This window comes from Magnolia sinica, chromosome 11, assembly GCF_029962835.1.
Source record: "Magnolia sinica isolate HGM2019 chromosome 11, MsV1, whole genome shotgun sequence".
NCBI classification, from domain to species: Eukaryota; Viridiplantae; Streptophyta; class Magnoliopsida; order Magnoliales; family Magnoliaceae; genus Magnolia; species Magnolia sinica.
Window position 1 is genome coordinate 84,417,650 of NC_080583.1, and position 144,179 is coordinate 84,561,828.

Below are 144,179 nucleotides of genomic sequence, written 5' to 3' on the forward strand. Positions count from 1 at the left end.
CTAAATGCTGCCCTCAACTCCAAACTAGCAATGCACCCTGGTGGCACCATGATGTACTAGGACCTAAAGCAAAATTGGGACAACATGAAGGGGGAAATAGCGGATTATGTATCCCGATGTCTCACATGTCAACAGGTCAAGGCTGAGCAACGCCGACCGCCGGGCCTTTTACAACCCATGCCTTTGGCTGAATAGAAATGGGATTTCATATCCATAGACTTTATCTCCGGATTACCCAAGACTAGGAAGGGACACGATTCAATATGGGTGATTGTGGACAGGTTAACGAAATCAACCTATTTCCTTCTTGTACGGGCTTCTAGATCCGCCAATAATTTGGCCAAGTTATACATCAAGGGGATAATAAGACTTCATGGCATCCCGTTGAAAATTGTATCAGATTAAGACATCCAATTCACGTCGATATTCTGGATATGCATCCAAGAAGCCATGGGAGTGAAATTAAAATTTAGTACCGCCTTCCACCCGCAGACAGATGGGCAAAAAGAACAGGTGAACCAAATATTGAAGGATATGTTGCGGGCTTGTGTGTTGAATATTCAGGAGAGCTGGGATGATTGCCTCCCCTACGCCGAGTTTGCCTATAATAATAGCTTCTAGGCTAGCCTCGACATGGTGCCTTATGAAGCCTTATATGGGCGCCCATGTCAGGCTCTACATTGATGGATAGAAATTGGCGAGAAAGACTTTGTTAGGGCCAAATTTAGTGTAAATGACGACTGAGAAGATTGAGATCGTTCGACGCGATCTCTTAGCGGCCCAAAGTAGACAGAAAAGTTACGCCGACAAGAGGCGGAGAGATTTGGAATTTAAAGCGGGGGATCATGTATTTCTCAAATTTTGCCAATGAAGGGAGTTGTGCGTTTCAGCAAGAAAGGGAAGCTCGCACCATGATTCATTGGGCCCTTTCAAATCGTAGATTGTGTGGGCCTAGTTGCTTATCGCCTCGCCCTACCCACACCACTCGCTTGAGTGCATAACATTTTTCATATTTCGATGTTAAAGAAGTACGTCCCCGATCCTTCACATATCATTAAGTGAGAACATGTGGAGCTCAAAAAAAATGTCATATATGTCCTCCGACCCACTCGAATCCTAGACAGAAAGGAACAAGTGCTCTACAACAAAGTCATCATGTTAGTTAAGGTGTTGTGAATACACCATGATGAAGAGGATGCTACTTGGGAGACGGAAGCAGAAGTCCGCAAGCATTACCCAAACCTGCTCCAGTAATATGAACAAATACAAATTTCAAGGATAAATTTTATTTATAAGGGGGTAGATCGTAACACCCGGCTTAACCAGAACAGTGTCCTGAGGCGTCCACGTGGGAACTACCATAGGACCGCTCGATTAGACAGCTCGTGTGAAGGATACCACCAACAAATTAACCCGGGTTATCCCATTAATGCAGTCAAGTTTGATTATGGTTAGACCGAGTGCGGGCCGTAAAGCCGGTTCGCCTTATTGTACTTGGCAAATGTTTGTGCGAGCTGTGCAACGGCCAAGGAAGGTTGGAAAAATCTAAAACTTGGGGAGACCATGGATCTCGCTGGCCTTGTGGTCCAACATAAATTATGGACCCAGAGGGCGTCCGAAAATGAAATATCCGTACTACCCAGTTGGCACTTGTCAAGCACGACTCACCCCAGCCTCGACCCAAGGATTAAAATTTTGAATCAATGTCCCTCTTGTTTGAAACAAAGAAATTCAGCCATTAGATCTCTTCTAAAATTACATCGAAGGTCGAAAAAATTTCTCTACACCCATTCACAAAAATCTGAACCTCGATCGTCAGTGACGTTGATTGCAAATCGGCCCCTTGCGGTAAAACCCCACATCTGTTTGTCTTCAAACTTTGAACGACCCTTCATCGGGCATGAGGCACCTATCCTATAAATTTCATGGCCAGTGGGGCATCAAGGTAGCCCCAGCAGCCAAAAATGGACCCCACAAGGTCATTTGAAGGTCGGGCTCGTACGATAAAACCCTGCATTCGTTTGCCTTCAAACTTTACACGGACCTTCATCGGGCCATGGGGCACCTATCCTATAAATTTCATGGCTAGGAGAGCATCAAGGCAGCCCAGCAGCCGAAAAGGGGTCCCACAGGGCCATTGAACGAAAATAATATAAGTTAAGGCCATTTGGCCCAAAAATCCAGGATATAAGATCTTAAACTCCCTCTCTCACTCATTTTCACAGCAAGTTCCAGCAGCTGAGAGAGGGAGTAAAGAGAGAAAAGAGAGAGGAGAGAGAAAGGAGAAAGAGAGAGGGAAAAAGGAAAGAAGAGAGAGAAAGAGGCTGAATTAGGAGGTGGGGCCCAAGAGGAGTAGAGCCTTGAAGATCCTCTTCCCTTTCCCCCAAAGAATCCCACATCCACAACTACAAGGGCGATTTCCAACTGATTTGGAGGTAATTATTCATTTTTCTCCATAAAATTCATTATGTTAAGATAGGTCCTTGCATGTATCCTAACATACGGATGCATCTAACTCAGGACCTCAACAAATCGACCCGCGAGTTTGGCACCCGTAGGACGATTCCACAAGATCTCAACGATCAATAGGTGCGGACCATTATCCTTAGGTGACCAAGTACCAATTTTAAGATAAATTTAATGATTGTGGATGCTGATTGATGTGCATGCGTAATTTAGAGAAAAATTATGTATTTTTCCTATTGTATGCATGATTGTATTTTTATTTTATTTTTGCATATTCTTCCCTGTTGTATGCATGATTGTATTTTCCTACACTATGGATGATGTGTGATGTTTTGCCTCTTAGATAATCGGGGCACCACATGCACACACGTGTAACTTATACTGTTAAGAGTTGTTGCATTATTTTAATCTCCTGAAATTTTTGATGTATTGTACGCTAAATCTCATTTGTACTTGAAGATGAAACTCTTGTCTGCTTATAAGGTTAATGAATACAACTCATTCTCTTCGTTGGTCAAGAATCTATGATTTGTGAGGGTGGTCCCGTTGGTTGGGCCGTCTTATGACTAAACTAACTGATTTGGGCGGACGCGAATGGGTGACAGTAGTAGGACTACATGGGTTGTTTGCACCCGATGTTGTGTGTTTCGTGCCCGCCTGAACTTGGGCGACCTAGTCCATCGATTGACCAACCGTATTTGTTAACCATATTTGCTCATGCATGTTTGGAACCTGGAACACCCATCGCCCACTGATGCCCACTGACAACAGCTAGAAATTGATCCAGTCATGTGAGTCGGGCATGGTGGAATGGGACAATATGTTCGAGCTGTCGGTCTACGTTGGGGTGACGAGCCTCCCCGTAGTGAACCGCGAGCGATCCTGCTTTCCAACACTCCTCACGTGCTTACAATCGGGGGTGAGGAACCCAATAGGATCAAGGATCACGGGGCCCTTGCCCCGCGCGTTGAGGGGTCATAGCCTCGCAAACGGAGAAGGGCATTGATATCGTCGGGGTGTACCAGTTTCTCTAACCTGCTGGATGAACGGACTTAATTAAAAACTCGGCTAATACGTTCATGATCGCATCACATTAGTTAGGTTGGCGACTCGGCAGTTGAGGTCGCAATGAAAGTGTTAGTCTTGTGTGATCGTTAGACGAAGTCGCTTGAAGGAGTGTTGTTGTGAGGTCATGCATCATACCATAATTCATGCATATGTATTAACAAGATTAGTTAGAAATGTGTGAATATATGTTTTTCATTAAATTCATCATATAATTGATAATTGATATAACTTATGGCTAATGGCACCCACTGAATTAATCACTCACTCCCACTCTGAGACGGTATTTTAAAACATCAACCAGACGCTTCATTAGATGCAGGTAATGCAGAGCTCGATGAGCCGATCAGGGTGAGCATAGACGAGGAAGAGGAGCTTTCCTACTTTTAGCTGCTAGGCAGGTCACCATAAACTGAGCGGGCTAACTTTGGCCCGTTGAGTAGGGGATTTAGCGCACTATTTTTTGGACATTTTATATATGTATTTTGTTAGGTGACGCCTTGTGCGACCCATTTGATATTTCTTGTAGACTCGTATATCTTAGCCGCCTTCATCTCAGTAGATTAGTGGTGGTTGTGGTTTATGTTCCAGTCGATTCCATTTTTTACTCGTTTAAATTGAATTATATGCAAGTCACTAAAATTAGGATATAAGTGACACCCGGGAACTTGGAGGTCGAGTGTTTGCATAACCCCCAAATTTCGAGGTGTTACAACTATTGAGCATGTATTTGCTTCTAATGACTTTGCTAGCTTTGTCTCTGCCTCTCATCTAACCTTTGAGATGGTTTAGCAAATTGTACACGCCCTTTCAGCTATGAGCCTATCTGGTATATCTTTGTCATCTCCTTGATATATTGATTGTGGTGTATCAAATCATACAACTAATAGTTCTTTTCATCTTTGTGATATTAGTTATTATACTGATCATCAAAGTATTTATAGAGCTGATGGTGCATTACTGCTCATTAGGTTAGTTGGTACTTTATAGTTGTGCCCTATTGTCAATCAATCATTTATTTTGAAATTTGTATTTTATATTCTTGAGTTGTCTTCCAATTTAATTTATGTGGGTCAGCTTACTGAAAATAACCATTTGATTTTATTTTATTTTATCTTTGATGATTTTTGTATTGTGCATGATTTAACAACGAGGAAAGTAGGGGGGTGAGGGGTAGGGGATGGAGGAGGAATGGTCGCCTCTTCACATTGGAATTCCCTTCTGATGTCACTTCATCTTCTTGTTTATATAGCCCAATTATCAGATGATATCAAGCGAGTTGACACTTCCACCAAGTTGAATGCTAAGCTTGGTCATACAAATGAAGAACTTCTTCTTGGCCCAACGTTTTATCAACAACTTGTTGGTGGTTAAATTTATCTTACTATCTCTAAACCTGACATTACATATGTTGTTCATCTTGTTAGTCATTTTTTTAGTAAACCCTGATTTATTCATCCAGCAATTGTCCTGCGTATTCTTTGATATATTTAAGGCACTCTTGATAAAATTATATTTTTCTTTACGGCTTCCTCTCTTGAGCTATGCGCATATTCGGATTTAGACTTGGTTGGAGATGTTTTGTTATAAAAGTCAATTATAGGCTTTTGTATTGTTTTATAATACTTTTGTAATACCCCAGGACTTGGTACCCAAGTATTGGTGACTTAAGTCCCAAATTCGAAGGTGTTAAGCTAATAACAAACAACTGTTCCGATGGCGCCGACTCTTGTAACGCTCCAGTCTTTATTGTGCAAGTACGATGCTCTCATAGCAAAAATCTAAGTATCACGGTATGAAGTACCACACGGGAGTGTGCCGTCCACGCTTTCACAATAATCAGATTAACTTTCACACAAAAATCAGAGCAACGCTCAACTAAGAATCGGATATCAAAGATAAGTAAGTAATCATGTAAAGTAAATATTAGGTTAAATTTCAAATATATATGTCCAAAAGAATACCTTATATAGGGGATTATACGCTCTTCAATCAACCAAATGTATGTGAATACTAAAGCTGACCAAATAAAGAAACTAGCGATCTAGTGATTGAGCCCAAAAAGCTCAACCACACTAGTGAGTTACTCCCCAGCAACAAACTCCTCACGACTTCCTGATGAGGCGTCCTCAGGAAGATCGCTATCCCCACCCAGACACCCATCATCTACAGGGACCCAGACTAGTTTAATTGATCCGGGCCGAACACGGATAAGCGGCAATGGTCAAACTACACGGGATGATTGCACTCAATGTCGGTTATTCTGTAGTTAGTCTGAGTCAGCTGAATTAGCTTAATACCCGACCAACCATGTGTGTCCACTAAGTATGTTCACTATGCTTGAATTTGGAGCACCCCCATACCCTGGAAAAGCCTACCGATAACCGTTAGTGACACGATCCCTGAGTCTTAAGAGTTGGGCATGATGATATGGGACACTGTGTCTATGCCATCGGCCCATACTGGGGTGACGAGCCTCCCCTTAGTGACCAGTGAGCAACCAATAAGGCTATGAGCCCAGTACATCAAACCTTAGTGATGTTCTGATTGTTTCACAATTACGTTTAGGTGATGACCCTTACGGCCTTACATCATTTGTGGGCGCCCTTCACCCGTCGATGGGAGGCCTAACCCTGTGCATCCGAGTTGTGTCATCTAGGCCTTGAGTGATCGGTCAAGCCAGTGGTAGCCTCACATTGATTAGGGAGTTGTCGTTTGAGTGGTAAACCCTAACATGGATCGAGAATCGCAAACACAGAGCCGATACGATCACCTTGGGCTTAGCAATTTAGATAAGGCCATTTATTATATGGAGATATTCCCGCTTTCCCAATCTTGCTGGATGAACAAAATTAATCTACTTGACTAACACGAGCATTCACTACATTGCATTAGTCAGGTGTGGCGACCTGGCAATTGAGGTTACGTGCTGAGGGAGTATTGGTCATTTGTGAACGTAGGATGGAGTCGCTACGAGGGAGTGTTGGATGGCGAGGCATGCATCATACCATAATGGCATACATGTACATTAACAAGAGTGTCTGTGGACTGTATGCTTAAGTTGCTTTTTATTAATTGTGATGTGGATATGATAACATATATAACTTAGAGTTAATAGAACCACTGAGTTGATCACTCACTCCCACTATGGAACGGTGTTTTAAAATACCAACCAGACCCCATCATAGATGTAGGTACCCTGGATCAGATGTGTTGTGTGAGGCATTCATGAACTCATAAGAGGAGTCCTCGTATATCCAGTTGCTTAGTGGGCAGATGTAGGACGCCTGTAGATCGTCGATGAGATCTTAAAGTCGACACATTTGTAAATTTTGGGCTATATATTTTGTTCAATGGTAGTCCCGTACTGTGGATGGACATGTTTTACTGATAATTGATTTACTTGCGTTAAATTTACGTTTATTCAAAGGTACATCGCATAGTATATTTTTAATTCTATGAATTGCTTAAATGATAGGTAAAATGAATTATAAAATTCCGCTTCTGCAAAGCATAAGTGGCACCTGGGATATCGGAAGTCAAGTGTTTACTCAGCCCCCGAAATCCAAGGTGTTACAAATAAACACAATCAATTATGCATTTGATCAAACATGTGAGCATCAATATATAGTTAACTATACATGTTGCAATTAAACTTGAAATATGAACATGCTGACAATCAATAAAAGCATTCAATACAAAAGATTATTAATTGGACCTTCAAGGATCGATAAAAAATAACATAGGGATAATGGTCCGCACCTCGTAACGATTCGTCCGACTCATGACACTCGTATGATTTAGGTATTAGGGAAAGATCATCGAGAACCTAAGCGAGCATGCGTGCTTATAATATTTTGAATGAATTGGCTACATGACGTAAAACTATAAACATGACTTAATACTTACTTCCAATCGTTGCCAAATCGATACCGATGAAGAGCAAGATTGCTATGGAGGGGATGAGAGGGTAAGTGTGCACAAATCCTCACACTTCCAATTACTCTCTCTTCTCCTTTCTCCTTTTTATCCTCTCTTCAAAGCTAGGGCTCAAAATTCATGTGGAGATGAGTAAGATAAATAGACATTTATAATGCCAGATATGGTGCAAATGGCTTTGAGGCCCATGTTTTCATCATACTAAACCTATGTGATGTTGCTTTTAACCTTTGGAGTTTACTATCGGGTGTAAGGGTCAATATATACCGCATGATAGTTGATCATGGTGATGATTTACATATGGATATGATCAACCATCGTTTGGATGCGCCATTCGATAGGTATAATCAAAAGTCAGTTCTCGTTGATGGTTGATCGGAGCTGTGATTATACGGATATATGGAAGGTGTTAACTTATGTTGTGTCCTTGAATTTAGTCATGATATAACAGTCCAAATGCCACAACTTGGGCGAAGACCAGACGTAGACAATTAACTTAAGTTAATGATTAATTTCAAAAATATTCACATATCTCATACACTGACTTTGTGAGTCCAAGTTAAGCGATTCGAGACATGATATCAGCTCGATATCCCGCGATGGACATCAAGCCCACCAAGATGAATGTCTTTTTATAGTATAGAGTTTATTGACCCACTAACGAGCGGTATAGATCTTGTTTGGACAATCAGAGTATTTTTTGAATGAATCAGATAACGAGATTTCTTATGCGAAATGATTGGGGTGTGGATTAACAAAGTTTATAGTGTGCCCTACTCACAATACGGATTCAGTCCCAATCACTCTAAATTGTTGGTTCTTAGGATAAATGAGTAACTGTATGGATTTTGTTTGTTGATTAAGATTGGACTTCTAGTTGTCTTGGCTTTATGTATATATTTATTTAGTTATGGTTGTCTCGATTAGCCAGTGATATGCTAGTTAGGGTCTACAAATGAACAAATCGCAAGATTATACTTAATGTTTAAGTGATATCGCTGATTCGTTGATTTTTTACAGTTAATTAATTGGATTTATTTGGTTCTTATTGATACCACTCATGTATAGGCTCGCCTTGAGTAGTAAAGGTCATAAATTGACAATATATGTTAGTTATATCGAAAATTTAAAAAAATAAATAAATTTTCAAAATAATGAAAATTCATTACGTTACCACAATGCTTATATGTGATCATTATGATTGGGCGATCCCAAGCAGTAATCAATGACAAAAAAATGGATTATTAGATTACTTATTCTCTCAAATTCCTTGGCATGATGATGACCTTCCATACATCTTTCCAAGAATGGCCTTTATTGAAAATACAGGGTTATGATTGGTCACATGGAAGAAGGTTCAATCACATGTATAGACGACCGTCCAGCAGGCCTCCCTTTAGATCCCTACGCTTTAGCAGCTAATCTGAATCATCCATCCATTGATGAAAAAAAAAAGAAAAAGTGGACGGTCAAGAGCATTGAAAAATGTATGGCCACAGATTCAAACCATCCATCAAGTGGAGTCTGCCTTGTTTGCAGATGCACATGACCTCGAACCGACCATCACGTGGGCTCCACTTTTCAATGGCACCGACCCTCTAGAATCTCCCTAATGGGATGATTCTAACCATCCCATCCATAGATAAACTATATTAGGCGCGGCCCTAACCATGGGGCTCACCTTCGTATATGCATTTTATATCCACGCCATCCATCTTTTTTTACATCCCATTTCAGTAAATAAGCCCAAAACCGAAGCAGATACGAATCTCAGGTGGACCATTTCACTAGAAACAACGGTGAGTGACCATTAAAAAAATATCATGGGCGAGAAAAGCTTGGATGAAACTGATATTTGTTTTTTCCCTTCATCCAAATATGTGTGTCCTTAATAACATGTTGGATGGTAAATAAAAATTACACTGGGCATTAAGGTGGGCCGTAAAATTTTTTAATGGCAGTTGTTCAATCACCACTGTTTACCATGGTATGGTCCACCTGAGATTTGGATCTGCTTCATTTTTAGAATCATATGCAGTAAAATGATGTGGAAAAATGAATGGACAGAGCTGATATAAAATAAATACATTAAGGTGGGCCCCACGGTTAGGGTATTACCATGTGAGGTAAGGCGTCGGCGTACCTAATCGCTCCCAAACGCAAGGGCCGCCGGCCGTACCTTTTTGTTGCAGGGACTTTGCGCGGCACGTGTTGTAGGGAACTCGCAGGGACGTGGATTGGGTATTACTCGGCCCGGCCCGGCCCTAGTCATGAGCGGACAGGGCTCTAAGTGGCCACCGTGATCTTTGGGTTCTATCCACACCGTCCATCCGTTTTTCCATATCGTTTTAGGGTAAAAGCCTAACCCATGATACAGATCCATGGCTTAAGTGGACCATATCATAGAAAGCAACAGTGGTAATGACACCCACCGTTAAAATTTTTCTAGGGCCCCTACAGTGCTATTTTTTTCTGAGTCAAACCTTACGTGGCCTCCTAAAAAGTTTCTAACGGTGGACATTTAATCTCTAATGTGTGGATCACTTTAGATTTGGATCTGCTTAATTTTTATGAAAATGACTTAAAATGAGCTTTAAAAATTGATGGACGGCGTGGATATATAATAAATACATTAAAGTGGGCCCCACGGTCAGGGAAACACTAACTATTGTGTTACCCAGGTAACACCCAATCCGCTCACATATCCCCACACCATGGGAGATGGAGGAGCACCCAAATTGGTACATCGGCGGACACCATACCAACCCTATATAAATGAGAAGATTCCATTCTCTTCTCCTTCTTGCGTAGGGTTTCAGCGAAAAACTGCAATCTCTCTTTCTTCCTCAGATGGGCTTTCAACACAACTCCAAAGGTACGAATTTCTCCGCATTTCTCTGCGTATTCCCATACGTATTTCTATACAATACCCCACCGTACACCTCAATCTCTTCTCTTTATATTCTTCCAATCCATCGCTCGCTTGCTGTAATCTGATTTCGATAATTCAGCTGAGATTCTCTGTTTATTAGTGTAAGGAAGAGTCTGCGATCAAAATCATAGAGAAACACACACAACTAAGGCGCAATTCCGTCGACGGAATGGCGTTTTTGTAATTTGGTTAACGGACTCAGACCTGAGTATGATGGGAGTAGGTTCCCTGACGAGGGGGGGTGATAGAGTGTGGGGCATTATACCATGAACTCAGTGTATGGGTCGCCTTCCCTACTGTACACGTGGCATGCACGTTGAATCTGTGCTGCCCAAATGGTGGGGCACACTGTTGATGGAATGGCGGTTTTGTAATTTTGGTTGTCTGATGCAGACCCGAGTGTGATAGGAGTCGGTTCCCCGAAGAGAGGAGTGATAGGGGGCGGGCCTTTCTAGCATGACCATGGCTTATGGGTGCCTCTCCTATTTTACATGTGGTGTGTACCTTGAATCTGCATGACCCAAATGGTGGGGAACACTGTTAATGGATTACTATCAATGGAATGGCATTTTTGTAATTTTGGTTGCTAGACGCAGATGCGAGTACAATAGTTGTTGGTTCTGGTAGAGTGGAGTGTTAGGGTGTGTGGCATTATACTGTGAGCACGGTGTATGGAGGCCTTCTCTACTGTATGTGTGGTGTGTACATTGAATCTGCATGGTCCAAGTGGTTGGCTACACTGTTGATGGATTAACGTGTGTTTTGTTTTGTAATTTTGGTTGTTGTACACAGACCTGAGTATGACGGAAGTTGGTTCCCGGAAGAGTGGAGTGATAGGGTGCAGGGCGTTATACCATGACCACAGTGTATTGGCGCCTTCCCTATTGTAATGTGTCTTGTACCTTGAATCTTCATGGCCCAAATGGTGGGGCGTGCTGTTGATGGAGTTCTGCAGATGGGATGACCTTTTTTGTAAATTTTGTTGTTAGATGCAGACCTTAGTTTGATAGGAGTCATTTCCCCGAAGAGGGGAGTGATAGGGTGTGGGACATTATTCCATGACCACGGTGTATGGATGCATGACCCCGACTGGTCGATTGGTGGACATCTAATGGGCAATAGAAATGAGAAGTAAATTAATGCAACTAGATCATGAAGAAACTAATTGTAGTAAGATTCAATGCATCGGATTTAAGTTTGAATCACAAAAGAGAAAAGAATGCAAGACTATGAGCAAGCTCAACTGTCTTCTAGTTTTAAACTAGAGATTAGACTACCGTGGTTTAATAAGAGAATTTCCTCAAAGAAAATATCATTCAATTTTCTAATTTCATAGGCCCAAGCCTTGTTTATAAAGAGTTCTTACAACTATGGAATCTAAAAATAGAATTCCTAGCTAGCCAATATATGAAAAATAGAAACTAGCTAAATAAGAAAGCACTTTAAAAAAAAGGTACTTAAATAAGAAAAATCTAAGATTGCTTCTTGCCTAATATAAAGATATGAAAGAAACGGAAATTTCCTAATGTAGAGTTTTGAAAGAAAAGAAAAGTAAAGATATTTCCTAATGTAGATATTTGAAAGTCAAAGAAAGTAGAGAAATTTTCTAATGTAGAGATTTGAAAGAAGAGGAAAATAGAGATAGGCTAAAAAAGGAAAGTGGGCTTTTTATTGTGCACATGTGTGGAGTGTGAAAGTGTGGGATGTGGGCTTCTTCTTCAAATCTTAATCAATCCACTTGTGTGGCTGTTTGGTTGCATTAATTCCACCTGGCTTTGAATAAAAAAACTCGTCCTCGAGTTTAAATTGGCGGTCATAATCATTCTCTTGTGAAGATCCTTGCTTGTAGTGTCTTCTTTGGCTTCACTGGCAGTTGATGGTGGAGACCTGCATGTCTGAAGAGCAGCTTGGGCACAATACGTTGTTAAAATACGTGCCATCTTTTCTTTCGCTTCTTAGCGGTCCTCCATGTTCTAGATGTCAATTGTGGCCCCTTCGTCACGGCTGGCTTTCGATTTGTGGGCCTTGATTGACATTGAAATGGCGCCATGGTGATCTTGACAGTTGACACTATCCATCTCTTCAACCATCAAAATGTCCATACTTGTTTATCCTTCAATCTCCTCAACCATGCCATTCGATGGTTGATCATTCATTTTCATTGGCGCTTCCTTCGATCGAGTTGTTGATCCATCAATAGATGTATCCATGGATCCATTGAGGTAGCTGATAGTGAATTCCTCTTGAGTTGTCACACTTGCTTTAAACATGTAGTTCAATTGTTCTTAGAAACTCCAGAGACAATGGATTGAAGTCCATAGTGCTTTTCTTGTTCAATCAAGGGCTCGAAGAATGCTCTTGTCGCCGCCTTGAATTCCTTGAATTCTTTTGCAATATCTTCGTTGAATGCTCCAATCTCCTTCTCGAGTTCTTGCAGATTCTCCTCTTGCATCTCTTGAACATTCTTAGCCATTGTTGATATTTTCTTGCAATAGGATGCTTTTGAATAACCGACATGCGGCTGCCATCGTCCACATCGCGAGGGGTGTTGAAAGGAATCGCCATAAGGCACATAAGAAGATGGGTATGGCTTAGGATAATATGAAGGATGATCACGATCATCAAAGCAACTTAGAGAATAACATGATAGATACAGACGAGCACGGGAATTCGAATAGGGATAATCGTTTGAGGCATATGAACATCTACCTATCCACGACATCTCTAAGAAGGAACATAGGCTGAACTTTAGGCTTAAGTTTTAAATCTAAGGGTTTATTTATTTATTTATTTTTATTTTTTAGGGAATGGAAAAAGTTTTTGGGATGTATGATATGATATGATAGGTTTAGGATGAATGTTGGGATAAAAATTGTGGAAATAGTATAGGGAAGAGAAGAAAAAAAGTGAATGAGAAACTAGAAAATCCCAAGAGCAAAACTTGCTCTGATACCAATGTAATGCAACTTGATCAAGGAAGAAATTAATTTTAATAAGATTTAACGCACCGGATTTAAGTTTGAGCCACAAAAGAAAAGTTTACAAGATTGTGAGCAAGCAAGCTCCCCCGCCCCCCCTAAAAGAAAAAAAAAAAAAAAAACTATAGAGACGTAAGGTAATTTACTCAAAGAAAATATCATTCAACTGTCTTTACCATACGCCTAAGCCTTACAATCTTCAATAAAATGCATGGAATCTAAAAATAGAATTCCTAGTTAGCCAAGATCTGAAAAGTAGAAAACTACCTAAATAAGAAAGCATTATATAAGGAGCTTCGACTTTGAAGGATTTTCGGCCGATCAGTCTCGTTGGCGGACCGTACAAGATCTTGGCTAAGATTCTCGCTACTCGGATTAGAAAGGTAATGGGGAAGATCATTTCTGACAATCAGAGTGCTTTCATTGCCGGAAGACAGATCATTGACAGCGCTCTCATCGCCAACGAATGTTTAGATACTATACACAAGGCCAAGTCTAAATATATTCTTTGCAAGCTAGACATCGAGAAAGCATATGATCACATGGACTGGGAGTTCCTTTAGTATATGTTGTAGAAAATGGGGTTCGGTGCGAAGTGGTGTGGCTGGATCAAGGAGTGTGTTGGAATAGCGTCCTTCTCGATTATTCTTAACGGCTCTCCTAGAGGTTTTTTTGCCAGTTCGAGGGGCCTCCGTCAGGGAGATCCCCTGTCTCCTTTTCTCTTTCTAATTGTGGGTGAAGCCTTATCTAAGATGCTGCAGAAGGGAGTAGACGCCGAGATCATTGGAGGAGTCTGAATCAGTAATATGCCTCCCATTTCTCACATTCAGTACGCGGACGATACCTTGCTTTTCAGTGAAGCCAAGTTAGATAAGGTGAGCAATCTTCGCACCATCATCTGTTGTTTTGAAGCGGTCTCGGGCCTGCTGGTTAATATGGCAAAATCCACTATTATCGGTGTCAATATGGAAGACATGGAGGTCTCGGAGTTTGCCGAAATTCTCAGCTGCTCTATCGGGTCCCTCCCATCGACGTTTGTTGGCCTTCCTCTCTCTGCCGGAAATCCCCCTCTATCGATGTGGGCCAGAGTCATCGATAGATTTGACAAATATCTTGCTTCTTGGAAATGCAAGTATTTATCTATAGGGGGTCGTCTCACGATGATAAAAGCCGTTCTTTCCAGCCTCCTGTTATACTTCGTGTCATTATTTAAATGCTCAAACCTTGTTTTGAACAAGCTAGAAAGACTAAGACGCGATTTTCTTTGGTTCGGCATAGGGGAGAAGAAAAAATTTCACCTGGTTGACTGGAACAAAGTTTGCCTTCCCATTAAAGACGGCGGTGCTGGTGTCAGAAAGCTGAAATGGATGAATAGGGTGCTTCTTGGAAAATGGACTTGGCGGCTCGGATCTGAACCCGAAGCCTTGTGGAAAACATTAGTCAAGTGCAAATATGGCCGGTCCGCTGGAGGATGGTGGACCAAAGATTCAACAGCTTATAGAGCTTCTGTGTTATGGAAAGGAGTGCTTCAGATGAAACAGGAAGTTATAAAAGGGATTCACTTTTCGGTTGGTAATGGGAACAAAATATCTTTCTGGTACGACGTCTGGATCAGAGACAGGCCCCTAAAAGACGCCTTCCCCCAGGTCTTTCGTCTCGCCATTAACCGGAATGCAACAGTTTCAGATAGCTTTTCCTTCCTGGGGTTGAAGTTAGTATGAGATATTCAGTGCCGCAGGAATTTGCTTGATGATGAAATATCCGAATTGGCTGGACTGTTGTCTCTTCTCAACAACTACAACCTAGACCAGCAAGAATCAGATAACATTCGTTGGTATAAGGATAAGAAAGGGTCCTTCTCAGTCAAGTCATTATATCACCGCATCACCAATAGCCCTCACACTTCGACTGCTCCTTTCACTGATCTCATGTGGAGATACAATCTGCCACCTAAGATTGCTGTTTTCTGCTGGTTGGTCAGTAACAGCAGAGTTTTGATAGTTGACAATCTTCGGAAAAGGGGCATGTGCATTTCCAACATTTGCCTTTGTTGTATGGCAGAGGCAGAATCGGTGAACCATCTCTTTATTCATTGCCCTCTAACTATGCAGTTATGGGCAGCAGTATTCTCCTGGCTCAATATTTCATGGGCTCTTCCTTCCTCTTCAATTAATTTGTTTAAAGCTCGGCACGGGGCAGATTTTGGCATTCAGAAAAATCGGGTTTGGAGAAGATCGTTAGCGGCAGTGTGGTGGGCGATATGGGAAGAACGCAATCAGAGATGTTTCAAAGGAAAGTCTAACGTCGTTGGGTCTATTATCAGAAGGGTTCATTTCCTCATCGTGGAATGGGATTCCCATTCGCTACAGTCCGTCCCTTTGGCTTTGTTTTAGTTTTATTTTGTTTTTGCCTTTTGTCGAGTTTTGGTCTGCTATCTCAGTGGGCCAACTCTCCTTGTCTCTTTTCCTTTTCTTAATATAATTTTCGTCATTTCTCAAAAAAAAGAAGAAAACATTAAATAAGAAAATACTTAAATAAGAAAAATATAAGATTACTTCTTGCCTAATTTAAGATATGAAAGAAAAGAAAATTTCCTAATGCAGAGTTCTGAGAGAAAAGTAGAGATATTTCGTATGTAGAGATTTGAAAGTCAAGGAAAGTAGAGATATTTCCTAATGTAGATATTTGAAAGTACTAAAGTAGAGATAGGCTAAAAAGGGAAAGTGGGCCTTTTATTGTGCACATGTGTGGAGTGTCTGCATGTGGGATGTGGGCCTTTTCTTCAAATCTTAATCAATTGGCTCGTATGGCCGTTTGGTTGCATCATAAATAGCTCAAATTTCAATTTATCAGAGTTCGAGATTGTTTTATGCTGACCAATTTACAGTTGGCAGTGGGTCCCACTAATCGGTCGGGTTGGATTCGACATATGTGCCACATGCACATTAGGGGAGCCACTGGCATGTAGTTGTGCTATATTATGGCTAACTCCCTATCATTCCACCTCTAAATAATGTGTGCAAAGTGATGTACTATCAAAGTGCGCAGCTGCTTGGATTGTGACACTAGGACTGAAGTGTTGAAAAGTGGTATGATGCCCTTTTTCAAAGTGTTTGGGGAAATTCCTATGATATAGATATGGATACGGATTACGGACATGGATATGGCTGCCCTCCTCCCATATTGTGTACTGTAGTCATGGCACGTGTCTGATATCTGAACTTCCATTTAGTGGGTTCCATGCCATGTATTGGGCACTGATAAAAAATTCGGTTTATAGGGAGACCATGAACTTTTGTCCACTTGTGAGTCACCTGTTAGATAGGATATCTGACCAGTGTGATTTTTCATCCCATGGTCCATTCATCGCCGGGCCCATTGAATGAACAGTTTGGATCTTATGAAAAGTATCAGATGTATGGTTACAATATGATAGTATGGTAACTCATGTGTTCTCGGGAGCAAAAAATTGTTCCTTGTAATATTAGGTTAATTTTGCATTGATGATATTTTGAGTCTTGGAATTATTTGGCTTCTTGAGTCTGACTCACAGAGTTGTACTGTTATTCATTTTCTAACGCATATCCTTTTGGGAGTCATGATAATATGAGGTCATTTGTTCCAAAACCATTTTGGCAAATATCATACTTATTTTTACATTTTGATGTTTTCTCTACAGGTGTCTTCTGGTATTTTACTTGGGCCGAGGTCTAGTGTTCTTGTTGAGTTTGTTACATCTACTCAGAAATTCTTCCCTTCTCGTGTAAATAAAAAATTGGTAGGTTTCATTTTTCTTTGTAAAGCTTGAATTACTATTGGATCTGTGCTTGCTATTTATTTTTTTGTACATGCAATTGGCACTGGCACTGGAAGAGAACCTGTATTTTGTCACAATTGAATTGGAAATTGATCAAAATGGGAATGTTAGATACAATAGTATGAATGATTATGACCTAATATCCAAATAGTCATATGGCTTCAATGGGCTCTAGTAATTTGCTATATTTTCAGCCTTATGATTAGCTCTGTAATGGATGTGACGTACCTGTCCATTGATACTGACTAGAGAAATTGCTAAATTTCTCAAAATTTAGGGAGCAGAAGTGAGAATGATTTGCCTCATCTTAGTACTTAGTATAAGATGTATCTCCCATCTTGCCAGGCCTTTGGGAACTATTCAGATGGGGGAAGGGCTTGCAGCCACCGTCAAAATTTAACTTCTGCCATATGCCTAGAGGAGATTCCTTCTCATTAGGGGGTTGGGCAATCAAGTCTTTATTCAAATTGCACTCAATCGAATCCAAGTTATGCCTTTAAAGCATATCCGGAAGGAAATGTGTCTAAAGACATCCATGATATTTCTCAGGATCATGTTTTTAACTTCTGTTTTAAATATCGGCCTTAACTGAAACTCAGTTTCTATGGAAAGAAATGAGCTGACCGCCCCAAACAATATGTGTCTGATTGAGTTGGAACAAGTCATAGAGGTTTTGGACCTTTGGTCTCTAAGCGAGTTGCACTTGGAATTTGGCATGCTAGAAAATATGCAACAGAGGTGGATCTCCCTGAGAAAGTCCCATGTTATGAATTAAAGTCTGCACCGTAAGTACCTCATCCTCTTGTACGCGGATTTCAAATTCTTCATGCTCTGGAAAATAGACATTGAACTAGCCATGTTTAATTTATTAATTGAGCATTATTGTGCCAAAGAAACAAAACATACTTTTTCCTACCAAAACCCGTTGATATGAAAAATGATGGCTTTTCTTAGTCCTAGCAAAATCACAAAATTAATGATTCTGATACCATGTTACTGATTTCAAGGTAGCCCCTTAGGGCCCGTTTGGTTGTGAATTCATTCTCTGGTTTTTTATGTTTCCTTGGCAAAGCTTGAGTTGGCCTAGTATTTTGTGGGGAATGATTAAATTTTGTTTGGTTGGTACAAGGTTTCCTGGGGAAACATGGGAAAAGTCTAAAATTCTGTTTAATTTCGCCAGGTTTCCCATTCTCTAGCTAAAAGCTGGGGCAGGTTTTTTGAAGAAAAGCTGCGGAGTGGGATTCCTAGGCAATGTAAAAACCAACAAAAAGGTGTAAACCAAACATTCTTTTTAATAAAAAAAACAAGGGAATTATTAAGCCGAGAAATATAAACCAGCAAAATATCCCCTATAGACCCTTTTTTTTTTCCCTTCAGAAAGGTAACTGCATTTTATTAAAAGAGCGCTGAGATAGTGCTCGAAAAAGAGCATGCTACAAAGAACTAAATCCCTAAAGGAAAAGAAAAATTACAGTCCTCTCTTGAACTCAAGGAGGATGCCCATTCCCCCATTCCACTAAAAGGACCCTTTCCTTATCAGCCACTTCTTTGGCTGAGGAACTCAAATTCCTGAAACGTCTTCCATTGCTTTCTCCCCATATGGCCCACAAATGTGCTAAGAGAGCCGATCTCCAATACTCCCTCTTATATTAACCCAATATTGTGCCAGTGTCACGCCAAGAAGAATTCCTCGATTGAGACCAGCATATTACCCAAGAAACTTTGAAAAGACAAAGAAAGCTTCTCCAAATTTCCTGAGCAAAAGGGTAATGTAGGAAAAGATGGTTGACTAATTCTGCATCCGCCAAGCATATCAAGCCCACATTGTCGATTGTCAACACCCTTTTCCTCCCAACCAGCCAAGCGAAGGCCACTTACCTTTTTTTTTTTTTTAAATATTATTATTATTATTATTTTTTTTGGGGGGGGGAGGTAGAACCAAAGGTAGCTGTTACATATTTTTCTAATTGGAGCTTCAGTGAATATGACTTCTTTCTTCATCAGAATTACCATCTTTTCTTATATTACTGCATATATTTATTTTGTTTTCTGTTTCATATCGGTATTGGTGTACAGTTTAATGACTCAAAGCTGAATATGCTTGCTCTTTCTTAACGAGTGTTTCAGGGGCCCTAGCTCTATTATTATTATTATCTATTTTTGGCTATTTTGAAGTCAGAGAACACAACCAGCATGCAGAAGGATAGCAATATCAGTGCCCACCCATCTGGTCGGGTTCGTCATCGCAGGCGCTCAAGTGAGGTTGGTATCTAGGATGTTGAAGTCTGTTATTTGGAGCTATTCTCACACTTCTTGCATTGTTCTTTTTGTTAGTTGTTTAATTTTCGTGTTAAGGCAGTGGTGGATATCCAAAAGAATATAGATATGCATGTACATGTGTCACACTTTTATGGCCAAGCATAGAGGTCCTCCAGAAAATTCAAGTAGGTAGCCCACTTTATAGAAAGATAACGCCTCAACTATCACATTCTTGCGAGAAACCAAGTCCTAATCGGGAGACCTTTGATCGTAAAAAATTATATCCTAGAAAAACTTTTCAATTTCACTGAGGATGGTGATTGTAAGCCTCTGCAATGGCTGTTTCCACAGCCCGGGATAAAGAGGAAAGTCAACGTCTGGCCGACTATAAAACTTTTTTTTTTTTTTCCAGAGGCAAATAACTTCACTTATTAGCAAAAGGCTGAAGCCAAAAGAATTACAACTCTGACCAGCAAACAGGAGAAGAAAAGCTTCACCCTACATTTAAAGCAGTAGCCTACCCTATTACCTTTGATTTTTTCTTGTTGAAATACTCCAAAACCCTGTCCGCTTTGGTTTCTAAAACATTGCCTATTTCTCTCCTCTCATAAGGACCAAATTCCAGTAATCAAAGCACTTTCGTTCTTCAGATTATCGAACCTTGCCCCATGTCAAGCAAACAAAAGCCGGTTAATAGAATCAAGATTTGCCCACACCATATGGAGGCAACCCAAAATATCTGCCCATATGGAATCTTAGAAGGGACATCTTACAAATAGATGATCAACATTCTCCTCATCTCCCATGGACATGCTGCACACATTCAGAATAATCATCCCTCTTTTACGCAAATTGTTGACTGTAAGAACCCTTTTCCTTCCAACCAACCAACCGAAGGCTGATATTTTTGGGGGAACATTGTAGGACTGCACAAGCTTCGTGCGTACCATCTCATCTCGATATTTGCCGCCATGCACAATATTATAAAATCATTTTACTGAAAAATGGCCCGACTTCTTGCCTTTCCAAACCATCTTATCCATGTCCAAAGAGGATGGGGTATATTGATGGATTTGCTCAAGAGCCTCATACTCATCCACCTCCTCATCTCGAAGGAGATGCCTACATGGGGGTTCCCAAACCGCCACTCCTCCAATAACAGAGAAGTAACAGCCGGGTCTGGCGCCAATAAGAAAATAGAGGGAAAATCATCGGAGTTATACCCGTCCATTCGTCTTCCCAAAATCTAATTCTTTCTCCATTTCCCATAGAGTAGACGATCCCTCCCGAGAATGCCTCCTTAATTGAAGTGACTCCTTTCCACAAAGCCGACGCTTTGTAAGTCGAAGACTCTAGTCCACCATCCCCCTATCGAGGAGCCATACTTCCTATGACCTCCTTCCAAAGCGCCATCCCTTCTTCTCCAAATCTCCAAAGCCATTTCCCGAGAAGAGCCTTAGGGCCTGTTTGGGAGCGTGGATTTGGAACCCCCTGGATTCGGAACCCCCAGGATTGGAAACCCCATGGATTTGAAATCCTCCCAGTGTGTTTGGCACCCCGGAGTGTGAAGTAACTTTAATCCAAAAGTACCCATGCATGGTATATTTATATGAGTTTGAATTTAATTACTAAATCAACTTTAATATCTCTAATTAGTGAGATATGTAATTTTTGGCACAATGGTTGTGATAAGCCCGCTAAAATATATGTTTTGCCCAAAAATGATGAAATTCCAAGTCTCGGATGGGCCACAAGCACAAGATCATGTCTGAGTGACTAACCAACGATTTTTAATCGTTGATTTACATGGACAATGTTTGGACGGTGCTAATTTACATGGACAATGTTTGGACAGTGCTGATCATCATTAGTGGGCCATGTGCCCAATAGAACGATAGTGTATAGTGACACACATGTTACACCTGCAACTATTGAAATGATTTTAGGTGTAATCCAAGCTCTCACCGTGGATTGCAAACCCCCTCAAAGAGGGGATTTGAAACCCCCAGTTACTTTATGCTACCAAACAACCAGGGGATTTGAAACCCCCTCCAATCCCCTCCAATCCATGGTGCCAAACGACCCCTTATTCATAGACTTTAGGTCCTTTCTCCCTGCCCCACCTTCCTCATAAGACTTGCAAACGTCGTTCCAATTGAGAACTCTCTCCTCCTCCATTCCTTGCCACAAGAAGTCCCGCCTAAGCTTTTCAAGCCTAGAAAGCACCGATGTTGGACATTTAAAGAGCGACATGAAATATATCAGGAGATTAGATAAATATGCTTTCATGAGAGTTATGTGCCCTCCAAGGGAAAAATGCCGACATTTCCATCTAGCAAGCAATCTCTCAACCCTTTTAACAACCTTATCTCATAATCGTTTGGTCTGCTTACCCAAACAAAGAGGTTACCCAACAAACATTGCCAGAAGAGTCCCATCCGCGCACCCAAAGACGTCGGCCAAACCCTTCAGTTTGCTCTATTCCAAATACACCCCAAACATCTTGCTCTTGGATAAATTGACTTTTAATCCCGATATAGCCTTGAAGCATCTGATAATCTTATGTTAGTTTTCCACCATCTCAACAGATGCTCCACGAAATAAAAGGGTATCAACGGCAAATTGAAGATGAGAAATAGGAGTTGCCATCCCCACCACCTTGAAACTCGTGAATAATCCCTCCTCCTGACCTTTTGAAAGCATTCTTGCCAATGCCTCTATAACCATGAGAAATAAGAAGGGAGACAGAGGGTCCCTCTTGTCGTAGCCCGAAAAAATCCTCTATAAGAGACCCCCTGTTTGTTGAAGTCGATATCTCTTTCCACTTGGAAGGAACTAACCTTCTCTGCAGCTCCTTGTCTAGAAGTCTCTTTGGTTCAACCGATTCCGTCAAGATAGGGGAACTTGCTTTCAAAAATAAATTTTCAAGGTTAACTCTCCTTGGCCTGTATTTAGCCTTCTGAATGGAGAGCATAACTCCCTTGAAGTATCTCCCATTGAGGTGCTCCACCGCGTGCCATGCTTCTTCCTCTTCCTCAGCTCGGACGAACGCAAACCCTTGTGCCCCTCCAGAATCCCTCGGTATAGGAATCACAACCTCCCTAACCTTGCCTGCTTGCCCAAGCACCCTTATGAAATTCGTCTTTGACTATCCTTCTAGAAATTGATCCACAAGCAAGGTCGGGAGGAGAGGTGAGGGTCTAGCCTTGGGTCCCATCACTTTCCTACATGTTGCTCTTTTCTTAGTAACTTGAAGCCATTCTTCAGCCACCCTCTTCCTAGATCCTTCCACAAGGATTTGATGATTGCCCACCTGAATGTCTTTCGTAGAAGGTCGATACTCAGATTTGCGGGCTCCTTGTTTCCTCCAACCACTCCCCGATTCTCTCTCTTTTTTTTTGAAAGATAACTCAATTCATTGAAGGAGGAAAGGAAACACAAAAACAAAAGAAACAAAAGCTTGCCGAGATGGCAGACAACAGAAAACAAGGGAGAAAAAGAAAAAAAAAACAAAAACAGCAAAAGAGAGACACTACATCCCCAGGAACATCAGATCGCAGTCTTTCAGCTTATCGTCAATGGAGGCTCACTCGATAATACAACGCTTGGCCGTGGATATAACCATCTGAACGGAGTTGGAATAGTCTCTAAAGCATCTACCATTCCTTTCCTCCCACACGGACCACCAAATTGCTAGGATAGACATCCTCCATAGTCTAGTAGTAGTCTTGCCACACGCGACTCCATTCCATTGGTGGAGCAGGAGATCAACCGAAATAGGAAAACACCAACTCCTGTTGAATCGAGGAAGAAAATCTGACCGGATTTTCGAAATTAAAGGGCAATGAAGAAGTAGATGGTTAACAGATTCCTCATCCTGCATACAGCACAGACAAATGTTAGGTAAAATCATACCTCTTTTCCTGAGATTATCAACAGTTAGGATTCTTTGTTTGCCCGCTAGCCAACCAAAAGCAGAAAACTTAGGAGGCACAGGATACTTCCAGCAGAAATGAGGGATACGGCTGTCAGATTCATAGTTGCTGTTGTGCAAGAGATTATACAAGGAGCGAACTGAGAACTTGCTAGATTTTTCCAGGTTCCAAATGATGGAATCAGCTTCTGAAGATGAAGGACGAGAGGCATAATATACTGGAGAAGGTCTGCATACTCGCTGATTTCCTAGTCATTTAGATTGCGAAAACACGTAATGCTTCAAGTGTTACATCCAATGTTGCCAGTGTAGCAATCTGCCACAGATATGCCTCTATCTAGCGAGAGTCTGAAAATGTTGGGAAACAAATCTTTTAACCGCTGAGAACCTATCCAAGAATCCAACCAGAACCGGATTCGCTCTCCGTTGCCAAGGGAAAAGCTGGAATTGCTGAGAATGACCTTTTTCAATTTAGATATGCCTTTCCAAATGTATGAAGTATTGCCGTTAGCCCCTTCTTTTGTCCACCAACCATTCTGAGATCTGCCATATTTACCTTTAATAATATGATTCCATAGACTTCCACTTTCCGATCCAAGTCTCCATATCCACTTGCCGAGCAAAGCTTGGTTCATGATTATTAAGTCTTTGATCGCAGCCCCACCCAAACGAGTATGGCAGCACACGTCCTTCCACTTGACAAGGTGGAATTGTTTCTTGTCCTCCTTGCCATGCCACAGAAAATCCCTCCTTATCTTCTCTAACGAGGCTAACACAGTAGCAGGGCATCTGAACATAGACATGAAATAAGTAGGCAAATTGGAGAGGGCTGCTTTGATGAGGGTGAGCCGCCCGGCCAAAGACAAGTATTTGCATCTCCATCTGGATAGATAAAACTGAAATTTGTACACAATCTTATTCCACTGAGCTTGAGAAGGGGGGCCAATACCTAAAGGAAGACCCACAAACGAAGAAGGGAGAGAATCCGCAGTGCAATCCAGAATATTCGCCAGAGTTGCTGATTCCTCAGTGTTCAGATTAACATCATAAAACTTAGACTTTGCAAGATTGACACGCATACCTGACATTGCTTCAAAGCATCGAAGAGAGGTGCGAAGGTTGAAAATTATTTCTGCATCGGCTTCAGAGATGATGAGGGTATCATCGGTGAATTGCAGGTGCGTGAAAGGCGAATGGATACCCTTCATGGAAATACCTCTAAGAATACCTTCCTGTTGACCTTTTGATATCATCTGAGAGCAAGGTATCCCGTATCGGTATCGGTTGGCGTAACGGTGTCCTCCAAAACCGATACGGAAACGGGGGCGTAACAGCGCAAAAAAATTTTTTGCCAAAAAAATATGAAAAAATATGGATTAAATCCAAAATATTCTAAGCATTCCAAATATGCATTCATTTATAAATTGGAACATGTTTATGGTGGTGTAACGGTCCACTCTTTGGTGAGAAGTTGTATCGGACTGTCTGATGAATTTATGAACCAGATAACCTGAATTTGATCATATATTTAATTTTCTAACTATCTACTATCAATGATAGATATATTAGAATGAATGTAAAATGAAAATATCTTACATCAGGTGTTTGCAATTATTTTTGAGGAATTTCTCGAACATACCTGTGGTCCTGTGCAGTGTGGTGCACCATGCACGTGACTGTGATGTGATTCTTGTCTATGACTTGTCATCCTCAAGTCAAGAATATTAAAAAATAAAAAATAAAAAATTAGTAGTGTCTGATATACTCCCTGCAACTTGATTAAGGATTACTTGATTGGTTGTCAGGGGAGCTATTTTAAATACAAGTTCGGCAGTGTCAAGTGTGTGCATGGCTTCTTGCAATAATACTGTTGTGAGCTGTCTGCTGCAACAAATACTTACCTTAACACAAATATATACTCACAAGTCACCACCAAAATGAAAATCTGCTTTTTTGTGGTTGCTCGACCTCCACATCATCGTCATCGTCACCATCAGGCTGAGGCTGTCCGATAGGTGTAGGTGCTACATATCCATAATATCCAGTGCCATAAGGAAATACTAGATCAACGAAACTAGAGGATGACTGATCCTGACTAGGCAACGACTCTGACCCCTAATAAGGATATCCATCAGTGCCCGTCGAATAGCCATACTGGTGCCTACTCAGGTTGTTGAGAATCTTAAGATTGAGAGTGTCTACTGTGATGAGTAACTTGGATTTAGATCTGGATATCTATAATCATATGGATATTGATCGGGAGGGCTACTCCAACATGAATGTGATGGAACAGGCTCAGTATAATCATCATAATTCAATTCACCATAAGAATATCCATCATAATAACCAAGACCATGAGCCTGTTGATGTTCCGAACCTCTCGGACCCGGTGCACCACTAGATGTACCCACCTCCTGCTGGCTGTATCGTGACTCGGTACACTCATAAGTCCGACCTCGTGTACCAACTCGTCGCTGTTCATCGACATCGTGATCTGTAGACGGCTGTATAGGGCACTGAGTAACACCAGAACTGCCATCACCAGGGGCAGGGGGGTCATCGTCTTCATCCGACACGGTCACGCTACCATTGCTCGTACTCTTTTGTTGATCTTGAGCCGTATTTGTACGTGGCATAAACACTGCCCCTCTTATTGGGTCCAACACATCTGCACGACTCTCTTGTTGCGCTCTGCGTATTTCTGGGTCATCAATTTCCAATTCTTCACTATCCTCTTCAATTTGTTTTTCCCTTGTTTCCAACCAAGGTAGAAGTGGGTCATCCTCATCATAAATATTATCCAAGTTTATTGGACAGTAGTCTTCGTCATCAGCAGCTGTAATGTTCCTATGATGTCGTCGCATTCTTAGTTTTATATTGTAGTGCATGAAGACAAGTCTATCTAATGTTCTAGTCAGCAATCTATTCCTATTCTTTGAATGAATGGGCGCAAAACAACTCCAATTCCTTTCGCAGCTAGAGGAAGATGTTGTCTGGCTCAAAACTTTTATTGCAATTTTTTGGAGAGCCTTCGTACTCTCTCCGAAATTAATCCACCATTCGGCGGGTTGCAACCTAGATACACATGCTGTGCAAGAGCATCTCCAAAGCTACCAAGGCGATTTCCAAATATATCTAATTCATTTAATGCCTTTATTTGCAGATCTAAGTCGCTCTAATCTCTTTATCACATTTTTAGCCCGACACGAACTTCATCATCCGCAACAAATGATTGGGCATATCTATACCTAGGATTTAGGTAGTAACTCTGCATGAAGATCGTGATGGAGTTGGTTTGTCCATCTCTTGTCGATCATCTTCCAATAAGTCTGCCAACTTCTACAATCACGTTGAATTGCAAGCTTTACCTTATCCATGGCATCATATATGAAGCCCATGGTAGGTGCTTCATCGGATTCAACAAGACGGAGTACCCTCATTAGTGGCTCCATCACCTTTAGGATCGCCTTGACCTTCTTCCAATATTTGTTGTCCCGTATGGTGTTCACAACTTCGACTGGTGTTCCTGATGTCTTCTTCCCATATTTTGTGTGGAGCCATTCTCGGGAAGCGAACATCTCACTCAACCTTCTCTATGCTGGAATAAACTCTCTAATGCTATAAAGTTTGTTGCGAATCTAGTCGCCGCAGGCCTCAACAACTCTCGTCCTTTCGTAAACTTTCTCATTATTGCAACTATTTGATTATGGTTGTAAATAAACGTCGTCACTTCCCTTGCCCTTTCGACCATTTCCTTAACATTCTTCTTCTTCCCAATATCTTCCAATATAAGATCAATACAATGGGCGTCATGTGACCCAAAAAGATGTTTTCTCTTATCCATCAACATATGTCCCTAAGCTTATATGTTGCTTCATTATCTGTCAATCCGCACTATATTCTCCTCTCCAATCTCCACAACTTTATCCATTAGTCCATTAATATAAGTAGAATTTTTGTTGCCTCCGAGGCATCAATTCACTTGTGGTATATAGTTCCTAAGTGGCGGCACCATGAAGTTGATCATTCTGCGTCTGGTTGGGCCACCAACCATCACACATGATTGTGCATCCTCCGGCTTGCCATACTGAGTTTAAAGGTAGCCACGTATGCTTTCACATCCGCATACTCGCATCTGTCCATTTTCCCCTAATCTCCTTAGCCGTGGAGCTTTTATTCCTTCACCTGCCTATGCTGCTGCATCAATTGGAGAATTGGCTGCGTTAGGAGGTATGTTGGCATGTATAAATAACTTTCTGCTGTTGCTCTACCTAATTTCTCAACGGAAGTTCTACTCCACATGTGTTTTATCTTCTTTTGTTTAGTTGATTCTTTCCTAAATAGGATTGGATCAATAGAGGGTCTCCTAAGCTCATTTACTTCTTCATCCAAACGTATAGGGGCATCATGTGAAGATGTCTGTCGTCGGCTCCCAAACATACGTCGTAACCCACCAAACCTACCCCCCCCCCCCCCCCACCTGCAGAAGCAGTTGCACTTCCAGTTGCACTCCCACTCCCACTCCCCCCCCCTGTATCACGCATTGACCCATACGTGCCAAACATGCGGCGACGTTCTTCCTCTTCACGAGCTAGACGCAAGCTCTCTCTCCTAGCTATAGTAAGTTCTCGATCTGAATCTTCGTCAGAATCAATAATATCTTCATCACGAATGCCCATATATTCAGGACCAAACACTTCCTGTCGAGCTGCATCCAAAATATCATCTTTCTTCTTTTGTACAGCAGCACGTTTACCCTTCGACTCATCCAGACTAGCTTGCATTAAAAGCATTATCTCTTTCGGTACTCTACTACATGGCGCAACTTGACCCTTTCGATGTGCCAAATGTTGTTTGAGACAGGTAATTCCACCAGTCACTAGTCTATCACAATACTTGCACTTAATTTGGTGCCTAGTACCACCAACCCTCTCACAATGTTGCCATCCAATATCATCACTAACTTGTTGTTGGCCAGATCCAGACATTTCTTTAGGCTTAGGTAGACACTAGATAATTAGATTTGAGTATGAGTGTATGACCTATGTTAATAAAGATGGTTTTATATTCTAACTAAACCCTAAGAAGCTCCAAGGCAAAACCTGTCCAATATAAGCAAATAAAAACATAAAGTCACTAATTCGAAAATAGAAAAAAATTATAAAATGACACCCCAAATCTGTAAAATACACATTAACATGTTCTACTATGATTAACATATCACATGGCATGATTAAAATAGTAAAACAATCATTAAAAAATTATTTTTAAAATTTAAAAAAGAAGGGCCATAATTAATGCGTAAATAGAAAAAATATTAAAAAATTATAAAATGGCACCCCAAATCTGTAAAATGCACATTAACATATTCTACTGTGATTAACACATCATATGGCATGATTAAAACAGTAATACAACCATTAAAAATTGATTTTTCGAATTTTTAAAAAAGGGGCAAAATTCATGCGTAAATAGAAAAAATATTTAAAAAATATAAAATGGGACCCCAAATCTGTAAAATGCACATTAACATGTTCTACTATGATTAACACATCATATGGAGTGATTAAAACAGCAAAACAATCATTAAAAATTGATTTTTCGAATTTTAAAAAAAAGGAGCAAAATTCATGCGTAAATAGAAAAAAATATTTAAAAAATATAAAATGGGACCCCAAATCTGTAAAATGCACATTAACATGTTCTACTATGATTAACACATCATATGGAGTGATTAAAACAGCAAAAAAATCATTAAAAATTGATTTTTTAAATTTTAAAAAAAGGGGGAAAAGTGATGCGTGAATAGAAAAAAATATTTAAAAAATATAAAATGGGACCCCAAATCTGTAAAATGCACATTAACATGTTCTACTATGATTAACACATCATATGGAGTGATTAAAACAGCAAAACAATCATTAAAAATTGATTTTTTGAATTTTAAAAAAAAGGGGCAAAATTCATGCGTAAATAAAAAAAAAAAATAAAAAAATATAAAATGGGTCCCCAAATCTGTAAAATGCACATTAACATGTTCTACTATGATTAACACATCATATGGAGTGATTAAAACAGCAAAACAATCATTAAAAATTGATTTTTTGAATTTTAAAAAAAAGGGGCAAAATTCATGCGTAAATAGAAAAAATATTTAAAAATATAAAATGGGTCCCCAAATCTGTAAAATGCACATTAACATGTTCTACTATGATTAACACATCATATGGAGTGATTAAAACAGCAAAACAATCATTTAAAATTGATTTTTTGTATTTTAATAAATAGGGGCAAAATTCATGCGTAAATAAAAAAAAAAATTAAAAAAATATTAAATGGCACCCCAAATCTGTAAAATGCATATTAACATGTTCTACTATGATTAACACATCATATGAGATAATTAAAACAGCAAAACATATTAAAAAAAGTATAAATACCTATTTTTGACAAATTTATGAAAAATGGCCCACCAAGCTTTGATTCAACAAAATCCGCCAATATAATGTGTTTTTTCCTCAAATATTCACCCAAGGTTGGTCGAAATTAGCAGTAGAAGGAGTGAGGAGGAGTTTGGAAGCAAGAAATTTCGAAAAAACATAAAAAACGGACCTTAAAATGCAAAAAAAAATGGCCGTTTTTCGACCGTTACGGCGCTGACCGTTACGGGTGACCGTTACGCCCGTAACGGCCGTTACGCCCGTATCGGGCCCGTATCGGCCGATACGGGTACAAAAACGGGAATCGGCCGTTTTGGCCCCGAATCGGGTAACGGTGTGTACCGTTACCGTTACGTATCGGCCGTAACGGCCGATACGCAACCGTTTTGGCATTCCCTGTCTGAGAGAGGGCTTCCCCAATAATGAGGAACAAAAAGGGCGACAGAGGGTCGCCTTGTCGCAGACCACGGGATCCCTTAAAGAATCCCTTAGGGGATCCATTAAGCATGATCGAATAATGAGCTGAATTCAAACAAACAGAAATCCAATGACACCATTTGCTGCCAAATCCCAATTTTCTCATCATGTATTGTAAGAAATTCCAATCAACGTGGTCGTAGGCTTTTTTGATGTCCAATTTATATGAGACACTCTTCTAACCAGAGCTGTGGATTGAGTGAAGGCATTCATTGGCTATCATCGAGCAATCGATAATCTGTCTACCAGCTATGAAAGCATATTGATTAGCAGAGATGATGCTTCCCGTTATCTTTTTAAGCCTGGAGGAGAGAACCTTAGCTAGGATTTTGTACAGACTTCCCACAAGGCTAATCGGCCTGTAATCTTGGATAGATGCAGCCTCGACAAATTTCAAAATGAGAGCTATGAAGGTAGCACCCAGATTCTTAGATAATTTGCCCCAGATGAAGAATTCAGAAAAGAACTCCATAAGATCCTTTTGAAGAAGATTCCAAAAGGTCTGGTAGAATCTGATCGAAAAAACATCAGGGCCCAGCGCTTTGTCACCGTCCATAGAGTCGATGGCGAGCTTAACTTCTTCAATAGAGAAAGGAACTTCGAGAGACGCCGCTTCCTCACTAGAGAGTCTACCCATGGCCAGCCCATCCAACCGAGGTCTAGTCCATAATTCACCCTGCGGCCGATCTCTGAAATGGGAGACAACTTCCGTCACGATTGTCTTTGTCTTTAGTTCTCTCCCCATTCACAATAATGCTGCTGATCTGATTACTTCTAGCCCGCAAGTTGGCAATTCTATGAAAGTAAGCAGTGTTTTTATCCCCTTCCTTAATCCATTTGACCCTAAACTTCTGTTTCTAAGAAATTTCTTTTTCTAGGGCCCTGGTGGAAAGAAGTTGGAAGATCGATCATCTCCCCGATTCTCTTTTTCCGGCTATGGGGCATGCAAATATCACATTCTCCACTTGTCGCCTTCCTCACCATCCCTCTCTGCTATCACTGGATGTTTTCCGCTCGGTCCATCAAGGGGGACCCTTTCCTGATTGGAGGTCTCGTTGCTCGTTGGACTGGTCGCATATTTCATTCTCCAAATTTCTCCTCTCTCTCCTTCCATTCAGTGAAGATCATTCTTGCTTCTTTCGGACCATTGAGGATGATTCGATTTCCGCCTTGCAGCTCCCCTTCGATCTCCAGCCACCGATCTCCACCCCAAAAAAGGAGTGCATTATTTCAAATGGTAAGGTTCACATGCAATCATGTTGGTTACCCCAGTTGCCTATAAAGCCAACCCTAATTGTTATGCTAGTTTGGAGTACTTTATTCGGGCAGGAATGCTTCATATGGCATTTAATGGTCTAATCTAGTTGGCTATTATGTTGTATGATTGAATGTTTTGTGCTCTTTCTTGAAACCGTATGCCATTCAAATTATGTTAATCAATGCTTAGTGAGCTTTAAGGGACATGGTATTTGTGTGGCAGAAGTCCATCTAGAGGGCAGTCCACTGATTGCCCTTATCTGGTGTGCTGCATTAAAAATGGACATTTGGCACCATGGTGTGGTTTGTATATTGGTTTGGTTCCACTTTGGATGGACCACTATCCACAATCACATGGACTGTATGGTCCTACCTATCCGATTGGTGGGCCATTTACCCTTCGGTGATGACTATTGGCAGTATACATTTCTACCATTGATTTACAGGTCACCCATTGGATGCTTACTGGGTGAGGTTATTCTATTGTAGTCAACCCATAACGGACCCGTGCAATGGACTGTCTGTATAGTGGCTTTTTCACATGTCTAATTTGTTTTTTTTTGAAAGGTGAGAAATGAGAATATTATTAACCAAGCAAAAACAGAAAACAACAAAATAAAATGAAAAGGGAAAAAAGGAAAAAAGATAAAAAGGAAAAGTAAAACAAAACTAAAGCCTAGAATACAAAAACTTGACCCCTGCCTGGCAAGAAACCCCACAGAAAAAGAATTACAGAGCCCAATCCCTAAAGAAAAGTAGGACTCTTGAGATGACCCCCCGCCTTAGAAACGCTGACATTCCTGAAGCACCGATTATTTCTTTTGGTCCACAAAGCCCACAGAACAGCTAAGAGAATGATTCGCCATCTCCGTTTGCTTAGGGCTCCACCTGATTCCCCATGCTAGCTACTGAAAAGATGGTCCGCCAAGCTGGGCATGACCCAAGACACTCCTGCCAACCGAAAAACACTCCACCATATGTCTGCTGAAAAGGGACAATGGATAAACAAATGATACACTGATTCCTCCACCCTTAAACAGAGAAGACACATTTGGAAGGTGCATCCCTCTTTTCCGTAAGTTGTCTACGGTTAGAACTTTGTTCCAACACACCACCCAAATGCAGCCACTTTTGGAGCACCCTGTAAAACCACAATGGTCCCGTACGAGAAGCAGATCTGGAGACAACAGAGGCTGAAATGGATCTGCAGAACGATCTAACAGAGAATATGCCTGACCCGACCAGCGACCAATGCATGGCATCCTCCTGGTTAGCTATAGGTACAAAAACCTTATGACAAATAAGGAGAAGAGTAAATTCCTGTATTTCTGAATCATGGAGATTTCTACGAAAGGGTGGAGGCCAGATAACTCCCCCATTTTCCCCTACAAAGCCGTCACTTGATCAATGTCTAATTGATGCGCTGCTGCTCCGTCCTGCCTGGATTTCCCCTTATCTTGTTGCTTGCTGCAGGAGTAAACTGACTTTTTCCACTCAGCTATTAGGGTTTTTGTAATCAAATGATACCTTCCATTTTGTTATGATTAGTTCATTCTGAAGCATGATGGACTTTGTGCAAACAATTGAAAAATTAATTTATGTTTCTTTGGTTTCAGGCTTCTCCGGATGCAACTAAAGCAAATGGCAGTCATTTACTTGTTGATGATCGAAACAAGTACAGATCAATGTGGATCCGTGCTCATTCGTCCGTGTGGATGATTGGGGGATTTGTGTTTATTATCTACATGGGCCATCTCTATATTTGGGCCATGGTCGTGGGCATCCAAATCTTTATGGCAAGTGAGCTGTTCAATGTAGTCAGAAGAGCTCATGAAAGTAGACATCTTCCAGGATTTAGGCTTTTAAATTGGTAAATAGTCTATTTCTCTTTTATCAACATATTCTCCTCTTTCTATAAAAGCCATCACAATCACTTCGTTTTCTGATATGCAAGTATTTCAATGCCGAATTGTTAGTGATTGGTAGATTTTGGTTCTGCTATACCCACGTGCATGCTACACATGGCCATGTGCCACCCTCAAACATGCAGAGACTCCTGAGCTGCACAGCAGTTGGGCCCCACTATGTTGATTACCTGGCTCAAGAGTCATGACAGTCAACATATCAGGTGTGCCACAGCTCACATGTGAGCCAAAACAATGACAGCTTGAACAAGCTGCGTATGGTCCACACATTCGGCATATGTGTGTCTGGCATGATGGGTGGACCAGCCTAATTTTTGGCCAGGACATCTACACTGCAGGCCTACATGTTCCACAGCTTGTATGCCGCATATGCGCGCTAGGTCGGCATATGCCTCTATGTTTAGAGGTGCATTTGGGTAAGTGCATGTGGCCTCAGCCTAAGTCTATATTTAAGTTGCTTCAGTTACATTCCATTCTAGTATTTATGTCTTCTTCCTTCTACTTGCAGGCATTTTTTCTTCACAGCAATGTTGTTTACATATGGACGTTTTCTCAGTCGTCAGCTTGTGAACACTGTGACTTCAGATAAATTCTTGTATCGGGTAGTGAGCGGCCTTATCAAATATCAGATGTTTATTTGTTATTTCTTATATATTGCAGGTTGGTTGTTTCTTTTCTGATTCTTCCTTATGCATCGAGCAGGATACATTGAGCCACACAGTCTTTTATATACTTTTGGTTGCATTTGCTTGTATGCGAAGTCACAGTTGGCAAGACATCCTAGCTGACAAAGTGAAAATTGCATTTGAGGCTGTGAGTGCACATGCTTGCACACCCACACACACATGTTCTGCCCCAAATAAATACAGGAAGGTCCGGACACACATCCCTTGCACTTTGGTCTTGCCTTTCATGTCAGCCTTGTGAAGCAGGAACTTGCTAACACTCTTATATTTCAAATCTTTTGAATTTGCAGAGCTTTTCTAAGCGCATGTGTGCGCATGCAAAAAAGCTCACATACATGCCACACACGTACCATGCGTGTGCCAGCATGGCACGTGTCTGAGATGTAATCCATCCGTCAGGTTGATCTAGCCTTTTACATGTTTTCCCAAAAATTAAATATGGTCCAATCAGTGTGTGGGCACCAAAGTATTTGAAATAGGTGAACAGGTTAGAAAACTTCAGCCAAGTTTTCCAGAGCTGTACATTTGTTTTGCAAACTGTGGGCCCACCTGATGGATCAAGCTGATTCTTTGGGCTAGGGCATCAATATAGTGTTGCTGTTCTGATGGATGGTTGGATCTCGGACCTATCGTGCCATGTTGGTACATGTGTGGCGTGCACATGAGCTTTATTGCACATGCATGTGGGCTTAAGCAAAGCTCGAGTTTGCATATTTTAAGATTCTGTAAGCATTCTCTTCTGCGCCTTTTTTTATTTTTTATTTAAAATCCTCACTAATTTATCTTTTACTCTTTGGCTTAGGCTTCGTGTGGTTCATTCTTACATTAAAGAAGAAGATGTACAAGTATCAGTTTGGCCAGTATGCATGGACGCACATGATTCTTTTTGTGGTGTTTGCTCAGTCCTCTTTCACTGTAGCAAACATTTTTGAAGGAATTTTCTGGTAACATGATTTCCTGAAACTCTTTTAGCTATGCATTCTCTTGAAGTCAAAAGTCTAATATTATCATACTCATTATTGCTATCATATAGGTGTAGCTTAGTATAACTTTCATTTTATGATTGTTAAGAGGCCTACAATCCCTACTGATGAAAGTCTCAAACCCCATGCTTGAATTTTTATTTATTTTTATATTTGAAATACAATATGCGGTAATGCATTATAATAAAGTTTGAAATAGCCAATTAATTGGCATGTCTGTTGCTAGCTTCTGATAAATGTAACTCCTTAATATATTCTGCTATCTCAGCAGTTTTAAAAAAAATAAAAATAAAAATGTAACTCCTTAATAGTCTACTCAGCTCTTTAGGAAGATTAAGGCCTTCTTAAAAAATTCCTACCTATATAATTTCCGCATAGAGATTATATGATTCTCAAGTCTCAACTGGAGCATATGAATGGTATTCTCAGGTATTGAAGATCCTAGCTATCCAATCTCTGGCCCCTTTCTGTTGAATATGGATCGTTGCTAAATTTTCTTCTTAACCATCTTTTTGCAGTCCCCTGACTGAGCATTAGGAATTCCCTCCGCGGAGTTTAAGGCATGGGTCATCCAAAGTGGGGTCCATAAATTTTTTTAATGGATAGTCCACAGATTTTATTAGAAGAGAAACAGAAAAGGAAACAAGAAGAAAGAAATATAAAGGAAGAAAAATATAAAACAAGCAGCAGTGATTACACACTTGCAGAAAGACAGCACAGAGCCTGAAACCAAACAAAACAGGAAAATAGAGGCAGCCACAGTTAAAAGAAAGAAAGGAAGGCCAAGGGAAACACAGCATGCAGAACGCTTATTCGAAAGTGGGGCCCATCAGATCACTGAACCACATGACTCCATTTGTATGAACTCAAGACCTAAGGATACGATTCACACTCTCTGGTCCAGGATCATATAATTTTCAACATAATATCATTCTGTGAATGCGTCAATATATTTAGATTATCACACAACACTGAGTTGATCTACTCATTTCTTGGCTCGTGCGTCTTAATTCATTGAACTTGGCTTGTTTACTTTGGTTTCTATCAGCGAGGGCATTGGAGTTGCCTAGATATTCTTCATATCACGTAAGAACAAGGCAACTGTTGCAGTTGTTGACTTGTTCATGTACTGTTGTTTTAACATGCATCTGTTGATGATGGCAATGAAAGAATCCTCCTCGACATCATGAATGGTGTGCCAACTTTAACTGAGAGTGGCTTTGTAAATTGCTTTTACTGCCCAAATTCTACTCCACTTCTATATGATGTTTCTATTTCTACCCATTTTAAATCTTCATCAACAGTCTCTGGGAATGAAGTGATCTCTTTTTGGCTGATTTGCTGATTGGATTATCCCATTTTATTTTGACTGTTACTAAGGGTGTATGCCATACATGACCCACCAAACTCGGTTAAAATATGGCTTCACGGGACATCCATTTTTGCTACCTCTTTGGGCTCAAGAGGCCATTTATTGTGATTCACGACTGTTTTCTTAACGATGAAGTGTGTTTCGGTTGTCACTTTTTTTTTTTTTTTTTCTTTCTATGTTGTTGCTTTTGTTATTGCTGTTTTATGTTTTGCTTGTTTGAAAAAAAATGGTAGCTTGCTGTTGTGGGATTTTACTAATTAAGGGTAGAGTTTGATGCAGGTTTCTTTTGCCTGCGTCACTTATTGTTATCAACGACATTGCTGCCTATATCTTTGGTTTCTTTTTTGGGAGAACGCCTTTAATCAAGTTATCTCCGAAAAAAACCTGGGAGGGTTTTATTGGAGCATCTGTTGCGACTATTTTTTCTGCATTTGTGGTGAGTGGCATCAATTCCATTCCTCATAACTGTGTGCTGTTACGCATGCTTTTTGAAATTGTTTGGTTTAATTTGCAATTGTTCTTGAAGAAGCATATTTTTATTTTTTTTGAAAGATGATTCAATTTATTAGGGTCAAAAGAGAAAAAAGAAAAGACAGCCAAGAAGAAGAAGAAGAAGGACAAAAAAAAAAAAACAGAACAAATGGAAACAAAAGAAAATACAAGAAACCCAGGAAACCCAACCCCACTAAACCACAAACTTGGTGCCTACTCCCCGATATACATAGCAGCTCGATTAAAAACCTAGACCGCAAAGCCACTCTGATCGTGGAACACCGATTATTCCTTTCAGTCCAGATAGCCTAGAAAATGGCGAGCAAGGCAATCCTCCATCTTGGAATACCGAGGGATCCCCCTCCACCATAGTGCCAGTAATGGAACAAGTTCTCAATCAAACTAGGCATCAAGACACATTCAAGGATTGGAGAATGTTGGGCCATACCACTTTGGAAAAGGAGCAATGGATAAACAAATGGTCCATAGACTCCTTGGCATTCAGACACAGTAGATGAGCATTATGCAACATCAAAGATATCTTACGCAGATTATCAATCGTTAGAATCCTATTTCTCCCAACTAGCCATGCAAAGCAGCGGTTTTCGAAGGAACCTGACCACAGAAAGGTAGTATGACTACTGAAACCCTTGGTTTAAGACCGAGACAACAACATGTAGAATGATCACACCAAGAAGATAACCCAACTTGCTGAGGTGCCGAACGAGAGAGTCTACACTCGGAGAGAGCGAGATCCCTTGCAAATGAGAAAGAAGAGATAGCAAGTCATCGATTTTCGAATCTCTTAGGGCGTGTTTGATTTTCAATGGCTGTGTAAATACCCGTGAAATTAGTAATTATTATCATTTCACCCGTTTGAAAATCATTTGAAAATCCACCGTACTTTTTACCTTGGATACCGGTTTAAAAGAGTTATTTTAAAATTTTGGAGCCCAAGGTGATGTATATGATAAATCCATTCCGTCTAGTCGTTTTAACACAATATTTTAAGGCATGAGCCGAAAAATGAGGCAGATTGAACACTCAAATGGCCCACACCAAAAGAAACAGTGGGCCTGAGAGGTTTTTAATGGTAAGTGTTTGATTCCCTTTTTCTAGTGGCGTGGTCCACTTGAGCTTTCGATATGCCTCGTTTTTTGGCTCATGCCATAAATTCATCAGGCATAATAGATTAACAGTGTGGATAAGCGATACGCATCACGGTGGGACCCACAAATATGTTGTGGCCTTCTCGATTTTCGTGTAAAAAATACATGTCGTCAAATCAAACATAGGAAAAAGTGAGGTAAATACAGGGGAAATAATTATTACATATTTTCACGGTATTTCCCAGTGAATTGAAAAATCAAACAAGCCCTTAAATCCCGACAACAAAGAGGAACCCACTTGACACGACGAGCACTCATCTTCTGCTCGGAATTTATGTACTTGAGTGCTTTATGATCAGAGAATAGGACAAACTCTGCCAACGAAATAGTGATGCCAATGTCGCAAAGTTTGAACAACAACATAAAACTCCAAGTCATAAGTGGAGTATCGCTGCTTCGCATCAGAGAGCTTTTCGCTAAAGAAAGCTATTGGATGACCCTCTTGACTGAGAACTCCACCAATGTCGACATTAGAGGCGTTACAACTCAACTCAAATACCTTCTCAAAGTCCGAAAGGCGCGAGACTGGTGCTTCGGTCATCTTACGTTTGATCCTATCAAACACTCGTGTTGCTGCACTTGTCCATTGAAACTCCATTTGTTTCATACAATTGGTGATTAGGGCCATGATGCTGCTGAAGTTCCGCACAAAACATCTGTAAAATGTAGTGAGGCCAAGAAAATTGCGGACTTCAGAGATAGTGGTAGGTGTCGGCCACTCAACTATGGCTTTTACCTTGGTGGGGTCCACCTTTACACATTACAACGAGACAATGTATGTACCCTAAGAAAACCACCGATGCACTCATGAAGGTACACTTTTTAAAGTTGATGTAAAAGCGCTCGTGACGAAGGACTCTGAAGATAAGACGTAGGTGATTGAGGTGTTCGTTTCTTGACGTACTGTAGATAAGAATGTTGTTGAAATAGACAACGACAAACTTACCAATCAAAGGGCATAACAACTGCGTTATGACGCGCATGAAAGTGTTAGGCGCGTTTGTGAGACCGACATAACTAGCCACTCGTAGTGGGCGTCTTTTGTCTTAAATGTTATCTTCCATTCATCACCAGGTCGGATGCAAATCTGGTGGAATCAGCTGTGAAGATCATTTTGGAAAAGATGCTGGCACTCAGCATCAAGTCTAGCATATCAGCAAGCCGACGAATGGGGACACTGTGATTTTATTAATAACTCGACTGTCTACCCACATGCATCGACTTCCATCCTTCTTGGGAGTGAGGATGGCTGACACTGCACATGGGCTTAGGCTCTCTCGAATGTAGCCTTTTAAAAGCAACTTGTCAACCTGGTGCTTCAACTCGGCGTGCTCGGCAGGACTCTTCCGGTATGCTGGTAGGTTGGGTAAGGATGCTCCAAGAACCAAATCTATAGTGTGCTGAATATCTCACAATGGAGGCAACTCCCCAAGTGGATCACCGGGGACTAAATCTTGCAAGTCATGTCATCAAGAATTGGCTCATCCTGGTCTATAACAGGCTCTTGCACCTGTTTTGTAACTAGAGCGAACATTACGCCCTTTTCCTTGCTCTCTTCTTCGAACTTCCGCATGGTGAGAACATGGGAGTTTGAAAGAGCAGCCGATGTCGATGATAAAGTCGTAGATGAAGGAGGTGACATAGGTTGCAATGGGTGAAGAAGGATACAATGACTTCGCCATAGGAAAGTACGCGTGTTAACTTTACCGTAGCCTTATACCTTTCAGTCAGAGAGCCAAGGTTGATCGAGAAGGATGTGGGCGGCATTCATTGGAATTATGTCACACCAAATATCATCCTTATATATGCCAATTTTAAATGATACCAAACACCTTCGAGTCATAGGGATGGTAGTGTCATCGACCCGCACAACCTTATATGGTTTTGGATGCCTCTTAGTTGGCAACTTGAGCTTATCAATCACTTCTTGAGATGCGATGTTCATTGCATTGTCGTCATCAATGATAATATTTCATAACCTACCTTGGCATTTTACCCACGTACGGAAAACAGTGGTCCATCACCAGTCTTCCTCTTCCTCCTCTGTGGTAAGGAGGCGGTGTATGATAAGAGTAGGGCCTTCATTTTCAGCAGAAGGATCCTCTGGCTGTGATGCAGGTTCTACATAAGGTTGTTCCATCTCGATGTACCAATCGTAATACTTATGGCTGTCTGTTTAGTAGGGATCCTCCTCATTACCGCAGTTATGGAGGTTCTTGGCTTGCGGACACTCATTAAAAAGTGCCCCATCTGTCCGCAATGATAACAATCGACTCCCCGCTGCTCTCTTGTGAGGGAAGGATTATGATTAAGACCTCACCCTCTGATGTCATGTTTATGCACCGTTGATTGCTTTTGGTATGAATTCTATGGTGGAGGGCGTTGCAAAGGTTGAGGCTGCCTTATAAGAGGAGCTTGCATCTGTGGGCGTGACTGAAAAGGGTGGGGAGGTGGTTGATAGCCCTGTGGTGGAGTTCGGTTGAGATGCAGATCCGAATCCCTTCTCACAGAAGGTTCCCTAACTGGAGAATCAAAACGTCAGAGAGTATGCTACTGCAACTGTTGTTCAACTTGTCGAGCCTTCCGATGAACATCATCAACCGACTCAAAATCATACATGACCATCTTGCGCTAGATCTCTTGGTGTAACCTTGCCTTATAACGGTTGGCCGTTACATGGTCTGGCATTATTAGCTTACAACAGACAAGAAGCTCATTGAACTTTTCGGTGTAGTAATCCACTGATAAAGTTCCCTGTTTGAATGCAAGGAGCTTTTGGAGAAGAGTATCCATGTAATCTGAAGGCAAATACTTACTTTCCAGCTTATCCCTCATGTCAGTCCACCGGGTGATAGCAGGACAACCCATGATGAGGTTGTTTTCGTTAATGCTTCGCCACCAAATTCTTGTCGGGCCCTTCAACCTGACCTTGACAAAGGTCACTCGCTGGGCATCATCCATGTTGTACCATGCAAAATAATCTTCCAGCGTTGTAATCCAATCAATAAAAGCCTTTGCATCAAGACGATCGGTGAAGTCTGGAACTTCAACCCGTATTTTTCTTGGTAATATCATCTTTCTTGGGTGCCTCTATCGCGGTTTCATGAGCTCTTTCTGCAAAGAGCCGTTGCATGAACTCATAAACACTCCCGAGGACCCATACCATTTTGATTCACCGAAGGTTCTGGTTGGAGCCCTTTTGTGGATTTGAACCACCATCAAGATCTTCAATAGGATCATGTTGCTCACCATGTTGTTCTCCACGTAGTTAATCAACAACGGTTTCCAGACTGACTACCCTTGCAAATAGCTCGGTGATGCAACTGTCTCGTTGTTGATCTGTAAGTCTCCCTCGATAGACGTTACCACTACGGGTAGAGATCGTGACGGCGGAAAGTAATGGATTTCTTCTCTCTCTCTCTCTCTCTCTCTCTCTCTTCTTTTTCTTTTCTTTTTTTCTCTTTTTTTTTTCGGTTTTATTTTGGGGGTTTCAATGGGATGATTTTGGATTTTTAATGGGCTGGAATAGGGCTGATTTTAGGGTGTTTTAATGGGTTGGAATATGGCTGATTTTTGGGATTTTTTTTAATGGGTGAACTAGGGCTGATTTTTGGGGTTTTAATGGGTTGGGCTAGGGCTGATTTTGGGGTTTTAATGGGTTGGAATGGTGCTGATTTTGGGGGTTAATGGTTGAAAAAAAATTCGCCTGAGTTTCCCCTTGTAAATTGGACTTTTGGGTTTTGTAAAAGAAAGAAAAAAGGTTAATGGGCATTGGAGAAATGGATGCAATGCAATAAATAAAGGAGATTAGGCAGAATTTTATGATCAAGGAACCTGGAAACAATAATAGAGAGATTGCTGTTGCTTCAGGACTTGAACTCAGCCATTGGAACCTGCTCTGATACCAAACTGGCGCAACCGACTGATGGGAAGGATCTGTCCAAACGTAGGCACCTTTAATCTTAAGCATAAGGACAAAAACAAATAGAAGAGAACAACTCAAGAGATTTGTTTCAATTTCAAGATGCCTCCATACTACTCGTCTCAGGCCCTTATATAGGCTTTTGAGACATACATACAAGGAAAAACATAATGTCATTGACAACCAATGACTTATTACAAATATGGAAAGAGATTAAAGAGATAAGAATGCATTAAAAACGTTTGACTACTGGATTATTCTTAGCTAGATGATTGATTTCGCTAGCTAACTACCTAAATAGGAGGCCCAATGGGCCAAATATTGGGCTTGGATTAATGGGCCTGGCCCTGGCCCATGGATATTCGGCCATATCAGCCTGCATCAGTTTCCCAGTCTAGATTTTGCAAAATAACTTCCTTATCAAGGGATACTGAATTTCTGGTGGTTGAGTGGTGTGGAATGTGCCACTCATAAGTCTTTTGGATGGTAAAATCAATATGTTTTCAGAGCTTCTCGGTATTCCTGAAAGCACCTTCATATCCTTTAATCAGCCCGATCAATGGATTTGGCCTTCCTCACTGGGCCGCTTCTTGGCTTAAGGAATTCTTTGAGGCCCTTGCTCTAGATATGCCGCTTAGACTTCCATGTGCGCAGGTGTGGCGATGCTTGGACTTCCATCAGCAGCGGTTTTTGTTTGCAGTTGGGTCAAACTAACCACCCAAATGCTTGTTAGGCCAATATGCACGAATGGTTTGTTTAGGTTTTGATGCAGTGGGGATTGCCAATATTGTTAAATTGTATGTGATAAAAAGTAGCACCATAGCCCTATTGATAATTGAAGCCGAAGTTCGATTGCCACATGCTTTGACCTGTTTATCATTGAAGGCTTTGATTGAACCTGTGGTTCAAACTTTTTTTTTTTTTTGAAGATTTATAAATGCATTGAAAGAAAGTAAAAACAAAGGCAGAGCCCAAAAGGGGGGTAAAAAGAGAGACAAAAAACAGAAGAACAACCAAACAAACAAAAGCAAAAGAAAAGAAACCTAGGAAACATCTATGCAACTCAAGACTAAGACAAAAGAAACCACTAAGACTGAAGGCCTCAAAACCCAGAATCCTATCCAAGGGAAGGCTGAGAAACAAGCTGTTAGAAGGGTTAAGGTGATAACTTGTAGAGGGCTCAACCTTGTAGAGGGGAACGTGGAATATCCTAGAGGTATTGGAGTTCTTCCAGTGTCTGATAATTTTAAAGGGTTAAGGTTGTTGTGAAGCGTTATTGGTTTTGCCCCATTACAGTTCTCCTTCACACATTTGCATGCATGTCTTGATATGATTTCAAAACGTTTCTTCCATATTCATACCTGAACGGATTTGCTTGAATTTATTGATGAATATTGGCCTCCGGTAGCCATATTTTCCATGAGGCTAGTGAGATAACCCAAAACTCCTGCCAAAGTGCACATTTGAAATCATGGGATTTCATTTGGAAGAGTTTTCTTTTGGTTTCTCCAAAATGTCCTAGGCCTGCGTGAACTGTTAAAAGGGTGAGTTTTCCAATTTGTTTCCTTGTCTTGCTTTCAAAAAGAAATGGACAGTGGGTTATCCTATCTTATTTGGAGCCACCCCACATGCAAATAGACCCTAAAGGAGTGTCTAGACTGGTTAAATGTATTGCGCAGGCTTTGCCCTTAAATGTAGTTCTGCCTTTTTTAATAAAAATTTCATTTATCAATTCAGAAAAAGGAAACAATTGGGAGGAAGCTTTAGAATTTTTTTAGAATTTTTTCTAAAAAAATTATAAAATTTTAAATTTTGTAATTTTGTAAATTTTTTTTTTTTAAAGTCTAAATACTTTGAGGCTTTAACAAAATTCAAGATGTACTCACATGACATTTTCACGTAATGCTTTATGCAGCTAGCGAATGTTTTGGGCCGTTTCCCGTGGTTATCATGCCCGAGAAAGGTAATTCTTTTTTAGAAAAAAATATCTATATATATCATCATCATCATCGTCATCCTAATTCTATTGGTTGGAACATACACAGGATCTATCAACCGGATGGCTTTATTGTGATCCTGATCCGATGTTTAGGCCGGAGTATTATCTCTTACCAGGATGGGTGCCTTCATGGGTATGTGATCAGATGCTCAGTTGGATTTGGCTCTCTTTATTAATGCTTGTGTGCATACCTCCATTACTGGTAGTGCTTTGTCATGAATAACATCAATGTTTTATTAGTGAAGAACACAGTGTGATCACTTTCGATATTCATGGTAGGATCACTCTCTATAAATTCTTTTGAAATATTTGGTATTTGAAGAGAAGTACAGTTTCCAGGTTTCTTTACAAAATGGGTAGGTGATATCTACATCCACAATGGCTCTTAAAGAAAAGATATCTACACCCACATTGATTTACCCTTTTTGAATATTGGGAATTGAAATACACACTTTTTTGCTATTTAAATTCCAAAATGAGGCGGGGTACTACTTTTAGAGTATTGTGGGTGGTCTTCAGAATACTTCTCCAAGAAATGTGTATGATGGAGTATTTCCAGAACATGTTCTCTATGGAATTCCTCTTAGATCTACAGTGGCTGGTCTTGCTTGTAACTCTCTTTCAAGCAACTGGGTGGGATTCCTGGAGATTTCCAATTGGAGGAGATTGAGAAGGTGATCTTTGATTCAAAGGTGGATCGAGCTTCAGGGAAACAGGGCCCGGATGGCTATACCATGAGGTTCAATCAGAGGTGCTGGTGTAATTTAAGAAGGCATTACGGCGGTCTTTTGGGTTCCAGGATAGAGCAATCATAAGCAGAGAGATGGCACCATCTTTTATTTCGTTGTCTCCTAAGAAGGAGAATGCAGAGGAAGTTAGTGATTTCAGGCCAATCAGTTTAGTTGCTAGTCTTTATAAAAAATTATTGTGGAAGTCCTCTCCTCTAGGATTCCAATTGCATGGTCTCCATCATCTCTTAGAGTGCTTTTGTGGTTGGTAGGATGTTTCTTGATGGACCTTTTATTGTGAATGAGATGGTGAATGCATAACCTGGGTGGCAAATGCATTTTGTTTAAGGATGACATGGAAAAGGCCTTGGATTGTGTGAACCGGAATGCTCCTCGTTTATCTCTCCGGCACATGGGTTTGGAGATATATGAGAAGATGGACCAAATTGGGTGTCATCATTGTGGTTTGCAATCCTTATCAAGGGCACTCCAAAAGGGTTCTTCAAAAGCAGCTGCCTAATTTGTCAGGGGATGGGGGGCCCTTATGCCCATCCTGTTCACGATGTTGCCGAAAGCTTCAGCAGTATGATGAGAAATGGGGTTTTTGATGCTAGTGTTAGAGTATCTCATGTTCAATGTGTTGATGATTTGGGGATGGTTCTATTGATGAAGTCCAAAGCTTTAGGGATATCCTTTGCTGCTTCGATGTTGTTTTCAGGTCAAGGGTATATCTCTATAAGAGCTTACGTCTTGTCTGAATTCTGACAGCTCAAAAGTAGATCTTATGAGTTATGTCTCAAGCTGTTGGCTGCGGCATTGCATCTCTCCTTATAAATCTTTTATGGGTTCGTCCTATTTGTGTTGGTAGACTAGTTATTGAAGTTTAGGATTAGGTAATAGAAAATGCAATGGAAGTTGGAGAACTGGAAGGGAAATTCTTGTATCTGGGGGATAATTACTATGATCAAAGCTATACTTACCAATGTGCATCTGTATTGGTTATCACTTTTACAATGTCCTTCCATAATTGTTGCCAAAATCAAGTCTTTTATGAGCAAAGTCTTGTGGAATGATAGTGAGATTGAATACCACCTGGCCGCTTGGAAGGGTTTTGGTAAGCCTGTTGAAGATGGTGGTCTTGGGATAGGAGCATGAGCCAGCTTTTGTTGGAGAAGGTGGTGGCGGTGGTTAGGTAGTGGGCGGAGTCCACCCTCACAAACATAGGTTCAGGGAGGAGCCTTCTCTCAGAAGCATCTTTATTGAAAAATCATGGATTTTGGAAAATGGGTGGGATGTACATTTTGCTATCTGGAGATACAGGCCAGGAATTTGGAGAGCCATTTATGTAACAAAATTTCCAGCCATTTCAGATTCAGGGTCAGAGGGCGTGACAGGATTTGTTTGATCAGTTTTGGGAAGATAAATGGTTCTGTATGGAACCACTTTGCAGGAAATTTGAAAGTTTGTATGCAGCCACTGTTCATAGGGGGCATGGTTAGCAATTTCTTCCAGCATTCTGGCAAAAAATTATCTGGGGTCTGATTTTCATACGTGAAGTCAGAGATGAGGAGATTCTGATGCTTATTGAGATATTGGCGCTGCTTGAGGAGGTCTGCATTCCCTTGTATGTCACAAATAGATGGGTTTGGGAGATTAAAGCTGATTGGAAGATTTTTGGTGCGCTCATTTTCTTTCAGCCCTTTCAATGGGGCCTTCTCGCTCTAAGATACTCTATTCAAGTTTGGAACACTGCAGTGCCTTTAAAAGTTAATGCATTTTTTGGACAATGTGCCTTGGAAACTTCTGACACTTGAAATCTAAAAATTGGGGCATTTGTGCTGTAAATCAGAAGAATCAGTGCATCATTGGTTGTTACATTGTCCTTTTGCTCACTCTGTGTGGTCAGCCATCTTTGCTAAATTTGTAATTGCATGGGTTATCCTGATGTCTGTTGGGCTCTCAGAAGGGTTGGTGGCCGACTGTTTGTGGCCAATTGGAAGATGCTTCTGGAGGTTTGCGGTTCAAGCATTGCTTTGGGCCCTGTGGCTTGAAAGCCACTGAAGGATTTGTAAATATAAATCAAGCACTGATGTCTTAGTTGTCAGGATAGTTTTTGGGTTGATAGTGGGAATGGGGGAAAGATAGAGAAATGAACAAAATGTATTGTGAAGAATCTCTTTTGGTCAACTAGAAGGCATTTTATTGTGCACATGGAAGGAATCTAAGGTGGAGGAGATGCATAGATGGCCTCCTGCTGGAGTTTTGAGATGAAGTTCGATAGGTGCTCCTTGGACAATCTTGGACCTTCCGGAACTGGCAGCATCACTTGGAATGATTGGGGTTATTCGTTGTTTGAATTCTCAGGGCCAATCAGTGTGCATGATTCTAACTATGTGGAAGCAGCTGCTCTTCTCCAAGGGGTGAAGTTATGTTTCAAACTCAATTTCTCCCCTATCATTATTGAGGGAGACTAAAAGAATGCAGTCTGATGGCCAACCTCTGGCTGCTACCCCTGGAAGCTTCCCAATCTAATTGAAGAAGTGTTCGATCTTTGTTCAATCCAGGAATCGTTTTCTCATGTGCCCCGTGAAGCAAATTCATTGGCGGCTACTTTAGCAAAAGATGGGGCCATAAAGGATTCCGTCTCCTGACTCAATAGGAGATAAAGGGAATTGCCATTATATTTCCCAGCAGCTTGCTGCTGTAGATGCCTGTTCTTTTTTGTTTTGTCCTTTGTCTTCTTCTTCTTTTTCTTGAAGGATGTCTTTTTTCTTCTTTTCTAATAAGATTTTGAGCCATTCATGAAAGGAAAAAAGAAACAGAAAAAAAGAAAAGAAAAATGGTTATGAATCGATCAGGTGGGGAGTAAATATTGGCTCCTGATAAATATTACTCACCAGCATAGAGGGGACTGACAAGCCCTTGTTACTCATGGGCCTTGGGGCTGTAAATTGGCTGGGCCCAGTGCAAGCAAAATCAAGATTTTTGAATAGGCCAGCCTGACCAGTTCAAAATCTGGCCCCACTCAGTATTTCAGCATGATGTTGCAAAATGTAATTCATATAATCTTCTTGTGGTATTAGATGGACAAACTGTTATGAAAGACAGTGGTTACAGTGCCAATGAGCAGACCCCGAATCATCATAATGCTTTATCCTAGGATTGAGAGTACCTATTACTTATCAAGCTGTGAAGTTCTTTGCCTTGACAGCTAAACATCATCTTTTACAATGAGTTGGCCTTATTAGGAAGACTCAGAGTCATGTATGCATCAGATACTCCTTACTAAGAACTTCCCATGTCAATTAGTTTATCCTGCTGGAGGAAGTCTTCTTACCTGGAGGCAGGATAAAAATCTCTAGAGGTGGTAACATTTTGGTGTTTTTTTTTTTCCTGTTCAGAAATTTTACTTTGCAGATCACTGTAACGGATCAATGCATTTGTCCTACTTTTTCTATTTGGAAAGTCGAATAACCTCTCAGAGTATGAATTCTGGTGGTTACGGGGCTGACCAATATTCTCGCTTAGGATCAATGTTCGAAATATCGGTATCGTGTTATGTATTGCATTCTTGGGATGTAGATACATATCCGTTATCGCATGGGATATATCATTTATATCGGGTAATTTGTCTCAGTTTTTGGGAAACATGGGGAAACATTGGAAAAATGGTTGAATTTTTCAATGAAACTTCAGGGATTGTTAAAAAATACCTTAATACACACTTTTGAATAAGAACATCTCAAAAAAGAAGTGCACATAATAGGTTTCTTTTGTATAGGGTTCTAAGCTATGCGCTGTTTGACTGAACTAATGAAACTATATTCAAATTGAATGCATAATATTTAGAGTGTATGTGATGATCATTTCATCAATTCTCCTAAATACTTCGAAATTAGTTTTAATTGACAGCTGGTTGAAGGGAAATTTAGAAAAAAAAAAAAATTTAATATTTTTTAAATTAATTTTTAGTTAAAAAATATTTTTATTTTCCAAAATTTGACAAAGACTTGACAAATCAGTAGATTAGCCCTCATACATGCTTGATTTCATGTTTGGAGTTAGGGGTGTACATTGAGTCGAACCGAGTCGAGCTGGCCTCAGCTGGACTCAGCTCGACCACTAGTTGACCCCAGCTCGAACTCGGCTCGGCTTGGTCCTCGAGCCTGACTGGCCAGCTCGGCTCGGTTCGGTCAACAGCTTGAGCTAGTTCGAGCCGAGTTCGCCTGTGCAACATTTTCACAAACACATGGACTGCACCTTCAAAATTTCACTGTATGTAAAACAATAGCAGTGGTTTTACAGCTATTTTATCAAACACCTTCTAAGCAACATAAAATCCAAGAAAAAAAGGGTATTTGTTTCATAGACGTACCTTCCTTGCCACCAGCCACACTTCGTTGAGTCATTTCATCAAACACTTAGTGAGCAACATCAATATCAAAGTAACCGAGTCACCGAACTTGTTCGATCCGAGTTCGATTCGAGTTGGGTTCGATCCGAGTCGAGTTGAGCTGGGGCCAACTCGAACTCAACTTGAATTCATTTTCGAGCTAAAAAAAATCAGTTTGACTTGGCTCGAACTCAGCTTCGAACCGAGTTGAATTGAGCTTTTTTGAGTCGAGTCGAGTGAGCTAATCGAGCTAGCTCGGTTCGTGTACACCCCTATTTGGAGTGCAACATTGCAAGCACTTTTGGAGAAATTGGGAAAATTTTGAAATTTCCCAAATAGGACCGCCTACCCTCAAAATTTGAAATTAGAGTGTAGATGATGATCATTTTATCAAATACTCTTACATACTTTGAAATTAGTCTCAATTGACAACTAATTGAAGGATTTTTTTTTTTTTTAAAACATGGAGAACATGAAGAACCGATGGATTTGTAACCATTTGACACTGATTTAATATAATTTCAACAAAAAAAAAGGGATCGGAAATTGAAAATGCTCACCGGATCAAACATGTGGGATATATCGGCACTACCGGTCCGTTTCATATTACACGTGGGATACAAGATATATTGGCCGATATCATTGATATTTAAAACATTTCGTAGGATCACCTCCAAAGCAGGAGAAGGATCATTGTTAATGCTTGCCTTTCGGGTTTACTTGCTGAGGAATCTGGGAGCCATCTCCTTATTCTTTGCCCGTACACTTAGCAGCTTTGGGACTATGTACTTGACCTTTTTTGGCGCGTCTTGGAAGCATGGATTTTGTTATGGGTCAAGAAGAGGAAAGATTCTATGGTGGTCCACTTGGTGTGAATGAATAAATCGGGCATTCAACCAATAAGGGAGAGAAATCATCTGGTTAGCCTTGATTGCTAAGGAGTTTGATGCTGTTCATGGTGACAATCTTAGAAGAGGTTGGAAGGAGGTCATCGAGGACAGGTGGTGCCCCATGTACAAATCATTCACCTTAGAGGGAATCCTAGTCCTGCAGGATATCATTAGGGACCACCAGGATAGGATTTGCAAAGTCTTTGCAGGCCATATAGGAATTGCATATTCCAGTGAGGTTGGGTGCCCTCTGGAATGGTTTGAATAGGGCCCCATCTACCATTGGGGATAACTCAGCTTGCTATTAGTTGGGCCAGCTCGGTGGAAGCCTTCCCTTGGTGATTGTCTAATTGGATGGATGAAGGGTTGAAAGGAACCATCTCATGTTGGCAGCATAGCTAAACGATGCAGCTAATGATCTAGCTAGGAAAGCTTGTAGTCTCCAAAGTCCATATTGTTGGAGACTCCCTTTCTAATCTCTTTTCCTTTTTAATGAAATTCTGTACTCTGCAAAAAACAAGAAGAAGAAGTTACGTTCCATATTATTGCAAACTTTTTTTTTTAATCCTTTTTCTTCTTCTTTTTTGCTTTCTGATGGTAATGTTGGGTCTTGGTTCTGTACAATCCTCCAAACCACATTGACAAGGGAGCAGTGGATTTCATAGCAAGTTTTCATGCACCTCTACATACAGACATGCATGAGACATCCAAACCATGCATGAGGTTAGCCCTAGCCCAAAAATCAGGTAGGTCCACACACCAGGTGGCCCCTGATGCATATGTATGCTGAATGTGGATGTTTGGAAATTTTCTTAAACTGCACATTTTTCATATATGTGTTATCCATCTGATTAATTTGGCTGACCTGATTTGTGGACAGTCATCTACATGGGGCCCACCTGATGCAAGGATCTGATGTTACATGCACGTGCTAAGGTGGCATGTGCAGCTGCGCATTGAAGTGCATGTGGTCATTGCAAAATTTGGTTGATATTTTGTAATTCCAAGCTTCTCATTTTGGCTATTAAGTGCAACATAAACTCATTCTCAATCATCTAATCAGTTTTTATTGTCATCTTATTTGGTTACAGTTTCCTTGGAAAGAGGTGCCAATTTTGCCTGTGCAGTGGCATGCCTTGGCTCTTGGTCTATTTGCATCAATCATAGCACCTTTTGGAGGCTTTTTTGCTAGTGGTTTCAAAAGAGCTTTTAACATTAAGGTTCCTCCTCATCAATCTTTCACTGAAACAGACTGATAAAAAGGAGAACTTCATGATTCTGAACTTTCTCTTCAATTCTTTCAGGATTTTGGTGACAGTATTCCTGGACATGGTGGGATTACTGATAGAATGGATTGCCAGGTAAGATGCTGGAAACTGTGAAGTTTTAATCAATTGTTAGAAGTTATATCTACTTTACTAATTTTTCTCACAAATAAAATGGTGTATTTTTCAGAGCCTCATCTAACAAGAATGTTTAATTTTGTAATCACTACTCATTCTCTTATTTTTTCAGTCATCCTATAAATCATGTGGCATTTGGTAAGCCACACGTACCTCTATCCTGGCACGTGTTGGATATCCAAGATGTGCATTACGTAGGTACCATTACGTACATGACCTACCCAAAAATAGGCCTGTCCACGTATCAAATGGGCCGAACATGTACATTGAATGTGGATCATTGGCAATTTTTTAATTGTCCATCATTGTCCTACGTGTCTCTCCCACCTGATTAGTCAATCTTGAGCCAGGCCATTGCTACAGTGAGGCACACCTGATGCATATCGTGGATCACATACTTGCCAGGTTGCAATTTTGGCTGCGTGTGGAGGTTTCTGTTGGCTTAAAGCAAAGCTAAAATTATATTATATTGCATTTGAAGCCTCTGTGATGTGGATGAGGATTACTTATCCTTGACATGGTTCTTTTAATCCTATTGAGGTGAAGGTTAGAGCATTTCATCAACCCTTTGTCTTTTATCACCTTCCTTCACCTGAAATTGACTGTGGAAGGGGATTCATCGAATGCATCAAGTGGGCCACTTTGTCGATCAAGGAACATTTGCTTCTGTCATGGGAGAAATCTAGATTTTATTTAATTTATTTATTTATTGTTATTATTATTTTTATTTTTTTTGCATCAGATGTATCATTTTCTCATAGCAAGTAGTGATGGAACCAGAAAAAGATGAAAAAAAAAGTGGCGAGTAAAAGATTGCAATAGCGATGCGAGGCCAAAGTCTTTGGGTAGTGGCGGAATAGGAGAGGGATGTTTGACCAGGAAAGGAAAGATGGTGATGGGGGCCATGTATTCCATTACTGCCGATTCCGAGGAAATGGAGGAAAATGCAGGAGTAGACTAGTACGAGGTCAAGAGAAGGGGGAATCGGCTGGGAGGGAGCAATAGGAAAGCGTTGTCGGACTATCCGATCTTGTATGTCTCCGGGTTTCTTGAGGGGTTGTTGCCCATCAATTTTTCAAGGGTATTCGGGAAAAGCGGGTATAGTTTTGGAAGTTATAATACCTAGGGATTGAACGACTTGTTGATGGAAGAAGTGGCGGGGAGATGGGTTTGGACAGAAGAAGAAAAAGAGGAACGAGTGATTCGTGTAATGCCGAAGGCAATACAACACGTATTGAGCTCTCTGCAATGGTCCCTGATTGCTATCATGGAGGAAGCCACTATATCGCATGTCAATGCATGGTTGGTTGAATCGTGTAATATAAAGGATTGTGATTTCAAAACCAAATCAACTGAAGCTAATGAGGTTTGAATCAATGTCCACCTCGAAGTGAATATGGAGAAACTGTATTTTGCAGGGAATCTTCATAGAGATGGTTTGGTAGAGTGTTTGAGGAAATGGATATAATACTCTTCATTTGGCTTTGAAGAAGTTTGGTACCTCGTATGGGGGATTCCTTTGGATATGTGGTTTACAGAGGTCTTTCTTGAGGTCAGATCTACTTTGGGGGAGGCCATCTCCATCGACGAGGCCACTGAGAAGGGAGGTGAGGTGGGGGTGGCTCGGCTACTCATTAGGAAGAAAAGGTCGTCAGAAGCTCCTACTTCTATTAAGATCGCAATGGGGAATGATCTGGTGTCTCTAAGGGTGGAAAGGGAGGAGAAAGGGAGACTTGTTCTCAAGTGGGGTGTAATCTGGGGTAACACAGAGAGATTGTCTCCAATGGGTAGTCAGGGCTAACGTCGGCTGAGGGAAGACAAAGCGCAACCTAGGTGTTCTAGCAGAGTGCCGGTTGAAATAGAGATGATGTGTATGGCTGTCAGTGGATCGGGCTACTGCCGGGACAAGTTTTGTCCTAGCCCGACCCGCATTATTAAGAGTAAACCCAATCCCGGCCTGGACTTGTGACAGGCCAAAATAGTCTAGCACGAGCTTGGCTTAGAATGTTTGTGTAGGGCCCAACCCAAGCCTGATCCTAATACCTAAAAAGGGTAGAAAACGGAGAGACGAACCTGCCTGTTCTTGGGGGATGGTGTAGTGGATTGGGCCTCAGGTCGGATCTTGAGATGTAGGTGGGCTGGTCCCAAAATTCTGATTCTAAAGGGTAGATGACGGGGGCTTGAGACAGAGTTAGGGTTTGGGATGAGTTGTTGGGGAAGTGTCCTAGGATGCCTTTCTCCACCGCCTAAGGTTGGTTTTTTCCTATTCAAGAGAGAGAGGGGCTTCGGTTGGAAGGGAGACAGACATGGGGATGGAGATTAGTGCCACTGCTGCCAAACAAGATACCTCCTAGTCATGGGTGGCCAGAGCGAAGTAGATTAATCAGGACCATTGATCATTTACTTCTTCTCTCTTCATTGGTTGACCTTTGCTTGTGGGAAGGTCACTGCCATGATTTGTTTCTTAAAATTAGTTTTTAGTTTTTGACTTTTGGTGGGGATTTTGATTTTGAATTAGGAGAATGATGCGGGATGGATTTTTTTAAGGGGATTTTGATTTTGAATTTGGAGGGGATTTTGATTTTGAATTTGGAAGATATTTATCTGATTTTGATTTCACATGGAAGAACAAAAAACTAAAAAAATTAAAATTGTAAATCCTAGTTGGCCGGTCCGAGCTGACGGGCTTTCATACATTACATCAAAGCCCAACCTGATTTAGAAACTGGCACGATTTTCCAGCCCGAGCCCGGCCCTTGGGGCTGATATTGCAACCCAAGCTCGGCCCAAAGCGGACCAGGCCCGAAAGCCCAACAGGCCAACTCGGCCCATTAACAACCCTGATGATATGTCACCTTGCTATTGGCGAGACGGTGGTAGGTGAGACTAGTGAATGAGGGTTTGAGTGCTCCGCAAGAGTTTTGGTCGGTGGTAACGTGGCTTTGAACCTATTTGTTGTTGGCTCGGATTCCGAACCTAATTCAAAGAGAGCTCGAGCGCTGACAGGTGCGCCAAGGTTCAACTTTTTATGGTGGCTCGGGAGACGATGTGTCAAGAGGAGAGATGCTATGGCACGGTCGATGGTGCGATGGTGGACATGTCGCCTTTGAAGTTGCCTCGTCAGTTGACAAATGGCGGTCCTGGTATGGTGGTGAAATCAGTGCTAGACACGTGTCCAGGGGAGAAAGGTATCTGCACTGGTGAAGGGCCGATGATGAACACGTGGATGGTCTCAAGGCACGAATCTTTGACATTTGTTCTCTTGAATGCTCTGTCATCTAAGGCGTTGGTTTTTTCACTAATACATGTGGAAAAACCTCCTCCCACTCGAGCCATTAGTTATAGCACGCGGGAAGTTATGCCCTTTAAAAATCAAACGGTTCATCAACCCTTTCAAATGTAAGTTGCTTGCTTCCAAGTCCATTTAGAGATGTAAACCGCCTCAGTTGCTAATGCTCCTTTGCAGATTCCAGAAGTGGCAAGGTCTGCAAGCTAGTTTCAAATGGGGTTGCAGGGATTTAGTATTTGGGTCTTACTAATGTCGTGCGCTTGGGTAAATGGCTATGGAAAATGGGAACCACATCGAGCAAGCTTTGGAAAGACATTATTGACAGCAAGTATGGTTTGCAGGAGGGAGGATGGATGGTCAAGTCGTCTTATATGTATCATGCCTGGGCTGTTTGGAAGACGATAGCGGCAATTGAACATCTTTTCCGTCATGGTGTTGCGTTTGATATGGGTAACTGCAAGTGGATTCGTTTCTGGATTGATGCTTGGTGTGGTGATAGACTGCTGCAGGATGTGTTTCCAAGGATTGCAACTTTGGCCCTGGATCGCTTTGTCCTAGTTCATCATTGTTTCTCTCTGTCTGGTAATTCAGTTGTGTGGACTCCTACTTTACGAAGGAACATGATGGAGGATGAGATTTCTGAATTTGCTACCCTATTGGATCTTCTCAAGGATGTGTCCCCCTCGAGTCAAGCAGATGATTCCAAGATCTGGTCGGATCACCCCTCTAGCAGATTCTCAGTGCAATCTTTCTACTCCATTATGTCTTCAGTACTTCACATCACTTACCCTCATCCATTCCATCATTGGTTCTATGGTGCACCACCCTGAGTGGCGGTATGTGGGTGGTTGGTGGCTAGAAAGAGAGTGTTGACAATTTATAACCTACAATGGTGGTCTCTCATTCTTCTGAACGTACGTCTCATGTGCATGGAGAATGCAGAGTTGATTGATCACTTATTTATTCATTACTCCTTTGCGCATAAGGTGTGGGGCTACTTCCTTAACGCAGCCAATATGCCTTGGGTGATGCCCTAGTCTGTTGAGGCTCTCTTGTGGGCTTGGCATAGTAAAGGTGGGAGTAAAGTGGAAAAAGCAATAGGGAGACTTCTCATTATGGCCATCTTCTAGGCCATTTGGAAAGAACGGAATGGGCGGTAGAATGAGGTAGTTTCAGCTGATGGGGTTGTTTTAATAATCAAGGGCCTTGTTTTCGCTTGGGCTCCACATGTTAAAGCGGCCAAGAAGGCTCTGCCCTTGTTTGCTTCTTTTGTTTTGTGCTGTTTGTATTCTTTCCTCGCTTTTGCGAGTTTCTTAACAAATTCTTTGTTATCTCTCAAAAATAAATAAATAAATAAATAAAGAGTCGAACGAGGTTTGCCACGAGCAACCATTCGCCCTTGCTTGGTCTTTCATTCTTTGTTTTCTTCCAAAAAAAAAGGCCTTCATGTGGGCCCTGCCTTCCTTTTGGTGTTGTTACTTGCATAGTTTTTCATGATTGATCAAATCAGTTTTTCTTGTCCAACCATTTTGAAATGCATTCCTTTTGCGAGTCCAAGCATTTATTTGTCATGTTGGAGTAAATTGTTTACTTTGAAGATGCTCCTTCCATTTTTTGTGAGTGGCATCAGGAAGTCTTGCTTCAAACTGTCAACTTATATCATTGGTTGATGACTTGTTCAAGTTGACTTGGACACGCTAAAACTGAAACTAGGGGTTGACTCGGCCTGACTTGGTTGAGTCACCCCCAACTCAGCAGATTCACGACTCCACTCAGGACTGAGCGAATCCGTCCGTGTTGCAGAGTCTTAAAACCTCGACTTATATTAAGTTTCTATAGAACACTTGTATAATTTGATGATTGCATTTAAGCATCTTTTATGTATTCTAGTCTTCGAGTCAAGAGGAGTAATTGGGTCTTGAGCCTCAACAAATGTATAGGTTGATGGGGCACAAATTTTTTCTTTCATTTAGGTCCCGTGGTTTGGCTAGCCAGTCAGTTGATCTGATGGCTCTGCCATCGATGGAGGGTGGCCTGAAAATCTTGGAGATTTTAAGATCACCTGGGATGTTTGGCCTATATTCTGTGGGTGTGGACCGCTGTTGTATGCTTTTTCCTTAACTACATACTTGTATGCTTCTGATTGGATAACGTCATAAAGATTAGACAGGATCTTGCAGTCCGGGAGTTTTTGGGAGCATCCCCATCCCCAGTGGGGCCCGTGGGAGCAAAACCACAGGCTCTACATGCAAGGAATCCTTAACCTCAGCAAAGTATCCATCTTCCCACTTCTTCCTTTCTGGTGTCTGACATGTTAGAGGCAAAATGGCTATTTGGTTATTCCCTGGGTTTTCTGTTACATGCTTCTTCTTTTTTCTTTTTTTTTTGTATGGGTTAACTTCACAGCCATGGAATTCAAATCATTTAATGATGCCTGCTTGTTGATTTCCTGCTGTCCCACGTGATGTATTTATTCTGTTTGTTCTTGTTGTAGATGGTGATGGCCGTGTTTGCATACATCTACCACCAGTCGTTTGTCATGCGTGACAACTTTTCAGTTGAGACGATTCTGGACCAGGTCAGTACATGCTTCAGAATTTCTCTTATGTTTTTTTGGGGAAATGATCTGCTGTTAGGTCCGGACACCAGATCATGGCGTGCCACTCACCTTGAATGGCAGCAGTTGATGAGCCATGGCCCAGTACAATTCGAAAGCTCTTGGACTTTTTAGCAGGCGATGGAATATGCTGGGCCCATGTTTCATCACCCACCCATGTCAGATGGTCATAGGTGACTTGGGCACATGATACGGTGGATGCCGGTCAATAGCTGGACGGCAGCCTTTTCTTTTAGTCTATGGAAAGTCCATGGCTTTTTTGTGAGGAATTATTCAACATTTTGTCAAACAATTTGCTTGGCCCAACAAAAGGGACTTGTGGGCCCCACCTTTTGACGGTCTAAACTGTTAAATGCTGGGTGCCCATTGTAGATGTGGGATACACTCCCAAAGTTGACCCCATCAAATAACCATCTGATGGGGTCACGATTAAATACGGGCCTTTGGATGCGATTATCCATTTACAATCCACAAATTGGATAGATGGGATCATCTAAGCATTGTCTGGCTCCACTCACAGAAAAAGGATTTCATAAGCGACCTCGTTTCCTGTGCTTGGGTGCATGGAATCAATGGAAAAAGGTTTCCTGCTGGAAACGTTTTCCTTAAACAATGGCCACAAAGTGTTCCTTTTAGGAACCTGGTTTGCAGTATTCAGAAGGTTCTGACCACCAACTCCCTCTTGTTTTCTTCAATACAAACACAAACTCATTGGAACCGCAGTCCCATAATCTAGACAAGACAAGAATGGCTTTCTTTCTACTGTATGATTCCCTCTATCCAAAAATGACCCCTAATTGACATTGGTTCAAAGCCATCCTACGGTGGGGCCCCACCAGGTGGGCCCAACCGTACAATTGATGGGCTGAATGAATGCACTTCGTTGCTTTTGGCCGAGCACCATATAATGTGTTTCACGGTGCAGATATTGAGGAACCTTACGCACGAGGAGCAGCATATCCTATACATGCAGCTTGGGAAGATCTTGGGGGAGGCTTGAAGCATTTTTACCTTGTAACTATACTTTTGCGAGCGATGTATATGCTGTTTATGTCAAGTGCGCCCCATTTCATATTTACACAGGCTTTCAGCATATAGCGGCTGTGTATAGTGTTTGTTTGTAACACTCTCATCTCTTTCCCGGCCTTTTTTTCTAATTTAAAAAAATCAAGCATCTGTATCTATATTGGGAAATTGATTGTGGAACAGCCCTCATGCTCGCTTTGGGTGATTTATCAAGGGCAATGATGAGAGAGCAAGTGGAGCCCATTTCTTATTGCTATTCCTTTTGCAAGGTTTTGCTGTGGATCATTCTTCATCTGTGTTTATTCACGAGTGCATGCACGCATTCATTTAAAAAAAAGAAGAAGAAACGTTGGTTTTAATTCTCGTCGGGAGTATATATTGTGGGGAGAGAATCACTGATGTCCATTTGGTGGGCCGTAATGACAGCCGAATACATTGGTGTTATGTGCATCCTCCAGCTACAATTTCTCTCATTAAGATATTTTAGCAAGCCACTACTGCATGCTTGGGAAATATAATTGGAGCTGTGCTAGTTGGCACGCACACTGAGAGCCATGTAGTTGGAGCTTTCATGAGATCCTCACCATTCATCAGGTAAGCTGCATCATGTTCACCTTCATCATTATCATCTATGCCTTGTCCCAATTAACTGGGGTGGGCTCCATGAATTGTTCCACCATTCCATACTATCAAACGCATCAACATCAAGTATTTTCTTACAATTTTTGTCCATGTCGTTTTGGCCTTCCCTTGCCCTTTTGGGGCCTGTTTGGAATGTGGGATCAGGTGGTATGGAATTGCATGTAAATTCCATCCTGCGTTTGAAATGGATGGGAAGTAGCTGATTAGTTCATATATCATATCATCAACTCCTGGTAGAAGATACGGTGGGATTTCTGGTGGAATCTGAAATCCATTACATCTATGGGCCCTCCCATATTGGTGCATGTGTTTTATCCAAGCTTTCCATCCATATGGCTCTTTACACGTGACACACACTCAAATTGCATATGTATATAGGTGACTGATATCAGTTGTGAAATGTTGTCCATATGTACCTGATAGATGGGTAGATCAAGGTGCATCCAATGTGGCCTATGCTTAATGAACGGTCTGGATCGTTTTGTTGCTCGACTAGGATTAGTTTTCTATGCGTGACTTTGGGGATGGGATTTGCCAAAGTGCGTTCAAAGGTTATGCCAGTGGGCTTTTTAAGATGGGATTTGTTAAAGAGTGGGCTTTTTAAGATGGGATTTGTTAAAGTGCATCAAACGCACAATGCCAACATTGGTCTCTTGAGTCACACTGGAGGGAGATCTGGCAATTAATAATATGAACCTTTTCAGTTAAATCTGGACCATTGGTGTATTTCGTTTCTTAACCGTCTATCTCTAAGCCACAATTAGAGAGTATGAGATTGCTCGTAACAACAATATTTCGGAGACCTGATCCATCAACAGTGGGGCACATCAGATCAATGGTCTGGATGACTGGACCGAACTGTCCCACTTGTCAAGAATGAAAAGGCATGCGTGCTGTGCAGAGATGGCCACATATTGTAGTTGTTTGGCGATCTGGACTGTCCAAACTGCTGAGTGAATGTAGTGAGAAGATGGTGATATATATGATTTCTTACTTTGTAATTTGTACCATTCACTATTTTATTTCTAATCATCCATTTGATAGCCATTAATTGGGTGGTTACGATTGCTTGAGCAGTGTCATTTTAGAGATATGACCCATTGAAAATGAAACTCACAACTTGGATGGTCTGGATAGAGTTACATCAGAGTTGAGGACAGTCACTAACACTTCCAAATTGTGGTGATAAACTAGTATAAGAGTCTACCATTATTTTGTTTCTAACTGTCAATTCGATAGCCATTAATTGGATCATGAATCAGATTGCCTGATCTATGTGATTTCAGATCCATCGAAAATGGGACCCATAATTTGGATGGTCAGAATAGATGGTGTTAAACTCACAATAGGGTTGACCTGAGCTTGGGTAACTACGCCAGTTGACACTTGGGAAAAAGGAAAGCCATGTATTATATTCAAAAATCAACATTATCTAAAACTAAGTAGACCATACAATAGGATGAAATGCCTATCATTAATTTTGTAGGACATGTGTTGTTTATATTCCATCCATTTCATTCATATTATGTGCCTCATAAGGATAAAAGAATTAACTAAAGATCACAACATTCTGATACTCAGGTGGGCCATGCAACGTGAATTTAGAGATTTTCGGTATAGTTTTTTAGGTGGCCCACCTAAGTATTGAATCATCCTAATTTTGCTTTTTCATCTTATGATAGGAAAAAAAAAAATCATCCTGATTTTTTAGATCAAGGGCCAAAAAAGGGTGGTGTACGTGATGGATGGCGTGGATTTTATGCATGTTAAGTTGTTTCTCACACTTTAGTGAAAGTAATCATGGTATGTGAAGAGTTCGCGCATCCATCATTTTGGCTTTTTAATAATTTAAAGAGGAATATGATATTTACATGTTTCAATAGTTTTCATAGAAATTACTATGGAATAATTATTATTGTTTTGAAATTTTTCAAAATAGTATCTCATTAATATAGTATTTATGTTTAGGTACCTTTTAAAGTTAAGTTTAGTTTCCTACCACATTAATCAAGTTGTTGTCAAAAGGGTACCTTCCATTAGTTTTCATAACTCCTGTCAAGCTTAAAATCTAATTTTTCTTATAATAACAAAAATTTACGCCCACTAAAATAGGTACCTACATGTAAATATCATTAGTTAGTTGTCGTCATAAAAAAATCCTAAAAAAAAAAAAAAACAAATCCAAGTGTATTTCTCTGACACGGATTGCATAGGGATGTGGCTGCTGGTTGGTGAATCCCACCACGATGTATGTGTCTTATTCCTACGGTCAATTCATTTTTTAAGATTATTGGTATGAGCTAAAAATAAGGCAAATCCAAAACTCAAGTAGACCCCATTATAAGAAACAGTGGTGGTTGAACACCTTACCACTATAAACTTTTTAAAGATCCTGTACTCACCCTTTACAGTGTGGCCCCTAACCATGGCCTACCTTGATGTATGTATTCTATATGCACTTTGTCCATTTGCTTTTCTAAATGATTTTGGGGCTTTATATATATATATATAAGTAAATCTAAATCTAACTATCAGATAGACCATATCATAAAAAACAGTGGTCATTGTCTACTAATGGACCACGAAAGTTTTGGAGAGAAATTTCCGCCTGTAAATCCCACCTTTTACCCACCATCTTTTCCATACGCTCCCAAACTTTACTTTTCTAAACAAAAAAATTCTGTACGGACACACTATTTTCAGATGAAAATAACCTTGTGGTTTACATGGTTCTGCCATGCACATATAGTGACGGATTATAACCGTAGCTATTTGGGTCGATCATCCACATACGGTTATTAACCGTAGCAATATCTAAATGGAAGGGTATGTTCAATTGAAATAGTGTATCCGTTTGCAATGATTTAGCCTGAGAAAGTAATGTTTCGGAGCGTTCGGAAAAGACGGTGGTTAAAAGGTGGCTTTACAGTCGGAAATTTCTCCTCTAAAACTGAAGTATGCCACACCATACCTATCATTAGTTTTATAGAGGACATGTGTGTTATATATATGCCATCCAATTCATTCAAATGATGTGGATGAAAGAATTAACTAAAGATCATAACATTCTAATACTCAAGTGGTCCATACCATGTGAGTTTAGAGATTTTCGGTATAGTTTTTTGAGTGGCCCACCTGAGTATTGAATCATTCTGAATTTTTAGATCAACTGCCAAAAAAGGGTGGTGTATGTGATGGATGGTGTGGATTTTATGCATGTCAAGTTGTTTGTCTCACTTTTTTGAAAGTAATCATAGTATGTATAGAGTAGATGGGGTGAGTTGCACGCATCAATATCTTAGGCTTTTTAATAATTTAAAGAGGAAGATGATATTTAAACATTTAAAATACATGTTTCAATAGTTTATTGAATAATTATTACGTTTTGAAATTTTACAAAATAGTACTTCATTAATACGTTATTTACATTCTGATACCTTTTTAAATTTAGTTTTTGTTAAGCTACCTTATTAATCAAGTTTAAAATCTAATTTTTTTCTTAAAATGACAAAAATGCCCACCAATTAAAATAAGTACCTACATGTAAATGTCTTTAATGAGTTGGTTTTCATTAAAAAAAAAAAATCCTAAAAAATCAAAAAACAAAAACAAATCCAAGCGTTTTTCTCTGACACGGATTGCATAGGGATTTGGCTCCTGGTTGGTGGGCCCCACCATGATGTATGTGTCTTATCCATGCCGTCAATCCATCTTTTCATATCATTTAAGGCATGGGCAAAAAAAATGCAGCAGATCCAGATCTCAGGTGGAACACACCATAAGAAACAGTAGTGATTGAAAGCCGATCGTTAAAAACTTTCTAGGGTCCACCATAGTGTTTATTTTTCATCCAACCTGTTGAATAGGTCACACAGACCTGGGGTTCACTTCAATGTATATATGGTATATCCAGGCCGTCTATTTTTTCTTCCAGATTATTTTAGAGGGGCGCAGATTGGGTACTAACCCCACCAGGACCTAGCTAGGGACGTAGGGTCCTATCAGGGGTTATGTGGAGAGCACCGTGATATATGTATTTTATTCAAGTCATTCATCCATTCCTAGGAATGTACATCAAGTTGAACCGAGTCGAGCTGGCCTCATATCGAGTCGGTTAGGCCACTAGCTGACCTCAGCTCGAACTCGGTTCGGCTCGGTACTCAAGCCTGACTGGCCAAATCGGCTTTGTTTGGTCAGCAGCTTGGGCCAACTTGAGCCAAGTTCGAGCCGAGTTTGCCATTGAGGCATTTCCACAAACACCTGGACTGCACCTTCAAAATCCCTCTAAATGTGAAACAGAAGCAATAGTTTTATACATATTTTATCAAACACCTTGTAAGCAATATAAAAACCAAGAAAAACCAAGAAGAAAAGGGTATTTGTTTCATGTACATACCTTCCTTGCCACCAGCTATACTGCGTTGAGTCATTTTATTAAACACTTGGTGAGCAACATCAATGGCAAAGTAACCGAGTCACCGAACTAGTTCGATTCGAGCTGGGGCCTGCTCGAACTCGACTCGAACTCATTTTTGAGCTAAAAAAACAGCTCGACTCGGTTCGAACTTAGCTTCGAACCTTGTTGAATTGAGCTTTTTCGAGTCAAGTCGAGCGAGCTAATCGTGCTAGCTCGGTTTGTGTACACCTCTATCCATTCCGGAGGTAGGTTGGAGGCTAGAGTTGAATGCACCACATGAACCAGTGGTGACCATTACCCACCGTTGAAACCTTCATAAGGCCCACCGAACCTATTCACAAGGTCATGTAGACCTGAATGGAGGGATAATATATGTACTAGCTTGACCCAAAACTTCTCTGACCCAGAGAGGTTTTCAGTGGTAGGTATTTAATCCTTACTATTTCCTGTGGTGTGATCCACTTGAGCATTTGATCTGCCTTGTTTTTTTAGATCATCACCTAAAATGATTTGTCAAAATGGATGGATGGTGTGCATAAAACACATACATTACAATGGACCCCACATAGCCCATGGCAGGACTGTCCATCTCTAGCTAGATCCTGGTGGGAGTAGTACCCAATGCCCACCCATTTTAGATCAAGGTCATAAAAACAGAGTAGGTACGCATCTCAGGTGGACCGAGCCACACCTCAGGAATACAATTAGGGGTATACACGAACCGAGCTAGCTCGGTTAGCTCGCTCGACTCGACTTGAAAAAGTTCGATTCGACTCGGTTTGAAGTTGAGTTCAAGCCGAGTTGAGTTGATTTTTTGAGCTCGAAAATGAGTTCGTGTAGGCCCCAGCTCCACTTGACTCGGATTGAATGCAACTCGAATCGAACTCGGATTGAACCAGTTCGGTGATTCGGTTACTTTGCCATTGATGTTGCTCACCAAGTGTTTGATAAAATGACTCAACGAAGTGTAGTTGGCAGCAAGGAAGGTATGTACATGAAACAAATACCTTTTTTTTTCCGTAGTTTTTCTTGGTTTTTATGTTGCTTAGAAGGCGTTTGATAAAATATCTGTAAAACCATTGCTTTTGTTTTACATACAGAGGGATTTTGAAGGTGCGGTTCAAGTGTTTGTGGAAATGCCTCAATGGCGAACTCGGCTGAGCTGGCCCAAGCTGCTGAACGAATTTGAGCCGAGCTGGCTAGTCAGGCTCGAGGATTGAGCCGAGCCGAGTTCAAGCTGAGGTCAGCTAGTGCCCGAGCCAAGTCGAGCTGAGGCCAGCTCAACTCGGTTCAACTCTATGTACACCCCTAAATACAATGCTGATTAAATGTTAACACTACTAAAGTGACGTCACCAAGTTCCGTGGGCCCCACCATGATGTATGTTTTGTATCTATGCCATCCATCTATTTGGAGAGAGGTCATTTTAGGGCAAGATCCAAAGAATAAGTTAAATGCAAAGCTCCAGTGGACCCTAGCACAAAAAACAGTGGGGACAATGACGCCCACCATAAAAAACTTTTAAAGGCCACAAAAGTTTTAGATCAAGCTGATATTTGTGTTTTCCCTTCTTTCGTGTCTTTTTTTAACTTTTGAACGGGCTGGATTTCAAATAAACATTATGGTCGGCCTTAGGATAGTTTCAACTGTGGGAATCCCTCTCCCTTCTATTTTCCACTACATCTTTTTATCTGTCTCATTCTTTTGCTTATGCCCTAAAATAATATCTCAAAATAGATGAACAGTGTGGATACAACACATACATCATAGTGGGCCACAGAACTGGGTGACGTCACTTCAGTCGCGAGTCTCCCTACTCAACCCATCGGTAGGTAATCCGCGTCCTATTCTATATGCCCTTTGTCCATTTGTTTTTCTAGATCATTGTGGGACATTATCAAGAAATAAAATAAAAATGAAGTAGATCTAATTATCAGGTGGAACATATCATAGATATGCTTCATTTTCCTAAAATAAACGGGAAAACGGATGGACGGCGTGGATACAGAATACATACATCAAGGCGGTCCACAGTAAGGGCCGCAGCGCATGGGCTGAGTTCAACTGCGGATTAGCTACTGACAGGTCGAGTAGCGAGACTCGTTACTGTAGTGACATCACCGAAGATCTGTAGGCCCAACATGATGTATGTTTTGTATCCACACTGTCCATCCATTTGGAGAGAACATCTTAGGACATTAGCTGGAGAACGACTCAGATTCAAAGCTCCAATGAACCTCACCACAGAAGACAGTGGAGAGAATGACGCCCACCATTAAAAACTTCTAAGGGCCACAAAAGTTTTCGATCAGGCTGATGTTTATGTTTTCCCTTTTTTTTTAATGTCTTTTGTTACTTATGAACGGATTGGATCTCAAATAAGCATCACGATGGACCTTAGGAAGGCTTCAACGGTGGATGTCACTCTCTCCACTGTTTTCTGTAGTGGGGTCCATAACAGATTTTTATCTAACTCATTTTTGATTCATGCCGTAATATGATCTCTCCAAATGGATGGACGGTGTGGATACAATATATACATCATGGTGGGACCCACAGAACTTGGTGACGTCACTACAGTAGCCAGTCTCGCTACTCAACCTGTCAGTAGCTAATCCGCGTCCGCTGAGTCCGGGGTCTCACCTAATCCGCTCCTGCAGCTAAATCGCGTCGAACGAACCTCTCTTCCTCCAAACCCCCCAAAGCCTCTCTCTCTCTCTCTCTCTCTCTCATGGCTGCAGCGATCCGCGCAATGATGCGATCTTCTTCGCCATCTCGTATCATCCAAGCCATCCGTTTCAAGAACACGCTATCCCAGCCGCACGAGTTCTCAAAGCCAACGGATTTCCTCGGGAGCTGGGAAGCTCCCAAGGACCCGCGAGAAGCGGAGAAGAAGCTAGGGCTGCTGAGGCGGGACTATGCAAAGCAGGTGAAGGAGCTCCGAAGGCAGTACTGGTACGAGATGGAGTTCCAGCGACAGGAGAAGCAGCTGAAAGACGAGGCGGACCGGGAATCCATCCGTCGCGCTAAGGAGGAGCGCAAGGCTGCCAAGGCTGCCATGGCGCGGACGCGGGCCGCCGAGCGGAAAGTCTTCGAGGACGAGTTCCGCGAAACCCTTGTGAGTAAACGACTAAAACCCACCTCGCTTTTATGCTTAATTTCGGCAATGGTTAGTGATCGGGGCTGTTCGTCTTGTGTGGCGGGTTGTCAGGCATGCTGATCGGACGGTTGTGGCTGTCCTATCAGTGCAAATTTTTTTTAATGACGGCTGATCCAGCGTTGTTATTACTGGATGAACGGTTCGGATTGATGTGGATGGGATATTTGGGTGGTGGAGATTGGGGCGGGCTGCCAATTATGGAGTACCAAACCGATGCTCCACAACCATGGTAATTTTGATCGTTTCCTATTTTTTTTTTTATTAGCGAACACTGAAAATCGGTGTACCCAAGATTGTATGTTGTGTATGCCAATCTCCCACCACCTGAAGGGTGTCTGTGATGCCAAGATTGGCAACAGACCAGTCACCCAGATCCTCAGATGGCAGTCCACTGACCAGATAGGAGAATTGGGATTTTTGAAAACCCAGAAAACAATGCATAACTTTATGGCAGACATGTCTTTGTAGGCTTTGGTACATAGCAATCCTCCTCGAATTCAAATCACATGTAAACATACTCAACCATGGTGATGTAAATAAACTAGAACTAGGACCAGCAAATTTTTGTAACAAGTCCAACTTAATGGCTTGTGTAATAGTGCAATAATTGCAAATTGCATTACTCGTCTCCTGTTATGATGTGCATTCGACCAGCGATTTCATTATTTGGTTTTCCATCGAAATCAACCATAGATATACCTGATGGTGCTAACAACACGATTGGATAGTGTCCAATATCCACAACATATTCCTATAAAAAGGTTTCGTTGCTCCACAACCATGGTGAATGTTTGTGTAAAATGATTATTTACATCTCATTATATAAGTGACATCGTCGAACAAAAACTTGTATGCATGTTGGTGGTTATTAATTATTATTGACATGGAGAGAGAAGGTGCTAACGCCTTTTTGGTTATAAATCCAATGAAGGATTCGAGAGGGGATTGTGATTTTCATCCAACGAGATGTCAGTGGGGAATGGCGGTCAAATGACACCTTTTTGGAGGCATTTTCTAAACATAGGTCAAAAGAAACTATTGCACTATTACACCACATTGCTGTGGTAATTCACAATTTAAACAGGCCCTTAGAAATGTTATGAACAAGAACTTGGTGGACATGGTGTACATAAACTGTACCCAAAATGGTACGATCATCATAACCTTGGACTTGGAAATGCAATAAGAAATTTTGAAGTTACTTTTTGGTTTCAGAGTTGGTTGGTTGGACCATGTTCCCATCTATCTTGAGATGGTTGGATCCTCGAGTGGCTCAATTTTCTTTTTGGTTTTGGAATTGGTGAGCGAAGCATGAGGGATTTGTTGAAATGGTACAAAGGTGGTGGGACAAATGTAGACCTGAAGGGTGAGCTGCTTGTAGAATCTTGAACTTGAAGAGAATGCTATATTTGAAATCTAAGATAAGAGAGTAGTGCAAGTCAACTTTTGGGACTGATGGTCTTATAAAAGACAAGTTGTTAGGCAAAATCAGTGAATTAGATAATGATGGAGAAAATGGACTGCTAGATGACAACTGGGGTATGAAGAGGGAAGGTCTAAAGTTTGAGTACCAAGAGCTTCTGAGATGGGAAAAACCATTGTGGGGGCTAAAGTTTAGGGTGGTTTGGTAGGAGGGGGACAAGAACACTGCTTTTTTCCCACAAGATTGCTAATGGAAGGAAGAGAAACATTATTCATAAGATTTGGGTTCAAAATTCCCTGTTGGAGGAACCAGCTCAGGTCAAAGAGTCAATAGTGGATTTCTATAGACAGCTATATGCGAAGAAAAACTTCTCTAGGCCACGGCTGAGTGGGCTGTCTATCAGATTCTTTCAAGAAGAGCAAGCTAATTGCCTTGAGAGAGATTTTGAAGAGGAGATTGGGAGAGTTGTTTGGGGGATGGATAGGACGAAGCGTCAGGTCCGGATGGCTTCTCCTTTACATTCTATAATTAGTGTTGGGAATTTATTAAAGGGAAAGTTATGTGCTTCGAGGAAGAATTTCACGATTGGGCCAATCTTAAGAAAAGTCTTAAATCTGACTTTTGTGACTCTCATTCTTGAAGTGGAGGATGCTTGTGACGTCAAAGAGTTTAGATTAGTTAGTTCGGTTGGGGGTGTGTATAAGATCTTGGCTATAGCATTATCTTTATGCCTTAAGAGCAGCTATGAGCTCAATCATATCCCCATTCCGAAGATCATTCACATTGTTAAATGACTCGGCGACTGGATTGACTTGCTCAACCATGAGGTGAGTCGGGATTTGCCTAAGTTGGGGCTGAATCGGCACGGCTCACCCGGGTCAGGGGTGACTCATGGCATCGAACAAGATTGGGTACTATCGAATCCGAGTCTTAAAACCATGAGCATTCGTGAATGAAGGAAAGACGTGATGGGGCTATTTCTTCAACTTGTTCACTATTCAATTGGTGATGGGGTAGTCAGTTTTTGACGGCATTGCAGGTGGCAGCCGGCCCTTTCTCTCCAAGTGGAAGATGGCCCCTTTAGCAGTCCTGTGGGGTGTGTGGAAAAAGAGGAATGCTATAATTTTTTAGGATAGAGTTGCTCCTCTCTCTCTCTCTCTTCCCTCAAGTGTAGTATGGCCGTGGTTGTATTTACTGCTAGAATTTGTAGGGATTTTGCTCTGGGGTGATTGGGCCGCAATCAAGGTATCCCGCATCGGTATCAGTTGGCGTAACGGTGCCCTCCGATACCGATACAGATACGGGGGTATAACGGCGATATGGGGGCGTAACGGGCCGTAACGGTGCAAAATTTTTTTTTTTTGCTAAAAAAATGAAAAAATATGGATTAAATACGGAATATTCTAAGCATTCCAAATATGCATTCATTTATAAATTGGAACATGTTTATGGTGGTGTAACGGTCCACTCTTTGGTGAGAAGTTGTATCGGACTGTCTGATTAATTTTTGAACCAGGTAAACTGAATTTGACTACAAAATTCATATATTTAATTTTCTAAATATCTAATTTATATACTTAACAATTTGATATCATTTCTCCCAATAGTTCTTTAAAAAAATGAAATTAAATTCAGGTAGATGGCGTTGCCAATTTGGGGCTGACTTGGAGGACTATCTATGCCCTAAATCAGCCTCAAATTCATGCAATTTATTGTCATTATCCCACTTATGAATTGGTGGACATTTATTGGATAGTGAATTATGAAAAAAAAATCAAAAGGGCCTATTTTAAAAAATAAAAGTCCACAAATTAACAATTAAAACTATTCCAACAATTTGATTTTGGCATTGTGAGTTAGCAATTGCAGTCTATGATTTAATTGGTAAATTTTAAGTTAATATATGTCTCGTGTACAATTTTTTAAGGGTCCGAATTAGGCGGGACTTGGATTGTGAAGTGTAGCACACGTGTCAAAGTTTTTTAGGCCTCACCCGTGATGAATGTGTTATATCCACACTGTCTATCCATTTTGCCAAATAATTTTAGGGCTTGAGCCCAAAAACGAGGCACATCCAAAGCTCAGGTGGACTGCACCATAAGAAACAACAATAATTAAACGTTCACCATTAAAAATTTATTGGGGGCTACAAAAGTTTTAGATCAAGCTGACATGTGTGTTTTCCCTTCATCCATGTCAGTGTGGCCCAATTAATATGTTAGATTGAAAATAAAAATTACGGTGGACCCTAAGAAAATTTTAATGGTGAGCATTCTATAACCACTGTTTCCTATGGTGTGGTCCACCTGAGATTTGGATATTACTAATTTTTTGGATCATGAGCTAAAATGACGTGGCAAAATGAATGGACGACATGGATAAAATATATACATCATGGTGGGGCCCACTCGGGTCTGATCATGAGGTATGTGTTATATCTAAACCGTCCATTCATTTGACGAGCTCGTCTTAAGGCTTGACACGAACAATAATATAGATCTAATTATCAAGTGGACCACACTGCAAAAAGCAGTGGAAGATTGAACGTTTACCATTGAAACCCTTCTCGGGATTACAGAAGTTTTAGATCAATATGAAATTTGTTTTTCCTTTTCATTCAGGTCCTTTTGACCTTATGAACAGATTGGATGGAAAATAAACATTACGGTGGGCCCTATGAATTGTTTAACGGTGAAAATCATTATCTCTGCTGCTATTTTTGGTGTGGTCCAGACGATCTTTGGATATAATTCTTTTTTTTGGTAGTGCTCTAGAATGATCTCTGAAAATAGATGAACGGTGTAGATATAATAAATACATCACTGTGGAGCCCATGTGACTTTGATCTCCTTTGAACCGTTCGTATAACTCGGAGCTCGAGGAGTGTCAGCGCTCGTCTTAGCATGACAAGTACCTACAGCCGCTAGCTGGTGTGTGGTACGCTTGCAAAAAAAAAAAAAAAGAAGGGAGGGAGAGGGAAACCGAAAAGAAAAAAGAGGGAAAGAAGAGAGAAGAAAAAAGAGGGAAAGGAGAGAGAGAGAGAGAGAGAGAGAGAGAGAGAGAGAGAGAGAGAGAGAGAGAGAGAGAGAAGAAAAGGAAAGTTTTTTTTTTCCCTATTTATCAAGGCCCGTAACAGCCGTTATGGGCCCGTTTCGACCCCGTATCGCGTAACGGTGTCGGCCGTTACCGTTACGTATCGGTCAATACGGCCGTATCGTAACGGATACGGGACACCTTGGCCGCAATTCTTTTTGGTTAGCGGGCCTGCTTGGCTTGGTGATTTATTTTTATTTTTATCTTTATTTTTTAAGGTTTGTTTTTGTGTGTTTTTGCCTGCACTTTCATGGTTGCAGTGAGCACTGCTAGGTGATGACAGGGTCACCTATGCATGTCTCGCTCTTGCTCTCTCTCTCTCTCTATAATTTTTGGAAAGCCTCATTATATGGTTTTCTTCTTCTTCTTATTTATGTGGAATTATCATCTTCACCACCAAATCATAGCCTTGGCCCATATATTTGGGTTGACTTTATGAATATTGTCTCACCAGATTTGAAACATGAATTCTCACAGTTGCTTGGAAAAGTTTAACGACCAGCTGACTGCCCAACATCAGCTCTTTCCTTTACATGGGCGTAGGACTGGTTGGCTTCTCACATAGGCAGAGTTAGTTTGTCTGCAGAGGAGTCCTTTAATCAGAAGAGGAAGAAAAACTTCTTTATTCTCTTTGGGTTGTTACTCTGCTAGGGAATTTTAAATGAGGTACTCCCTGGATCACAAGCAGGGAAGCCCAACAAACATAAGGGTTTTTTGACCCTTACTACAGATTCTAAATGTCAGAGGGATTTTAAGAGCGGTTTTCATTTTTGATGAATTACTCAATTAACTCTAGTGATGGAGTGGAATGGCAGAACTGCATTCGTATAGCCGACTCCAATTAGTTGGGATAAGATTTAATGATTGCCCAAGTGAGGCACTTCCTTTACTTAGCCTAGTGAAATTCTTAGTGTGAACAAGATGCCCATAGCAAGCATCACATGTGAATTGCAGACGTGGTTTGCAGTTGATTAAACCTGTTCTACTTGAAGTGGGTTGTTTCTTCAAGAATTCTCATTTTGAATTAAGGTCTACCAAATCACTGAAGGTAAAAGATTAAGGTAGGAGTTTGAATGCACCGCCTATAGTGGTTGGCGTAATATGGAAGCTAACAAGATGCGATTTGTGTTCTGGGCAGTGCGGAAACGGAACCTACATTAAGTGGGCTTCCATTTCCCCACCTTTTCTGCCCCATATGATGAGTTAAGGGAATGTCCCAAACATGTCTATAGTAGGCATGTAGCCCCAGGGAAGAAATCAATCTAGATGCATGAAGACTCAAATATGTACCACTTTCGATGACATTCCATCTATAGCTGGCACTATATGTCTCCAATCAACTCAATAATCAGCAACATAAGCATTAACGGTAAAAGAGAAGGATAAATCTGCAGGATGTATCCCATCACAGGAACCTAGGACTGCCAAGTAGCTGGGCCGGGCCAAGGAACAGGACCATTCTGACCCGTCAAAATCCAGGTATAAGCCAACCCCAGGCCTGGCTTTTTAGGCAGCCCTTCATGAAACTAGAACAACTAATATTGAATCAATAATTAAGCATATCATATCTCATATGTATGGCCCTTGGCCTTTATATAGCTTTCTACAATCTCTAGAACATCCTAAAGAGAAGTTTCTAGATGTTTCTTTCATGCTTAGCCTCGCTGGTCCACATGTAGGACCTAATCCCATTCAAATTGCCACAAAAGAAAGTATTTTATTCTGAACAAAGAAACTGGAAAACTGCAATTAAAGAATCCAAATTCAACTGGAAGTCTCTATATTATCAGCCATATGAAGCCCTTGTTTACAATCATATGGCCTGTTATGTTTCATGGTTGGCATACCACCTGGAAATTAAATATCAGCTATATGTAGGATCATCTAATATCACCTGATTGGACTTGTGGGCTCTAAACCCCAATTGGACTTATGGTCTCCCATTGGATGATCAGATGGTCCTGCATCATTATCTCACTTATGCTTTGTCGTAGAGGAAAACTGTTGACCTTGTAAACCAGTAACTTCCGACTGTCCTAATGCTATTGACTGCATATTTTTTATTTTTGAACAAAGATGCCACACTTGATCTTAACCAAAAGGCCGAGAAAGGTATCTATTGACTGCTTATTGATTAAGGAATTACTCGAAGACTCTTATGAAAATAAAATAAAATCAGATCTTCATTCAGTAATGGCATGTATCCTGTTCATTTTCTCATTGCTCTGGCTGTCTGATATCATATCAACATGAATGCAGTTGAAAGAAAGACGAGAAAAACTGGAAAATTGGAAGGCGAAAGAAGAAATGAGGGAGCATAAGAAGAGTGAGAAGAAGGAGCTTCTACGCCGGCAGAGTTCAATGTGGATTGATGAAGAGGATGTGGAGAAGAAAATATTGGAGGCCGTTGTCGACATGACAGCCCTCTAGATCAGGTATGCAACCAGTAGGAGACAGAATCAGGAAAGGAGTCTCCAGTATAAAATGCAACTCCATTTGCTAAAAATGGAGATTCTTAAGAAGATTTGAAATCTCTCTCAGAGAAACATTGATAATTTGACCGAATGTGATCATCATATAAGATTCTAGTCACTGTACATGTGGTATGTATGCATACTGATCTAACTGGCCGAAATCATGGACCCCACTGTAGATGGTGCACCCTGGAAATCTGATCTATTGGACAGCCCCCGTCTCCAATTGAGGATATCTGTTTGTTGAATATTGACTGTTTTTCACTTTAAGCCTCCATTTGATGGTCACTGATTAGAAAGGATAATTATTTAGTGTTATTCCTGAGTCATGACTTATCCACAGTGGGAACCCCTGCTTTCGATTAAGATGAATGTATCCTTTCTGTATGGTGGCTGTGTGTGTCACTTGTAGATTGGACATATGTAGATGAAGATGGCTAAGCTGACATGCACATGGAGCCCTGCCCATCCACACAGGCATGCATGTCAATGTGATGCACATGTGTGAGATTTGTGCCATACATCAGGCGGGCAACAATGTTAAGATCTTCTGGTCTAAAAATCAAGCCATTTCACTCAGGTGGGCCACAGCTAGAAATGATTGTTGTAGCCATCCCCTTTATTTTGTACTCCATCCCATATGAGGAACGAGCAGCCCTGTGGCCTGATCTTTAGAGTAAAACGTTGTGGCCCATCTGATGGAAAGCTCAGATTGCATTGCATGTCTAGTTGCATGTGGATGGGCAGGGCCCATACCATGGCCTTACCCAACCTCCTGTGGAATTTGAACCATTAATCTGTCTTCATTTAGCTCTCCATTGGATGGATCCAAACTTCGGGATGCAATACAAGAATATCGTGTTTACAGTGACTGTGCAAATTGCATGTGAAATTACTTCTTTAACTGTTTCTTATTTGTTAATATGTTAGAATCATTTTGTTTTTGGTCGATGAATTTTGAATATGGGAGAATTACTTTTTGAGTTTCAACAGAATTACTGATTTTAAATTTTTTTTTTTTTAAATGGGAAAAAGGCTAGAGTGTGAAACTCTTTTCCTTTCCCTTATCAATGATTCTGTACTCGTGGACATGGCACACATGTCCAAGATGTGAACTCTTCGTCCCGCAGCCTTACAATGTATCGGCCATAGCCTTAAAAAAAATCACTATGATTGCACAAATTATAACCAGTGGCCAATCCTGATTTTTTGGGGAAGGAAAATGGACGATTAAAGAAAAGTCGATGAAACTTCCATTGTCTTTTTTTTTTTTTTTCCCTCTCGAAAAGTTCCCCATTGGCTGGGTTAGGATTGTCCAATCTGTGTAATTTTTTGGCTATGGCCAGCCATGATTAGAAGTTACTTTTGATTGGGATTCATGAAATTTGCCTTTCTTCCTTTTCTTTTTTTAGTTAAAAATCCTTTTTTTTCTTTCTTTCTTTTTAACAGATTGGGTCCCATCAAAGAAGGTGGTGTGTTACCAAATCAGCTGGATGAGTACATTTGACTATTGCATAGTAGAAAAATGCTCCACTGGAGCGACAGGTTCTCAGGTATCTTTTTGTGAGCAGCCATAAAAGAGAAATTTTGGTTATCTTGGCAATCAGAGTGCTTTATCGATTCATATAATGATAGTTGCCTAACATGATTCTCATAGACTAACATGGAACAGTGTGATAAGAACTGTTTAGTCTCCCTGTCTGTCGATTTCGGTGGTCTGCCTGACCAATCTAAAACGTTATCATTGTGGTCCCATCCTTGATGATCAGGACCACTTGATTTTGCAGGTCCCATTTAGATGGGCTGCAACCTCAAATTTGCATTCATCTAGTGATGACCAGCTGTCTACAATCAATTAAGTCCTGCTTATGTGATAAACTGATAATAAATGAAGACAACTGATTCATCAATCCCACCTTAGATTGCTCTTGAATGGATCAGCAATCCTAACCATGTATGTCTAGGTGGGATCGAGGTATGATTTGACAAAAACATGATCCTAATTTAAATAAATCATGTTAGAGAAACCCAACCTGTAGAAAGTGGGGTTTTCTTTCTTTTTGGCCTCCACACCTATGGTCCAAATTTCAATTGTCTGCATCGCCTGCAACGATGGGTCTATGATGAGCTAAAGTCAATAGCTGTCAATATCATTATCGTATTGCGAATCGTTATGGGGGTTGAATTGTATCTAATTGCAAATTGTAAGTTTTTTGGTATAAATAAATCATATCCTTCAAAAAAAAAATAAATCGTCAACCATCCTTTTGCCATCAATAATGTGTATACCATGTCATGATCGTGTTGAAGGATTCTTATCTTTCCTTTTTATTTTTTCAAGAAATTTCCCTTAAAAAAACATCCTATGATTCTTTAATAATTTTATGCTCTTGTTACCTTACTTGGATGTAGAATCACGTTGGAAAAGCGGCATTTTGATTCAGTAGACTGACAAAAAAAGACATTTTGATTTCTAACCATCATTCCACAATACATACAAGTCAACATGATCAAAACCATCCATAAAACATTCCAAATAAGTGATACATCAATTTGGTGTTTCAACCAGTTAAGAAGTAAGAAATCATAAAAAGCTCTATGATGTAACGTCGATAAAGGGTATATATCATTTAATCTTTTATAAAGAACAAAATAAAATAATTTATTATTAATTTTTTTTGAAGGTTTTTTTCGAAATCATTCTTAAAGTCCCAACCAATTTAAAAACATGAAATGAAAGCCAAATGCACGGGACAACTCTCACCTTCCAAACTGTCTCCCTTTTTTTTTTGTTAGCTTGTTGGTACACCCACTGTCAGTTCACACTATACTGTTAGCCACCCCCACTAGGGATAGATACCAAGACCTCAGTGTTGAAACGAGGTATCTTTCACTTAGTCTACCACTTGAACTATGGACCAGGGTGAAACTGTCTCCCTTTGTGTGGCTTGGCTTACCTGAATCACGGATGGGCCTGATGTTTGGGCCTAGTTCATATAATCATCACGGTGGGACTTTTAAAAATCAAGGGTGGACGTCTCTCTTCTAACTGTTTTTCATAGGTGTGGCCCACCTGCATCATAGGTCGGCCTGAATTTTTTTTTGCCTTCGGTCTAATGTGAGATTACACATCTAATGGTCAGAGTGGATCTCACATACACATCATGATGGACCTGTAAAAATGTAAGGGTTGCCATCCTCTAAAAGTCCCTTTAAATCTCTGTTCTTTTAATAGTTGGGAGAGGGTTGCATCCTGTGATTTTATTTTTTTCAGAGCCAACCATGATGTGTATGTGAAATACACATCACTTTAGAGTCTTGTTTGAATAGTGTATATGTAAAATATCATATTCCTCTCCCAAAAGTTAATTTCTTGTGCTGGGAATTTAAATTATGGAAAAGTGTAATGATTGTTGCGTAGAGTTCACCCTATCTAAACAACATAAGTTGTCACATCAAAGTAAAACCATTTTCCCTTTTCATGCAAAGTGCCTACCGTGGCATAAAATTCACCCTTCATTACCCCACCCTCTTTTGGGCCTTGATCCAAAAAAATCAGGATGATCTAACACCCAAGGCTCACCCCAAATATATATTTTTTTATACCAAAAATCTCTAAATTTGTGTGGCATGGTCCATATGAGTATTAGAAAGTTGTTATCTTTGGTTAAATTCTTTCACCCTTACTAGGCACATCATATGAATGGATTAAATGGCATACAAACACCACACAGTGTCCTATACAAAACTAATGGTAGGCGTTCCATCCCAGCTGTTTCCTATGGTGTGGCTTGGAGTTTTGGATGATCTTGGTTTTTGGCTTCAACAGTAAAAATGAGGCAGCGTACCTGATGAACGTGGTGGACCTCATGAAAATTCCACTCACCATGTTCTCGTTTTCCCCCCAGCGAGTGTTATTAGTTATGCACGCACACGTGCACAACACACCCACACCCCAAAGTCTCTCATTTTCACTGGGGAAAGACTTTGCTAGACAGATTATACATGATCATCGTACATTATGTTCCTATTAATTGGGTGAAATGCGTATGCCCTTACTGCCATCCATTAGTGCCCGAAAATAAGGCTAGCTTCAAAACTCAGGTGGGTTACACCATGTAAAATCACACCTAGAACCTCTAAAATCACATTTCGTGGCCCACCTAAGTTTTCCATACGCCGGATTTTGGGGAGTCCAATCATCCTGATCAGACGCATCTTGTGAATGGATTGGACAATGTATATAAAAACATAAACATGGTGAGCACCATGCACAATCTGGAAGGCTTGTAATGGCAGGCATCTCCATCCATACTGCTTTCTTTGGTATGTCCCACCTGAGTTTTGAATGGGCCTGATTTTTAGGCGACTCGAGGGAGAAGTGCATTAAGAAGAAGACACAAATGATGGACAGATTAGATGTCCCAAAAACATCGCGGACCAAATTGCATTTCCAGTTCTTGGATTACATGTCGAATATGCGGTTTGCGATGGCGGTTGGGCATCTCATCAAAAGGAAACAATCATGTGCACATACACATTGTAGATAACTGCTTCCAATTCATGTCCTTTTACTCCATGGCATGACCTCCTTCAGTGATGCACTGAGGGCGATGATAATGACTAGGAGAAGGATAATGACAGCAATGCATGTATATTTCCGCGTGTCCCGCTGCAATTTCTTCCCTTTCTTAAGGATCCTCATTCCGGAATCGACGTGATCGACTGCTTTTGAGACCTGAACAGTCAATTGTTTTCAATATCAGCAAAAACCAGTGAGATCGATGATTCATTTTTCTTTAATTTCATTTCTTTCTATTAACAGATGATGTTTTCATATCGAACCCACTTCACAGATTCTCCAACTGCAACCAAAACATGCGCTCAAATGCTTCATATAGAGTTATGATGCTGCTATGATGCTATTGATGTTCATGGCTTCCCTCCCACCTTCCCCGTGATATGTGGCCCGCCCAAGTTTTGAATCACGCTGATTTTGAGGCCCTGGGAGTAACCTGAGGGTACCCATCTGATGGACAGGTTAGGTTGGATGTGATACATACACCCATCAGCACATAGATGTACACTACCAAATGGGCAGTTGGTGTTAGTTCCATAGAGAGTGGAGCTGTCGGGCTTTCAATTCCCTTGCATTTCTACCTCAAGTCACAAGCATTTCACTTGCATTTTAACAATGGGAACCGAGAGCACTCTCAAATGCATGCATACCATCTAAGGCAGGAAATCCCATCAATCTGAACAAAAAAAAAAACTGACATTGATTAATGAAAATAGTATCCATGAAATAGTTAGCTTGTATGAAACCTGAGTTTCGATGTCGTCCAGCAGGTCGCCTTGTGACTCGACCAGTACCGACAGATCCATGAACATCTGCAATCACAATCACGCATTTCATAGCATGTTCCAACTCTCTGAGTTCGGCGACTGCAAGCATGCGAAAGAGATTTTCAAGTGCAGCATACCTGCTGCAATTCATAAAGCTTTTTCTCTATTTCCTTCACTGTATCGGCCCGCTCTTGAATCTCTGCCAATGTGTCCACGATCTGCAGAATTTCGGCAGTTAGATAATTCTACAAGTAACTTGTTGGGCTTCAGATCTTTATAGTTACCTGTCCTCGCCCTTGCCCTTGAATTGCATTGGCAAAGATCTGTTCACTGTGTCCAGTCTCAATCAAGTTGTCAATCGTCTGCATACGGTCGCGAAAAACACAGATTGGTGATTATCAGAGAAGCAGAATGTGGGTGTTGGTGTTGAAAGTTTATTTTATGCTCCTTAGTGGCATTGCAACCGATGAAGAAGCTAATGACAATGAGTCACAACAGAGAGTAGAAGAGATTTTCTCTCATGAATCACTTTTATTAAGAGAATTTAATTACTTTTGGAAATACTAGCAGGAAAAAAATGGAGGAGACAAGAATGTTTTAAGGTGGAAATACTAAATTGCAAGTTTAAGTTTTAACTTAAATAGTCACTATCAGAAGATAGATTTGTTATGCTTTTCTGCATATTCCAAGCGAGTACAAAAGAAGAGAGATGGCAAATTGTTTTTAGAATACAATGAACTTAGATATATAATTCAACATGAAAATTTACACCTCTATTTGTTGACCATATCTCCGAGTGTTGACATTAATATGCCTTGTAAAAATATATTCAAGAGCTCAAGTGCAAAAGGTAGAGATGAGAGTACAAGGCTATAAATGACTTGATTTGGGAATGTTGTTATGTATCTGGATTATAATGTCCAGGATTTATAGAATGTGGGGACGGTTGCGTCCTTGGAGAGACACTCTTGTACATCTTTAGGATACCTAAGGTGCCTAATCTTTTAGGCACTTCGTTGGACCCATTTGAACTATGGTGTAATTAGAGCGTGAACTAGGGTCAAGCCAGGATTCAAAGTTCCAACTAGTGTTGATTGAGTATGCTTGACGCATGGCTATACATGTAGCCATCGGTGCTAGTTGAACTTATTAGGATCTAGATGGTAATTAAATATATTGCTACGTGGTAATAAATTTTGTTTTTACTTGTGTAATTATCTCTATCCAAAAGAGACAAAGATAGATAATGTCTATTCATGATAACATTCGACCCCCGTTCTTTTCCGGTGCACTCGCTTTGTATATCCGACACACAAGGAAGGACGTGGTAGGAAGGAAGCAGCCCTAGGCTCATTCGTTGACCCCTCCGAATTAGCTCCTACTCCTTCGACGATCATTGTTGGTCCTTTTACATGCTGAACCTCTTCAATGAGATGAGGTACCTCATTGAGGATTACGGGAATCGTGGTGCTGCCCAGGGGCAATAGGGGGGACCAATGCGCGGTCTATGTGCCTAAAGATTGAAGAAAGGCATTTTCCTTCCGAATGAGCCATTCACTACGGAGCTTGGGAACCCCCTTCCACTGCTAGGTTCCTACTATTTGTTGATATTTCTCATTCGTCATGATTGAATTTCGGGGGAAATGGTATGTCGACCAAAAGCCGAAGGTGGCTTAGGCATTCGACAATTGCATGATATTCACATGGTGTGCCTCCTCAAACTCTCATGGAAAGCAATGGCCTAAAAGGAGAGGGGGACTCTCCATGGCGAACCAAGCGCTTGCCCTAAGGAAGAAGCGAATCAATCAGAATGGAGACAAGGAGGAGAGGCGGCTGGTGGTCCAACAACGAGAGTTCCATGTCTCCATCCAACCATAGGAGTGGATTTCTCCCATAGTAAGTAGTTATAATACCACACGTTTTTCAGCTTTCTGTTCTCCCATACACTATTGGCTTTATTTGTCTTTTCCTTATTCCCTTGGTTTGAAGTTGAGGGTAGATGTGATACCTCTTGTCAGCAGAAACTCGAGTCTGACTTCTTCTTCTTCTGGTAGCATTTCTCCTTTGAGCAGCATTTCCTCTTCTTCTTTCGTCATTCGACGAACTTCGCTTCCCAGCCGCCTGCCTCCTTGTGTGAAAATGCTTCTCATGATCTCCAGCTCTTTCCCACCAGCTCATTCTCCACTAAGCATCTAGGCGAACCTGCCGAGTTAACTCAATGTGCCCATACTGGCACAAGAAGTTTTCTATAAGCCGATGCTTAGTTCCATATACCTATAACTCGAAACAACAGAAGTGGTTTTCTTTAAAGCAACTTGCTAACTGCTTTCTTTTATTCCTTATGCTTAGGGATGCGGGGGAATCAAATCACTTGACTATTATGAGGAGTCATAGTCACATCGGACTTGCTAATCTCCCTACAGTAGAAAGAAAGGGGCAGGGGTTCATAATAATAATGAATAGGAGACTGGTGGCTAATGTGGTGCCAATGCTCAATCGACGGTCTCCCTTCCTTCCATTCCGTGGGGTCTGTCCTAATGGAGATTTTCTCCTCATTGCTGGGTTCGATGAAATCGAACTAGTTTTGATATCATCGAGTATTTTTGGAATTTTTCATCCCGGGTCGCTGGACAGTTTTGGTTCATTTTCGATATCATTGAAGGACCTTAGATGAAATCGAAGGTTGTTATCGAAGGACCTTCAATATTATCGAAGAGTTACGTAGATGCGATTGCGAAAATGCAGATTATGCGATTTTTGTTTCCTATTCCGACTCTACTTCTTTCTAAATCTATATAAAGGGGTGTATGCGGGATTGATGTGTATTCCAGGGTATTCTAAGGTTTCCTAAAGGTTTTCTAGGAGGGCTTAAGGCTATCAAAGGAGAGAGAGAGAGAGAGAGAGAGAGAGAGAGAGCTTGTGGAAGGGAGGTTCTGTTCGTAAAAGTGATCTATTTCGCAGTCCACGTCTCAGCACTTATACGTCCTCGGGATCGGTGAGATCTCTCCATTTTTCTTTTGTTCTCTTGTTGTTTATCCACTCCTCAATGAGCGAAGAAGGTTTGATCCAAGTGGCGTGTGCTTATGGTCGGTTGTAATGTTCTGCTTTATAGTGGATTGTTGATCTGAACAAGATCCCGTAGTTTTTACCTCTTTGAGGGTTTTCCACGTAAAATGCCCTGGTATCATGTGGTTTATGCTTTGATTTATTTCATTGCTTTATTATCCCATAATTCTGGTGTTTTGGGTCGCTAGATCCTAAGGTTTTGTGCGACGACCCCCAATAAAATGGTATTAGAGCTAAGTTCATTGAGCGGAGTGGGATTGGTTCTGAATTATGGAAGGTGGCTCATCAAGGATGATCAGCCTCAATGGTTCTAACTGGACCATATGGAAGGCTAAGATGGAGGACTTGCTTTATTGTAAGGACTTATATTCTCCAATTTTAAGCATTCAGCAAAATCTAAGGATATGTCTGATGATGATTGGAAGAAGATGGATCGGAAGGTGGTGGGGTTTATTAGACAATGGTTGGACAATTCCATATTTCACTATGTGTCTACGGAGACCTTAGCCGCTAGCCTATGACTGAAATTGAAAGGGCTGTATGAGAGGAAGATAGCCGGTAATAAAATCTTGATGATAAGAAGACTTGTGAATCTCAAGTTCAAAGATGGTGGTTCTGTGGCTGAGCACATGAATGAGGTCAACAATATAATAAACCGGCTCTCTGCTATGAAGATGGTCCTTGATGATGAATTGTAGGCTTTGCTATTGCTTAGTTCATTGCCTGACAGTTGGGAGACATTGGTGGTGTTTCTAAGTAACTTCACGCCAGACGGAAAGGTATCTATGGAATAGGTAACTAGTTGTCTCTTCAATGAGGAGACAAGGAGGAAGTCTCAGGGGTCTACTCAGCAAGAGGCCCTTGTGACATAGGAACGGGGGAGAGGAAAGAACAGGAAGGGCGGGAAGGCCCGAGATAAATTAAGAGGCAAGTCGAGTACCACGAAAGATGTTGAATGTTGAAATTGTGGCAAGAAGGGCCACTATAAGTATAAATATCGTAAGAATAATAACGACAAGAAAGGAAAAGGAAAGGAGAAGGAAGATGAATTAGATTCCACTGCGGTTGCTTCAGATAATGACGTTATAGTTATTCTTTCTGTAGATCATGATGTTTGTCTCACGGTAACGAGTTAGGACACCGACTGGGTGATAGACTCGAGAGCCTCGTTTCATGCGACTCCACGTAAGGACTTCTTCACAAGCTACAAGTCAGGTGACTATGGGACCATGAAGATAAAAAATTCTGGCGTATCGAAGATTGTAGGGGTCAATGATATTTATGTGAAGACCGATGTGGGCTGCACATTGGTTATCAGGGATGTGAGGCATATCCCAGACTTTCGCCTCAACTTGATGTCGATAGGAAGGTTGGATGATGATGGCTATGAAAGCCGGTTTACTGGTTGTAACGCCCTGAAAATCGGGGGTCAAGCAGGAGCCCAACTCCCGAGTTCCAACACATCACTTATGCAACATAGATAATGATGATTAAATGTTGTCCATATTAGTGCATTAAACATGAGTGAGATTATACCAAATCAACGTATCATACTCCAGAGATAGTTAAATTACGTAAGTGGAAGACTGTGATAAGTACATATAAGCATATAAGTGGTAAGTCCCCAGAGTATCATCATGTCGCCAGGTTAAGTAAATTACATGTATAATTCCTAAAATTACAGAATGATAAAGTGTAATGTCTGCTAATCCATAACCCTATAGCCCCGGTGATGCAACTCCAGGTCTACATAGACCCGTCAGAGAGTTGCAGGTAGGAGAACTCCTCCTCGTCATCGAAGAAGGCCGGCTCTAGATCGTAAGCTGCATCATCATTTACAACTATAACAGGGTCTGGTTAGTGTTTTAAAACACTGTTCCAGAGTGAGAGTGAGTGATCAACTCAGTGGAGCTATAAGGCAAAGGTTAACATGTTATCAATTCAGTCAAGCAATAATGATAAAATAATACAAGCATTCCTAGGTACTTTGGTTAATGCAATGATGATATGTGTTAATGATGCATGCCCTCGCCTACACTCCCTTTGTGACATCATCTCACGATCGCGGCATGCACCCATTCCTTTGTGTTCGACTCCAACGCCAAAGGCACATGCAATGCGGTGCATATACGTGATTAGCTAAGTTATTACTTAGTCTTATTCATACAGTAGGTCAGGAAGCTAAGGCACCTCCCTTTATATCATTTACCCAAACAATAATCCATCTAGGGTCGTCAATCCTAGTTAATCTCATACGATAGCAGTTCTAGGTTGCTAAGGAGAGGCTTGTCACCTAAGCGCATGCCTAGTTTATACTCGAAGTTACTACGGAAAGGCTCGTCACCTTAGTGTAGTGCTAGTGTATACTCGGGTCACTACAAGAGGCTCGTCACCTGATTGTAGGCCGACAGCTCGAATACAATGTCCCATACCATCGTATTCGACTCACGAGTTTGGTTTGCTCACTAGACACCACAGGGAGGCTCGTCACCCCAGCGTAGGCCGACAGCTCGACCACGGTGTCCTATACCACCATGCCCGGCTCATGAGTCTTAGCGGATCATGGTACCAAGGTTAAACGGACTTTTCACTAGTAAGTTGGTACCTTAGATTCAAGCAGTAGCGTCCATACATGGTGAACATATATTAGGCCAATCGAGTTACTTGACAAGCTCAACTAGTACAAGCGTACGTTGAATTAATCAACATGGAGCGTATATGCACTCCTCATGGCTTAACCACTGTCGATAATCACCGTACGACTTGGATTCGTCGTGGCTAAATAGTTCGATCGCCGATCGTAAACCGTTACCGATTACCTAGACTACATTGTAGCCTCAATCACACTCCAAATAATAGCATTCACATGTGGTAGTCAAAGACAGCATGTGACAACCAATCTAAATATAAATCTCATTTAAGCATCTCAATAAATAAATAATACACATGCTATCACACATAGGCATTTCATCCATAAATCACATAGTAGTAAGATAGGTTACCAAAAGGAAACGGTAACTATAGATGAGGGGATTGAGAATCCTATCTCCACACCCTCATTAAATCCATTTCAACAAGCATTTTCTCATTCAGGCATTTTATCAAACACTTAGACTACACATATCACATACATGTAATAAATTTGTTATAACGTATATTATAGCAAATCCTTTCACCAAGGAGTTGCCACACATATATCGATCATGTATTATCAATCAATAATCATGGCAAGCACAAATCATAATTCCATATTCAATCAAACATTTCAACAAACACATAGAATGCATTAAAACAACATAATACACATATATATGTAATATACGGATAACATCGTATCTAAGCACATGTGATAGCAATCAAGTCAGTCATAAATCATTAACTGGCATTGAAAGCCTTGAAAACCATAACCTAAACATTTATAGTCCGCACCTTTCGTCGGCAAACTCGTATTGAACTCAATTCGAACGTTATGCCTTCGTTTACGGCACAACGGTTACCTATGACATGAAATAGGTTAGCTATTTCACCATTTACTCTATTTGGATACCTAAAAATAGGTTAGGGTTAGGATTTCTTACCCAAAATCAGAACTGGAATCACCGGTATAGCGATACGAGAGAGACGATTCAGCACGTAGAGTGGTGGGATCAAATCCCAGCAACTATCTCTCACTTTTTCTCTCTTCTCCTCACTCATTCCTTCTCTTTTTCCTCTCTTCTCTCTCCTAGGGTTTGAAATTCGTATGGAATGAGAGAAGGGTAAGTTTAGGTCCTTATATAGGCCCAGGACTGATGAAAATGGCCCCAGGGCCATGGTATACTTAGGATATAGCCAAAGGGTGGCTGTTTCGGGCCAATGGAGCTCATCTAGAAGCCCACTTCCTGCATATGGTCTGGAAAAAGTTCCTTGACGTCAGATCTAGGTTAGGTTAAGATTTTGGTCCGATCAGATCAATGGATTAACCGTGGAGGATCTGTTTCAATTCAACGGTCATCGTTATTCGATCAGAGCTACAAGTACACTGACATGTGTTGAAATTTTTTCCTGATCCGAGGGTGTAGTTGGGTTAGAATCTGATGGTCTGAACCCTTAAATTTGGCCTGCAAGTGAACGGCCCAATTCACTTAAGTTCGAGTTCATTTTTTAAAGATATTCGCGTTTCTCACACACTTCGCTCCGGGCTTAAGTTGTGCGTTTCTAGATACTATTAGGACTTGATTTTCAAGATGGTCGTCAAGCCCAGTAAGGCGGTTATAACCGTATAGTTTCGCATCACTCGGACTTTCGAAGCGTGGTCCAGGTCCGATATGAAGTTTCGTGATGCTCCTGAAAGCAACTGGGTTTTGAGATTGATCTTAGGTTTTTAGGTAATATAGCGTTAGCGATTCTACTGGTTTCGGGTCTTTCAGTTCGTATTGAAAGTGATTCGAGCTAATTCGCTGATTAACTTAGTTTAGTACTTAGTTAATTTTCGTCTAATTTCTAAAGGATTCGGTCCTTAGTTTTTCTGCCTGAGGTGGTACTTGGGTTTTTATATGGATTTTTTCGAGATGTTACACTGGTGGGCGCTATAAGCTCATCAAGGGTTCGTTGATCACAGTTAGAGGAAAGAAGTGTTGCACCCTTTACAAGGCAAGTGTCAGTGTGTGCAAGGGTGGGTTGAACGCACCGAAAGATTTAACTATTGACATGTGGCACAGGCATCTATGTCACATGAGTGAAAAAGGGCTTCAGGTACTAGTAAAGAACTGGCTCCTTCTAGACGTGACAGGTATACCTCTTAAAACTTGTATTGATTGTTTATCAGGGAAACATCATACAGTTTCATTTGTTAAATCCGCTTCTCATGTTAATAAAGTGCATGCATTAGATTTGGTTTATTCTGATATTTGTGGTCCTATGATGACAAAAACCTTGGGTGGGGTATTATATTTTGTTACTTTTATATATGATGCATCTAGGAGGGTTTGGGTTTATGCTTTGAAATCCAAGGACGAGGTCTTTAGTGTGTTTAAATTGTTTCATGCTATAGTTGAGAGAGAGAGACAGGTAAATCATTGAAGTACATCCGCACTGACAATGGTGGTGAATACATTGGCGACTTTTATGAGTATTGTAAGTCCCTAGGTATACGGCATGAATAGACAGTTCCCAAGACCCCCCAGCATAATGGTGTAGCTGAGCGAATGAATCACACCATTGTAGAGAGAATCAGATGCATGTTATCCCATGCGAAATTGCCCAAGACGTTCTGGGGAGAAGCAATGCATACAGCAGTGTATTTGATAAATAGGTCTCCATCAGCCCTGTTGAATGAAGAAGTGCCTGAGAAGGTGGAACTGGACAAGATCCATCGTACAGTCATCTCAGGGTATTTGGATGCAGGGCATCCATTCACGTACCAAAAGACGAGACGTCCAAGCTCGATTTGAAGATCAGACAGTTTGTGTTCTTAGGGTACAATGATGAAAAGTTCAGTTACAGATTGTGGGATCCGACCGAGAAGAAGCTCGTCAGGAGCAGAGATGTGATTTTCTTTGAAGATCAGTGTATAAAAGACATTGGTAAGACAGAAGAACCAGCCTAGTTCAGGTGAGCTAGAGGACATGGATCCGATTATTCCTCCCGTGATGCCTGATGACGGGGGAGTACAGCAAGGTGCAGAGGACGAGGGAGTTCCTTCGAAAGACAGACCAGGAGAGCAGCCCCCACTTGATCCACCTGTTGAGCCACAGGTGAGGAGGTCATCTAGGGACAGACAACCGTCCAAGAGGTACTCGCCGCATGAGTACATTATACTCACTGATGGGGGAGAGCCAGAAGATTATTCTAAGGCCTTAGCCGACGAGCATAAGGAGGAGTGGTTGAAAGCTATGCAAGAGGAGATGAAATCCTTGCATAAGAACCACACCTATGACATGGAGAAACTGCCTAAGGGTAAGAAAACTCTGAGTAACAAGTGGGTGTTCAAAAAGAAGATTGAGCAGAAGAATTCACAGACGAGGTTTAAGGCCAGACTTATGGTGAAAGGGTTCGATCAGAGGAAAGGTATGGATTTCGAAGAGATATTCTCACCAGTGGTGAAGAAGACATCTATATGGGTGTTGCTTGGGTTGACGGCTAGCATGGATCTGGAGTTAGAGCAGTTAGATGTTAAAATTGCCTTTCTCCATGGTGACTTGGAAGAAGAGATCTATATGCACCAACCAAAGGGTTTCGAAGTCAAGGGCAAGGAGCATATGGTGTGTAGGCTGAGGAAGAGTTTGTATGGGCTGAAACAAGTTCCACAGCAATGGTATAAGAAGTTCGACACGTTTATGTTGAAGCATGGGTATGACAGAACGGAGTCAGACTACTGTTTGTTCACGCACAAGTTCTCAGATGGTGATTTCTTAGTTCTGCTGTTATACGTTGATGACATGCTTATCATGGGAAAAGACAACTAGAAAATCGACAGGCTAAAACAGGAGTTGGGCAAGTTGTTTGCGATGAAAGACTTGGGCCCAGCTAAATAGATCCTAGGAATAGAGATAACCCGTGACAGAAGCAACATGAAGCTTTGACTGCCATAAGAGCGGTATATTGAGAAAGTCCTAAAGCGGTTCAATATGAATGCAGCGAAGCCGGTCAGTACTCCACTGTATGGTCAATTTAGATTGAGCGGCAGGCAGTGTCCCAAGACGAAGGCAGAGGTGGATGAGATGCAGAAGATACCCTACACATCAGCAGTAGGAAGTTTGATGTATGCTATGTTGTGTACGCGTCCAGACATATCATATGCGGTTAGTATTGTCAGCTGGTATCTTGTCAATCCTAATAAAGAGCATTGGGCAGCGGTGAAGTGGATACTGTGGTATCTAAGAGGCTCATCCAGGTTGAGCCTATGCTATGGTGACGAAAAACCTGTGTTAGAGGGCTACATAGATGTAGATATGATAGGCGACATAGACTCCAGGAAGTCTACATCGGGGTTTATGTTCACATTTGCAGGGGGAGCGATTTCCTGGCAGAGCAAGCTACAAAAGGTCTTAGCATTGTCGACGACAGAGGCCGAGTACATTACAGTCACAGAAGCATTTAAAGAGATGCTTTGGATAAAGAAATTCTTACAGGAACTTAACCTGAAGCAGGAGCAGCACGTGGTCTATTGCGATAGTCAAAGTGCTATACACTTGAGCAAGAATCTAAGTCAGCATTCAAAGTCGAAGCACATAGAAATTCAGTATCACTGGATCAGGGATACTTTGGAACAGAAGGTGTTACAGCTTGAAAAGGTCCACATGGACGATAATGGGTCAGACATGATGACCAAGGCTTTGCTCAAAGGCAAGTTTGAGGTTTGTAGAAACCAGGCTAGCTTGAAGAAGGTGAATTCTTCCTGAGTAAAAAAGGGAGAGATTTGATGGGAATTTTCTCCTCATTGCTGGGTTCGATGAAATCGAACTAGTTTCGATATCATCGAGTATTTTCAGGATTTTTCATCCCGGGTCGCTGGACAGTTTTGATCCGTTTTCGATATCATCAAAGGACCTTAGATGATATCGAAGGTTGTCATCGAAGGACCTTCGATATCATCGAAGAGTTATGCAGATGCGATTGTGAAAACGTAGATTCTGCGATTTTTGTTTCCTATTCCGACTCTACTTCTTTCTAAATATATATAAAGGGGTGTATGTGGGATTGGAGTATATTCTAGGTATTCTAAGGTTTCCTAAAGGTTTTTTAGGAGGGCTTAGGGCTATCAAAGGTGAGAGAGAGAGAGAGAGAGAGAAAGAGAGAGGGAGGAAGCTTATGGAAGGGTTGCTCTTAAATGTGATCTACTTCGCATTCCACGTCTCAACGCTTCTACGTCCTCGTGATCGGTGAGATCTCTCCGTTTTTCTTTTGTTCTCTTGTTGTTTATCCACTCCTGCGTGAGTGAAGAAGGTTTGATCCAAGCGGTGTGTGCTTGTGATCGGTTGTAACGTTCTGGTTTATAGTGGATTGTTGATCTGGACGAGGTCCCGTGATTTTTACCCCTTTAAGGGTTTTCCACGTAAAATTCCCTGGTGTCGTGTGATTTATGCTTTGATTTATTTCATTGCTTTATTATCCCATAATTCTGGTATTTTGGGCGGCTAGATCCTAAGGTTTTGTGCAACGGCCCCCAACATGTCCCCCACTGGAAAACTCATTCGCTTGTCAATTCTTGGTGTAATACTCACTTGTAAATGATTGGTGTCAGAAATTTTCACTGATCAGGTGTGATCGGAAACGGAAGCCTTTCGACTTATTCTCGTATGGTTCGCCCTCGAGCCCTGGGCAAGTCGGCCGGGTCTTTCCCTGTTGTTATGTTCCCGCCACGAGAAAGACACATGAAAAAGGTATGCCCAGTGTGTGGAGGATCCGTTAAGAGTGTCTGTTGTCTCGGTAGGAGATAGGTTTGATTCCCCTTCGCCTGGAAAGAAAGAATCTCTTAATCTGCCTACTTCCTTCTCGCTACCAGCACGAGATACATTTTCTGATCCACTTGCTTTTTCACTTGACTTGCCCTTCTTCCTGGATTTGCCTTGGTGTGTTGGCGACGATTTTCATGTTATTCGGTTCTCACATGAGAAGAGAGGGGGTTGAGATACTACTGCTAGTATGAGAGGCTTCTCTGATTTTATTGGGAGAAAAAGATTGTGGACTTGCCCATCCCGTCCATTGATGGCCATCGAGACGTACATCAGCTTCCTTGTTGTGGGCTTGTCCTCTGCTTGAGCCCCCTAATGGCATTGAGTTGTTGCAATGCCCCCATCCGTGGCTCTGCTTGTTCCTCCTCCGTCTTCAAGGCGATTATTTTATGTGAGCGGGTGTGTGGACCCTTATCTTACACCTAATCCATATGGTCAATTTTTTTTTAAAATTTTTTTATATATAATAGATTTATTTATTTTCTAAAATAAATATTTAATTTTTGAAATTTACTTTTCTTATAAAAACACAATAATTATAAATGGTATTGTGCTCCTAGGGAGTACCAAAGGACATCTACACAAGCACAAAATAAACTCCCAACAATAACAATAAGAACTCGAAAGCAACATCAATCGTCAGTAGCATGAGAGAGAGAGAGAGAGAGAGAGAGAGAGAGAGAGAGAGTAGTTTTACCTCTTCATCAGGTCGAATTCCTGTCACTGCTCAAATAGGGGGAAACACAGAATCCAAGCCATAAGTTATGATCTTATCAAATGAATAAAACCATGTTCAATCATATTTGGAAAATATTTATTTATTTATTATAATGTGGTGAGATGAGAAAACCTGTAAAAACTCTTCTTTCGACCACCTCACGATACTCGTCTTGGATGCTTTGCCTTAGAGCCTGTAAAATGATGTAGCAACTTGAAATCAGGCCCATCAAACATTTACAAAATAATATATAAGGGATGTGGGGTCCACATGATGGAATGAATTAAAATTCACATTTTACAGCCAGGGACCTAACATCAAGCTCATCTGTTAATTAGGCGGGCCACATTACAGGGAACAAGTTGAATGGGAACATCCACCCTTGATTTGGGCAGTGGAGGGCCCACCGTGTTGTGCATATGAAATCCAAGCCATTCAGACCCTTCAACTGGTCAAGACTAAAGGGGTAAGCTTTCTATAAATTTAAGTAGGTCCTTGTGTAAATCAAGGGTGGGTGTCCCCTCTCACATTGTTTCCTATGTTGTGGCCCACTTGAGTGTTAGATTTGGATGATTTTCTACATACGGAGGTAACATGAGGTGACACATTTGATTGGCCGATTAGATGGTCTTCATACATCACATAGGCCCCGCATCTGCCAGGTTTAATACTGGAACCACTCAATTGCCCCATGATATAATAACTTCTATTATTTGATTAGATGACTACAATAAGAAAGGAAAAAAAAAGTACCTGAAATTCAGACACGCGATACTTCAATTTTTTTTTCAGTGTCCTGAAATTATGAATATGCAACGAAGACCAAAATCATATTAACGACAGGCCGTATACAATACTAAAATTGGGATAAGGATTTCAAGTTGTTCATGTAACCAAAATTCACAAACATGAGTTCGATGAAAAGAGAGTTCAAATACATGAGTTGTGTCATCATTGAACATAGAGGCTCATGCCAATTATCTTGTTTTATTTTTATTTTTTAAAATAATTGTTGGAGTTACTGCTATTATCTCAAACCACTAATATGTAATCCTGAGCTACAACAAACCTGGATTAACCCTAGGTATTAGAAATTTGGATCTAGTACTACTGTTAATCTGTGTGTTTCGTGAAAGCACGTTCAACGAAGATATAACAATTGAATAAATAATAACCAATAAATCAATCACACAGAACACAAGATATTTAACATGAAGAACCTTGCGGAAAAATACAACGGCACAAAGTGACATAAATTCACTATAATCAAAAGCATTGGAGTTTACACCACTTACCTTCTTTGATTATAGATGAAACTCGATCTCCCCATGCGATGCACATCTAAGAAAACCATAGCCCCTTGAGAAAATCTATTTACAAGTCCTTACAAGTGTCTAGAATCCTCTCACCTCACAAAACTCTTGCCCTTAGAGAGAAAATACTCGTATTAACTAAGCCTTAATAAAAAACGGACTTCAATACTCTAATTTGTGCTAACATGTGTAACCCATTGGTCAGACCAAATGGGATCTTCGGTTGGACTGAAACAAACTGACTTACACATATTGGTCGAACTGAAAACATGCAAAACCGTACAGCGTGCAAACTGAGATTCATCCACTAATTCAGTTGTACCAATGCGATACTGGTCGAATCAACGGTGGCTTTCTCTATACTCTCATTTTGATAGAATCCAAGGCATCTCGCACAACAATAACCATAGTAACATGATGGGTGAATGGAGAAAGAGAAGAGATCACAAATTAACGCACTCACACCACTATAGGATTTCACCACAATGGGTACTCGAACCCATGACCTCGTGTTGAAACTCTTGTGAGTCTACCATTGAGACATGAGTAAGGAACCACAAGTAAAGAGAAAAATGAGAAAAATGAGAAAAAGAAATTGATATTATCGGTGAAAAGTCTATTTACAAGCCCTCTCATATGACGTATGTAAGTCCTAAATCTGTAACTTTCTTCCCAAAATAGTATTTTACTAAAAATAGTAAATGACTTCTAAACTGATTCGAACCCTTTGTCATGATTCAAACAAAGACTTTAAGTTATTTTAAGACTCTCCAAACTCTAAATTACCTTAAAAATAATAAAAATCTCTACCCACTAAATTTTAACTTAAAACTCAAAATTAATCCTTAAAACAATCCATTTTAAAAAATTTGTTCGACGCCTATTAGCCTTAGTATGGGCTAAGATGTAAAGATCATTGATAGCTTTCCAGCAACATATTATACGTACGAAATGGATAATCGATTCAAAGTTTTAGGCTTTGGAAGTTATAGTGCATACTAGATCTTTGGATCAAACTTTCTAGCCCCACAGTGGGCCAGATGGGTCATTTGCTTAGAATCTTTTTTTTTTCTCGGCACATGTTCATTAATCACGGCATTTTAATTTTGAAAAGATGTTTTTCTCTTTTTATAAAAGTGAGGTTTCCTTGATTGAAGAAAAAATCATGGCATTGTCTTCCAAAGAAAAAAAAAACTATTTTCTCCCTTTATACATTGGGCATTCGAAGGAAGAGTGTGGTATAGTGGTGTTGAGATTTTCCTTTGGCCTGTGCACACTGAAAAAATTTGATCATTGGGCATTGTATTCTAAGGATAATAGGTTGGGAGCCTCTGCACCGATCGAAATTGTTTGAGGGGCGTGAATTATCTCAAAGAAAGCAACGACGTTCGTACCTTGTCCCAACGATAAATTGGTTTTGTATTTATTATTCAAACAAGTATGGAGTTTCAAGTTATTTGCTATTTCAATTATTTCCTGCATCAATTTTCCGCGAGTTTCTACAATATTTCCTCTGAATTTGTTGTTGTTGTTATTCTTGGACTTAGGCTTAGATTTTTTAATTGATTGATTTGGTTCAATTTCAATTTAGAGGATTTACTCTCAGACTGAACTTTGTCATTCACCAAGTTAATTTTAGAAATTCCCTCTTTCAACTCTTCATTTTTATCTTGAAGCATAGCTTCTTTTGTACGTGAAAACGCATAATGAGACGTTCCATATAAAGCTCATTAAATTTGTGTTGGAGGGAGTTTTTAAAATCTCTTCAGGATGGAGGAAATTTTCAATAATTGCTATAACTTGAAAAAACTCATCTAGTTTAATCACCTTAGAGATGGTCCCATGGGCTATTAAATTAAACTTGTTAGTCTGTTGAACTATAGATTTATCATCCACCATTTGATATTTAAAATATATACTAACTGTATATTTCTTCACCCCTGCTTCTTCCGTCTTGTATTTCTTTTCCAAGATGTTCTATATTTCAATAGAGGTTGGAAGATCACAGAATACATCATACAACCGATTGGACAGAGCGCTAAGGATGTAATTCTTATAGAGATAATTATCTTCGTCCTAATTTTGACATAGTTAACTTAGGATCATTCAAGTTCGTGGGCTTTTCCTGATTGATAATGTATGCCACACGAATGGTTGTGAAGGAGAAGAACATCTTTTGCCTCCACCGCTTGTAATGTTGTCCATCCAATGTATCTAGACGTATTGATTTTTTATCGCTAGGAGAATTTCTCACAGGAGCCATAATATCTCAAGAGACCTAAGTTAAGATTGATACCAAGAAACATTATTTAGGATTTGATCCTAAGTTAATTGCCCATGTTAGGTTTTCTTGTCCCAAGGGACCTAAGTCAGGATTTATAATTTCAATGTGTATTTGTAGGGTATGCATTTCATAGCAAATCTAATAGATTCCTAAATATTAGTGAAAATATCATAATCAAATATAGATATGCAAAGTTTCATGAAAATATACTTTCTTACAAACTAAAGAATAGTGGGGGTTCCTCCTCTGTTAAAATAAATGAACTTTCTAGCCCTTAACAAAAAAAAAAAAAAAACAAAGTGTGTAGATTGTTAAAGTACTTATATAGACTTAACAAGCTCCTAAATAATGGTATGAAAAATTTAATCATGTAATGATGTTTAATAGGTTTATGTTCAATGAGAATAAGAGATACATTTATTTTAAAGTGTTTGGCAACTCTAGTGTTATGGTGTGCCTGTACATGGATGATATTTTGATATTTGGTACCAACTTAGAGATTATTCATGAAACCAAAGTCTTTTTATCTTCTCATTTTGACATGAAAGACCCAGGTGAGTCTGATGTCATTTTAAAGATTAAGATTATTTGGAATGACTTTGGTATGATCTTAACCAAATCCCATTATATAAAGAAGATTTTAAGAAAATATAATCATTATGATTGTAAACATGTTTGTACTCTTTTTAACCCTAGCATAAAATTAGAAAGAAATAGTGGTGAAAAAGTATCTCTGACTGAATATGCTATCGTCATTGGTAGTCTGGCTTATGTTATGAATTGCATCAAGTCAGACATAGCCTTTATAGTAGATATTCTAATAATCTACGTTACATACATTGGAATGCTATATACAGGGCCTTTAGGTATCTTAAAAGCATTTGGGATCTTGGTATTCAATAGCAAAGATATCCAACTATTATTGAAGGATTTAGTGATGCATATTAGAATTCATGTGTATATAATTCCAAATCTACCAGTGGCTATATCTTCACCTTGGCAAGTAAAGTTATCTCTTGAAAATCTAAAAAACCAAACTTGTATTGCTCATTCTACCATGGAATTTGAAGTGATGGCTTTGAAAACAACAGGTGAGGAGACAGAATATATTAAAACATTATTAATTAATATATCCTTTTAGATGAAGCTGGTACCTCATATATCTATTCATTGTGATAACATGACTTCTGTAGGAAGAGCTGAGCAAGTGTTATAATGGAAAATCTGGATAAGTCTGTCCGAAACATGGTTGTGTAAGGCAACCACTAAAAATGATGTAATAACTCTAAACTTCATTAGATCCATTGAGAACATAGTAGATGCTTTAACTAAAAGCCTAATTAGAGAGAAAGTTTGAAAAACATCGATGGAGATGGAACTTAGGCCCATGGATAATTTGAAAAACATCGAGTAAAATGGGACTTAAGCCCATAGAAAAATGAGCCACTGGAAATAGTAATCCAACTTAAGAATTAGTGATCCCAACATTGAGTTTAATGGGAAAAATAAGTTTTCATGTGATTTCTGATATAATTGCATTACATGAATTTAAGATAAAATTATTTCTTGAAGTCTCTTTCTATAATATAAGTAATGCAAATTTTTATAACATATTAAGGTTGTGTATATCCTTTAACAAATTTATAGCCTTTAATTAGGGGGGGTGTGATAGTTGTTACAGAGACACACTTGATAAATTCACCTATATGAGTGTAGAAACGGGACCGCTTCTTATGAGAATTTGGCTAACTCTCTAAAGCACTCATGAATTTAAGATATTGCACACGACAGTTACGTGCAACACTAAACATCTTATATACTCTTAAAATTATTACATGTATCTCGTGTACAGTCTACATTAAAAAGAAATTTAATTCAAGATTAAATTCACTAATTTCTTTTAGCCCAATCACGTTTCACTAAATGAGGTTTATGACTTTATGTCATCGTTATTTATGCGTAGTAGCTCTTCGTAATGCTTAAGTTTCTTTTTTTTTTGTATTATTTTAAAATAAGTAGGGGATTGTTATAGGTATTTCAAAAAATACATGAAAATTTTTGTTGAAAGAGGGAACTTATGTTGTTTTTCAAAAGCAAAACTTTGTCCCCACATCGGATGGGAAAGTAGATACAAATGTCTTTATAAAGCATCATTCTTATAAGACTCTTATGTAATGTGTTATAATATGCATAAGCCCGCCTGGGCGCTCGAGCTTAGTCATCATAAGGCATTACCTCCTCGAATGGGCGCATCTCAATGGTTGTGTCGCGCTTCATTCGATACATTTCATTAGTCGTGACTTGAACTTTGAACTGATGTTTTCTTCTCATTATAAAAGTAGGTTTTTCTTGATTTAAAAAAAATCAAACAAAAAACATTCGCGTTGTCTTCCGAAGAAATTAAAAAAATTTGTTTTCTCCCTTTTATACATTACATATTCGAAGGACGAGTGTGGTGTAATGGTGTTGGGATTTTCCTTCGGCCTGTGCACTAATTGAAATTGTTTAAGGGGTGCAAACTATCTCAAAGAAATCGACGACGTCCATGTCTCTTCCCAATGGTAGATTGGTTTCATATTCATCACTCGAACATGTGTAGAGTTATAACTTATTTGATACTTCAATTAGTTCCTGCATTTATTTACTGCAAGTTTGTACAAGTAGCAAGTTCGAAAATTTTCATACAATGTGAGGTCCTCGACAGTTTGGAGCCTAATCTCTTTTCTTTCTTTTTTTTAAAGGTAAATTAATGGCAGTATAAGTGAATTTTTCGTTCTAATGAAGTCATCGGCAGTTTGTAAATCAAATGGATGCAAATGGTAGTTTGAAAGACAACCTAAAATTATTTTTATTATAGCTTTATAGGTAAGAAGAAAGTTGAAGTCCAATAGACAGCGCCGATCATAAAACTTCTCCCAATCTACCACTTAAAAGTAGGCCTCGAATTGTTGGGAGAAAAGCTAGGATGATAATGAGGTAAAAGTTGAGCCTCGAATCTAAGGCCTCAACATTGAATCAACAAGCACCTTCAGATCAAAACTAATGATCCCATTAATGCGTTGCAATTCTAATATTTTTCCCAAGCATATATTAATGTCTTCATATAAGGATGTCAACAGTCTCAACCTGGATTCATTTAGGCCCTGATTCTGGATTGCTCGGGCGACGGCGGACTGCCCCATTCAAAATATTTATTTATTTACTTATACATGGTTGGATCCGGCTCATTAATAGCCACCTGGCTCCTACTACTCCATGCCTTAGAATGTAAATAGTGATACATATTGACTAACTTACACAGTGACTGCCATTCTCGATCGATCAATACCTGTCCCCTTCCCACATCCCGGCTTTTGCCTGTTTTTCATATTCTGTAAAGAGTGGAAAACGTCACGAGAAATCATTAATCGTAAACACCAAAAGGTAATATATAAGCTTCTTTGGATTCTATTGTTTCATCAAAACACGAACAAATGTAATGTTTTCAACATTTCATTGTTTCATCGATAAGGCAAAAGGCTCACATCTCTATCAATTTGTTCAAGGGCCATTTTCACATTTAGAGCAATCTTTCCAACTTCATTAATCTCACTCTCCATTCTTTGTTTGATTCCTATAATGACCCAAAAAAAAAAACATAAATAAATAAATAAATTCTGGTTGTCAATCCTCATCAAGGGACCGATTAGAAAAGCAAGAATCACTGAGAGTATTTCACATAAGCACCTTTCATGGCTGAGGCTTTTGTTACAGTCAGAGACTCCTCATTTGCAGCCTGAGCCATTATAGAAAGTTACATATGATCTTTCATTTGAAATTCAACAGAGTATTCAAGTGATTTTTATTAAGTGATACCTGAAGACTACGCAAATGTATTGTGATATTTTCCATTTGTTTCTCTACCTCATCCGCCTGCGAATGTCAAATTACATTGATTGAATTCGTACAAAAAAATACAAAAGAATGCATTGACAATCCTCGAAATGATGTTGAGTAGATAATTAAGTAGTAACCTGTTTGAAGAAAGCTTCCATGCCTGTATCCGAAGGCGACATTCCATTTCCTATTTGAATAACTTGCTCGTTTTGATGTCGGCCCATCTTAACGGAGTGCTGTTGACACACATTAAAAGATATGAATGCTACGTTAAAAACCATAATCACAATGTCTAAGGAAATAAATGAACTTGATGTGGGGCTTGGATTCGGACTCATTTTGCCGATTTTAATCAATTTGCATATTATGAAACTATAACAAAGTTATTTTCAACAATTAATAGTTGCTTAATGGGATTTGAGGGAATGTTCTCATACCCATAATTTGTAAACTAGGCGGATCAACTCGGGAACTCGAGCCAAGTCTCGGCCGGTTAATTACATGATCATTTAGCTAACAAAACCAGGCGTGCAACCCAACCTGATTTTCCCAGTTTACCCAAAACTTTTTAGTCGGCCTAAAATCAATCTACAACTAACTGACAACTCATCTCTTAAAAATCCTAGATTATTACATACATGAATTTATAAATTTAATTAATTAATTTTTTTTAAAATTTGAAAGGTTATCCCATTAGTGTAGGGAAACCTATCTGTTGTACTCTCTCTCTCTCTCTCTCTATCTATCTATCTACACACACACACACACTTGAAACGGATTCTTTCTAATCTTACCTTGATACAAAGATTCTCAAACGGTTTTAGGTGATGTGGGCGAGTCAAAATATGTTAGATATTTCAAGGTTATCTTATAATTTCTGAAAGAAAAAAAGAAAATGATAGTTTTTAACTTAATTTTGAGAAAAAAATGGTAATGGTGATTTCTATGGCAATGAACCATGTTTATGTTTATGTTTATGTAATCTCAAGGGTCCTTACTCATGGCTCGGTGGTAGACTAACAAGAGTTTCAACATAGAGGTCATGGGTTCAAGTACCTATCAAATGGTTTGATTAGACCAATATCAAAGAACAACGGTCGATCACTCCAAAATTGAAGATCAATGGTCCAATTGGCTTGATGTTGATCATCATATTGCAAGTCATAATAAGAGTTGAATCGTATCAAATCACACTTCGTATTGCAAATTATAAGATTTTTATAATTTTCAGAAAAATGTAAATATATCAGCAAAATTAAAAAATTTAACACTATTATGACATGGTTTATTTAAAAATTAAACAATTTTTATCTCTCTTTTTTTCTTTTGGTCTTTGAAGAAATTTTCTTTAACATACAGGGATCCTTCAATAATTTATGTTCTTATTATCTTTCTTTAATTATAGAATATCTTTGGAAAAGTGACATTTGATTTTGGTAGACCAACAAAAAAGATAATTTGATTTCTAACCATCATTCCACAATATATATAAGTCAACATAACAGTAACCATCCATAAAAATATTCAAAATAAGCCATACATTAATTTGATATTTTGACCAACTAAGAAGTAAGAAATTATTAAAAAAAATCTACGATTTAACATTGAAGAGAATATATATCATTTAATCTCTTATAAAGAACACAATTAAATAATTTACCTTTTTTAAATGATTCTTAAAGCTCCCACTAATTTAAAACATAAAATGAAATCCAAGTAAAGCCTAAAATAGAAGAAAATAAGTATAATTCGAAATGTAAATCGTAGGACTCAAATAATTAAATCGTAGGATTCATATAAAAAGGGGTTTAGATGTGAGATTCAAATCGTTTTGCTTAGGATTTGACTCGAATTGTAAATCGTAAGATTTTGACAACACTGGCCTCATATTAAAAAAATGACTGTCCAATTGGGCCAATAGTGATGATCAATCGTCCAATTGAATTGATATTAAAGATGAATAGGTTGAATGTGCTTAAATTGATCAATGAGATGATGACGAATGTTTTCAGATGACTGATATTCATCTTCTTTTTTTTCTTTTGCTTATGCAATAGTGCAAACGTAGGAGCGATGTTGAGGGCCCTATTAGCAAGCTACCGTGGTGGGCCGTACCCTTCAAAAAAAATAATAATATTATTATTATTTAGGCCAATATTTATTTGATATTGAAGATGAACCGTCAATAGATCCCATTAGACTGTTCATCTTCAATATCAAATGGTTAGAAATTAATATTGTCCAAATCACTTATCTTCAATTAGTATATCAAACTATTCATCTTTAATATCAGTCTGATTTAGTTGCTCATCTTTAGTATCATTTGAAGTGGACCATTTAGCTTTGACATCAATCCAATTAGACCATTAATTTTTGGTATCAACCCAATCAAACAGTTCATCTTAAATCATAGCATAATCCAATCATTCATCTTTAATATTGGTCCTACCATTGATTTTGAATTTTGGACTGATCGGACTATTTACATTTGATATCAGTCCAATCGGAGTGTTCATCTTTAGGATGCCATTTGGCCTTGAGATTGATACAATCATGCTATTGATTTTTAATATCAGCTTAGTCAAACCAATCAATGCAAAGATTAGCCTTGATTGATGCCAGTAATATCTTATCAAGATGATTCTCAAGAGTTTATAAGCACATAGTTGGTGGCGGGACCCACAACCAAATGATCCTTGTATATGGTCTAAATTGATGATTACACCATTTTTGTAAAATATAAGCAATTAGAAGTATCGACATATGAGTCCACATGCATGATTCCCTCTTTCTATCATCTGCATTTTTACATGACAATAGTCTAATCTTCAATTGCTCCATTTTCTCATAATTGCTTTAATCAGGCTACCTTATCATACAATTAATTGTTAGGAAAATGGATGGTCCATATTTATTATTTTTTAAAAAAAATGGGTCTAGCCATCAATCTAGACCATTTGTCACGTGGGTCCCACTATGGCTACGTGCTTTTAAACTCTCGAGAATCACTTTTATGAGAGATTATGATATTTGATTGACCACGCAGCAAAGTTCGGATTTACATCATGAGCCAAACATTTCATACTTCATAAGGGGCTACTTGTTTTCTAATATATAAGTCACCATGGTAAATTCCTGTGTATAAAATAATTAATTACCAATGTAATTTCTACACTTTTTTCAATATGGGCTTTGACAAGTTACTTTCTGAGCACTAAAATTGAGGGTGCATGTGAGGCCCACCATGATATATGTGTGCTTATCCACACCATCCATTCATTTTACAGGCAAATTTTATTTTAGGACATGAGCCCAAAATTAATGCAGATCCAAAACTCAAGTGAACCATGTCATAGGAAACAATGGGAATTGGATACTTACCATTAAAAAAAATTTGAAGGCTTTAAAAGTTTTTGATCAAAGTGTTTTCCTCTTATATATATATATATATATGTGTGTGTGTGTGTGTGTGTGTGTGTGTGATCTCATGAACATGTTAGTTGACAAATAAACAATTTCCTGTATGCCAAGAAGAAAAACTTTTCATGCGGATGTTTTATGAAGAAAAAAAAATCTTCACCGGACATTTTATGAAGATGGTTTCATGTGGTAGGGGTAACTTGAGCTTTGGATTGCTTGCAACCTTGGTAGACTCATAAGAGTTTCAATATAAGGTCATGGGTTCGAGCACTCCTGATAGTGTAAGTGTGTGAGCGTGTGTATATTTAAAATATTTTTAAAAAAAAATGAATTGAGTTTAAGCTTAAACAATCAAAATTTTGAATCAAAGCCTCATTTTTATTTTTTTTTCCCACACAGCCCCACGCACTCACAGCGTGGTGGGATTTCACCACCTATGGATACTCGAACCCTTGACCGGGTGTTGAAACTCCTCAGTCAAGCCTACCCCATTGATAATTCTGTTTGGATTGCTTCATTTTTTAGCTCATGTGATGAAATGTTTGGATAAAATGAATTGACTGGGTGACATCATAATAAGGCCCACAAATATAAATATACTTTTGGTGTCACTTTCAAAGTAAATAATAATAATTTGCTATTTGCATGGTAAGTAAAAAATGAAAAATTAAACACCCTCTAAAATTTTAAAACATAAAAATAAAATATATCATAAACAAAAGTAGAAAGTTTTTTTTATTTATTTATAGCCCAAATCACAAATGTCAACACAAACACGAAATGAAAAACAAATCAGCAATTTTTTTTAAAAAGAAAAAAAGAAAAAAAGAAACGCCGCTTTGGATGGCTAAAGCCCTTTTGCAAACAGCCTAACCATGATTATGGGTATGATACAGAACCTAAAAAATCAGAGTTTAAAAAAAAAAAAAAAAAATCACAGAAAAAAATAAAAGAAAATATTGCAATCAACCCCAAATAAAAGAAAATACCATGATTTTTAACCACAAAAATTAGATAAATAAAATTACATTACCTTTACTTCTTCTTCTGTTCTTCTTCCTAACTCCAAATATCAGAATAAAAATCAGGAAAAGAAAATAGTATAAATAAATAAAAAAAATTACAATTACCTTATTCTTCTTTAAATTACTGGGTTTGATTCTTCTTCTTTTTCCTCCGAATTAGAAAGTTCGAGAGAGAGAATGAGGTAGATTAAGGTTTGGAAAGAGATGGAGAGATGGCCCTTTTCTATTATTCTAAGGATTTATTATTATTTTTATTATTTTTATTATTATTATGTGAAAAGGGGGGCCATTTGTTTGGTAAGACGATACGTTGAAGCCCGGACGAACTCGTCCGGGTTTGGAGAGACGGGCTCGTCTGCCGTTTGTCTGTTTGTTGAAATGCCTGTTCCAATCCTGCCATTGAAATCCGTAAAAATAGGGTCGCGCTGGAGGCGGGAAGACTCTCTCTCACTTTACTATTTTTAGGACGCCGAGTTTTCTGTTACAGGTAGTTCCTGCAACATAAGGCCATGTGGGACCTACTGAGATGTCCGTGTGAATTCCACTCCGTCCATCAGTTTCTCCACCTCATTTTAACACAAGGGCCCAAAAATGAACTAGATCCAAGACTCAAGTAGGTCATACCAAAATAAACGGTGGGGATTGAACGACCACAGTTAAAATCTTAGTGGGGCCCACAGAAGTTTTGGATCAGGGATGATATGTGTGCTGTCCCTTCATCCTGGTGGGAACCATCTTATGAACGGGTTGGATGGAATATAAACATCACGGATAGCCCCTGAAAGATTTCAATGGTGAGGTGTTCCATACCTACCGTTTCCTTTGGTGTGGCCCACTTCGATTTGGACCTGCCTCATTTTTGGTTTATAATCATGACATGAACTCTTGAAACTGATGGACTGAGTGGATTATACGCAGACATCCTTGTGGGCCCCACAACGCTTCAAGTTGTAGCAACTCCCTTTAACTCTTGTCGAGTTATTTAATATTATGCCCCTCACAATTATTTTTTTTTTTTAAAGAAAACATGTTTTATTGAAAAATATTTTATTAAAAAATAAATATTGAAAAAGATTTACATATCTTTTAAAATGCATTTGGTGGTATTGAATTGTATTTAGTCCATTGTAAATTTCATTCAGCGTTTGGAAACAATAGTAGGATTGGAACAATCCATGCATCATATCATCCCCTCTCAGTGGAAAGTACGGCAAAATTCATTGTGAATTTTGAAATCCAATATGTGGCCTGCATTGATGCATATGTTTTATCCATATCATTCATTCATATTTACTCTTTAAAGAATACATTGTTTTGCTAACTAAGGTTATAATAATTATTGTTGAGGGTGGATCGTAATAATAGCGTATATTTAAAATTGAAGTAGGCCATAACACAAAAAAGGGTAATGAAAATGCATATGACTAATATCTTTATAACCATCGTAATGTTTATATGAGATCTAATTGGATCACAAGGTGAGTCCTAAGAGGATGAGTGTAAAATAATATTACTAGCTTATCTAAAACCTTAATGGATCCAAGAAGATTTCGATGTTGTATATTCTATTTTCTTCTATGTATGGGGTGTGGTCCACTAGATTTTTGGATCTAGCTAATTTTGGAGCTCATGTCCTAACATTAGTTGGCTCATTGAAGGGTGGCGTTGACATTATATAGACATCATGCTTACAGATGTTATATAGACCTCACGATGGGAAAGGTGGGTTCTACCTCCCTTCTAAATTTGGACACGAATTGTGTCCAGCCACCACTTGATGGACTCGGTCCAAGCAAGAGTTCTATGGAAGCCACTGCAATGTATGGGTTTTATTTGCAATGTCTATCCATATTTATTCGTGTCATTTTTAGGACTCTTGTGCATGGTATTGGTCGGGATTAATTAAGTGGTATGGAATTGCATTTGGTTCCATGCAAATTCCATCTAGTGTCTGAAAACAACATGAAGGATTGGATTAATTCTATTATCATATATTCTGGAGCCAATGGTTAATACGGTGGGATTTTTGAGGGATTTAAAAATCCACTACATCCATGTGCCCCATATTGATGTGTGTGTTTTATCCACACCGCCCATCCATATGTGCCATTTGCATGTAACATTCAAGTTGCATGTGTACAAGTGAATTGCATCAGTTATGAAATGTAGTTCATTGATTACAATTTCATGATCCACTAAATACGGGTTTCACTTAATATAATGTATTTCCCAAGGAAAAAATTTAATCTCAAACGTGAAATTCAACGGTAAAAATACCTTAATATTTCCCGACATGCAATCATTCTGTAATAATAATATTGATTCCATCTAATATAATTTCATACCAAAGCTTAAGTGGACCACAAGTGGGGATTGAATGCTCAACATTAGAAACTTTTTCAGAGCCAAAGTTTTGATCAAGTTGATATTTGTGTTTTCCCTCATCCAGGACGACATGATTTTATGAATGTGTTTGATCGGCCTTAGGAAAGCTTTAACTATGTATGGGCATCATTACCATCATTTCTTGTATTATGGTACACTTGAGCCTTGGATTTACCTCATTTTTGGGCTCATATGATGGCGTGGATAAATATATTATGGTTTACATCTTTTTTCTACTTTCTTTTTCATTAATTTGCTAACTAAGGTTATAATAATTATTGTTGAGGGTGGATCGTAATAATAACGCATGTTTAAAATTGAAGTAGGCCATAATACAAGAAAGAGTAATGAAAATGCATATGACTAATATCTTTATGACCATTGTAATGTTTATGTGAGATCTAATTGATCGGATCACAAGGTGAGTCCTAAGAGGATGAGTGTAAAATAATATCACTAGATGAGTGTAAAATAATATTACCAGCTTATCTTAAACTTTAGTGGATCCAAGAAGATTTCAATGTTGTATATTTCATTTTCTTCCATTTATGGGGTGTGGTCCACTAGATTTTTGGATCTAATTGATTTTGGAGCTCATGTCCTAACATTAGTTAGCTCATTGAAGGGTGGCGTTGACGTTGTATAGATATCATGTTTACGGATGTTATATAGACCTCACCATGGGGAAGGTGGGTTCTACCTCCCTTCTAAATTCGGAAGCGGATTGTGTCCAACCACCACTTGATGGACTCGGTCCAAGCAAGAGCTTTATGGAAACCACTGCAATGTATGGGTTTTATTTACAATGTCTATCCATTTATCCATGTCATTTTTAGGACTCTTTGGTGCATGGTATTGGCTGGGGTTAATTAAGTGGTATGGAATTGCATTTGGTTCCATGCAAATTCCATCTAGTGCTTGAAAACAACACAAAGGATTGGATTAATCCCAGTATCATATATTCCGGAGCCAATGGTTGATACTGTGGGATTTTTAAGGGATTTAGAAATCCACTACATCCGTGTGCCCCACATTGATGTGTGTGTTTTATCCACACCGCCCATCCATATGTGCCCTTTGCATGTGACATTCAAGTTGCATGTGTACAAGTGAACCGCATCAGTTGTGAAATGTAATCCATTGATTACAATTTCATGATCCACTAAATACGGGTTTCACTTAATACAATGTATTTCCCAAAGAAAGAATTTAATCTCAAACGTGAAATTCAACGGTAAAAATAACATAATATTTCCAGACATGCATCATTCTGCAATAATAGTGTTGATTCCATCTAATATAATTCCATACCAAGGCTCAAGTGAGCCACAAGTGGGGATTGAATAATCAACATTAGAAACTTTTTCAGAGCCACTGAAGTTTTGATCAAGCTGATATTTGTGCTTTCCCTCATCCAGGACAACATGACTTTATGAACATGTTTTTAAGAAGGCTTCAATTATATATGGGCATCATTACCATCACTTCTTGTGTTGTGGTACACTTGAGCCTTGGATCTACCTCATTTTTCGGTTCATATGATGGCGTGGATAAATATTTTATGGTTTACATCTTTTTTCTACTTTCTTTTTCATTATTACTATGCATGTAGTTGAAAAGGGATCTTTCTACCAATGGTTGGCCCCACCATGAGGATCACTTATAGTACTGGAAAAATTAACCCTATCCACTCATCAGGTGAACCACTAGCCATTAATAAATAACAAAATACGAGTGTAGTCCACTTGATCAACGCATAGGGCTAATTTTTTGTATTAGGCGATCCTCATGGTAGGGCCAATCTATTGAATGGGTTTGAATGCTCTATGCGCTTAACATGTTAGAAATTATCTGCTAGGTAGACCATATCATGTGGTCCACTCGATTAGACTTGAGGCCCTTTTATTAAATAAAAAATAAAAAATTCACCTTCTACTCAATTTTATTATGGTCAACTGGCGACCACCAACTTTTATATTTAAATTACTTTTGACAATTTTTCTAAATAAAACGTGTTTTATTTAAAAAATAAACGAATTGAATTCTATTTGCCTATCTTTTGAGATCTACAAAACTTTAAACTTTTGGTCAATTACATGAGCTTGTTTTAAAATCACTGAGTTTTACTAAGGTTGGGACAACTCATGTTAAGACTTCGAGCTAGTAGGCTACACCATAGAAACCAGTAGAAATGGAGGCACCCACCATTGAAACCTTTCTATTCTGCCACAATGTTTAGATGCCATGCAAGCCCATCATAAGGTGGGTCTCAAAAAGGCTTCAATGGTTAGTATTGCATTCTCATTGTTTCGTAGGGTGTGGCCCACTAGATTTTTGGATCTAACTGATTTTGAAGCTCATGTTCTAATTTTATTTTAATCTTGTGTTGCTAGTCATTCATTTTAACAACTTTGCTTTATTTACATTCATCGTATGAATATGTTATTCATCTGTCCAACATTCTCCACTATAACGCTATAAAAAATTTCTCTTCACATTGTTCATATAAGTAGGATATAAAATATTTCAAAGGGAATTAACCATGTATATCAAAACAGGAATAGAGTTTAATTTTTTGCATGTGGGTCCCAACATTCATTCATCATATTCTTGGTCCTCTGAACCATCTAAATGGGCCATGCTGCAGAAATCTTTCAAGCCGGTGGATCGGATCAAACCATTTAGTGATAGGATTGCACGATGACCTTGTGGCGATTAGAGATGAGACTGGGTTAAGCAGCTAACAACTCTCAAACATGCTTTGCATGATAGCAGCACAGTTCAATCAAATTCCATTACACTAACATTACTCATGCTACTAATACATTTGTACTTCATGACATTTTTATAGTGGGGCCCACCTTTCTATGATTTAGGGAGTTGAACTTGTGGGATCCATCATGAAGAGATCATGCCCACAAACTTCCGCCCAACAAAAAATCTCACCCGTAGAATAGATTGATGGATTTATTCTTTATGGAAGTGGAACGTTGGATAAAATACTCATTTGCAAGAGTTGAATGGCTTAAGATCATTCCATCAAGTACTTTTTTGGTGCAGCATTCATAATGGGTCCACCAGATTAACCACCTGGATCACAAAAATGTGGGCCCCAATTGATGTAGAGCGGGTTGCGGACACTTTCATGGCCAAGATGGTTCAGAAAAGGCCCGGTCGGAGACGAAGATGATCCAGACTGTCAGAACTTAAAACGGACATATCTTGCAAACCGGAATGAGCTATCGGAGGTACCAAATATGATTTTAGCCACCCGACACTGCTACGTCGGCTTGCGCATGCTGAATTTGCGAAATATAATCAAATCAACTGTCAAATTCCTGTTTTAATTTCATTTTTACTATTTATAGTGAATTTTTACTTGAGAATAACCCTTTATCCGTTGGGATTCAGGAGGTACGTCCAACATGAAAAGTGCGTATAATAATTAGGAAAATAGCATGGTTGAGCAAAATAGGACACTGACTATTTTTGGCCGAAAACCATGAGGTCTAGTTGAAATCAAGACCGTTTATAAATAGTAAATTTAATATTTTTAGTAAGTCACTATTTTTAAGAGTTTTAGCTATAGTGTGTCTGAAACTTCTTCCTAGGATTTATGTGATCATTTAAGAGGTTGTAAGCTCTTTCAATCAATTTATTATGAGTTTTTTAGAATTATTCTATTATTATTATTATTATTTTTCTGTGATTCAGAAATCTCTATGAAGAGCTCAGAGAAGGTACGTGGATTTGATATAAATATTCCCCTTGAGGAAGACAGTGCTCGACCTCACGTCATTGCGTGCATCACCAATGTACAGTATTTATTAAGCCAAACAAAAATTGTGTTTGGTTGGATTAATAGCCTGTAGTCACGTGTATGGAGGATATATAGGGAACATCCAATTGTGGACCCCAGAATTAGATCGACCGATGTCCAAAAAAGCCCATCCACCAGATGATCCTGACCATCGAATCTGGTGGCAAATGTACGGTTGGTCAAGCGGGATGGCCAAACGGGGTTTTGAAAACTGCATCAAAATCCTAGTTTGGCTTTAAAAAAGTGGTTTACCCTTCAAATGCCTCTTTAGAGGATGCATCCAAACGGACCCTTTGGTTGAGTTTGTAAGTTCAATTGACTTGATTTGCAATATAGAGTTTGTAAGTTCAATTGACTTGATTTGCAATATATAATTCAAAATGAGAGAATAGAACCCAACTCACAATTAATACTATTTGGTGGAATTGCAATTTTGGGTTTTGAATTTTATTATGAATTAGAAATTTAGAATGGGTCCACTTCCTTTTTGATAATTCATTTGTAATGAATTACAATTCAACTCAATTGGAGCATCCAAATGGGGACGTGTGTGGGTCCCACAGAGATTCCCATGAAAAATCCACTCCGTCCATAAGTTTCTCAAGATCAAAACAGTGCGGAAATCCAAAATCAGAAATATTCAGAGCTCAGGTGGACCACACCACATGAAACAGTGGGGATTGAACGGCCCCCTACGTGGGGTTCACAGAAGCGTTCTATCCTGATGATATTTGTGCCTACGGTTTATCTGAGTGGGAAAAATCCTATGAACGGTTTAGATCGAATACAAACATCATGGTTGGCTCCAGGCAGGTTTCTATGGTTGGACTTTTCTGTTCTCATTGTTTCATGAGGTGTGACCCATCTGAGTTTTGGGTCTGTCTGATTTTTGTATTCCTGTACTATTTTGATTATGAAAAAATTGATGGACGGCGTGGATTTATCTCTGTGGGCCCCACAAGATTCCAACCATAGTAACTTCCTGTGACCAACGGAACCGTACAATGAGAATAAATGTAATTAGTTGCATTGAATTTTATATATATATATATATATATATATATATATATATATATATATATATATATATATATATATCGTGTAAGATATCAAATACGGTGATGTCATGTAAGTGGGCCACACCATCAGCACAAACCATGGAATGTTGCACTTGTCGCTAAAGCCGTCTAGATACGTCCATAAACAATGGCATTGCAGTAGATGGCTTACAAACGATGTCAGAGATTTATCATGGAAGATCCAAGCATCGATCTGGATTTTTCTCATGGTAGGCCCCACCAATAATTACAATGTGGCTCCAAAAAAAAAAAAGTTCTGATCAAGCAGTTCTAACCGTTCCTTCTCTCATCTTAGAATGTGGATATGGATCCATTGGCTAGGATTTCCTGATTGAAGCGTCTCCTGATCATGAGCATCCTAAATGGGCCCCACGAAGGGAAACAATGTGGTTCAAACAAAAAAGTTCTGATTAAGCAATCCTAACAATTCGTTGGCTAGGATTGCCTGATTGAAGCGGTCTTTTGATCACGAGGGGCACGGCCATATGGATCCTTGATTGTGGGGCCCATGTCGTCCATCCGTTTTAATGACTAATTTTAAGGCATGATTAAAAAATAAAAATGAGGTAAATCCAAATCTCAAATGGACCACACCATAAAAACAGTCACAATAAATTATTAAAAACTTCTTATGAGCCACAAAAGTTTTGGTTTAAGTTGACATCTGTGTGGTCCTTTTATTAAGGATTTTCTGGCCTTACTAAGAAGGTGGGATGGCAAATAACCATTCCAATAAGACCCAAAAATTTTTTAATGGATTGTATTCAATCACCATTGGTTTTTGATGATGTAGTCCACGTAGGATATGTATTCATTTTATTTTTTGAATTATAGCTTAAAATCATCTGCCAAAACTGATGGACAGTGTGGATGTAAGGCACATACATCATGGTGGGTCCACAGTCAGGGATCCACTGAAGCAATCCCAAGTGGGCCCACTTGATAAACAGCTTGATCATCAATGTGGGCCCCACGTACTGACTTGGATGGGCATTCCATATGTTATAATGCGAATTGGAGAGCATTCGAAATAGAGAACAAGCTCGAATGTATTTAGACGCAATATAAGATTCACTGAATCTAGACATATGAAGCTCTCTCAACATTAAACCCCTATCGGTTCAATGTATCTGGACGCCCTTAAGTTTCTCACAGTCTCGAGAGATTAAAAGCCTGAAGTTATACTGGCGGAGGATCCTCATCCATGCTCATGCACCATAATAAAATATTATTGGAAAATAATAATATCAATCTAAACCGCTAAAACATTAAATTTACTAAATAATGATTGAATATCCTAACCTTGATTTTATTTTTTTTAAAGACTTTTGTTGAAATTTTAACTGTTGATTCAATTCCATCTTTCTATTCTTGTTTATTTTACTAATAAGAAAATTATAATAATTATTTAATCCATAAACAGTAATCTGTATTATTTGCGCATGCGTATGGATCGTAGTGCTCTGCTGGAGTATCAATAACTCATTTTTTTCCGGAACAGCTGACATGGTTGACACATGGCAGGTATGTCGCGGGATTGTGAACTGTCTGGTGGGCCTCATCACAGAGATATCGCTGTGCCCGGCCTGTGTACGTCCATGTCATATCCACTCCGTACATCTGCTTTTAAATATCACCGTAGAAAATCATGATCAAAATCAGGCAGATCTAAAAGTCAGGTGGGTCACACCAACAACACAGTTAAAACAACAACGTCTAATATTTAAACCTTTCTAGAGCTGACTATGGTATTTATATGTCATCCAAACCGTTAATAAAATTATTAAACATCAGATAAACCGTAGAAACAAATATCATCTTGATACAAAACTTCTGTCACCGCTATTAATTCAATCCCCAATGCTTTGTATGGTTTGGCCCATTTGAGTTTTGGATCTAGCTGATTTTTAGAATCCTATTCCATCGTGGTCTTTCAAAACAGATGGACCGACTAGATTTGTTGCGGACATCTCTACGAGCCCCACATCCATGCCACGTGGCATTCACGTACGCTCACATCCATGCCACGTGGTCACATTCTCACCCGAGACGGTGCGGTCCTTACCGTGGACGTGGTTTGGCCAGGGACGCCGCCACCGGGCAGATTGCTAGTGGTCGGTGCTATGTGGACCCCACCATGATGTATGTGATTTATCCATGCGGTCCATCCATTTTGAAAGATAATTTTAGGGCATGATCTTAAAAATGAGGTAGATCTAAATCTAAGATGGACCACACCATGGAAAACAGTAGTGATTGGATGTCCACCATTAAAAACCTCCTAAGGCCCACTGTAATGGTTATTTGACATCTAACCTGTTGATTAGGTCATAGAGACTTGGATGATGGGAAAAAATATATATCATCTTGATCAAAAACTTTTGTACCTCAACAAGTTTTTAATGGTGGGCGTTCAACCAAAACTGTGTGGTCCACTTGGGATTTGAATCAATCTTATTTTTCAGCTAATACCATAAAATGATCTAGAAGAATCGGTGAACAGCAGGGATGAAATATATACATCATAGTGAGTCCCACATAGCACCAACCACTAGCCATCAGCAGGTGGCGGCAGGAGTAGCCAGTCCCTTTACCTTGGGATACCTTAATGTATGGATTTTGTATCCACGCCGATTTAGGGTACTAACCTCAAAATGAAGCGTATCAAATTATCAAGTGGACCATATCATAAGAAACAGCTATGATTACCTTTCATATCATTAAAAACTTCTTAGAATGTACGTTAATATTTTGGTAGTGTTTATTTACCATCTATTCATAGTAGTGTAGATAAAGAAAATAATAATAATATCATCTTGATCTAAAACTTCCATGACTCATTAATGGTCAATAACCAATGTTTCTTATGATATGGAACACTTAATAATTGAATCCACGTTATTTTTTGAATAATGCCATATAATGATCGAAAAAAATAAATGGACAGCGTGAATACATAATACATACATCAAGGTGGGCCTTATAGTAACCCTATGGTTAGGGCCGCACTGTCACATGTGATCCATTCTCACTCTCACATCTTTCCTTCAGCCATCATTACTCGGAAAGCTGTCCAGGTATAACCGTTGCTATTTAGAGGGTGCAAAGGAAATAAAATGGTAAGGCCTTAGGTCCTTATTAACATTTATTTTTCATCCAACACGTTCGTAATCTAAAACTTTTGTGGCCCACAAGAAGATTTAACTAGCCTATTATTATTATTTTAGGTGGCATAGCTTACTTGAGATTTGGATTAAAAAAAGTAGGTGGACAAGGTAGATTTGTAAAGCATACATCAAGGTGAGCCTAAGAAGCTGATACTTTATTTTTATTTTTTTGGGTCATAAGAAGATTTTAATGGTAGGATGTTCAATTACTACTTATTTCCTTCTGTATTGCCCACCTGAGATTTTACATTTTTTTTTTTTTGGTGGCTAAAATGCTATAATGATCTAGAAAAATGGATGGACGGCACGGATATAGATTAAATTCTTCAAGGTGGGCCCCACAGTAAGGGCCGCACCTTCTTGGGTGAGGTCGGCGGCACCAAATCCACTCTCCTGCGTGTAGAAATGAAGCGACTTGCACGTGCACCAGCCATATGAATTCCCGTGGCTGTAAGTTATGTGGAGCCCACGAATTCCCACGACAAATCCACTCCGTCCATCAGATTCAAAAGACGACAATATGACTTGAATCCAAAAATCAGCTAGATCCAATACCCAATTGGGCCACACCGGTTTAAAGGGCAAAATCGTCATACCAAACGGCTACAGTAAGCACCGTTTCAACGCCAGCACATTCGTTCGCCTTTGTCATTTGTCCGTTTGGACACGTCATCACTACCCACCACGTCCTACTTCCTTCCCCCATCCATATCCATTCCCACTCTATAAATACCACAACCATTTCATATCTCAGAAGAAAATCAGAAAAAGCTCTGCAACTACAGCGAGAAAAAAGAAAACAACCACAGCAACCTTTCGCTGTCCTCACCACCCCATGGCGGGAATCCCGGTCCGATTCAAGCGCGTCACGGCGCCGCTCGACGACCTTGCGCGAGCCCGCCTCTGCGAGAGCAGCGGCAGCGAGCACTCGCCCGATAACTCGCCCGAGCTCGCCGATCTCGTCGACTCGTTCATGGAGAGAGAGGGCGGAGGAGAAGAAGGCGAGTTGTGGGAGGCTGAGGAGAATAAGATATCGGGATCGGAAGCTTCGGCGTGCTCCGATTCCGACACGAGGGAGATGCTGGAAGGCTTGCTTGAGGTCGGCGTGTCGGATGGGGATCGGGTTCGGAGACGGATTCGTGCCGAAACGGAAGCTGCGTGGCGGAGTATCGGAACGGTTTCGGAGGGTTTTAAGAGGAAACTGATGGGTCTGCTGAGAGAGAAGGGTCTTGATGCAGGTGAGCTTCTTCTCCCCGATTTTCTTTTGATACTCTGGCGGTGTGATCGATTATACGCAGGCGCTTAGAAAATGCATACGTGGCTTCAAGTAGTAAAAAATCAAACGGTCCAAATTGTGGTACTCAACGTAAATAAGCTTATTTGATCATCTGATTAAGCGTATCCAACGGTCCTGTTTCCACAAACAGGTGTCCACGAATCAGAGGTTGGGATTGTTCAGACAATCCGATCTTAGATCTGTCAGTAGACGACGGTGGGCTCCACAATCTAGCCGGTTATTTGAGTCAATATCTGCCGCGTGTACAATTTTTGAGTGCCTGCGTATCAAAGTCATATGCAACCTGAGTATCATAGTACTCCTTTTCCTTTCAAAAACCCCGTTTTGCTAACGTGCGCGTGGAGCGCCGGCTAAGAAGCTGCGCATCCTGCGGTTGAAATCGAGATGGAGGCCACACGTATGAGCAGTATTACATAGTCTCTGGCGCTCTGGATTCATCGCCTGATCGGTTACACGTGGGAGCCCATTCAGTCAATCCAAACCGTCTATCTAGCCGGGATTTCTTTTAGATCGCCCCTTTTTTAAAATTACCTGAAAAAAACGAGATCGATTTGGGTGAGGAGCGCGGCCTTTAGATGGACGGTCAAGATGGAATAGGATCATTCGGACGGTGAGATGTTAACCAAGGACCCAACTCTCGGCGACGAACGTTTCGTCTGTAATCCAGAGCGACCGATCAAAGTCAATAACATGGAAACGATCACGTATCAGCTATTTTGTGCAAATGGGCCCCATGTTTCGTTGATCCACACCGTTGATATGATGAAATCCAACATGGATGGCCGAAATCCTTCAGATTGGATTATTCTATTGGTTCCATTAGCCATGCCTTCTTCTTAGCCGTTTATTCTTAGGCCAGTGATCCAACGGTTATAATTATCTGATCTGGTAGTCGTCTCTTATCCACTGCTAGTTTATTAAAATCAACGGTCCGAATCCTATGCCCATCGCCATCCATGTGTACACATGTATTCCATGATCTGGACCGTTCATTAGGTGCGCCCATCGACGGATGGACCATTTTCGTGAATCGAGAGGATTAGCTGATCCTATCCATCCGATCATTGGCCATTGTTGCATCCAATCCCAACCGTTGCCTATATTCTTCTCTACGCCCAGGATCACCAGTTCCCCACGTGTGAAGAATTTTGGGAAAGCGAAAAAAAAAAAAAAAAACATCTGGTGGGCCACACTGCTCATGGAATCACTACTCGAAATTCGCAGTAATGGACGATCCCAATGCTCTGACAGATGTAGTGCTTTTACAAAAGGGCGCGGTGTGAACTGCCCTACCAAAGGTCCATTCGTTGAACCGACTTAAAAAGTGCAGTATTTGATCCTGATCCATCCGTAGTGGGCCCTACCAGCTGACATGATCATGATCACCTGCGGGCCCACCTCGTTGTACGGTCCAGATCCTGAGATGGTTTTCACACGAACGAGAAGTTGTCCTGACTCGCGACCCTGCTTGAAAAGTATCGCCGATATTTTTAAAAATCTCGCGATATTTTCAACTTATCAGTAGATTTTAATTTATCGCGATTTTTATTAGAAGTTTAAAAGAAAAAATGGTCCAAGTTGCGTTGGTTCATTTGGATAGTGCAATTGATCGATCTGAACCGTTCATTGATTCAAAAACAAATTTCATAGGCTACCATGGAAAAAATGCACTGATGGGAAGATCTAATCCGTCCATTTGCAAAGCAGTTGATTGGATGGTTACAATTGCCTTAAAAAGTGACTCTTTATTATAGATCAAGCAAATTAGGGTAATTTTTTACTGTAGACTTTGACCGCACGGATACCTTCCTTTATCCACCCGAACAAAACCTACCTTCCCATACTAGACATCTATCCGTACACACAACTCCGTATAGATGAAAGAGTCCGGATCCTCTGTTATCAAGTCAACAGAGAATTCCTGATACCCTAATTCCCATTGGTCCACCTCACCACTCACTAAAAAAATAAAAATAATAAAAAACGGCTTCGGACGCCAAACCATTAGGATCCCGACTCATAGATGAAAATATCCCTTTCTTTCCTTTCAGCTGCTTTTGTTTTAAAATTAGGGGTATTTTTGTTCAAAATTTTCTTTACGTAACTGAAAAATCTACCCTGGTAAGATAAGTTTTCGGCAATTCAAAAAGAAAAGAAAAAAAAGCAAGAAAAAGAAGTGTCTAATGTGCTGAATTTTTCATCAAATTATTTCCTAGACCTATTTTTGGACCATTAATCAAATGGTTAATTTTTGTCGTATTATTGTGATATTTGAATGGTATCCAAAGAAATGTGCGTTGGATCTATTTAACGGTCTAGTACAATGGATCGGACTGTCTACGGTCCCAATTCAAGTAAGAGCACTATAACTCATGGAGTTGTGAGAGCAGTGTACCACCATACGAAAATCTTAAATAGGTAGAGAAATGTTCACACCCAACGGTTGGATAACAAGTAATCATCCACCCTTGCATTACATCCACACCGTTCAACAGGTTGGCCCCACCACGAAGATCACCTTGTACAAAAATCAACCATATCCACTGACCAGGCGGGCCACACCATAGAAATAATGGAGTGGATGGGGCTGAATTTTACACAGTTTGATTATCATGATCGGACGACGGGTTGGATGTCACACACACATGACATTTGAAAATTATCTGGTGAACCTGAAATATCACGAGAAATTCACATCTTTTTCACATCTTACGTGCCACCCATGCAGCGCACGTTAGCTACCTCCAATTCATGAAATCTCTCTCTCTCTCAAGTCTCAACTGATCTGAGAACTCCAATTTCCAGGCATCTGCAAATCCCGATGGGAGAAATCCAGCACCTTCCCAGCTGGAGAATACGAGTATATCGACGTCGTCTCCGATAGCGGGACCCGCTACATTGTCGAGGTGGACCTTGCTGGAGAATTCGGCATTGCCCGACCGACGACCCGGTATCTCGGCCTGCTGGAAGCATTCCCGCCAATCTTCGTCGGTCGTCCCAACGCTCTCAAGCAGGCGGTGAGGCTAATGTCAACAGCCGCGAAGGAGTCTTTGAAGTGCAGGGACATGCACCTGCCGCCATGGCGCCGGAACGGGTATATGATGGGAAAGTGGTTCGGGTCTTACAAGAGGACCACGAGCGTTTCCCCGTCAAGGAAATCGTCAGATTCCGGCGGTAGTCCGGCTGGGAGACGGTCGGTGGGGTTCGTCGGGGTGTCGGCGGGGAAGAATTGCAGGAGTGATTTGGGACGGAATGAGGGTTTGAGAGTCGGGAATTTGGCCGTTGCATTGAAAGGCATGGATTTGTGACAGGAATAGTCTTTTGTTTGTAGATATGATACACCAGAATTTGGTGTATTCGAGTTTGTTTTAGTTCTTTTTGTTTGGTTTTTTTTTATTTTAATGCGTGGGGTTTTTTATATATTAATTATTAGTTTGTTTTGATATATATGTATATATGTAGTGTGCGTGTAATCAGACCTTCTAATGAATGAACCAAAGCTTTTGAATTGCACAATTTTGGAGGTACTTGGTTCTCTGATTAGTAACCTGCTAAACAGGGGGAAGAAGCTGGATTCACTAAGTTTTGTGGGTTGAGCTTAACCTACAGTGCCATGTGTGGGGCCCATCGTGATGTGTGCATCCAATCCATCCATCGTGGGTGGCCCTCATATTCTCCTTTGCGACGGAAAAAAAAATACAAATTAGTCCAATCCAAAACTTAGTTGATAGTATCTTGATAAATTCAATCAAACACGGTTCTATACATGATAGAGATAGAATCGATGGCCTGCATTCAGTTTTTATATGTGGGTATGGTGCACGAGCATGTCAGAATCTACTTAATTTAAGGTTTGATTGAACTGTTGGTGTTCCCTCGTGTTGAGACAAATTAATTGGAGATTAGATCGAGGATAAAGTTATCCTCTCAACCACTAGTTCTGCTTAGGGGGTGTTTGTTTTCTTATTTATGGTCGGAAATAAAAGTAAATAAACAATCATTATTTTTCATAAGAAATACACTGTAGCCGCTCATACATAGTAAGCTTTGATTTGATTTGACACTAATACCAAGAAAAAAGTTTAAAATTTTGTACGGCCCACCATGATATATATGTCTGATTCAAGCCATCCATTCATTGTAACAACTCATTTTAGGGCATAAACTGAAAATTGAGGCAAATCCAAAGTGCAAGTCTACCACAACACAAGAAACACAGAGATTAAACACACACCATTGAAAACTTCTTGTGAGCCATAGGAGTTTTGTATCCAGCTGATATTTGTGTTTTTCCTTCATCCATGTCTATGTGATCATATAAACAGGTTGGATCACAGATGCAAATTAGTGTGGGACCCACGGATGACTTCATATTTCAACGATGGATGTCAATATCCCCTTGTTTGTTGCGGTATGGTCCAATTGAGCTTATAATCTACCTATTTTTTGATACAAGCGCTGAAATGATTTGATGAAATAGATAGATGGCGTGGATGATCACATACATCATGGTGAGATCCAAAATTTTCACTCAGTCATTTTCACCCTTTTTTAAAAAAAGTAAATTCTGAAAATTGAGGCGTAATTACCTTTTATACTTCATCTCTTCCAAACAATAGAAATAGGTTATAATTACCTATTTACCACCATTTACAATGGTAAATAAGAAAACAAACAGGCCTTTAGTGTTCAGTGCTCAGGGGATTTATGAAAAGGTAGGGGTTAGCCATTTTAAATGGATTTTTTTATACCTTGTGACAATAGATGTGAGTCTACAAATTTAAGAACTTGTTCTTTCAACGTGATTCACAACTGTAGTTCAACAAAAACAATTGTGAAAGAATATATAAGCCGAAAGTATTATTCTATCAATGATTTTTACAATAAAGGCATTCACAATAAGCTTGCGGGATGATGATCCGTTCGTTGCCCAAATGGGATTAAGCTTCGTAGTGGGACAGTCGCGATGTGTGAGATGGTCGTTTGTTCGTCGCTTGGTTAGAAACAGAGCCTTGTGGTGAGACAAATAATGGTGGGCATGTCTTCGACAATCTGTTGATTGCTCCATCGAAATCGAGCTTCATGATGAGATGGTCAGTGAGGTGACATCATGTTCGTGGTCTTAATAGGAACCAAGCACGTGCAAGACGGCCGTGATTCGATTATTCATTCATCATTTAGTGTGGACCAAGCCTCATGGTTAGATGGTCGACGGATTCACCTAACACGTAACAGGAAAGCCCCGCGGCCTTCCATTTGAAATTGAATGATCTTCCTTACAGTCCAGCGAGATGCCATAAATGAAGGGCAGAGAGATAAACTAAGAATTAAAAACTAGGAACACATACTACGAGCAACAACTGGGGTTGAAACTAAACTAAAATAAAAGATAAAGATAAATGCCCATGGTGGACGGATAAATTTAGGCTTGGTTGTAATGGCGTGAGGCCTAGAGCTATTCATGAAGTATTACTTATATAGGCTTTTGTGAGGCAATGGCCTTACATTGTTTTCAGCATCGTGAATAATCTAGACAATCAACTATGAAAATCCCATTGCTTCTTCTATGTCGAAGTAGCCTATCACGTACAGCCATGTGTACAATAGAGACTCTCGCGTGTCTACATCGAAAAGTTGATGTGATCCTTACATCACTTAGCTTTGGCATCTATTGAAAGTGCTTTTAGCATGATCCAACATTTAATTCTAGATAGAGATGATCGTGGGATTTTACCATTGAATGCTGAGAAAAGATTTGTTTTAATAAGACTCTTGCTTTTGCAAGGAATAATTTTTATAGAAGTTTAGCATTTAATCTCTCGTCTCTAACTCCCCTTAAAGTCATTCACACCACTTATGGCATAACTGTCACGTAGCATTTCTTGGACCATTTGATCTTAGTGCGCTAAATCAGGTGTAAGTAATGCCCTAAGTACACGAGTAGATTTTATCTATCATTTAACACGTGATACCAACACGTGGTGGCATCTCATTGGCCCATGTGGGTATAAACATGTAGCATCAATGGAACAGTTGGAAAATTGGGAAGGCCCGCCATTAAAAACCTATTGGATTATGTGTTAGGACCTATGTCTTTTGTATATGCCATCAGACCTATTTAGAAGATGCTCTCCATTACGATGAACCATGCCTCAATAAATAATTTACACTGGACAGTCCTAACCTTTACATAATCGATGTCCCAAACAACAGACAATAAAGTACAGCTATGTGCCACACACCAATGTTAAAGATTGGCCTGGCGTATTACTTACTCAACCAAACAACTTTCAAACATATTTTGTCATCACGTGATAAGGTAGGTGCCCTGTGGCCCGATAAAGGGTTGTGCAAAATTTGAAGGCAAACGGACATGGGATTTTACCGAAAAGGGCCGATTTGCGAACAACGGTCACCATTCCACGATCGGGGTTCAGGTTTTGTAAACGAGCGTATGGAAATGTTTTCGGCCTTCAGCGTAAATTTAGAAGAGATCCGACGGCTGCACTGGCTAATATCTCAGTTTCATTTAAAAGGCCTGTGATTTAAAATTATATTCTATGGGCCAAGGCTGGGGTGAGTTGCACTTGGTAAGTATCGTCTGGACGACGCGGATATTTAATTTCTAGACGTCTTTTGAGTCCATGGTCGGTGACGGACCACAAGCCCAGTGCGGGCCACGGTCTCCCCAATTTTTAGATTTTTTTTTACCGTCCTTGGCCGTTGCACGACCCGTGCAGGCTGTTGCCCAATACAATCAGGCTATCTGGCTTAACAACCCGCACTTGGTCCGAACATAACCAGACTCGACCACCTTAATGGGATAACCTGGGTTAATTCGTTGATGGTACCCCTCATACCAGCAGTTTAATCGAGCGGTCCTGCAGCAAATCCCACGTGGACATCTTAAGATACTATTCTGATTGGGCCGGGTGTTACAGATATTCTCTCTGTTTTTCAGATAAAGGCATTCATTGTTCAATACTCTCAAATCTGACATCTTATTATGTTTTTTTTTTTAATGGCATATCAATATTCAAACTAGAGATTTATTCAACACTCATATGTATAAATTCTCATATTAAAATTTAAATTGAGAATTCATTATATCCTTAAGATAAACTTATGAATTTATTTCGTTTGCACTTATCAAAATTATCAAGAAAAAACAAAAACCAGCAAATTTATCTTGACAAATTAACCATTCAGGTCAATCCTTGAAGCCACATAATTTGATTTTCTCGTTACCTTTTTTTCTAATCCTCAACCTATTTTTATACCTCAAATACAATACGTTAACCTTCAATGGCAGATTTGATTATACTTCAAAGATAATAATAATAATAATAAATAAATAAATAAAAACCCCACAAGAAGCATGCATGTTTGAGAGTTGTCAATTTGAGCAACACTGCTGTGGAAATAATTTATCATGTGCAGATGGAAGGAGGTCGGCTACCCACGTGGCAGACCTCTCTTACCTCAGGACATGGACGGTTTGAATCAAAAAAGTCAATAAGTCCTGAACAACTGTCAATCTGCCATTAGGTAGACATTCAGCAGAAAAGTCACGACTACTGTGATTGCGTAGAAGAGCTCGTGTACAACGTGTGACCTCTCAGGAAAAAATCAGATAGTTTTCTTCAAGTGTTTCGTCGTTGGATCTTTGATTGTCAGGCTCACCATCATTCATGTATCTTACATCACACCGTCTATCCGTCTTGACAGTTTATTTTAGGGCATTATCCAAAAAATGAAGCAGATCCCAATATCAGGTGGACCACACCACATGAAACAGTGGTGATTGAATACTCACCGTTAAAATTTTCTTATCGTCACCTGAATATTTATTTGCCTTCCAACGTGTTGATGAGGTCACAATGACCTGGATGAAGGAACCACAGAAATATCAGCCTTATCAAAAACTTCAAGTTTTTAATGGTCAATCACTACTGTTTCCTGTGGTGTGGTCCACCTGAGATTTTGATCTGCTTTGAATTTTTTTGGATGATGGACAAAAATGAGCCGTTAAAATTGATGGACGGTGTGCATGCAAGGCACATATACCTCGGTGAGCCCCACAATCCACCAAAGTCGGGTCCTGATATAGTCATTTTGCCTCTTTCTAATTTGATGTCTAGCGTATTAGTTATTACGGTAGGTCTTGACTAGCTACGTATGTTCACTCTTTAAAACGATAAACATGCAGATAATGACCACATGATGTACTATCTAGCTTGATTTTTTTATTTCTTATTTTTTGTCCGGGGCATTTTAAGATCAGGGTCCACATGTTGAACGGCTTGGATCTTACACCCTATGTTGTCCAAGTACATCCTAACGGTTGCTTTTTCTATGCTATGTGGACATAACACCATAGATCTGTGGACCAGCGTGGTTTGAGTCCGTCCATCATGTTGGCCACTCGCTATTATGCCATCGGGCAAAAGATCTTACTGCATGCCGAACACCTCCCGCTGCCACTAGCCAATGACTAGTGGCCAGTGCTCTATAGAGCCCACCATGATATATGTGCTTCATCCATGCCGTTTATCCTTTCTTCTCGGTCATTTTATGGCATGAGCTCAACAATAAAATTGCTCCAAGATTAACTTTATTTTTGAGCTCATGCCATAAAATGATTTAGAAGAAAGGGTAGACAGCATGGATAAAGCACGGTATATGTGCTTTATCCATGCCGTCGGCCCTTTCTTCCAAATCTCATGGTCAGTGCTTCATGGACCCCACCATGATATATGTGCTTTATCTATGCCGTCCACCCTTTCTTCCATATCATTTTATGGCATGAGCTCAAAAAATGAAGTCGATCCAAATCTCAAGAGGACTGTACGGTGTTGATTAATCATCCACCGTTAAAAACTTCTTAGGTCTACGAAAGTTTTCTATCAAGATAATATATATTATATCCCTTCATCCAAGTCTGTATAACCTAATGAACCGGTTAGATGTCAAATAACCATTACAGTGTGCCCTGGGAGTTTTTCAATGGTGAAAATTTAATTGCTGCTGTTTTCCTATGGTGTGGTCTATCTGAGATTTAGATATACCTCATTTTTCATAACAAGCCTTAAAATTATCTTTCAAAATGGATGGACAGCATGGGTAGAATATATACATCATCGTGGAGTTTACGTAGCACTGACCACTGGCGACCTGGCTGATGGCGGCGTCACTAGCCAAACCTCGTCCTCGGATTAGGTGTTACCCAGGTAACACGTCAGTGGGTGTTGTACTTACGGTGGGGCCCACCTTGATCTATGTATTATGAATCGACGCCGTCCATCCGTTTTTACAGCTCATTTTAGCCGATGGTTCAAAACCTGAAGCAGATCTAAATCTGAAGTGGGCCATACTACGAGAAAAACTAGTCATTGTATACCCACCATTAAAAACATTTTAGGGCCCACCGTATTGTTTACTTGCCATCCAAACCGTTGAAAAGGTCACACAGACGATGGACGAATGGGAAACACAAATCTCATCGTGATTCAAAACTTGTACCCCACGAGAAGTTTTTAATGGTGGTAATTCAATCCACGCTGTCTGGTCCACTTAACATTTGGATCTGCTTCATTTTGGGACTTTAACCTAAAATGTGCTGAAAAAACCAATGGACGGCTTGGATACACGACATATGCATCAAGGTGAGCCCTCCAGGCTCCAGCTAACACGTTCATCTCACGTGAGGTTCTCTCGAAAAAACAGGAAGAATCCGAAAATCAACCTTATCCAGAACAGAGGTGGGCCTCACATGTTAGTTCAACTGAAAAGAAGATCCTGAAATAGTCCACTTGTCAGAGCCGTGGGCCCCACTTGTCAGAGCTGATAGTAGAAAGCCTCGGGTCGAGGACGCCGACAGCATGGAGACCTGGTCATCACGGATATCTCTGTGGGGCCCACCGTGATGTATGTGTTTTATCCGAGCCATTTATTTATCTGTTTTGCCAACTTATTTTTAAGGAGATGGTCCAAAAAATAAGGTAGATCCAAATCTCAAGTAAACCACACAACAGGAAATAGTAGAGATTGTGCGCCGTTGGATGGAAAATAAATATCACGGTGGGCCTTAGGAAGTTTTCAACGGTTGATGTCATTATCCCCACTTTGGACCTGCTTCATGTTTGGACCCAGACCATTAAATGAGTGGACAAAACAGATGGACGGTGGGGATAAAACACATACATCATGGTGGGCCCCAATGAATCGGAAACGAATTGGCTACTCCCCTGCCACCAGCCAATGGCTGATGGTCGGTGCTCCGTAGGACCCACCATGATGTATGTGTTTCATCCATGCCGTCCATCTATTTTTTCATATCATTTTATGGTATGATACCAAAAATTAGATATATCCCAATCTCAAGTGGACCACATTACAGGAAACAGTGTTAAATGAGAGTCGACCGTTGAAAACCTTTTGGGGGCCATAAAAGTTTTGGATCAAGCTGATTTTTGTTTTTTTCCATTCATCTGGGCCTGTATGACCTAATCAACAGATTGGATGTCAAATAAACAGTACAGTGGGCCTTAGGAGGATTTTAATGGTGGATATCCAATGACTATTGTTTTCCTATGGTGTGATCGAACTGAGATTTATATACATCTAATTTTTTGGACCAAGCCCTAAAATGATGTGGAAAAATGCATGAACGGAATGGATGAAACACATACATCATGGTGGGGCCCACAGAGTACCGATCACCAGCCACCCGGCTGGTGGCAGGGGGAGTAGCTAATCCGTTTCACAAAGAATCTGGCCACGGGCAAAGATTATCAGATCAGGAAAGGGAGAATTGACTCGGTGGGCCCCACCTTCTTGATAACAACACCAGGTCGCTACTGTCGGCCGAATGCACGGCTGTAAATTCGTAGCATTTTCACCAGATGACAGAGGGAGACGTGAGGCGTACGTAATGTGTATGGTAGATGCAGATGTACGTAATCAGTATTCATGCACGATGGGAACAGGCTCGTATAGGGTTGAACTGTCCTTATCACTCACATGCCCACAGACGTTTCACACGTGGCATACGTGTACCTCAATCTGAGCCAGTAGATGTTGGGTCCATTGTCGACTGGTTACAACCCAAAAACCATAGTCCAATTTAATGATCCTAACCGTCCCTTTTGGTGGCCATGAATCGATGGCTGAAAAGGGAAGATATGTAAATTCATCCACTGAATGCCCGTTGATCAAAGGTCAGGATTATCCAATCAATCGGATTGCTTGTTTTGCCACGCGTACATGGAGCATGTTTTGACTATGTCACGACTAACGGTCTGCCGCAGCCCGCTGGGTCGGACATGTTGAGCGATTCAACAATCAAGACCGTCCATGTTGTGGCTTCATGTTATAATGGGCGCCAGATGAAAATCATGTATTGAACTGATGATTGTGACCATCACATTTAGATTTTCAATCTAAAAATCAAAGGGTAGGATCGTCGCTGAAGCGTGATTATGGGATAATAGCTTCTTTATGGTAGTATCAAAAGCATAGGCGGTTCAGATCACCGGATCATCTCATCATGTGGGCCCCAGTTGGTGGCGACACACGCTGGATCATGTACCGCGTATACATGATCCTAGCGTGCGGCCACAGATCCTGTGGATGTGGAGCATGAACGTGCACATCAGCATAAGTAGGGAATGCATGCACGTATGGTGATGGATGCACGTGCCCGCACGTGCCAAGCCATTGCTAATGTACAGCTATGACCTAGGCAGGCGTATCTGCTCAGGAGGAGCAGTTTGACCTGTACTCGGGTTTCCATTTCTGACGACTGGGGCCCACAATTCGGTGATCCAGATCGTTGGACTGTTTGTCACGAATTTCATGGACGATATCCCCAAAATATCCCTAATTCTAAGAAGCAATCCGCTAATCTCGACACTTTTTTCCAACTCAATGTGGACCGTTTTTCTTAACTGTCTATTTGTGGGCCACAGAAAAACTTATATGATCATCCTTTCCAGGAGATAATTTTTATATGATTATAGAATGTTGTACACGACGGACCAACGGTTCAGATTTCCAAACGAACTGCCCCACTTGACAGAACCAAGAACCCGAGTATAGTATTGAATAGCCTCCGATCGAGTATCTACAATTCTCGAATTGGGTGTGGACTCCCGCATCGTGGGAACATGCACGTGTGTGTGCAAGGCACGTCATTTTACGTGCATTCACAAGTCGGCACGTGTTGTGCATGCTTTCATGAATTTTCAAACAATGGCAGATAGCGTGATTTGATAGGTTGGCAGGATACGGCAGGACACAGCTTTGGTAGATCGGGGAACCACTGAGCTGGTTGGTTCCGCAACTGTAGGGCCCACCATGATTAATATATGTTATATCCACGCCGTCCATCTGTTTTTATGGCTCATTTTATGGCAAGGAATCAAAATTGAAGAAGATCCAAATCTCAGGTGGACTACAATGCAGGAAATATTGGTAAACAGTGGTTATTGAATGACCACCGTTAAAAACTTCCTAGTGCCCAGGAATAGTTTTTAACGGTCAATAACCACTATTTCACGTGATGTACTCCAATTGAGATGTAGATCTGCTTCACTTTTGATTCCATGCCATAAAATGAATTGAAAGAAAGAAGGTTACGGCATAGATATAAAACATATACATCAACGTGGGCCCCACAGTTCTAAAACCACTTAGCTCCCGTGGTTCCCCGATCCACTGATGCGGCTTCTAGCAAGACTATCACACGCTTGAAAGCCAGGGGCGCGGATTGCTTAGTAAGGCCCCTCACCACCCTTCACATTGAAGACTGTGGGGCTCACCATAACATATATGTTATCCATGCCGTTCATCCTTCTTTCCATATCGTTTTAGTGGAAGATCCCAAAATCGAAGCATATAGCAAGCTCAAGTGGACCACACCTAAGAAATAGTGGGGATAATGACAATTACCAGGAAACCTTTTCAGGGCCACATTGATGTTTATCTTTCATCCAAACTGTTCATAAAAGGCATTCAATTCCCACTATTTCCTATAGAATGGTCCACTTGAGCTTTGTATATACTTCAATTTTTGTTTCTTGCATCCTTGCTCTTGCTCGGGTGGTAGACTCTCGGGAGTTTCAACACCCAGTCAAGGGTTCGAGTATCCACAGGTGGTAAAAGCCTACTATGACGTGAGTGTGTAGGGTGTGTGAGCATGTGTTAAAAAAATAATAATAATAATAATTGTTTCTTGCACTAAAATGAGCTTAAAAATGACAGATAGCCACATGCATTATGGTGGGCCCAAAAAAGTCTTCACACCCCTGGGCAAAGGTGGTGAGAGCCTCACAACACAGTCCGGGTCCGTCCAAAAACAACTACTCTTACTCACTTCCAAATAGTGGGTCCCACTGCTTTCGGAGCATACACCGAAGCCAAATCCTCGGATCCATTTCAAACTCTAATTAATGGAGTTCTTTTATTCTCTAATTTTGGCCGTTAGTTAGGTTACATGTACCCTTCCATTCGATGCATGGCCGCCATCAATTGAGACAGTAACATGTTTAGAAATTATAGATGGGATTTTTAAAAGTTCATATCTGTATATATATATCCTCAAATTTTTCTTATTTGACAAAAGGTGACAAACAAGAGGAAATTGACCAAAATGCCCTTTTGAGTACTTGCCTCAATGGTAGACTCTATGGAGTTTCAACACCGAGGTCTTGGGTTCAATACCCCATTTAAGTGGTGAAATCCCACTACAGCATGCGTGGCTGTGTGTGTCGAGTGCTTGTGTAAAATAATAATAATAATAATAATAATAATAAATATGCCCTTCTTTATCTAACATGCCCACTTAATAAATGGATTAGCCTAAATCTTTATATTCAAATTCCATGTGATGTATGTATGACATCCAAACCTTAAAAGAGTGGACCCCACCACGATGACCATACAACCAAAAGATTAGTCCAATCCAATTATTAAATGGTATTTGGGTCTGCCTAATTTTTAGGACATTCAATCATCACGGTGGGGTGCATCTTTTGGACGGCCTGATATCATACACAAATCACGTCAACCCCACGTGCTCAATCACACTTTTTCTTTTTCTTTCTCTAATCAAGGGCATTTTAGTCATTGTGCCCGTATAGTCAAATGGTCTTTTTTTAAGATTTTTTTTTAATAAAAATATCATTATTATTTTCGAAAAAACGGATGGTCGAATTTTGGGTTGTGGCCCACCTACAATGGGGGACCATATCTGGACGGTAGGATGAGGGCTTGTGCCACGTGTACTTGCTAGCTGTAGAGTTTTGGAAGCAATGGATTTTGGCCTTATTTAAAGCCAGTGACAGAAGGTTTTGAAGAAGCAAAACTGCATTTTTCTTTCTCACCCATGACTCATACATTGCATGTGTGCGTACAGGCTTACATCATAGTAAATGACACGTTTTCCCTCTCTCGTGGAATAAAGACCATAAGATCTAAACCGTTCATCAGAGAGATAGGTTTCTGTGTTAAGCACCCTTTTCATCTCTTAGATATTAGGTCTATTTTATGTGAGATCCAGACCGATCATCCAATGGGCAGCTCCTCATCGAACACAGATGGAAGATCGCGAGAGGTGGAACAATGGTCTAAATTCAATTGGTAAAGGTCTTGTGATTGGAAGGTTAGGATCATCCAAACGGTTGTGACATTCTCCATAGAAGCGGCCACCAAATTAGAGGAAGAACGGTTTAACGGTGGATCCGGTTTCAAAATGAAGCAGACATTCTTGTAGATTCGGACTCATGTACAAGATCCAAGCCATCCATCAGATGGCCCCACCATGAATATGTCCTTAACCAAAATCAGTTAGCGAACCAACGGATGGCTGAGAATTTAGGAAATTTTTTTTTATCGCAGCGGTCTGTTTGATGAATATACAGGCCACAATTTTGGACGGCGTATTTTCACACATTATGACCCACCTAATGGACGGCTTCGATCTCAAACACGTATGCCACGTGGACAATGGGGTATTGCATGGACTCTCTTACATGCATGTGGGCTAATATGAAATAACGTTGAGTGTACCAAATTCCAAGATTTATTTTTATCTGTATTCTGTGGGTGGATGGTCAGATAGGTTTCTTGTAACTTCGACGGCTGGGTTATGAGGTCATTTGGGTGGGCCCCACCTGACGATGTAAATCATTCAAGCAGCTCATGTGAATCATGCACGTGGACCTTTGAACACCACTACGAAAACATGTCCAGGCTCGGTCATGCACTTCACGTGCTTGTATGCCTACTGCTTCGTTTGGGTCCCACCTTTCAGTGATCTAAACAGTTCATTTGGTGGGCCCCACTGTGGATAAATGATGATGTAAGAAACAACCCCATCGGACAATCGTAGCCATTCATTTATTCGCCTGCAGATGAATGGTTCAAAATCAAGAGAAAAAATGGTATTGTGATGCCAGCTTCTAAGAAATTTTAAGCGCCGGGCCACCATGCACATGGCAAACGTGAATGGTGATAGAGACATTTTATCTCGTGATTGTAGAATTCTGAGTGTTGAATGCGACACAGGCCGCCCCCCCACTATTTGATCTTAGCCGTCCAACCATATGGCTATCACCGTCAATCCCTTCACTTAGAGGATATGGCAGTCCACATGATGGCCCAACAAATCAACAGTCTTGATCAATAGTATATGATTGCCACGTGTGCAACATAGATGCTAGGATCATGGGCTTTGATCTCAAGATCACAGAGACCATGGTATGATAGAGCTGGACGCAGATTGGGTGGTGAGTTGCCCAACTGGTCACCCATCTGGGTGGTGAAATGACATGGCGAGCTTTGATTGGTGCAGCCGAATGCTATCAAGATTACCTTTTTTTTTTTTTTTTTAACACACGCACACACACCCCCACATACTCACGCCACAATCAAATCTTGCCATGTCATTTCACCACCTAGATAAGTAGTGGGTTCCTCACCACCCAATCGGTGAATTGGAAGAGCTGACATATGGCAATGCCATGTCTCTGTATACTGCATGTGGCCAGGTTATCCATCAATCTGAACAGTCCAATTAGTGGGCCCATTAGAAAGGACGGTGTTTTGAAAATCCATAGCAATCACCTACTTTCCATCATTTAATGTGGACCATCAACTGTTTTTCTTTTCCACTGTAGATCTGAAGTACACTCTTTAGATGGTAGGGTCATACCATCTATAACCATCTCGAATCAATCTCCATCCATAGTGGGTCCCACAAGATGGACGACCCTGATTTAAAAATAACCCTGCCACGTGTATTATAGCAATATGGCTCTACCATATTCAGGTTCTTCCAGGTCCACGGTATCATCTCCCCACCCAAGAAGATTGCCCATAGTAATTTGAACTTGTACATATAGATTACAAAAAATGAGCATGCTGACACACTTACAGGTATCACCCCTCTAGAGTCTTCGGAATCTGACACACTGTGAACAGGCAGCACTAGTCATAACAAGTCTATGTATGCACAACAATACACACCATAGATAGTCATATGGGAGAATTTCTTTATCTATTAGATATTGCATGACTAGGTGAAGACACTGGATGAGCCTAGATCTGGCAATTTTCGGTCGATTCCAGGGACAAGGTTTAAGATGGTGGGGTAGTGCCATATATGGTGAAGGGTTGTGGGTTTCTGCTAATGATAGATATTAACACAATTTAACAGGGAGGAGAATCAAAACTGCATTTGATACCATTTTAACACAAGATATTATATTGTATAAATAGTATTATTTATATTTCATTGATAATGACCAAAGTATATAAAATGGGGTGGGACATCTGTAGAGATCTGTTGGAGATCTTAACAGATATACATATATATCCTATAACACACCCATACAAAAATTTCCCGGAATCTGACCCACGTCCTACGAAGTGCAATGGCCCACAAATGGATGCACCCAACGGCCAATTCACTACAGCGGATCATCCAATATTTTTCTCAGTTGCTTGTTATCACAACAAAATGCGACAGTCAAGTGACAGTAACCATTCTTTCCACCATTTTTTGAAATGGTGATCATTCATCCACAGCACAAGTAGCATTACATGTACATCAATCCAGACCACCCACATCGTTGGCCCTGTTGAAGATGAAGCATGGCCCAAAACTCACACTGATTGGATGATAACCAGCAGTTATTGGCCATTGAATATGGATTGCGGGTCACAATTTAACTGCCCATTTGATAGCCAACCAACTGAATGGTTAGGATTGTCCAATCAGTGTGAGTTTGGGAATGTTGTCCGTCCACAATGGGGACCATGACTTTGGACGGGCAGGATTGATTTGCATGTCAGCCAGGTGCATGGTGGATGAGTTGCCGGCATTTAAAAAATGGTAATACACAGTCTTCTAAAGGGTGATTTGGATTTGCAGTGAGCAGCGACTCTGTTAGCTGTAGTCGTTTGGATTTTCTTTGCTTCGGATGAGAGGCACTCCGTCTTCCCTCCAGACTACCCGCTCTTCACATAATGCCGCTGTCACCTGGACATACAGCTGATGCTCCTGAAAATTTCAAGCATTTGTATATGAATGAAAACCACAGAAAATAGCAATGAAAACGAAGGACAATCATGAGAATTAGCTTGCCCACATATGCAAATGATGATGATGATGAAACTGAGCATTGCCCACATAAACAAAGATCAGAGATGGATAGCTGTTGGGGTAGCGATGGGTTGGGTTCAGCCGGTCAGAGTCAGCACAAGCCCTGCCCATTTACTAAACAGGCCAAGTATTCCTGCCCAAACCCAACCCATGACCATTACCCCCTAACCCGGCCTGATCTACTTAAAAATTCAAGCCTGACCTGACCTGACCCGACCTGACCCATTTAATTGTAAATGGGTCAGGCTCGGCTGACCCAACTCAAACTGCCACAAGCAATTAAATGGGTTGGGCTCAACTGGCCACGACCCAACTCGGGTTTAAGAATGGAATATGAGGCTAAGGCTGTGCACACCTAGCTGAGTCAGTGGACATATACATAAATAAATAGAATTTTTTTTTTCTTAATACATAAATAGAAAAATTCATCTATACTTCTCTCCCTTTATTTGGTTTGGTTTTTGGGTCAGGTCAAATAGGGTTCACCCAAGCCTGACCCATTAACTTAAACGGGTTACATTTCTAGCCCAAGCCTGACCCACTACCCATTTAGCTTGGCCCGAAACTGTCTTCAAAGCAGGTTGGGCCAGTTGACCCGTGGACTGACCCAACCCACTGCCACCCTAGGTAGCAGTGATTCAATGTTCTAACAAGGCTCAGGAAGACGAATCCTCATGGAGGATTAAATCTAGAATTAAGTGGATTACAGAGGGGGATAAGAATACTAAGTTCTTCCATAATATGGCCAACATGCACTCTCAGTCTAAAGTCATCTTTAGCATTTTTGGTAAAGGAAACAGAGTGGAGGATAAAAAAGAAATTGCCGATCTTGCGATATCTCACTTCAAGACCCTCTTGTTGTCAGAGAACTGGATTAGACCGAAATTAGATAACATTTCTTTCAGCTGCTTGCAAGCTGAGGATGCTGATCACTTGGAGTCTCAATTCGCTGAAGTCGAGGTAAAGGTAGTTGTTGATGCATTGGGCGCTGACAAGTCTCCAGGTCCGAATGGCTTTCCAATAAGCTTTTATCGGACGTTCTGGCAAACGGTTCGGATGGACGACGTTCTATCCTTCATTCAAGAATTCCATGATAGAAGTATACTATCCAAAGGGTTGGGTGCTACCTTTATTTCACTCATTACTAGGGTGGCGGGAGCTGCGTCTTTCTCTGAATTTTGACCCATTAGTCTGATCGGGAGTCCGTATAAAATTTTTTCCAAAGTGTTGTCTGCTCATCTCTCAAAAGTCATTGGTCTTCTCATTTCCAGTAATCAAAATGCATTTATTAAAGGTAGGCAGATTATGGATGGAGCCCTTATTGCTAATGAAATCCTTCACTCCTGTCACAAGTCGAAGTATGTAGGGATTTTCTGTAAATTTGATGTTGCTAAGGCTTATGATCATGTTGAATGGGACTTCCTGTCATACATGCTAACTCGGTTGGATTTTTGTCTTAAATGGAGACGGTGGATTACCACTTGTATTGGTTCGGCTCATTTCTCGGTCATCCTTAACGATTCTCCCGCAAGATTTTTCAAGAGTTCGAGAGGCTTGCGCCAAGGAGATCCGCTGTCTCCTTATTTGTTTCTTATAGTGGCAGAGGTGCTATCTCAAATGTTGAAAAAAGGTCAAGCTCATGGATCTGTGCTAGGTTTGGAGGTCCCCCTCACTCATATCCAGTTCGCAGATGACACTCTTATTTTTTCTGCGGCTTCACAAGAGAAAATAGATCATCTTTTCACGGCTATCCGATGTTTTGAAGCTATCTCAGGCCTCACAATTAATTTTTGCAAGTCCAAAATTCTTGGAGTTAATGTCCCCATTCAAAACTTACAGAGCTTTACCGACACGTTGGGTTGCCGAGTTGAGTCTTTTCCTACTTACTTTGTTGGGTTGCCTCTTTGCATCGGTCCTCCGCCAAAACACATGTGGGACAGGGTTATTAGCAAATTCCACAGGTACCTGGCTTCACGGAAATGTAGGTATCTGTCAATTGGAGAGAGACTGACCCTCATAAAAGCAGCCCTTTCTAGCCTTCCCCTATATTTTATGTCGTTGTTCACCTGCCCCGGGTCAGTAATCAGGAGCATCGATAAAATTAGAAGGGATTTCTTATGGTTTAGCAAGGAAAATCCGAGGAAGTTCCACTTACTTGAATGGAAGGAAGTGTGTAAAGTGTTCCGTGAGGGTGGTGCAAATGTGAAGAATCTGAGACTCATGAATAAAGCTTTGCTGGGGAAGTGGACCTGGAGATTTGCCTCCGAAAAGGAAGCCTTCTGGATTTCAATCATTAAGGGCAAATACAGAACATCACACGGCGGTTGGTGGCCGAAACAATCCTCCTATTACAAGGCTTCACACATATGGAGGGGTATTCTAAAAGTGAAAGATCATGTCTGCTCTAATAGTAGATTTGAGTTGGGTAATGGAGACTCCATCAGATTTTGGGAAGATACCTGGTGTGGTGACTACTCCTTCAAGACTTTATTCCCTCAGCTTTACAGACTTGCCCCCGATAGGAATATTTATATTAACAGCTGCTGCTTGCCTTTATCCGATCAGCCGGTTTGGGATATCAGATGCACTAAAAATCTAAAGCAAAGTGAATCTGACAATTATATAGATCTTCTAAATTGTATCTCCCAAGTTAAGATTACCAACTCTCAGTCTGATAGTATCATGTCGCGTCTTGAGAAATCAACTTCATTCTCAGTCAAGTCTCTTTACTCAGCAATTTATCCTTCCGTGCGCCATCTGACTGAAGTCCCCTCATTCATCTGGCAGTACAAGGTCCCGCCTAAATATATCTGTTTCGGGTGGCTGGTTTTAGCCGTAACAGGATTCTCACTATAGATAACCTATCTAAGAGAGGCCTACAACTAGTTAATGTCTGTCTCTGCTGTATGCGCAACGCGGAATCTGTGAACCACTTACTGGTTCATTGCCCCTTCATCTCCTCTATTCTAGAAGATTTCTACCAGCACTTATGCGTCAATTGGTGCGCACTAGCTAGAATCTGCTACGAAGATGTTATCCGATTGGAATGGGTTTAAGCTCGGAAAAATCAACTCTATCATATGGCATATGGCTCTCCCAGCTATTTGGTGGATGGTGTAAGAAGAAAGGAATAATAGGTGCTTCAATGATAGGGCGTCCTCAGGTAGGATAGTAGGTTCTAAGGCTAAAAAGTTGGTCATTGAATGGGCTGTTAATGTTAAGGGTTTAAAGATGATTGATTTGTCTTTTTTGGGCGTTTAGGTGAGTTCTGCTATCTCAGCAGCTCGCTTCTTTTCTGTTTTTTTTTCTTTTTTTCTTTTGTAAGTTTTTTTTCTCTTCAATATATTAGCAGTTACTTTAAAAAAATTTAAAAAAATTTTTTTTTTTTAAAGATTGATCAATTCTGCATTTGATACCATTTTAACACAAGATATTATATTGTATAAATAGTATTATTTATATTTCATTGATAATGACCAAAGTATATAAAATGGGGTGGGACATCTGTAGAGATCTGTTGGAGATCTTAACAGATATACATATATATCCTATAACACACCCATACAAAAATTTCCCGGAGTCTGACCCACGTCCTACGAAGTGCAATGGCCCACAAATGGATGCACCCAACGGCCAATTCACTACAGCGGATCATCCAATATTTTTCTCAGTTGCTTGTTATCACAACAGAATGCGACAGTCAAGTGACAGTAACCATTCTTTCCACCATTTTTTGAAATGGTGATCATTCATCCACAGCACAAGTAGCATTACATGTACATCAATCCAGACCACCCACACTGTTGGCCCTGTTGAAGATGAAGCATGGCCCAAAACTCACACTGATTGGATGATAACCAGCAGTTAGTGGCCATTGAATATGGATTGCGGGTCACAATTTAACTGCCCATTTGATAGCCAACCAACTGAATGGTTAGGATTGTCGAATCAGTGTGAGTTTGGGAATGTTGTCCATCCACAATGGGGACCATGACTTTGGACGGGCAGGATTGACTTGCATGTCAGCCAGGTGCATGGTGGATGAGTTGCCGGCATTTAAAAAATGGTAATACACAGTCTTCTAAAGGGTGATTTGGATTTGCTGTGAGCAGCGACTCTGTTAGCTGTAGTCGTTTGGATTTTCTTTGCTTCGGATGAGAGGCACTCCGTCTTCCCTCCAGATTACCCGCTCTTCGCATAATGCCGCTGTCACATGGACATACAGCTGATGCTCCTGAAAATTTCAACATTTGTATATGAATGAAAACCACAGAAAATAGCAATGAAAATGAAGGACAATCATGAGAATTAGGTTGCCCACATATGCAAATGATGATGATGATGAAACTGAGCATTGCCCACATAAACAAAGATCAGAGATGGATAGCTGTTGGGGTAGCAATGGGTTGGGTTCGGCCGGTCAGAGTCAGCACAAGCCCTGCCCATTTACTAAACGGGCCAAGTATTCCTGCCCAAACCCAACCCATGACCATTACCCTCTAACCCGGCCTGATCTACTTAAAAATTCAAGCCTGACCTGACCTGACCTGACCTGACCCATTTAATTGTAAATGGGTCAGGCTCGGCTGACCCAACTCAAACTGCCACAAGCAATTAAATGGGTTGGGCTCAACTGGCCACGACCCAACTCAGGTTTAAGAATGGAATATGAGGCTAAGGCTGTGCACACCTAGCTGAGTCAGTGGACATATACATAAATAAATAGAATTTTTTTTTCTTAACACATAAATAGAAAAATTCATCTATACTTCTCTCCCTTTATTTGGTTTGGTTTTTGGGTCAGGTCAAATAGGGTTCAACCCAAGCCTGACCCATTAACTTAAACGGGTCACATTTCTAGCCCAAGCCTGACCCGCTACCCATTTAGCTTGGCCCGAAACTGTCTTCAAAGCAGGTTGGGCCAGTTGACCCGTGGACTGACCCAACCCACTGCCACCCTAGGTAGCAGTGATTCAATGTTCGACTCAGTGATGCCACTTCATGTAGGAAACCAAAACCCAAGTGATGGAGAGGAATTATATGAGTCTTAGTGGTTGGGCAAACAGCATAGACGGTGTCCTCAGAAACGAACTTCATACAAGTGGGGACTATAGTTCAGGTATACAGATTTTTGAGCTGTGGACTGCACCATGGATGAGCCATGACCAGGAAATCTCCCTGACGTAACAATCCTAACCTTCCATATAGAGAAATATTTGCACAGTTTTAGATGGCGAATTCATTATAGCATCATATCTAGAGGGGGGATGAGGTGATATTTTCGGAGTATCAAACTGAATTTCCTATTTTTTTCAGTTTCAAGAGAAGGGCCTTAAATTTGGAAGTGAAACCTTTTTTCTCTGAATAGGTAAGCTGGGCTCGAGCCGAAGACCTCACTGTTGAAACACATCCATATTGAGCTATGGACACAAACCCAAATGGTCTTAATCGGATTTTCATCCCCTGTTTAAGGTCTCCACTGTCTTCTCATAAGGAGATTAATGATGCTGCCTACAGTTGGCAACAACAAATAAGAACCTTAATACCAGTCACAACCTCAGGAGCATAGATTCTCAACATTGTGGTTTTGTGTGATAACGATGAGGAATTGATCCACCATCTTTTTACCCAATGTAGCATGCCTAAAAGAATTTGTGGGTACTTTCTCAACGGACCTTCCATCTTAAGTTAGGCAATGTGATGAAAATTGCACTTGAAGGCGCCCTTGGAAAGAAAGAGGGAGAATCTTATGGTCATGTTGCCTTTAGCATGTTGGGGGATTTGGAAGGAGAAGATCAATTGAACCTCAATGTGATGAACCCAGTGCTTATTTAAGGTGCTGTAACAAACAAAGAGCAACCTAATGAAATGGGCTCTCATCAGATCCAAGTTCTGTGCAAGCTGTACTTTAATTGGCTTTCCATACCAAATTCCAAGGTTATGAGGGATAAAGATGATTCTATGGTGGATAAAACCATCTAGTGGTAGTTGGAGACTAAACTTTGACGGATCTTGCCTACGTAAACCGGGAATGTGCAGAATCAGGGGAGTTTGATGCAACAACAAAGTAACTCATCTTCTCTAGCACTCTAGGTGAGATGACTCTTGAGAAGCGGAGGCCAAGGCTCTTCTTTAGAGAGGGGTTGAGAATTTCTTTTATAAATTTCTCAAGGCCATTAGATAGTGGAAGGGAACTCTTCAAGGTAGTATCTTGGGTCGCTGGTGAGATGACTCTTGAGAAGCGGAGGCCAAGGCTCTTGTTTAGAGAGGGGTTGAGAATTTCTTTTATAAATTTCTCAAGGCCATTAGATGGTGGAAGGGAACTCTTCAAGGTAGTATCTTGGGTCACCAATGAGTCCTCCAAACCATGGAAGTTGTCCTTTGATTTCAAAGAGATCCATAACACAGCCTCTAGGCTAAACAATTTCAGTCTACCCAAATGAGAAGAGAGGAGCATGATTTGGAAAGTTTGTTCACTGTTCACCAAAGGAGGTGGTCATTGGTCTTCTCTTTTTACTGTGAACTCGTTCCCTCTTCCTTGTTACGCTTTTTGCTTTCTTAATATAATTCCGTCTAGAGATTTCAAAAGCGAGGATGTTCCAATCCAGTAGACCTTTGGGGCATGGTCCATCCATGTTTGGCACCCATCAGCTCAATAGTCTAGATCGCCTAACCATTCACCATTGGAGGTTGGAATGCCTAGCCCGAAGATACCATACATGCAATTTGTCCAAGGATCATAAAATTCCTTGGTATCACAGGCAGTAGTTCACGTATTGATGAGATATGGAAAATCACCAACAACCTAATTATTGTGGTGTCCTCCAGTGGTGTACTGCTATCACCATTGGCTTACGGTGGTACCAGGCAGATGTTGGGCCCATGTGGTGTATGCATCGCATCCAACCTGTCCATCAGATGCATCCCCTCAGTTTAGCCCCATGGCAATCAGCTTAATCCAAAACGCAAGTGGGCCACAGAACAGGTACCAAGTTGGGAGGAGACACCCACCCCTGATTTTCACTAGGTCCCACCTCAGTTGCAAAACAGCCTGATTCGTCTTGACAGGCTGGATTGCATATGGACAACACGGTGAGCCCCTTGCAAAATGTAGGGTGGGCATCCCCCCTCAGCTTGTCTCAGTGGGGTGACCCACCTGATTTTCCATTTATGCCGAGTTTCGGGCCCTGGGGTTAACATGATGTGATGCATTTGATATTTCGGCCGGATGTCTTGTATGCATCACGTGGCCCCACATACGCCCAATACCACCATAGCTTGTGGTGGTATTGGTACCACTAGAGCGTGCCCCAATTTTTATCATTTACAAGGCAAACATTAATGTTGAAGACCCAAATAAAAGCATCCCTTTGATGAATGGAAGGAAAATAGGAACCTCAATACCTCATGAAGGACCCTAGTAGCTAACTCCTCTGCAGTGTCATTCGGCAACACAGGTACAACCTTTTGAGCAAGGATACGGCCAGTATCATAATGTTCATCTACAAAGTGGATTGTAGGACCAGAATATCTGCCGAATCAAGGACATAAAATCAGTAAAGGATGAAAGAAAGAGCCAAAGAGAAGGTAATATATCGATCTTCAACAATTGATCAAAAGGAGAACATAAGAATAAGCTAAAAATACAAAGAGAAAAAACAATGCAACTTTAACAACAATAGGTGTCAAACATGGGGGGACTTTAGGGATCATTCAGCACCCCTGGAAATCCAGGATTTTGGGGCAGTTGGGAATTGAAATCAGGATTTGAAAATGGTAACATGGTTGGCACCCCCTGAAAATCCTGGATTTCAATTACAATCGGATTTCATATCCATGAAAAGGGCCCCTTTTAAAACCCGGAAAAGAAGAAGAAGAAAAGAAGAAAGAAGAAAAAGAGGCTATGTTACAAAATCCAGGATTTCAAATCCTCTACAACTGTCATAACTACTCTCTTAAATGCATTCACACCATCGGATATTTCACTTGCATTCACACAACAATGATGGGATGCTCCAAAATCGGACCTATGCGATCATTATATGGGGCAATAGAAGAAAAAAATGATGCTTGGAATTAGTGGGCCCACTTTTGTTGGCCACCTGATGCTTGGAATTTCTTTATTTTGGCCAAGGCTATCTAATAATGGGCTCAATACAACAGTTGTCTTACATGTTGCGCACATATGTCATTTTAGAATATTGAGATAATTTACCTAATCACATTCATTATCCTGTGAACTATACACAACAATTTCAAGAATTCCCCACAGTCAAAATGAGGCTGCCAAAGACAATTTCTAAATTCCAAGATTTCCAAAATCCAGGCTGCCAAACACAACTGAAAATTCAGGGTTTGAAATTATGTTGCCAACAAGCCCTTAGAAAACCTATGATGACAACACGCCCATGCAAATATATAACGATATTGAAATATTAATCATTTGTGCCTCGTCGATGCATGAAATATAGAGAAAAGACATCTACATATACAAATGCACTAAAACTATATAAAATAGTGGAGACCCAATCCACTATATAGTTTTGTACAATAAGCTTAACGCAAAACGTGCATCTAAGGTATTTAAGTGCATATAATTAACCTCATGTACCTAGATGCACTTGACGAACTTAAACACACTTGGATGCATGTTGTCTGTTAAGCCTAACGTGCAAAGCTTTATGTTGGATCAAGGCTCTAAATAATACACAAGTAATGCTAAAACAGAAGAATAGGTGTGTTTGGAAATCCCAAGAACGGCAGGCAAGTAGAATACTTTTTTGAAAAAAAAAAAAATCAAATATTGATTATTTTCCAAGTACAAATTAAAGGCCAATTTGGTTGCCACTTAAAAATGATTTCATCTCATTTTAGTTAGCAATAATTACGTATTAGAGATCATGGTTTATATAAATCATGGGTTATCAAGATTATTAAAAAATTCTTACCAAAATTTCTTAATAATTATGTACTAGAGATCATAGTTTATATAAATAATGGGTTATCAAGATTATTAAAAAAAATCCTTACCAAATCTCTAACACATCACATTATCATCATCTAAGCCTTATCTGACTAATTGGGGCCAGCTACATGAAGCCTTTTTGCCATTTCGCTCTATCAAGGCCCGTAATTTCATTTAGACCATGGGGTTATCAAGTCTTTTCTCACTACCACCAACCACATCCTTTTAGGCCTTCCCCTTGCCTTTTTAGAGCCTTCAGCTTGTACCAACACACTTTCTAACCACCATAATTGTTGACATTGCTCATGTCTAGACCATCTATGTCTACTTTCCCTCATCTTATTACCTATTGGTGCTACTTTTAAGTTCTCTCAAATGCATTCATTTATAATTTTATTCTTCCCTATCTTGCCACCCATCCATCTCAACATCCTCATTTCAGCCACACTCATCCTATGAACATGTTGTTCTTTAACCGCACAATTGAGTCAAAATTGCAATAACTCAGTGAAGCAAATAAGCAGCAGGCCAGCCCATCATACCTAACAGTAAAAACATTGAAATAGGTGCTACTTAACCTTTTTTACACACACCCACGCACTCACACCACAGTGGGATTTCACCACAATGGCTACTCGAACCCATGACCTCGAGTTGAAAGTCTATCACCAAGGCATGAGTAAGGACCCATGCGGCTTCATCTTCAATCACTCGTCTATGTCATATGTGCATGGGTGCTACCCTCTAGCTTCAAGTGCCCACATGTTGACAGTGTGCCGTCTCTTGTGCCACAATGCACTACCATGCAACTTCAAGAACCTCGGATGTGCCACTTGTGCCTCAATTCAGCTCCAGGCACCCCACATATGTTGCGTATGCCAAATGTGCAGCTTTCCATTTTCTAGAATCCCATCTAAGCCTTATCTGACTAATAAAGACCCTTAAGTAAATATACATAGTTTTCGCAAACCTTTCAAGCGGCACACAGGCTGACCTGTCATCAATCTGACATGTTCATTCATTTATACAACTAGGAACAAGCCACAGTGCAAGAATCACAAGAATTGGAGGATCCTAAACCTTTGAATGGGGCCAATTTATTACAATCACCCATTGCTTATGAACCATAAATCACACGGTTAGAACCACCGAATCAAAGTTTACTTTAGAATAATAAGAAATACAAAGTGTGATATATTTATTAGATGTTTCAAGATGATGATTGGACCTATTTTGGTTATCCAGTCAATCTTGACTGCCATTTTCATGCTGTCGATCAGAAGCTGAGGATCACCCACTTGGATGATTTTCGCACCATAGCTTTATCCTAGTTGTATGAATGAATGGACAATTTGGATCGACAATAGGTCACCCTGTGTGCTGTTTAGAAGGTTCAGGGATGTTGCTTCCTTCCCCATGAAGGTGGGAATGTTGGCAAAACATGCCTGCGTGCACGCATGGTCAGTGAAGACCCTTCATAAATTACGAGTGCCCAAAATTTTGAGTCTTGAGAAACAAGTCAAAATTGCATCATTAATTAATAAATAAATAAATATTCTACAAAAGTGTCATATATGAAGTTTTGTGTTTTAACTATTATATAATATGAATCTTCAAATGCTATCATAACCAAGTCCTTTCCTAGCAAATAACGGATATCCAAGAAGATTGAGGGAGAACTAGAAAATATGCATCTGAATAAGTTCACCTCAGAATGATAACCATAAATTTTATCATACCTAGCCCCAGATGCAATGACAGCTTTATGCACTTTTAAACCGTAGTACCCCTTTCCCCCAAAAGCTGGAAGAAGAGAAGGATGGATGTTCACTACGGATCTTGGATATGCCCGAACTAACTCAACTGGTATGAGTTTCAAGTAACCAGCAAGTAGAAGAAAATCAATATCTAATCTCCTGCTTAAAGAAAACATTTCAAAATGTTAAGCTGAATCGAGTAATGACTAAGTGAAATGCATATGGAAATATTTTCTTTTTTCAGTAAACTGTCAACATCTGCATGTATATTTTGGCAGATCGGATGCTTGTCGAGAGCAGTGAGCATTTGAGGTAGAATGTTGTTTTCCTTTCCGCCTCAAACCAACATCTGCTACATTTCAGATCTGGCCTGACACATGATAGGTGTAGATTTGGGCAGAAAAGCTAGCTGCCCATACCTCTCTGAAGAGATCCAAACATACGCAAAGAATTATTAAGCAGCTATAGGACATGAAACAGACTGGTGCTCAAATCCATTCATAACCCAAATAAGCTATGCCAATCCAGTGCATTTGACGGTTACAACTTGAAATATTGTGTTGTGCATCTGAAGAAATTTTGCCTTTTTTCTATGGAAATTCTTTTTGTACGTTTTGAGATCAGCACTACATGTTGAGAAGATGCATGAACAACAAAATACGAACTTTTATGAAAATATCCTCACCGCAGAGCAGTTACAAGGTCAGCTGCTGACAGTCCATCAGGTGAGGATGAACTCTTAGGGAACATAATAACTGGGATACCATTATCTCTTGCATACGCAGCACCTCCACAACCTGCCGTGCAATATGAAGAAACTTAACAATCACAGAATATACCACAGTTCAAATACTTGGCAAAAAAATTCTGTGAGCAATAGAGCCCCACGTATCT

The 144,179-nt window shown here is 40.3% G+C and overlaps 5 protein-coding genes across 9 annotated transcripts in view; 3 read left to right on the forward strand and 2 right to left on the reverse strand.

Annotated features, from left to right (window-relative positions):
* Positions 1 to 10,202: 10,202 nt before the first annotated feature.
* On the forward strand, positions 10,203 to 58,743 carry LOC131219582 (phosphatidate cytidylyltransferase 1-like). Of its 3 annotated transcripts, none has more exons than XM_058214808.1 (13): positions 10,203 to 10,345; positions 17,060 to 17,158; positions 19,325 to 19,459; positions 33,181 to 33,434; positions 33,998 to 34,149; positions 34,978 to 35,119; positions 36,810 to 36,966; positions 44,029 to 44,076; positions 44,159 to 44,245; positions 51,215 to 51,343; positions 51,428 to 51,484; positions 57,310 to 57,393; positions 58,358 to 58,743. In XM_058214808.1, the coding sequence occupies exons 3-13, from the start codon at positions 19,391 to 19,393 to the stop codon at positions 58,430 to 58,432; spliced, it is 1,254 nt and encodes a 417-aa protein (XP_058070791.1). In that variant the 5' UTR covers positions 10,203 to 10,345; positions 17,060 to 17,158; positions 19,325 to 19,390; the 3' UTR covers positions 58,433 to 58,743. The 3 variants fall into 3 exon arrangements, with proteins under 3 accessions (XP_058070791.1, XP_058070790.1, XP_058070792.1); XM_058214807.1 differs by having other exon boundaries at positions 19,373 to 19,459; XM_058214809.1 differs by having other exon boundaries at positions 19,377 to 19,459.
* Positions 58,744 to 66,147: 7,404 nt separating this feature from the next.
* On the forward strand, positions 66,148 to 75,362 carry LOC131219583 (beta-mannosyltransferase 1). Of its 2 annotated transcripts, XM_058214811.1 has the most exons (3): positions 66,148 to 66,635; positions 73,453 to 73,628; positions 75,117 to 75,362. In XM_058214811.1, the coding sequence occupies exons 1-2, from the start codon at positions 66,249 to 66,251 to the stop codon at positions 73,621 to 73,623; spliced, it is 558 nt and encodes a 185-aa protein (XP_058070794.1). In that variant the 5' UTR covers positions 66,148 to 66,248; the 3' UTR covers positions 73,624 to 73,628; positions 75,117 to 75,362. The 2 variants fall into 2 exon arrangements, with proteins under 2 accessions (XP_058070794.1, XP_058070793.1); XM_058214810.1 differs by lacking the exon at positions 75,117 to 75,362 and having other exon boundaries at positions 73,453 to 73,985.
* Positions 75,363 to 78,228: 2,866 nt separating this feature from the next.
* LOC131218222 (putative syntaxin-131) lies at positions 78,229 to 98,929 on the reverse strand. The gene is made up of 12 exons (XM_058212903.1): positions 98,843 to 98,929; positions 98,685 to 98,741; positions 98,556 to 98,604; positions 98,354 to 98,442; positions 98,127 to 98,200; positions 91,986 to 92,028; positions 91,365 to 91,425; positions 91,212 to 91,237; positions 79,298 to 79,375; positions 79,151 to 79,231; positions 78,993 to 79,058; positions 78,229 to 78,405 (listed from the first exon to the last, which is right to left on the reverse strand). The coding sequence occupies exons 1-12, from the start codon at positions 98,927 to 98,929 to the stop codon at positions 78,229 to 78,231; spliced, it is 888 nt and encodes a 295-aa protein (XP_058068886.1).
* Positions 98,930 to 114,357: 15,428 nt separating this feature from the next.
* On the forward strand, positions 114,358 to 118,296 carry LOC131219584 (uncharacterized). Its single transcript, XM_058214812.1, has 2 exons — positions 114,358 to 114,839; positions 117,704 to 118,296. The coding sequence occupies exons 1-2, from the start codon at positions 114,437 to 114,439 to the stop codon at positions 118,204 to 118,206; spliced, it is 906 nt and encodes a 301-aa protein (XP_058070795.1). The 5' UTR covers positions 114,358 to 114,436; the 3' UTR covers positions 118,207 to 118,296.
* Positions 118,297 to 131,631: 13,335 nt separating this feature from the next.
* The window catches only part of LOC131219586 (phosphoribosylglycinamide formyltransferase, chloroplastic), a 22,226-nt gene continuing 9,678 nt past the window's right edge, over positions 131,632 to 144,179 (reverse strand). Inside the window, exons 2-6 of one of the 2 annotated variants that reach the window (XR_009158253.1) lie at positions 143,971 to 144,082; positions 143,268 to 143,444; positions 139,968 to 140,094; positions 136,123 to 136,797; positions 131,632 to 131,808 (exon numbers count right to left, since the gene is read on the reverse strand). Coding sequence is in view for 1 of the 2 variants with exons in the window: in XM_058214813.1 (XP_058070796.1) it covers positions 132,348 to 132,461; positions 139,968 to 140,094; positions 143,268 to 143,444; positions 143,971 to 144,082 (530 nt within the window). In the remaining variant the exon portion in view is untranslated. Of the gene's footprint in view, positions 132,462 to 136,122; positions 136,798 to 139,967; positions 140,095 to 143,267; positions 143,445 to 143,970; positions 144,083 to 144,179 lie in introns of both variants that reach the window. The other variant, XM_058214813.1, reaches the window with a different exon arrangement.

What these genes read in the sequence shown, in the direction of transcription:
- LOC131219582 (XM_058214808.1), top strand. Translation starts at nt 19,391, where the DNA reads ATGCAGAAGGATAGCAATATCAGTGCCCACCCATCTGGTCGGGTTCGT. An exon ending in CTATTTTTTCTGCATTTGTG is followed by an intron (nt 36,967 to 44,028) that starts GTGAGTGGCATC and finishes TGCTTTATGCAG; the next exon opens with CTAGCGAATGTTTTGGGCCG. An exon ending in CAGGATGGGTGCCTTCATGG is followed by an intron (nt 44,246 to 51,214) that starts GTATGTGATCAG and finishes ATTTGGTTACAG; the next exon opens with TTTCCTTGGAAAGAGGTGCC.
- LOC131219583 (XM_058214811.1), top strand. Translation starts at nt 66,249, where the DNA reads ATGGCTGCAGCGATCCGCGCAATGATGCGATCTTCTTCGCCATCTCGT. An exon ending in ACGAGTTCCGCGAAACCCTT is followed by an intron (nt 66,636 to 73,452) that starts GTGAGTAAACGA and finishes ACATGAATGCAG; the next exon opens with TTGAAAGAAAGACGAGAAAA.
- LOC131218222 (XM_058212903.1), bottom strand. Translation starts at nt 98,929, where the DNA reads ATGGGCCGACATCAAAACGAGCAAGTTATTCAAATAGGAAATGGAATG. An exon ending in ATCGCGTGTCTGAATTTCAG is followed by an intron (nt 91,426 to 91,985) that starts GTACTTTTTTTT and finishes ATCATTTTACAG; the next exon opens with GCTCTAAGGCAAAGCATCCA. An exon ending in TGGACGACATCGAAACTCAG is followed by an intron (nt 78,406 to 78,992) that starts GTTTCATACAAG and finishes TTGACTGTTCAG; the next exon opens with GTCTCAAAAGCAGTCGATCA.
- LOC131219584 (XM_058214812.1), top strand. Translation starts at nt 114,437, where the DNA reads ATGGCGGGAATCCCGGTCCGATTCAAGCGCGTCACGGCGCCGCTCGAC. An exon ending in AGAGAAGGGTCTTGATGCAG is followed by an intron (nt 114,840 to 117,703) that starts GTGAGCTTCTTC and finishes TCCAATTTCCAG; the next exon opens with GCATCTGCAAATCCCGATGG.